Genomic DNA, 144179 nt, shown 5'->3' with positions numbered 1-144179 from the left:
TACTGTAATTTTTGATATTTTATTTACAGTAAATAATATACATTTGGTGTAATTTTTGATATTTTATGTACAGTATATTAAATATAATTACTGTAGTTTTTGATAGTTTATTTACAGTATATATAACACATATTTGGTGTACTTTTTGATATTTTATGTACAGTATGTAATATATATTTACTGTAATTTTTGATAATTTATTTACAGTATATAAAATGTATTTGGTGTACTTTTAGTTAATATTATATGTACAATATATGAAATATATTTACTGTACTTTTTGATATTTTATGTACAGTATAGAAGATATATTTGGTGTCCTTTTGATATTTTATGTAAATTATATAATATATATTTGGTGTAGATTGTGATATTTTACATATGGTGTGCAATATATATTTACTGTACTTTTTGATATTTTATTTACAGTAAATAATATACATTTGGTGTAATTTTTGATATTTTATGTACAGTATATTAAATATAATTACTGCAGTTTTTGATAGTTTATTTACAGTATATATAACACATATTTGGTGTACTTTTTGATATTTTATGTACAGAATGTAATATATATTTACTGTACTTTTTGATATTTTATTTACAGTATATAAAATGTATTTGGTGTACTTTTAGTTAATATTACATGTACAATATATGAAATATATTTACTGTACTTTTTGATATTTTATGTACAGTATATAATATATATTTGGTGTCCTTTTGATATTTTTTGTGAATTTTATAATATATATTTGATGTAGTTTGTGATATTTTCCATAGGGTGTGTAATATATATTTACTGTAATTTTTGATATTTCATTTACAGTAAATAATATACATTTGGTGTAATTTTTGATATTTTATGTACAGTATATTAAATATAATTATTGTAGTTTTTGATTGTTTATTTACAGTATATATAACACATATTTGGTGTACTTTTTGATATTTTATGTACAGTATGTAATATATATTTACTGAAGTTTTTGATAATTTATTTACAGTATATAAAATGTGTTTGGTGTACTTTTAGTTAATATTATATATACAATATATGAAATATATTTACTGTACTTTTTGATATTTTATGTACAGTATAGAAGATATATTTGGTGTCCTTTTGATATTTTATGTAAATTATATAATATATATTTGGTGTAGTTTGTGATATTTCATAGCGTGTGTAATGTGTACTTACTGTACTTTTTGATATTTTATTTACAGTATATAATATACATTTGGTGTAATTTTTGATATTTTATGTACAGTATATTAAATATAATTACTGTAGTTTTTGATAGTTTATTTACATTATATATAACACATATTTAGTGTACTTTTTGATATTTTCTGTACAGTATGTAATATATATTTACTGTATTTTTGATATTTTATTTTCAGTATACAAAATATATTTGGTGTACTTTTAGTTAATAATATATATACAATGTATGAAATATATATACTGTACTTTTTGATATTTTATGTACAATATATAAGATATATTTGGTGTCCTTTTGATATTTGATGTAAATTATATAATATATATTTGGTGTAGATTGTGATATTTTACATAGGGAGTGTAAGATATATTTACTGTACTTTTTGATATTTTATTTACAGTAAATAACATTCCTTTGGTGTAATTTTTGATATTTTATGTACAGTATATTAAATATAATTACTGTAGTTTTTGATAGTTTATTTACAGTATATATAACACATATTTGGTGTACTTTTTGATATTTTATGTACAGTATGTAATATAGATTTACTGTACTTTTTGATATTTTATTGTCAGTATACAAAATGTATTTGGTGTACTTTTAGTTAATAATATATGTACAATGTATGAAATATATATACTGTACTTTTTGATATTTTATGTACAATATATAAGATATATTTGGTGTCCTTTTTATATTCTATGTAAATTATATAATATATATTTGGTGTAATTTTTGATATTTTACATAGGGTGTGTAGTATATATTTACTGTCCTTTTTGATATTTTATTTACAGTATTTAATTTATATTTGGTGTAATTTTTGATATTTTATATACAGTACATTGAATATGATTACTGTAGTTTTTGATATTTACAGTATATATAACACATATTTGGTGTACTTTTTGATATTTTATGTACAGTATGTAATATATGTTTACTGTACTTTTTGATATTTTATTTACAGTATATAAAATGCATTTGGTGTACTTTTAGTTAATATTATATGTAAGATATATGAAATATATTTACTGTACTTTTTGATATTTTGTGTACAGTATAGAATATATATTTGGTGTCCTTTTGATATTTTCTGTAAATTATATAATATATATTTGGTGTAGTTTTTGATATTTTACATAGGGTATGCCATATATATTTACTGTACTTTTTGATATTTTATTTACAGTATATAATATACATTTGGTGTAATTTTTGATATTTTTTGTACAGTATATTATATATAATTACTGTATATTTGATAGTTTATTCACAGTATATATAACACATATTTGGTGTACATTTTGATATTTTATGTACAGTATGTAATATATATTTACTGTACTTTTTGATATTTTATTTACAGTATATGAAATGTATTTGGTGTACTTTTAGTTAATATTATATGTACACTATATGAAATATATTTACTGTACTTTTTGATATTTTATGTACAGTATATAATAAATATTTGGTGTCCTTTTGATATTTTATGTGAATTTTATAATAGATATTTGGTGTAGTTTTTGATATTTTACATAGGGTGTGTAATATATATTTACTGTAATTTTTGATATTTTATTTACAGTAAATAATATACATTTGGTGTAATTTTTGATATTTTATGTACAGTATATTAAATATAATTACTGTAGTCTTTGATAGTTTATTTACGGTATATATAACACATATATGGTGTACTTTTTGATATTTTATATACAGTATGTAATATATATTTACTGTAATTTTTGATAATTTATTTACAGTATATAAAATGTATTTGGTGTACTTTTAGTTAATATTATATATACAATATATGAAATATATTTACTGTACATTTTGATATTTTATGTACAGTATAGAAGATATAAGTGGTGTCCTTTTGATATTTTATGTAAATTTTATAATATATATTTGGTGAAGTTTGTGATATTTTACATACGGTGTGTAATATATATTTACTGTACTTGATGATATTTTATTTACAGTATATAATATACATTTGGTTTAATTTTTGATATTTTATGTACAGTATATTAAATATAATTACAGTAGTTTTTGATAGTTTATTTACAGTATATATTACACATATATGGTGTACTTTTTGATATTTTATGTACAGTATGTAATACATATTTACTGTACTTTTTGATATTTTATTTACTGTATGTAAAATGTATTTGGTGTACTTTTAGTTAATATTATATGTACAATGTATGAAATATATTTACTGTACATTTTGATATTTTATGTACACTATATAAGATATATTTGGTGTCCTTTTGATATTTTATGTAAATTATATAATATATATTTGGTGTAGATTGTGATATTTTACATAGGGTGTGTAAGATATATTTACTGTACTTTTTGATATTTTATTTACAGTAAATAATATACATTTGGTGTAATTTTTGATATTTTATGTACAGTATATTAAACATAATTACTGCAGTTTTTGATAGTTTATTTACAGTATATATAACACATATTTGGTGTACTTTTGATATTTTATGTACTGAAAGTAATATATATTTACTGTAATTTTGATATTTTATTTACAGTATATAAAATGTATTTGGTGTACTTTTAGTTAATATTATATGTACAATATATGAAATATATTTACTGTACTTTTTGATATTTCATGTTCAGTATATAAGGTATATTTGGTGTCCTTTTGATATTTTATGTAAATTATATAATATATATTTGGTGTAGTTTGTGATATTTTACATAGGGTGTGTAATATATATTTACTGTACTTTTTGGTATTTTCTTTACAGTAAATAATATATATTTGGTGTAATTTTTGATATTTTATGTACAGTATATTAAATATAATTAGTGTAGTTTTGATAGTTTATTTACAGTATATATTACACATATTTGGTGTACTTTTTGATATTTTATGTACAGTATTATATATATATTTACTGTATTTTTGATATTTTATTTACAGTATATAAAATGTATTTGGTGTACTTTCAGTTAATATTATATGTACAATATAGGAAATATATTTACTGTACATTTTGATATTTTATGTACACTATATAAGATATATTTGGTGTCCTTTTGATATTTTATGTAAATTATATAATATATATTTGGTGTAGATTGTGATATTTTACATAGGGAGTGTAAGATGTATTTACTGTACTTTTTGATATTTTATTTACAGTAAATAACATTCCTTTGGTGTAATTTTTGATATTTTATGTACAGTATATTAAATATAATTACTGTAGTTTTTGATAGTTTATTTACTGTATATATAACACATATTTGGTGTACTTTTTGATATTTTATGTACAGTATGTAATATAGATTTACTGTACTTTTTGATATTTTATTTTCAGTATACAAAATGTATTTGGTGTACTTTTAGTTAATAATATATGTACAATGTATGAAATATATATACTGTACTTTTTGATATTTTCTGTACAATATATAAGATATATTTGATGTCCTTTTTATATTCTATGTAAATTATATAATATATATTTGGTGTAATTTTTGATATTTTACATAGGGTGTGTAGTATATATTTACTGTCCTTTTTGATATTTCATTTACAGTATTTAATTTATATTTGGTGTAATTTTTGATATTTTATATACAGTACATTGAATATGATTACTGTAGTTTTTGATATTTACAGTATATATAACACATATTTGGTGTATTTTTGATATTTTATGTACAGTATGTAATATATATTTACTGTACTTTTTGATATTTTATTTACTGTATATAAAATGTATTTGGTGTACTTTTAGTTAATGTTATATGTACAATATATGAAATATATTTACTGTACATTTTGATATTTTATGTACACTATATAAGATATATTTGGTGTCCTTTTGATATTTTATGTAAATTATATAATATATATTTGGTGTAGATTGTGATATTTTACATATGGTGTGTAATATATATTTACTGTACATTTTGATATTGTATTTACACTATATAAAATGTATTTGGTGTACTTTTAGTTAATATTATATGTACAATATATGAAATATATTTACTGTACTTTTGATAATTTATGTACAGTGTATAAGATATATTTGGTGTCCTTTTGATATTTTATGTGAATTTTATAATATATATTTGGTGTAGTTTTTGATATTTTACATAGGGTGTGTAATATATATTTACTGTAATTTTTGATATTTTATTTACAGTAAATAATATACATTTGGTGTAATTTTTGATATTTTATGTACAGTATATTAAATATAATTACTGCAGTTTTTGATAGTTTATTTACAGTATATATTACACATATTTGGTGTACTTTTTGATATTTTATGTACAGAATGTATGATATATTTACTGTACTTTTGATATTTTATTTACAGTATATAAAATGTATTTGGTGTACTTTTAGTTAATATTATATGTACAATATATGAAATATATTTACTGTACATTTTGATATTTCATGTACAGTATATAAGGTATATTTGGTGTCATTTTGATATTTTATGTAAATTATATAATATATATTTGGTGTACTTTGTGATATTTTACATAGGGTGTGTAAGATATATTTACTGTACTTTTTGATATTTTATTTACAGTAAATAATATACATTTGGTTTAATTTTTGATATTTTATGTACAGTATATGAAATATAATTACTGCAGTTTTTGATAGTTTATTTACAGTATATAAAACACAAATTTGGTGTACTTTTTGATATTTTATGAACAGAATGTAATATATATTTACTGTACATTTTGATATTTAATTTACAGTATATAAAATGTATTTGGTGTACTTTTAGTTAATATTATATGTACAATATATGAAATATATTTACTGTACATTTTGATATTTCATGTTCAGTATATAAGATATATTTGGTGTCCTTTTGATATTTTATGTAAATTATATAATATATATTTGGTGTAGTTTGTGATATTTTACATAGGGTGTGTAATATATATTTACTGTACTTTTTGGTATTTTCTTTACAGTAAATAATATACATTTGGTGTAATTTTTTATATTTTATGTACAGTATATTAAATATAATTAGTGTAGTTTTGATAGTTTATTTACAGTATATATAACACATATTTGGTGTACTTTTTGATATTTTATGTACAGTATGTAATATATATTTACTGTAATTTTTGATAATTTATTTACAGTATATAAAATGTATTTGGTGTACTTTTAGTTAATATTATATATACAATATATGAAATATATTTACTGTACATTTTGATATTTTATGAACAGTATAGAAGATATATTTGGTGTCCTTTTGATATTTTATGTAAATTATATAATATATATTTGGTGAAGTTTGTGATATTTTACATAGGGTGTGTAATATATATTTACTGTACTTTTTGATATTTTATTTACAGTATATAAAATGTATTTGGTGTACTTTTAGTTAACATTATATGTACAATATATGAAATCTATTTACTGTAATTTCGATATTTTATGTACTGTATATAAGATATATTTGGTGTCCTTTTGATATTTTATGTAAATTATATAATATATATTTGGTGTAGATTGTGATATTTTACATAGGGTGTGTAAGATATATTTACTGTACTTTTTGATATTTTATTTACAGTAAATAATATACATTTGGTGTAATTTTTGATATTTTATGTACAGTATATTAAACATAATTACTGCAGTTTTTGATAGTTTATTTACAGTATATATAACACATATTTGGTGTACTTTTTGATATTTTATGTACAGAATGTATGATGTATTTACTGTACTTTTGATATTTTATTTACAATATATAAAATGTATTTGGTGTACTTTTAGTTAATATTATATGTACAATATATGAAATATATTTACTGTACATTTTGATATTTCATGTTCAGTATATAAGGTATATTTGGTGTCCTTTTGATATTTTATGTAAATTATATAATATATATTTGGTGTACTTTGTGATATTTTACATAGGGTGTGTAAGATATATTTACTGTACTTTTTGATATTTTATTTGCAGTAAATAATATACATTTGGTGTAATTTTTGATATTTTATGTGCAGTATATTAAATATAATTACTGCAGTTTTTGATAGTTTTTTTACAGTATATATAACACATATTTGGTGTACTTTTTGATATTTTATGTACTGAATGTAATATATATTTACCGTACTTTTGATATTTTATTTACAGTATATAAAATGTATTTGGTGTACTTTTAGTTAATATTATATGTACAATATATGAAATATATTTACTGTACTTTTTGATATTTCATGTTCAGTATATAAGGTATATTTGGTGTCCGTTTGATATTTTATGTAAATTATATAATATATATTTGGTGTTGTTTGTGATATTTTACATAGGGTGTGTAATATATATTTACTGTACTTTTTGGTATTTTCTTTACAGTAAATAATATATATTTGGTGTAATTTTTGATATTTTATGTACAGTATATTAAATATAATTAGTGTAGTTTTGATAGTTTATTCACAGTATATATTACACATATTTGGTGTACTTTTTGATATTTTATGTAGAGTATGTAATATATATTTACTGTATTTTTGATATTTTATTTACAGTATATAAAATGTATTTGGTGTACTTTCAGTTAATATTATATGTACAATATAGGAAATATATTTACTGTACATTTTGATATTTTATGTACACTATATAAGATATATTTGGTGTCCTTTTTATATTCTATGTAAATTATATAATATATATTTGGTGTAATTTTTGATATTTTACATAGGGTGTGTAGTATATATTTACTGTCCTTTTTGATATTTTATTTACAGTATTTAATTTATATTTGGTGTAAATTTTGATATTTTATATACAGTACATTGAATATGATTACTGTAGTTTTTGATATTTACAGAATATATAACACATATTTGGTGTACTTTTTGATATTTTATGTACAGTATGTAATATATGTTTACTGTACTTTTTGATATTTTATTTACAGTATATAAAATGCATTTGGTGTACTTTTAGTTAATATTATATGTAAGATATATGAAATATATTTACTGTACTTTTTGATATTTTGTGTACAGTATAGAATATATATTTGGTGTCCTTTTGATATTTTCTGTAAATTATATAATATATATTTGGTGTAGTTTTTGATATTTTACCTAGGTTATGCCATATATATTTACTGTACTTTTTGATATTTTATTTACAGTATATAATATACATTTGGTGTAATTTTTGATATTTTTTGTACAGCATATTATATATAATTACTGTATATTTGATAGTTTATTCACAGTATATATAACACATATTTGGTGTACTTTTTGATATTTTATGTACAGTATGTAATATATATTTACTGTACTTTTTGATATTTTATTTACAGTATATGAAATGTATTTGGTGTACTTTTAGTTAATATTATATGTACACTATATGAAATATATTTACTGTACTTTTTGATATTTTATGTACAGTATATAATAAATATTTGGTGTCCTTTTGATATTTTATGTGAATTTTATAATAGATATTTGGTGTAGTTTTTGATATTTTACATTGGGTGTGTAATATATATTTACTGTAATTTTTGATATTTTATTTACAGTAAATAATATACATTTGGTGTAATTTTTGATATTTTATGTACAGTATATTAAATATAATTACTGTAGTCTTTGATAGTTTATTTACAGTATATATAACACATATATGGTGTACTTTTTGATATTTTATATACAGTATGTAATATATATTTACTGTAATTTTTGATAATTTATTTACAGTATATAAAATGTATTTGGTGTACTTTTAGTTAATATTATATATACAATATATGAAATATATTTACTGTACATTTTGATATTTTATGTACAGTATAGAAGATATAAGTGGTGTCCTTTTGATATTTTATGTAAATTTTATAATATATATTTGGTGAAGTTTGTGATATTTTACATAGGGTGTGTAATATATATTTACTGTACTTGATGATATTTTATTTACAGTATATAATATACATTTGGTTTAATTTTTGATATTTTATGTACAGTATATTAAATATAATTACAGTAGTTTTTGATAGTTTATTTACAGTATATATTACACATATATGGTGTACTTTTTGATATTTTATGTACAGTATGTAATACATATTTACTGTACTTTTTGATATTTTATTTACTGTATATAAAATGTATTTGGTGTACTTTTAGTTAATATTATATGTACAATATATGAAATATATTTACTGTACATTTTGATATTTTATGTACACTATATAAGATATATTTGGTGTCCTTTTGATATTTTATGTAAATTATATAATATATATTTGGTGTAGATTGTGATATTTTACATAGGGTGTGTAAGATATATTTACTGTACTTTTTGATATTTTATTTACAGTAAATAACATTCCTTTGGTGTAATTTTTGATATTTTATGTACAGTATATTAAATATAATTACTGTAGTTTTTGATAGTTTATTTACAGTATATATAACACATATTTGGTGTACTTTTTGATATTTTATGTACAGTATGTAATATAGATTTACTGTACTTTTTGATATTTTATTTTCAGTATACAAAATGTATTTGGTGTACTTTTAGTTAATAATATATGTACAATGTATGAAATATTTATACTGTACTTTTTGATATTTTATGTACAATATATAAGATATATTTGGTGTCCTTTTTATATTCTATGTAAATTATATAATATATATTTGGTGTAATTTTTGATATTTTACATAGGGTGTGTAGTATATATTTACTGTCCTTTTTGATATTTCATTTACAGTATTTAATTTATATTTGGTGTAATTTTTGATATTTTATATACAGTACATTGAATATGTTTACTGTAGTTTTTGATATTTACAGTATATATAACACATATTTGGTGCATTTTTGATATTTTATGTACAGTATGTAATATATATTTACTGTATTTTTGATATTTTATTTACTGTATATAAAATGTATTTGGTGTACTTTTAGTTAATGTTATATGTACAATATATGAAATATATTTACTGTACATTTTGATATTTTATGTACACTATATAAGATATATTTGGTGTCCTTTTGATATTTTATGTAAATTATATAATATATATTTGGTGTAGATTGTGATATTTTACATATGGTGTGTAATATATATTTACTGTACATTTTGATATTTTATTTACACTATATAAAATGTATTTGGTGTACTTTTAGTTAATATTATATGTACAATATATGAAATATATTTACTGTACTTTTGATAATTTATGTACAGTATATAAGATATATTTGGTGTCCTTTTGATATTTTATGTGAATTTTATAATATATATTTGGTGTAGTTTTTGATATTTTACATAGGGTGTGTAATATATATTTACTGTAATTTTTGATATTTTATTTACAGTAAATAATATACATTTGGTGTAATTTTTGATATTTTATGTACAGTATATTAAATATAATTACTGTAGTTTTTGATAGTTTATTTACAGTATATATAACACATATTTGGTGTACTTTTTGATATTTTATGTACAGTATGTAATATATATTTACTGTAATTTTTGATAATTTATTTACAGTATATAAAATGTATTTGGTGTACTTTTAGTTAATATTATATGTACAATATATGAAATATATTTACTGTACTTTTTGATATTTTATGTACAGTATAGAAGATATATTTGGTGTCCTTTTGATATTTTATGTAAATTATATAATATATATTTGGTGTAGATTGTGATATTTTACATATGGTGTGCAATATATATTTACTGTACTTTTTGATATTTTATTTACAGTAAATAATATACATTTGGTGTAATTTTTGATATTTTATGTACAGTATATTAAATATAATTACTGCAGTTTTTGATAGTTTATTTACAGTATATATAACACATATTTGGTGTACTTTTTGATATTTTATGTACAGAATGTAATATATATTTACTGTACTTTTTGATATTTTATTTACAGTATATAAAATGTATTTGGTGTACTTTTAGTTAATATTACATGTACAATATATGAAATATATTTACTGTACTTTTTGATATTTTATGTACAGTATATAATATATATTTGGTGTCCTTTTGATATTTTTTGTGAATTTTATAATATATATTTGATGTAGTTTGTGATATTTTCCATAGGGTGTGTAATATATATTTACTGTAATTTTTGATATTTCATTTACAGTAAATAATATACATTTGGTGTAATTTTTGATATTTTATGTACAGTATATTAAATATAATTATTGTAGTTTTTGATTGTTTATTTACAGTATATATAACACATATTTGGTGTACTTTTTGATATTTTATGTACAGTATGTAATATATATTTACTGAAGTTTTTGATAATTTATTTACAGTATATAAAATGTGTTTGGTGTACTTTTAGTTAATATTATATATACAATATATGAAATATATTTACTGTACTTTTTGATATTTTATGTACAGTATAGAAGATATATTTGGTGTCCTTTTGATATTTTATGTAAATTATATAATATATATTTGGTGTAGTTTGTGATATTTCATAGCGTGTGTAATGTGTACTTACTGTACTATTTGATATTTTATTTACAGTATATAATATACATTTGGTGTAATTTTTGATATTTTATGTACAGTATATTAAATATAATTACTGTAGTTTTTGATAGTTTATTTACAGTATATATAACACATATTTAGTGTACTTTTTGATATTTTCTGTACAGTATGTAATATATATTTACTGTATTTTTGATATTTTATTTTCAGTATACAAAATGTATTTGGTGTACTTTTAGTTAATAATATATATACAATGTATGAAATATATATACTGTACTTTTTGATATTTTATGTACAATATATAAGATATATTTGGTGTCCTTTTGATATTTGATGTAAATTATATAATATATATTTGGTGTAGATTGTGATATTTTACATAGGGTGTGTAAGATATATTTACTGTACTTTTTGATATTTTATTTACAGTAAATAATATACATTTGGTGTAATTTTTGATATTTTATGTACAGTATATTAAACATAATTACTGCAGTTTTTGATAGTTTATTTACAGTATATATAACACATATTTGGTGTACTTTTGATATTTTATGTACTGAAAGTAATATATATTTACTGTAATTTTGATATTTTATTTACAGTATATAAAATGTATTTGGTGTACTTTTAGTTAATATTATATGTACAATATATGAAATATATTTACTGTACTTTTTGATATTTCATGTTCAGTATATAAGGTATATTTGGTGTCCTTTTGATATTTTATGTAAATTATATAATATATATTTGGTGTAGTTTGTGATATTTTACATAGGGTGTGTAATATATATTTACTGTACTTTTTGGTATTTTCTTTACAGTAAATAATATATATTTGGTGTAATTTTTGATATTTTATGTACAGTATATTAAATATAATTAGTGTAGTTTTGATAGTTTATTTACAGTATATATTACACATATTTGGTGTACTTTTTGATATTTTATGTACAGTATTATATATATATTTACTGTATTTTTGATATTTTATTTACAGTATATAAAATGTATTTGGTGTACTTTCAGTTAATATTATATGTACAATATAGGAAATATATTTACTGTACATTTTGATATTTTATGTACACTATATAAGATATATTTGGTGTCCTTTTGATATTTTATGTAAATTATATAATATATATTTGGTGTAGATTGTGATATTTTACATAGGGAGTGTAAGATGTATTTACTGTACTTTTTGATATTTTATTTACAGTAAATAACATTCCTTTGGTGTAATTTTTGATATTTTATGTACAGTATATTAAATATAATTACTGTAGTTTTTGATAGTTTATTTACTGTATATATAACACATATTTGGTGTACTTTTTGATATTTTATGTACAGTATGTAATATAGATTTACTGTACTTTTTGATATTTTATTTTCAGTATACAAAATGTATTTGGTGTACTTTTAGTTAATAATATATGTACAATGTATGAAATATATATACTGTACTTTTTGATATTTTCTGTACAATATATAAGATATATTTGATGTCCTTTTTATATTCTATGTAAATTATATAATATATATTTGGTGTAATTTTTGATATTTTACATAGGGTGTGTAGTATATATTTACTGTCCTTTTTGATATTTCATTTACAGTATTTAATTTATATTTGGTGTAATTTTTGATATTTTATATACAGTACATTGAATATGATTACTGTAGTTTTTGATATTTACAGTATATATAACACATATTTGGTGTATTTTTGATATTTTATGTACAGTATGTAATATATATTTACTGTACTTTTTGATATTTTATTTACTGTATATAAAATGTATTTGGTGTACTTTTAGTTAATGTTATATGTACAATATATGAAATATATTTACTGTACATTTTGATATTTTATGTACACTATATAAGATATATTTGGTGTCCTTTTGATATTTTATGTAAATTATATAATATATATTTGGTGTAGATTGTGATATTTTACATATGGTGTGTAATATATATTTACTGTACATTTTGATATTGTATTTACACTATATAAAATGTATTTGGTGTACTTTTAGTTAATATTATATGTACAATATATGAAATATATTTACTGTACTTTTGATAATTTATGTACAGTGTATAAGATATATTTGGTGTCCTTTTGATATTTTATGTGAATTTTATAATATATATTTGGTGTAGTTTTTGATATTTTACATAGGGTGTGTAATATATATTTACTGTAATTTTTGATATTTTATTTACAGTAAATAATATACATTTGGTGTAATTTTTGATATTTTATGTACAGTATATTAAATATAATTACTGCAGTTTTTGATAGTTTATTTACAGTATATATTACACATATTTGGTGTACTTTTTGATATTTTATGTACAGAATGTATGATATATTTACTGTACTTTTGATATTTTATTTACAGTATATAAAATGTATTTGGTGTACTTTTAGTTAATATTATATGTACAATATATGAAATATATTTACTGTACATTTTGATATTTCATGTACAGTATATAAGGTATATTTGGTGTCATTTTGATATTTTATGTAAATTATATAATATATATTTGGTGTACTTTGTGATATTTTACATAGGGTGTGTAAGATATATTTACTGTACTTTTTGATATTTTATTTACAGTAAATAATATACATTTGGTTTAATTTTTGATATTTTATGTACAGTATATGAAATATAATTACTGCAGTTTTTGATAGTTTATTTACAGTATATAAAACACAAATTTGGTGTACTTTTTGATATTTTATGAACAGAATGTAATATATATTTACTGTACATTTTGATATTTAATTTACAGTATATAAAATGTATTTGGTGTACTTTTAGTTAATATTATATGTACAATATATGAAATATATTTACTGTACATTTTGATATTTCATGTTCAGTATATAAGATATATTTGGTGTCCTTTTGATATTTTATGTAAATTATATAATATATATTTGGTGTAGTTTGTGATATTTTACATAGGGTGTGTAATATATATTTACTGTACTTTTTGGTATTTTCTTTACAGTAAATAATATACATTTGGTGTAATTTTTTATATTTTATGTACAGTATATTAAATATAATTAGTGTAGTTTTGATAGTTTATTTACAGTATATATAACACATATTTGGTGTACTTTTTGATATTTTATGTACAGTATGTAATATATATTTACTGTAATTTTTGATAATTTATTTACAGTATATAAAATGTATTTGGTGTACTTTTAGTTAATATTATATATACAATATATGAAATATATTTACTGTACATTTTGATATTTTATGAACAGTATAGAAGATATATTTGGTGTCCTTTTGATATTTTATGTAAATTATATAATATATATTTGGTGAAGTTTGTGATATTTTACATAGGGTGTGTAATATATATTTACTGTACTTTTTGATATTTTATTTACACTATATAAAATGTATTTGGTGTACTTTTAGTTAACATTATATGTACAATATATGAAATCTATTTACTGTAATTTCGATATTTTATGTACTGTATATAAGATATATTTGGTGTCCTTTTGATATTTTATGTAAATTATATAATATATATTTGGTGTAGATTGTGATATTTTACATAGGGTGTGTAAGATATATTTACTGTACTTTTTGATATTTTATTTACAGTAAATAATATACATTTGGTGTAATTTTTGATATTTTATGTACAGTATATTAAACATAATTACTGCAGTTTTTGATAGTTTATTTACAGTATATATAACACATATTTGGTGTACTTTTTGATATTTTATGTACAGAATGTATGATGTATTTACTGTACTTTTGATATTTTATTTACAATATATAAAATGTATTTGGTGTACTTTTAGTTAATATTATATGTACAATATATGAAATATATTTACTGTACATTTTGATATTTCATGTTCAGTATATAAGGTATATTTGGTGTCCTTTTGATATTTTATGTAAATTATATAATATATATTTGGTGTACTTTGTGATATTTTACATAGGGTGTGTAAGATATATTTACTGTACTTTTTGATATTTTATTTGCAGTAAATAATATACATTTGGTGTAATTTTTGATATTTTATGTGCAGTATATTAAATATAATTACTGCAGTTTTTGATAGTTTTTTTACAGTATATATAACACATATTTGGTGTACTTTTTGATATTTTATGTACTGAATGTAATATATATTTACCGTACTTTTGATATTTTATTTACAGTATATAAAATGTATTTGGTGTACTTTTAGTTAATATTATATGTACAATATATGAAATATATTTACTGTACTTTTTGATATTTCATGTTCAGTATATAAGGTATATTTGGTGTCCGTTTGATATTTTATGTAAATTATATAATATATATTTGGTGTTGTTTGTGATATTTTACATAGGGTGTGTAATATATATTTACTGTACTTTTTGGTATTTTCTTTACAGTAAATAATATATATTTGGTGTAATTTTTGATATTTTATGTACAGTATATTAAATATAATTAGTGTAGTTTTGATAGTTTATTCACAGTATATATTACACATATTTGGTGTACTTTTTGATATTTTATGTAGAGTATGTAATATATATTTACTGTATTTTTGATATTTTATTTACAGTATATAAAATGTATTTGGTGTACTTTCAGTTAATATTATATGTACAATATAGGAAATATATTTACTGTACATTTTGATATTTTATGTACACTATATAAGATATATTTGGTGTCCTTTTTATATTCTATGTAAATTATATAATATATATTTGGTGTAATTTTTGATATTTTACATAGGGTGTGTAGTATATATTTACTGTCCTTTTTGATATTTTATTTACAGTATTTAATTTATATTTGGTGTAAATTTTGATATTTTATATACAGTACATTGAATATGATTACTGTAGTTTTTGATATTTACAGAATATATAACACATATTTGGTGTACTTTTTGATATTTTATGTACAGTATGTAATATATGTTTACTGTACTTTTTGATATTTTATTTACAGTATATAAAATGCATTTGGTGTACTTTTAGTTAATATTATATGTAAGATATATGAAATATATTTACTGTACTTTTTGATATTTTGTGTACAGTATAGAATATATATTTGGTGTCCTTTTGATATTTTCTGTAAATTATATAATATATATTTGGTGTAGTTTTTGATATTTTACCTAGGTTATGCCATATATATTTACTGTACTTTTTGATATTTTATTTACAGTATATAATATACATTTGGTGTAATTTTTGATATTTTTTGTACAGCATATTATATATAATTACTGTATATTTGATAGTTTATTCACAGTATATATAACACATATTTGGTGTACTTTTTGATATTTTATGTACAGTATGTAATATATATTTACTGTACTTTTTGATATTTTATTTACAGTATATGAAATGTATTTGGTGTACTTTTAGTTAATATTATATGTACACTATATGAAATATATTTACTGTACTTTTTGATATTTTATGTACAGTATATAATAAATATTTGGTGTCCTTTTGATATTTTATGTGAATTTTATAATAGATATTTGGTGTAGTTTTTGATATTTTACATTGGGTGTGTAATATATATTTACTGTAATTTTTGATATTTTATTTACAGTAAATAATATACATTTGGTGTAATTTTTGATATTTTATGTACAGTATATTAAATATAATTACTGTAGTCTTTGATAGTTTATTTACAGTATATATAACACATATATGGTGTACTTTTTGATATTTTATATACAGTATGTAATATATATTTACTGTAATTTTTGATAATTTATTTACAGTATATAAAATGTATTTGGTGTACTTTTAGTTAATATTATATATACAATATATGAAATATATTTACTGTACATTTTGATATTTTATGTACAGTATAGAAGATATAAGTGGTGTCCTTTTGATATTTTATGTAAATTTTATAATATATATTTGGTGAAGTTTGTGATATTTTACATAGGGTGTGTAATATATATTTACTGTACTTGATGATATTTTATTTACAGTATATAATATACATTTGGTTTAATTTTTGATATTTTATGTACAGTATATTAAATATAATTACAGTAGTTTTTGATAGTTTATTTACAGTATATATTACACATATATGGTGTACTTTTTGATATTTTATGTACAGTATGTAATACATATTTACTGTACTTTTTGATATTTTATTTACTGTATATAAAATGTATTTGGTGTACTTTTAGTTAATATTATATGTACAATATATGAAATATATTTACTGTACATTTTGATATTTTATGTACACTATATAAGATATATTTGGTGTCCTTTTGATATTTTATGTAAATTATATAATATATATTTGGTGTAGATTGTGATATTTTACATAGGGTGTGTAAGATATATTTACTGTACTTTTTGATATTTTATTTACAGTAAATAACATTCCTTTGGTGTAATTTTTGATATTTTATGTACAGTATATTAAATATAATTACTGTAGTTTTTGATAGTTTATTTACAGTATATATAACACATATTTGGTGTACTTTTTGATATTTTATGTACAGTATGTAATATAGATTTACTGTACTTTTTGATATTTTATTTTCAGTATACAAAATGTATTTGGTGTACTTTTAGTTAATAATATATGTACAATGTATGAAATATTTATACTGTACTTTTTGATATTTTATGTACAATATATAAGATATATTTGGTGTCCTTTTTATATTCTATGTAAATTATATAATATATATTTGGTGTAATTTTTGATATTTTACATAGGGTGTGTAGTATATATTTACTGTCCTTTTTGATATTTCATTTACAGTATTTAATTTATATTTGGTGTAATTTTTGATATTTTATATACAGTACATTGAATATGTTTACTGTAGTTTTTGATATTTACAGTATATATAACACATATTTGGTGCATTTTTGATATTTTATGTACAGTATGTAATATATATTTACTGTATTTTTGATATTTTATTTACTGTATATAAAATGTATTTGGTGTACTTTTAGTTAATGTTATATGTACAATATATGAAATATATTTACTGTACATTTTGATATTTTATGTACACTATATAAGATATATTTGGTGTCCTTTTGATATTTTATGTAAATTATATAATATATATTTGGTGTAGATTGTGATATTTTACATATGGTGTGTAATATATATTTACTGTACATTTTGATATTTTATTTACACTATATAAAATGTATTTGGTGTACTTTTAGTTAATATTATATGTACAATATATGAAATATATTTACTGTACTTTTGATAATTTATGTACAGTATATAAGATATATTTGGTGTCCTTTTGATATTTTATGTGAATTTTATAATATATATTTGGTGTAGTTTTTGATATTTTACATAGGGTGTGTAATATATATTTACTGTAATTTTTGATATTTTATTTACAGTAAATAATATACATTTGGTGTAATTTTTGATATTTTATGTACAGTATATTAAATATAATTACTGTAGTTTTTGATAGTTTATTTACAGTATATATAACACATATTTGGTGTACTTTTTGATATTTTATGTACAGTATGTAATATATATTTACTGTAATTTTTGATAATTTATTTACAGTATATAAAATGTATTTGGTGTACTTTTAGTTAATATTATATGTACAATATATGAAATATATTTACTGTACTTTTTGATATTTTATGTACAGTATAGAAGATATATTTGGTGTCCTTTTGATATTTTATGTAAATTATATAATATATATTTGGTGTAGATTGTGATATTTTACATATGGTGTGCAATATATATTTACTGTACTTTTTGATATTTTATTTACAGTAAATAATATACATTTGGTGTAATTTTTGATATTTTATGTACAGTATATTAAATATAATTACTGCAGTTTTTGATAGTTTATTTACAGTATATATAACACATATTTGGTGTACTTTTTGATATTTTATGTACAGAATGTAATATATATTTACTGTACTTTTTGATATTTTATTTACAGTATATAAAATGTATTTGGTGTACTTTTAGTTAATATTACATGTACAATATATGAAATATATTTACTGTACTTTTTGATATTTTATGTACAGTATATAATATATATTTGGTGTCCTTTTGATATTTTTTGTGAATTTTATAATATATATTTGATGTAGTTTGTGATATTTTCCATAGGGTGTGTAATATATATTTACTGTAATTTTTGATATTTCATTTACAGTAAATAATATACATTTGGTGTAATTTTTGATATTTTATGTACAGTATATTAAATATAATTATTGTAGTTTTTGATTGTTTATTTACAGTATATATAACACATATTTGGTGTACTTTTTGATATTTTATGTACAGTATGTAATATATATTTACTGAAGTTTTTGATAATTTATTTACAGTATATAAAATGTGTTTGGTGTACTTTTAGTTAATATTATATATACAATATATGAAATATATTTACTGTACTTTTTGATATTTTATGTACAGTATAGAAGATATATTTGGTGTCCTTTTGATATTTTATGTAAATTATATAATATATATTTGGTGTAGTTTGTGATATTTCATAGCGTGTGTAATGTGTACTTACTGTACTATTTGATATTTTATTTACAGTATATAATATACATTTGGTGTAATTTTTGATATTTTATGTACAGTATATTAAATATAATTACTGTAGTTTTTGATAGTTTATTTACAGTATATATAACACATATTTAGTGTACTTTTTGATATTTTCTGTACAGTATGTAATATATATTTACTGTATTTTTGATATTTTATTTTCAGTATACAAAATGTATTTGGTGTACTTTTAGTTAATAATATATATACAATGTATGAAATATATATACTGTACTTTTTGATATTTTATGTACAATATATAAGATATATTTGGTGTCCTTTTGATATTTGATGTAAATTATATAATATATATTTGGTGTAGATTGTGATATTTTACATAGGGTGTGTAATATATATTTACTGTACTTTTTGGTATTTTCTTTACAGTAAATAATATATATTTGGTGTAATTTTTGATATTTTATGTACAGTATATTAAATATAATTAGTGTAGTTTTGATAGTTTATTTACAGTATATATTACACATATTTGGTGTACTTTTTGATATTTTATGTACAGTATGTAATATATATTTACTGTATTTTTGATATTTTATTTACAGTATATAAAATGTATTTGGTGTACTTTCAGTTAATATTATATGTACAATATAGGAAATATATTTACTGTACATTTTGATATTTTATGTACACTATATAAGATATATTTGGTGTCCTTTTGATATTTTATGTAAATTATATAATATATATTTGGTGTAGATTGTGATATTTTACATAGGGAGTGTAAGATATATTTACTGTACTTTTTGATATTTTATTTACAGTAAATAACAGTCCTTTGGTGTAATTTTTGATATTTTATGTACAGTATATTAAATATAATTACTGTAGTTTTTGATAGTTTATTTACAGTATATATAACACATATTTGGTGTACTTTTTGATATTTTATGTACAGTATGTAATATAGATTTACTGTACTTTTTGATATTTTATTGTCAGTATACAAAATGTATTTGGTGTACTTTTAGTTAATAATATATGTACAATGTATGAAATATATATACTGTACTTTTTGATATTTTATGTACACTATATAAGATATATTTGGTGTCCTTTTTATATTCTATGTAAATTATATAATATATATTTGGTGTAATTTTTGATATTTTACATAGGGTGTGTAGTATATATTTACTGTCCTTTTTGATATTTTATTTACAGTATTTAATTTATATTTGGTGTAATTTTTGATATTTTATATACAGTACATTGAATATGATTACTGTAGTTTTTGATATTTACAGTATATATAACACATATTTGGTGTACTTTTTGATATTTTATGTACAGTATGTAATATATGTTTACTGTACTTTTTGATATTTTATTTACAGTATATAAAATGCATTTGGTGTACTTTTAGTTAATATTATATGTAAGATATATGAAATATATTTACTGTACTTTTTGATATTTTGTGTACAGTATAGAATATATATTTGGTGTCCTTTTGATATTTTCTGTAAATTATATAATATATATTTGGTGTAGTTTTTGATATTTTACATAGGTTATGCCATATATATTTACTGTACTTTTTGATATTTTATTTACAGTATATAATATACATTTGGTGTAATTTTTGATATTTTTTGTACAGTATATTATATATAATTACTGTATATTTGATAGTTTATTCACAGTATATATAACACATATTTGGTGTACTTTTTGATATTTTATGTACAGTATGTAATATATATTTACTGTATTTTTGATATTTTATTTACAGTATATGAAATGTATTTGGTGTACTTTTAGTTAATATTATATGTACACTATATGAAATATATTTACTGTACTTTTTGATATTTTATGTACAGTATATAATAAATATTTGGTGTCCTTTTGATATTTTATGTGAATTTTATAATAGATATTTGGTGTAGTTTTTGATATTTTACATTGGGTGTGTAATATATATTTACTGTAATTTTTGATATTTTATTTACAGTAAATAATATACATTTGGTGTAATTTTTGATATTTTATGTACAGTATATTAAATATAATTACTGTAGTCTTTGATAGTTTATTTACAGTATATATAACACATATATGGTGTACTTTTTGATATTTTATATACAGTATGTAATATATATTTACTGTAATTTTTGATAATTTATTTACAGTATATAAAATGTATTTGGTGTACTTTTAGTTAATATTATATATACAATATATGAAATATATTTACTGTACATTTTGATATTTTATGTACAGTATAGAAGATATAAGTGGTGTCCTTTTGATATTTTATGTAAATTTTATAATATATATTTGGTGAAGTTTGTGATATTTTACATAGGGTGTGTAATATATATTTACTGTACTTGATGATATTTTATTTACAGTATATAATATACATTTGGTTTAATTTTTGATATTTTATGTACAGTATATTAAATATAATTACAGTAGTTTTTGATAGTTTATTTACAGTATATATTACACATATATGGTGTACTTTTTAATATTTTATGTACAGTATGTAATACATATTTACTGTACTTTTTGATATTTTATTTACTGTATATAAAATGTATTTGGTGTACTTTTAGTTAATATTATATGTACAATATATGAAATATATTTACTGTACATTTTGATATTTTATGTACACTATATAAGATATATTTGGTGTCCTTTTGATATTTTATGTAAATTATATAATATATATTTGGTGTAGATTGTGATATTTTACATAGGGTGTGTAAGATATATTTACTGTACTTTTTGATATTTTATTTACAGTAAATAACATTCCTTTGGTGTAATTTTTGATATTTTATGTACAGTATATTAAATATAATTACTGTAGTTTTTGATAGTTTATTTACAGTATATATAACACATATTTGGTGTACTTTTTGATATTTTATGTACAGTATGTAATATAGATTTACTGTACTTTTTGATATTTTATTTTCAGTATACAAAATGTATTTGGTGTACATTTAGTTAATAATATATGTACAATGTATGAAATATATATACTGTACTTTTTGATATTTTATGTACAATATATAAGATATATTTGGTGTCCTTTTTATATTCTATGTAAATTATATAATATATATTTGGTGTAATTTTTGATATTTTACATAGGGTGTGTAGTATATATTTACTGTCCTTTTTGATATTTCATTTACAGTATTTAATTTATATTTGGTGTAATTTTTGATATTTTATATACAGTACATTGAATATGTTTACTGTAGTTTTTGATATTTACAGTATATATAACACATATTTGGTGTATTTTTGATATTTTATGTACAGTATGTAATATATATTTACTGTATTTTTGATATTTTATTTACTGTATATAAAATGTATTTGGTGTACTTTTAGTTAATGTTATATGTACAATATATGAAATATATTTACTGTACATTTTGATATTTTATGTACACTATATAAGATATATTTGGTGTCCTTTTGATATTTTATGTAAATTATATAATATATATTTGGTGTAGATTGTGATATTTTACATATGGTGTGTAATATATATTTACTGTACATTTTGATATTTTATTTACACTATATAAAATGTATTTGGTGTACTTTTAGTTAATATTATATGTACAATATATGAAATATATTTACTGTACTTTTGATAATTTATGTACAGTATATAAGATATATTTGGTGTCCTTTTGATATTTTATGTGAATTTTATAATATATATTTGGTGTAGTTTTTGATATTTTACATAGGGTGTGTAATATATATTTACTGTAATTTTTGATATTTTATTTACAGTAAATAATATACATTTGGTGTAATTTTTGATATTTTATGTACAGTATATTAAATATAATTACTGTAGTTTTTGATAGTTTATTTACAGTATATAAAACACATATTTGGTGTACTTTTTGATATTTTATGTACAGTATGTAATATATATTTACTGTAATTTTTGATAATTTATTTACAGTATATAAAATGTATTTGGTGTACTTTTAGTTAATATTATATGTACAATATATGAAATATATTTACTGTACTTTTTGATATTTTATGTACAGTATAGAAGATATATTTGGTGTCCTTTTGATATTTTATGTAAATTATATAATATATATTTGGTGTAGATTGTGATATTTTACATATGGTGTGCAATATATATTTACTGTACTTTTTGATATTTTATTTACAGTAAATAATATACATTTGGTGTAATTTTTGATATTTTATGTACAGTATATTAAATATAATTACTGCAGTTTTTGATAGTTTATTTACAGTATATATAACACATATTTGGTGTACTTTTTGATATTTTATGTACAGAATGTAATATATATTTACTGTACTTTTTGATATTTTATTTACAGTATATAAAATGTATTTGGTGTACTTTTAGTTAATATTACATGTACAATATATGAAATATATTTACTGTACTTTTTGATATTTTATGTACAGTATATAATATATATTTGGTGTCCTTTTGATATTTTTTGTGAATTTTATAATATATATTTGATGTAGTTTGTGATATTTTCCATAGGGTGTGTAATATATATTTACTGTAATTTTTGATATTTCATTTACAGTAAATAATATACATTTGGTGTAATTTTTGATATTTTATGTACAGTATATTAAATATAATTATTGTAGTTTTTGATTGTTTATTTACAGTATATATAACACATATTTGGTGTACTTTTTGATATTTTATGTACAGTATGTAATATATATTTACTGAAGTTTTTGATAATTTATTTACAGTATATAAAATGTGTTTGGTGTACTTTTAGTTAATATTATATATACAATATATGAAATATATTTACTGTACTTTTTGATATTTTATGTACAGTATAGAAGATATATTTGGTGTCCTTTTGATATTTTATGTAAATTATATAATATATATTTGGTGTAGTTTGTGATATTTCATAGCGTGTGTAATGTGTACTTACTGTACTATTTGATATTTTATTTACAGTATATAATATACATTTGGTGTAATTTTTGATATTTTATGTACAGTATATTAAATATAATTACTGTAGTTTTTGATAGTTTATTTACAGTATATATAACACATATTTAGTGTACTTTTTGATATTTTCTGTACAGTATGTAATATATATTTACTGTATTTTTGATATTTTATTTTCAGTATACAAAATGTATTTGGTGTACTTTTAGTTAATAATATATATACAATGTATGAAATATATATACTGTACTTTTTGATATTTTATGTACAATATATAAGATATATTTGGTGTCCTTTTGATATTTGATGTAAATTATATAATATATATTTGGTGTAGATTGTGATATTTTACATAGGGTGTGTAATATATATTTACTGTACTTTTTGGTATTTTCTTTACAGTAAATAATATATATTTGGTGTAATTTTTGATATTTTATGTACAGTATATTAAATATAATTAGTGTAGTTTTGATAGTTTATTTACAGTATATATTACACATATTTGGTGTACTTTTTGATATTTTATGTACAGTATGTAATATATATTTACTGTATTTTTGATATTTTATTTACAGTATATAAAATGTATTTGGTGTACTTTCAGTTAATATTATATGTACAATATAGGAAATATATTTACTGTACATTTTGATATTTTATGTACACTATATAAGATATATTTGGTGTCCTTTTGATATTTTATGTAAATTATATAATATATATTTGGTGTAGATTGTGATATTTTACATAGGGAGTGTAAGATATATTTACTGTACTTTTTGATATTTTATTTACAGTAAATAACAGTCCTTTGGTGTAATTTTTGATATTTTATGTACAGTATATTAAATATAATTACTGTAGTTTTTGATAGTTTATTTACAGTATATATAACACATATTTGGTGTACTTTTTGATATTTTATGTACAGTATGTAATATATATTTACTGTAATTTTTGATAATTTATTTACAGTATATAAAATGTATTTGGTGTACTTTTAGTTAATATTATATGTACAATATATGAAATATATTTACTGTACTTTTTGATATTTTATGTACAGTATAGAAGATATATTTGGTGTCCTTTTGATATTTTATGTAAATTATATAATATATATTTGGTGTAGATTGTGATATTTTACATATGGTGTGCAATATATATTTACTGTACTTTTTGATATTTTATTTACAGTAAATAATATACATTTGGTGTAATTTTTGATATTTTATGTACAGTATATTAAATATAATTACTGCAGTTTTTGATAGTTTATTTACAGTATATATAACACATATTTGGTGTACTTTTTGATATTTTATGTACAGAATGTAATATATATTTACTGTACTTTTTGATATTTTATTTACAGTATATAAAATGTATTTGGTGTACTTTTAGTTAATATTACATGTACAATATATGAAATATATTTACTGTACTTTTTGATATTTTATGTACAGTATATAATATATATTTGGTGTCCTTTTGATATTTTTTGTGAATTTTATAATATATATTTGATGTAGTTTGTGATATTTTCCATAGGGTGTGTAATATATATTTACTGTAATTTTTGATATTTCATTTACAGTAAATAATATACATTTGGTGTAATTTTTGATATTTTATGTACAGTATATTAAATATAATTATTGTAGTTTTTGATTGTTTATTTACAGTATATATAACACATATTTGGTGTACTTTTTGATATTTTATGTACAGTATGTAATATATATTTACTGAAGTTTTTGATAATTTATTTACAGTATATAAAATGTGTTTGGTGTACTTTTAGTTAATATTATATATACAATATATGAAATATATTTACTGTACTTTTTGATATTTTATGTACAGTATAGAAGATATATTTGGTGTCCTTTTGATATTTTATGTAAATTATATAATATATATTTGGTGTAGTTTGTGATATTTCATAGCGTGTGTAATGTGTACTTACTGTACTATTTGATATTTTATTTACAGTATATAATATACATTTGGTGTAATTTTTGATATTTTATGTACAGTATATTAAATATAATTACTGTAGTTTTTGATAGTTTATTTACAGTATATATAACACATATTTAGTGTACTTTTTGATATTTTCTGTACAGTATGTAATATATATTTACTGTATTTTTGATATTTTATTTTCAGTATACAAAATGTATTTGGTGTACTTTTAGTTAATAATATATATACAATGTATGAAATATATATACTGTACTTTTTGATATTTTATGTACAATATATAAGATATATTTGGTGTCCTTTTGATATTTGATGTAAATTATATAATATATATTTGGTGTAGATTGTGATATTTTACATAGGGTGTGTAATATATATTTACTGTACTTTTTGGTATTTTCTTTACAGTAAATAATATATATTTGGTGTAATTTTTGATATTTTATGTACAGTATATTAAATATAATTAGTGTAGTTTTGATAGTTTATTTACAGTATATATTACACATATTTGGTGTACTTTTTGATATTTTATGTACAGTATGTAATATATATTTACTGTATTTTTGATATTTTATTTACAGTATATAAAATGTATTTGGTGTACTTTCAGTTAATATTATATGTACAATATAGGAAATATATTTACTGTACATTTTGATATTTTATGTACACTATATAAGATATATTTGGTGTCCTTTTGATATTTTATGTAAATTATATAATATATATTTGGTGTAGATTGTGATATTTTACATAGGGAGTGTAAGATATATTTACTGTACTTTTTGATATTTTATTTACAGTAAATAACAGTCCTTTGGTGTAATTTTTGATATTTTATGTACAGTATATTAAATATAATTACTGTAGTTTTTGATAGTTTATTTACAGTATATATAACACATATTTGGTGTACTTTTTGATATTTTATGTACAGTATGTAATATAGATTTACTGTACTTTTTGATATTTTATTGTCAGTATACAAAATGTATTTGGTGTACTTTTAGTTAATAATATATGTACAATGTATGAAATATATATACTGTACTTTTTGATATTTTATGTACAATATATAAGATATATTTGGTGTCCTTTTTATATTCTATGTAAATTATATAATATATATTTGGTGTAATTTTTGATATTTTACATAGGGTGTGTAGTATATATTTACTGTCCATTTTGATATTTTATTTACAGTATTTAATTTATATTTGGTGTAATTTTTGATATTTTATATACAGTACATTGAATATGATTACTGTAGTTTTTGATATTTACAGTATATATAACACATATTTGGTGTACTTTTTGATATTTTATGTACAGTATGTAATATATGTTTACTGTACTTTTTGATATTTTATTTACAGTATATAAAATGCATTTGGTGTACTTTTAGTTAATATTATATGTAAGATATATGAAATATATTTACTGTACTTTTTGATATTTTGTGTACAGTATAGAATATATATTTGGTGTCCTTTTGATATTTTCTGTAAATTATATAATATATATTTGGTGTAGTTTTTGATATTTTACATAGGTTATGCCATATATATTTACTGTACTTTTTGATATTTTATTTACAGTATATAATATACATTTGGTGTAATTTTTGATATTTTTTGTACAGTATATTATATATAATTACTGTATATTTGATAGTTTATTCACAGTATATATAACACATATTTGGTGTACTTTTTGATATTTTATGTACAGTATGTAATATATATTTACTGTACTTTTTGATATTTTATTTACAGTATATGAAATGTATTTGGTGTACTTTTAGTTAATATTATATGTACACTATATGAAATATATTTACTGTACTTTTTGATATTTTATGTACAGTATATAATAAATATTTGGTGTCCTTTTGATATTTTATGTGAATTTTATAATAGATATTTGGTGTAGTTTTTGATATTTTACATTGGGTGTGTAATATATATTTACTGTAATTTTTGATATTTTATTTACAGTAAATAATATACATTTGGTGTAATTTTTGATATTTTATGTACAGTATATTAAATATAATTACTGTAGTCTTTGATAGTTTATTTACAGTATATATAACACATATATGGTGTACTTTTTGATATTTTATATACAGTATGTAATATATATTTACTGTAATTTTTGATAATTTATTTACAGTATATAAAATGTATTTGGTGTACTTTTAGTTAATATTATATATACAATATATGAAATATATTTACTGTACATTTTGATATTTTATGTACAGTATAGAAGATATAAGTGGTGTCCTTTTGATATTTTATGTAAATTTTATAATATATATTTGGTGAAGTTTGTGATATTTTACATAGGGTGTGTAATATATATTTACTGTACTTGATGATATTTTATTTACAGTATATAATATACATTTGGATTAATTTTTGATATTTTATGTACAGTATATTAAATATAATTACAGTAGTTTTTGATAGTTTATTTACAGTATATATTACACATATATGGTGTACTTTTTAATATTTTATGTACAGTATGTAATACATATTTACTGTACTTTTTGATATTTTATTTACTGTATATAAAATGTATTTGGTGTACTTTTAGTTAATATTATATGTACAATATATGAAATATATTTACTGTACATTTTGATATTTTATGTACACTATATAAGATATATTTGGTGTCCTTTTGATATTTTATGTAAATTATATAATATATATTTGGTGTAGATTGTGATATTTTACATAGGGTGTGTAAGATATATTTACTGTACTTTTTGATATTTTATTTACAGTAAATAACATTCCTTTGGTGTAATTTTTGATATTTTATGTACAGTATATTAAATATAATTACTGTAGTTTTTGATAGTTTATTTACAGTATATATAACACATATTTGGTGTACTTTTTGATATTTTATGTACAGTATGTAATATAGATTTACTGTACTTTTTGATATTTTATTTTCAGTATACAAAATGTATTTGGTGTACTTTTAGTTAATAATACATGTACAATGTATGAAATATATATACTGTACTTTTTGATATTTTATGTACAATATATAAGATATATTTGGTGTCCTTTTTATATTCTATGTAAATTATATAATATATATTTGGTGTAATTTTTGATATTTTACATAGGGTGTGTAGTATATATTTACTGTCCTTTTTGATATTTCATTTACAGTATTTAATTTATATTTGGTGTAATTTTTGATATTTTATATACAGTACATTGAATATGTTTACTGTAGTTTTTGATATTTACAGTATATATAACACATGTTTGGTGTATTTTTGATATTTTATGTACAGTATGTAATATATATTTACTGTATTTTTGATATTTTATTTACTGTATATAAAATGTATTTGGTGTACTTTTAGTTAATGTTATATGTACAATATATGAAATATATTTACTGTACATTTTGATATTTTATGTACACTATATAAGATATATTTGGTGTCCTTTTGATATTTTATGTAAATTATATAATATATATTTGGTGTAGATTGTGATATTTTACATATGGTGTGTAATATATATTTACTGTACATTTTGATATTTTATTTACACTATATAAAATGTATTTGGTGTACTTTTAGTTAATATTATATGTACAATATATGAAATATATTTACTGTAATTTTGATAATTTATGTACAGTATATAAGATATATTTGGTGTCCTTTTGATATTTTATGTGAATTTTATAATATATATTTGGTGTAGTTTTTGATATTTTACATAGGGTGTGTAATATATATTTACTGTAATTTTTGATATTTTATTTACAGTAAATAATATACATTTGGTGTAATTTTTGATATTTTATGTACAGTATATTAAATATAATTACTGTAGTTTTTGATAGTTTATTTACAGTATATATAACACATATTTGGTGTACTTTTTGATATTTTATGTACAGTATGTAATATATATTTACTGTAATTTTTGATAATTTATTTACAGTATATAAAATGTATTTGGTGTACTTTTAGTTAATATTATATGTACAATATATGAAATATATTTACTGTACTTTTTGATATTTTATGTACAGTATAGAAGATATATTTGGTGTCCTTTTGATATTTTATGTAAATTATATAATATATATTTGGTGTAGATTGTGATATTTTACATATGGTGTGCAATATATATTTACTGTACTTTTTGATATTTTATTTACAGTAAATAATATACATTTGGTGTAATTTTTGATATTTTATGTACAGTATATTAAATATAATTACTGCAGTTTTTGATAGTTTATTTACAGTATATATAACACATATTTGGTGTACTTTTTGATATTTTATGTACAGAATGTAATATATATTTACTGTACTTTTTGATATTTTATTTACAGTATATAAAATGTATTTGGTGTACTTTTAGTTAATATTATATGTACAATATATGAAATATATTTACTGTACTTTTTGATATTTTATGTACAGTATATAATATATATTTGGTGTCCTTTTGATATTTTTTGTGAATTTTATAATATATATTTGATGTAGTTTGTGATATTTTCCATAGGGTGTGTAATATATATTTACTGTAATTTTTGATATTTCATTTACAGTAAATAATATACATTTGGTGTAATTTTTGATATTTTATGTACAGTATATTAAATATAATTATTGTAGTTTTTGATTGTTTATTTACAGTATATATAACACATATTTGGTGTACTTTTTGATATTTTATGTACAGTATGTAATATATATTTACTGAAGTTTTTGATAATTTATTTACAGTATATAAAATGTGTTTGGTGTACTTTTAGTTAATATTATATATACAATATATGAAATATATTTACTGTACTTTTTGATATTTTATGTACAGTATAGAAGATATATTTGGTGTCCTTTTGATATTTTATGTAAATTATATAATATATATTTGGTGTAGTTTGTGATATTTCATAGCGTGTGTAATGTGTACTTACTGTACTTTTTGATATTTTATTTACAGTATATAATATACATTTGGTGTAATTTTTGATATTTTATGTACAGTATATTAAATATAATTACTGTAGTTTTTGATAGTTTATTTACAGTATATATAACACATATTTAGTGTACTTTTTGATATTTTCTGTACAGTATGTAATATATATTTACTGTATTTTTGATATTTTATTTTCAGTATACAAAATGTATTTGGTGTACTTTTAGTTAATAATATATATACAATGTATGAAATATATATACTGTACTTTTTGATATTTTATGTACAATATATAAGATATATTTGGTGTCCTTTTGATATTTGATGTAAATTATATAATATATATTTGGTGTAGATTGTGATATTTTACATAGGGTGTGTAATATATATTTACTGTACTTTTTGGTATTTTCTTTACAGTAAATAATATATATTTGGTGTAATTTTTGATATTTTATGTACAGTATATTAAATATAATTAGTGTAGTTTTGATAGTTTATTTACAGTATATATTACACATATTTGGTGTACTTTTTGATATTTTATGTACAGTATGTAATATATATTTACTGTATTTTTGATATTTTATTTACAGTATATAAAATGTATTTGGTGTACTTTCAGTTAATATTATATGTACAATATAGGAAATATATTTACTGTACATTTTGATATTTTATGTACACTATATAAGATATATTTGGTGTCCTTTTGATATTTTATGTAAATTATATAATATATATTTGGTGTAGATTGTGATATTTTACATAGGGAGTGTAAGATATATTTACTGTACTTTTTGATATTTTATTTACAGTAAATAACAGTCCTTTGGTGTAATTTTTGATATTTTATATACAGTATATTAAATATAATTACTGTAGTTTTTGATAGTTTATTTACAGTATATATAACACATATTTGGTGTACTTTTTGATATTTTATGTACAGTATGTAATATAGATTTACTGTACTTTTTGATATTTTATTGTCAGTATACAAAATGTATTTGGTGTACTTTTAGTTAATAATATATGTACAATGTATGAAATATATATACTGTACTTTTTGATATTTTATGTACACTATATAAGATATATTTGGTGTCCTTTTTATATTCTATGTAAATTATATAATATATATTTGGTGTAATTTTTGATATTTTACATAGGGTGTGTAGTATATATTTACTGTCCTTTTTGATATTTTATTTACAGTATTTAATTTATATTTGGTGTAATTTTTGATATTTTATATACAGTACATTGAATATGATTACTGTAGTTTTTGATATTTACAGTATATATAACACATATTTGGTGTACTTTTTGATATTTTATGTACAGTATGTAATATATGTTTACTGTACTTTTTGATATTTTATTTACAGTATATAAAATGCATTTGGTGTACTTTTAGTTAATATTATATGTAAGATATATGAAATATATTTACTGTACTTTTTGATATTTTGTGTACAGTATAGAATATATATTTGGTGTCCTTTTGATATTTTCTGTAAATTATATAATATATATTTGGTGTAGTTTTTGATATTTTACATATGGTGTGTAATATATATTTACTGTACATTTTGATATTGTATTTACACTATATAAAATGTATTTGGTGTACTTTTAGTTAATATTATATGTACAATATATGAAATATATTTACTGTACTTTTGATAATTTATGTACAGTGTATAAGATATATTTGGTGTCCTTTTGATATTTTATGTGAATTTTATAATATATATTTGGTGTAGTTTTTGATATTTTACATAGGGTGTGTAATATATATTTACTGTAATTTTTGATATTTTATTTACAGTAAATAATATACATTTGGTGTAATTTTTGATATTTTATGTACAGTATATTAAATATAATTACTGCAGTTTTTGATAGTTTATTTACAGTATATATTACACATATTTGGTGTACTTTTTGATATTTTATGTACAGAATGTATGATATATTTACTGTACTTTTGATATTTTATTTACAGTATATAAAATGTATTTGGTGTACTTTTAGTTAATATTATATGTACAATATATGAAATATATTTACTGTACATTTTGATATTTCATGTACAGTATATAAGGTATATTTGGTGTCATTTTGATATTTTATGTAAATTATATAATATATATTTGGTGTACTTTGTGATATTTTACATAGGGTGTGTAAGATATATTTACTGTACTTTTTGATATTTTATTTACAGTAAATAATATACATTTGGTTTAATTTTTGATATTTTATGTACAGTATATGAAATATAATTACTGCAGTTTTTGATAGTTTATTTACAGTATATAAAACACAAATTTGGTGTACTTTTTGATATTTTATGAACAGAATGTAATATATATTTACTGTACATTTTGATATTTAATTTACAGTATATAAAATGTATTTGGTGTACTTTTAGTTAATATTATATGTACAATATATGAAATATATTTACTGTACATTTTGATATTTCATGTTCAGTATATAAGATATATTTGGTGTCCTTTTGATATTTTATGTAAATTATATAATATATATTTGGTGTAGTTTGTGATATTTTACATAGGGTGTGTAATATATATTTACTGTACTTTTTGGTATTTTCTTTACAGTAAATAATATACATTTGGTGTAATTTTTTATATTTTATGTACAGTATATTAAATATAATTAGTGTAGTTTTGATAGTTTATTTACAGTATATATAACACATATTTGGTGTACTTTTTGATATTTTATGTACAGTATGTAATATATATTTACTGTAATTTTTGATAATTTATTTACAGTATATAAAATGTATTTGGTGTACTTTTAGTTAATATTATATATACAATATATGAAATATATTTACTGTACATTTTGATATTTTATGTACAGTATAGAAGATATATTTGGTGTCCTTTTGATATTTTATGTAAATTATATAATATATATTTGGTGAAGTTTGTGATATTTTACATAGGGTGTGTAATATATATTTACTGTACTTTTTGATATTTTATTTACAGTATATAAAATGTATTTGGTGTACTTTTAGTTAACATTATATGTACAATATATGAAATCTATTTACTGTAATTTCGATATTTTATGTACAGTATATAAGATATATTTGGTGTCCTTTTGATATTTTATGTAAATTATATAATATATATTTGGTGTAGATTGTGATATTTTACATAGGGTGTGTAAGATATATTTACTGTACTTTTTGATATTTTATTTACAGTAAATAATATACATTTGGTGTAATTTTTGATATTTTATGTACAGTATATTAAACATAATTACTGCAGTTTTTGATAGTTTATTTACAGTATATATAACACATATTTGGTGTACTTTTTGATATTTTATGTACAGAATGTATGATATATTTACTGTACTTTTGATATTTTATTTACAATATATAAAATGTATTTGGTGTACTTTTAGTTAATATTATATGTACAATATATGAAATATATTTACTGTACATTTTGATATTTCATGTTCAGTATATAAGGTATATTTGGTGTCCTTTTGATATTTTATGTAAATTATATAATATATATTTGGTGTACTTTGTGATATTTTACATAGGGTGTGTAAGATATATTTACTGTACTTTTTGATATTTTATTTGCAGTAAATAATATACATTTGGTGTAATTTTTGATATTTTATGTGCAGTATATTAAATATAATTACTGCAGTTTTTGATAGTTTTTTTACAGTATATATAACACATATTTGGTGTACTTTTTGATATTTTATGTACTGAATGTAATATATATTTACTGTACTTTTGATATTTTATTTACAGTATATAAAATGTATTTGGTGTACTTTTAGTTAATATTATATGTACAATATATGAAATATATTTACTGTACTTTTTGATATTTCATGTTCAGTATATAAGGTATATTTGGTGTCCGTTTGATATTTTATGTAAATTATATAATATATATTTGGTGTTGTTTGTGATATTTTACATAGGGTGTGTAATATATATTTACTGTACTTTTTGGTATTTTCTTTACAGTAAATAATATATATTTGGTGTAATTTTTGATATTTTATGTACAGTATATTAAATATAATTAGTGTAGTTTTGATAGTTTATTTACAGTATATATTACACATATTTGGTGTACTTTTTGATATTTTATGTAGAGTATGTAATATATATTTACTGTATTTTTGATATTTTATTTACAGTATATAAAATGTATTTGGTGTACTTTCAGTTAATATTATATGTACAATATAGGAAATATATTTACTGTACATTTTGATATTTTATGTACACTATATAAGATATATTTGGTGTCCTTTTTATATTCTATGTAAATTATATAATATATATTTGGTGTAATTTTTGATATTTTACATAGGGTGTGTAGTATATATTTACTGTCCTTTTTGATATTTTATTTACAGTATTTAATTTATATTTGGTGTAAATTTTGATATTTTATATACAGTACATTGAATATGATTACTGTAGTTTTTGATATTTACAGTATATATAACACATATTTGGTGTACTTTTTGATATTTTATGTACAGTATGTAATATATGTTTACTGTACTTTTTGATATTTTATTTACAGTATATAAAATGCATTTGGTGTACTTTTAGTTAATATTATATGTAAGATATATGAAATATATTTACTGTACTTTTTGATATTTTATGTACACTATATAAGATATATTTGGTGTCCTTTTGATATTTTATGTAAATTATATAATATATATTTGGTGAAGTTTGTGATATTTTACATAGGGTGTGTAATACATATTTACTGTACTTTTTGATATTTTATTTACAGTATATAAAATGTATTTGGTGTACTTTTAGTTAACATTATATGTACAATATATGAAATATATTTACTGTAATTTTGATAATTTATATACAGTATATAAGATATATTTGGTGTCCTTGTGATATTTTATGTAAATTATATAATATATATTTGGTGTAGATTGTGATATTTTACATAGGGTGTGTAAGATATATTTACTGTACTTTTTGATATTTTATTTACAGTAAATAATATACATTTGGTGTAATTTTTGATATTTTATGTACAGTATATTAAACATAATTACTGCAGTTTTTGATAGTTTATTTACAGTATATATAACACATATTTGGTGTACTTTTTGATATTTTATGTACAGAATGTAATATATATTTACTGAACTTTTGATATTTTATTTACAGTATATAAAATGTATTTGGTGTACTTTTAGTTAATATTATACGTACAATATAGGAAATATATTTACTGTACATTTTGATATTTCATGTTCAGTATATAAGGTATATTTGGTGTCCTTTTGATATTTTATGTAAATTATATAATATATATTTGGTGTAGATTGTGATATTTTACATAGGGTGTGTAAGATATATTTACTGTACTTTTTGATATTTTATTTACAGTAAATAATATACATTTGGTGTAATTTTTGATATTTTATGTACAGTATATTATATATAATTACTGTGGATTTGATAGTTTATTTACAGTATATATTACACATATTTGGTGTACTTTTTGATATTTTATGTACAGTATGTAATATATATTTACTCTACTATTTGATATTTTATTTACAGTATATAAAATGTATTTGGTGTACTTTTAGTTAATATTATATGTACAATATATGAAATATATATACGGTACATTTTGATATTTTATGTTCAGCATATAAGGTATATATGGTGTCCTTTTGATATTTTATGGAAATTACATAATATAAATTTGGTGTAGATTGTGATATTTTACATAGGGTGTGTAATATATATTTACTGTACATTTTGATATTTTATTTACACTATATAAAATATATTTGGTGTACTTTTAGTTAATATTACATGTACAATATATGAAATATATTTACTGTACTTTTTGATATTTTATGTACAGTATATAATATATATTTGGTGTCCTTTTGATATTTTATGTGAATTTTATAATAGATATTTGGTGTAGTTTTTGATATTTTACATAGGGTGTGTAATATATATTTACTGTAATTTTTGATATTTTATTTACAGTAAATAATATACATTTGGTGTAATTTTTGATATTTTATGTACAGTATATTAAATATAATTACTGTAGTCTTTGATAGTTTATTTACGGTATATATAACACATATATGGTGTAATTTTTGATATTTTATATACAGTATGTAATATATATTTACTGTAATTTTTGATAATTTATTTACAGTATATAAAATGTATTTGGTGTACTTTTAGTTAATATTATATATACAATATATGAAATATATTTACTGTACATTTTGATATTTTATGTACAGTATAGAAGATATAAGTGGTGTCCTTTTGATATTTTATGTAAATTTTATAATATATATTTGGTGAAGTTTGTGATATTTTACATAGGGTGTGTAATATATATTTACTGTACTTGATGATATTTTATTTACAGTATATAATATACATTTGGTTTAATTTTTGATATTTTATGTACAGTATATTAAATATAATTACAGTAGTTTTTGATAGTTTATTTACAGTATATATTACACATATATGGTGTACTTTTTGATATTTTATGTACAGTATGTAATACATATTTACTGTACTTTTTGATATTTTATTTACTGTATATAAAATGTATTTGGTGTACTTTTAGTTAATATTATATGTACAATATATGAAATATATTTACTGTACATTTTGATATTTTATGTACACTATATAAGATATATTTGGTGTCCTTTTGATATTTTATGTAAATTATATAATATATATTTGGTGTAGATTGTGATATTTTACATAGGGTGTGTAAGATATATTTACTGTACTTTTTGATATTTTATTTACAGTAAATAATATACATTTGGTGTAATTTTTGATATTTTATGTACAGTATATTAAACATAATTACTGCAGTTTTTGATAGTTTATTTACAGTATATATAACACATATTTGGTGTACTTTTTGATATTTTATGTACTGAAAGTAATATATATTTACTGTAATTTTGATATTTTATTTACAGTATATAAAATGTATTTGGTGTACTTTTAGTTAATATTATATGTACAATATATGAAATATATTTACTGTACTTTTTGATATTTCATGTTCAGTATATAAGGTATATTTGGTGTCCTTTTGATATTTTATGTAAATTATATAATATATATTTGGTGTAGTTTGTGATATTTTACATAGGGTGTGTAATATATATTTACTGTACTTTTTGGTATTTTCTTTACAGTAAATAATATATATTTGGTGTAATTTTTGATATATTATGTACAGTATATTAAATATAATTAGTGTAGTTTTGATAGTTTATTTACAGTATATATTACACATATTTGGTGTACTTTTTGATATTTTATGTACAGTATGTAATATATATTTACTGTATTTTTGATATTTTATTTACAGTATATAAAATGTATTTGGTGTACTTTCAGTTAATATTATATGTACAATATAGGAAATATATTTACTGTACATTTTGATATTTTATGTACACTATATAAGATATATTTGGTGTCCTTTTGATATTTTATGTAAATTATATAATATATATTTGGTGTAGATTGTGATATTTTACATAGGGAGTGTAAGATATATTTACTGTACTTTTTGATATTTTATTTACAGTAAATAACATTCCTTTGGTGTAATTTTTGATATTTTATGTACAGTATATTAAATATAATTACTGTAGTTTTTGATAGTTTATTTACAGTATATATAACACATATTTGGTGTACTTTTTGATATTTTATGTACAGTATGTAATATAGATTTACTGTACTTTTTGATATTTTATTTTCAGTATACAAAATGTATTTGGTGTACTTTTAGTTAATAATATATGTACAATGTATGAAATATATATACTGTACTTTTTGATATTTTATGTACAATATATAAGATATATTTGGTGTCCTTTTTATATTCTATGTAAATTATATAATATATATTTGGTGTAATTTTTGATATTTTACATAGGGTGTGTAGTATATATTTACTGTCCATTTTGATATTTTATTTACAGTATTTAATTTATATTTGGTGTAATTTTTGATATTTTATATACAGTACATTGAATATGATTACTGTAGTTTTTGATATTTACAGTATATATAACACATATTTGGTGTACTTTTTGATATTTTATGTACAGTATGTAATATATGTTTACTGTACTTTTTGATATTTTATTTACAGTATATAAAATGCATTTGGTGTACTTTTAGTTAATATTATATGTAAGATATATGAAATATATTTACTGTACTTTTTGATATTTTGTGTACAGTATAGAATATATATTTGGTGTCCTTTTGATATTTTCTGTAAATTATATAATATATATTTGGTGTAGTTTTTGATATTTTACATAGGTTATGCCATATATATTTACTGTACTTTTTGATATTTTATTTACAGTATATAATATACATTTGGTGTAATTTTTGATATTTTTTGTACAGTATATTATATATAATTACTGTATATTTGATAGTTTATTCACAGTATATATAACACATATTTGGTGTACTTTTTGATATTTTATGTACAGTATGTAATATATATTTACTGTACTTTTTGATATTTTATTTACAGTATATGAAATGTATTTGGTGTACTTTTAGTTAATATTATATGTACACTATATGAAATATATTTACTGTACTTTTTGATATTTTATGTACAGTATATAATAAATATTTGGTGTCCTTTTGATATTTTATGTGAATTTTATAATAGATATTTGGTGTAGTTTTTGATATTTTACATTGGGTGTGTAATATATATTTACTGTAATTTTTGATATTTTATTTACAGTAAATAATATACATTTGGTGTAATTTTTGATATTTTATGTACAGTATATTAAATATAATTACTGTAGTCTTTGATAGTTTATTTACAGTATATATAACACATATATGGTGTACTTTTTGATATTTTATATACAGTATGTAATATATATTTACTGTAATTTTTGATAATTTATTTACAGTATATAAAATGTATTTGGTGTACTTTTAGTTAATATTATATATACAATATATGAAATATATTTACTGTACATTTTGATATTTTATGTACAGTATAGAAGATATAAGTGGTGTCCTTTTGATATTTTATGTAAATTTTATAATATATATTTGGTGAAGTTTGTGATATTTTACATAGGGTGTGTAATATATATTTACTGTACTTGATGATATTTTATTTACAGTATATAATATACATTTGGATTAATTTTTGATATTTTATGTACAGTATATTAAATATAATTACAGTAGTTTTTGATAGTTTATTTACAGTATATATTACACATATATGGTGTACTTTTTAACATTTTATGTACAGTATGTAATACATATTTACTGTACTTTTTGATATTTTATTTACTGTATATAAAATGTATTTGGTGTACTTTTAGTTAATATTATATGTACAATATATGAAATATATTTACTGTACATTTTGATATTTTATGTACACTATATAAGATATATTTGGTGTCCTTTTGATATTTTATGTAAATTATATAATATATATTTGGTGTAGATTGTGATATTTTACATAGGGTGTGTAAGATATATTTACTGTACTTTTTGATATTTTATTTACAGTAAATAACATTCCTTTGGTGTAATTTTTGATATTTTATGTACAGTATATTAAATATAATTACTGTAGTTTTTGATAGTTTATTTACAGTATATATAACACATATTTGGTGTACTTTTTGATATTTTATGTACAGTATGTAATATAGATTTACTGTACTTTTTGATATTTTATTTTCAGTATACAAAATGTATTTGGTGTACTTTTAGTTAATAATACATGTACAATGTATGAAATATATATACTGTACTTTTTGATATTTTATGTACAATATATAAGATATATTTGGTGTCCTTTTTATATTCTATGTAAATTATATAATATATATTTGGTGTAATTTTTGATATTTTACATACGGTGTGTAGTATATATTTACTGTCCTTTTTGATATTTCATTTACAGTATTTAATTTATATTTGGTGTAATTTTTGATATTTTATATACAGTACATTGAATATGTTTACTGTAGTTTTTGATATTTACAGTATATATAACACATGTTTGGTGTATTTTTGATATTTTATGTACAGTATGTAATATATATTTACTGTATTTTTGATATTTTATTTACTGTATATAAAATGTATTTGGTGTACTTTTAGTTAATGTTATATGTACAATATATGAAATATATTTACTGTACATTTTGATATTTTATGTACACTATATAAGATATATTTGGTGTCGTTTTGATATTTTATGTAAATTATATAATATATATTTGGTGTAGATTGTGATATTTTACATATGGTGTGTAATATATATTTACTGTACATTTTGATATTTTATTTACACTATATAAAATGTATTTGGTGTACTTTTAGTTAATATTATATGTACAATATATGAAATATATTTACTGTAATTTTGATAATTTATGTACAGTATATAAGATATATTTGGTGTCCTTTTGATATTTTATGTGAATTTTATAATATATATTTGGTGTAGTTTTTGATATTTTACATAGGGTGTGTAATATATATTTACTGTAATTTTTGATATTTTATTTACAGTAAATAATATACATTTGGTGTAATTTTTGATATTTTATGTACAGTATATTAAATATAATTACTGTAGTTTTTGATAGTTTATTTACAGTATATATAACACATATTTGGTGTACTTTTTGATATTTTATGTACAGTATGTAATATATATTTACTGTAATTTTTGATAATTTATTTACAGTATATAAAATGTATTTGGTGTACTTTTAGTTAATATTATATGTACAATATATGAAATATATTTACTGTACTTTTTGATATTTTATGTACAGTATAGAAGATATATTTGGTGTCCTTTTGATATTTTATGTAAATTATATAATATATATTTGGTGTAGATTGTGATATTTTACATATGGTGTGCAATATATATTTACTGTACTTTTTGATATTTTATTTACAGTAAATAATATACATTTGGTGTAATTTTTGATATTTTATGTACAGTATATTAAATATAATTACTGCAGTTTTTGATAGTTTATTTACAGTATATATAACACATATTTGGTGTACTTTTTGATATTTTATGTACAGAATGTAATATATATTTACTGTACTTTTTGATATTTTATTTACAGTATATAAAATGTATTTGGTGTACTTTTAGTTAATATTACATGTACAATATATGAAATATATTTACTGTACTTTTTGATATTTTATGTACAGTATATAATATATATTTGGTGTCCTTTTGATATTTTTTGTGAATTTTATAATATATATTTGATGTAGTTTGTGATATTTTCCATAGGGTGTGTAATATATATTTACTGTAATTTTTGATATTTCATTTACAGTAAATAATATACATTTGGTGTAATTTTTGATATTTTATGTACAGTATATTAAATATAATTATTGTAGTTTTTGATTGTTTATTTACAGTATATATAACACATATTTGGTGTACTTTTTGATATTTTATGTACAGTATGTAATATATATTTACTGAAGTTTTTGATAATTTATTTACAGTATATAAAATGTGTTTGGTGTACTTTTAGTTAATATTATATATACAATATATGAAATATATTTACTGTACTTTTTGATATTTTATGTACAGTATAGAAGATATATTTGGTGTCCTTTTGATATTTTATGTAAATTATATAATATATATTTGGTGTAGTTTGTGATATTTCATAGCGTGTGTAATGTGTACTTACTGTACTTTTTGATATTTTATTTACAGTATATAATATACATTTGGTGTAATTTTTGATATTTTATGTACAGTATATTAAATATAATTACTGTAGTTTTTGATAGTTTATTTACAGTATATATAACACATATTTAGTGTACTTTTTGATATTTTCTGTACAGTATGTAATATATATTTACTGTATTTTTGATATTTTATTTTCAGTATACAAAATGTATTTGGTGTACTTTTAGTTAATAATATATATACAATGTATGAAATATATATACTGTACTTTTTGATATTTTATGTACAATATATAAGATATATTTGGTGTCCTTTTGATATTTGATGTAAATTATATAATATATATTTGGTGTAGATTGTGATATTTTACATAGGGAGTGTAAGATATATTTACTGTACTTTTTGATATTTTATTTACAGTAAATAACATTCCTTTGGTGTAATTTTTGATATTTTATGTACAGTATATTAAATATAATTACTGTAGTTTTTGATAGTTTATTTACAGTATATATAACACATATTTGGTGTACTTTTTGATATTTTATGTACAGTATGTAATATAGATTTACTGTACTTTTTGATATTTTATTGTCAGTATACAAAATGTATTTGGTGTACTTTTAGTTAATAATATATGTACAATGTATGAAATATATATACTGTACTTTTTGATATTTTATGTACAATATATAAGATATATTTGGTGTCCTTTTTATATTCTATGTAAATTATATAATATATATTTGGTGTAATTTTTGATATTTTACATAGGGTGTGTAGTATATATTTACTGTCCTTTTTGATATTTTATTTACAGTATTTAATTTATATTTGGTGTAATTTTTGATATTTTATATACAGTACATTGAATATGATTACTGTAGTTTTTGATATTTACAGTATATATAACACATATTTGGTGTACTTTTTGATATTTTATGTACAGTATGTAATATATGTTTACTGTACTTTTTGATATTTTATTTACAGTATATAAAATGCATTTGGTGTACTTTTAGTTAATATTATATGTAAGATATATGAAATATATTTACTGTACTTTTTGATATTTTGTGTACAGTATAGAATATATATTTGGTGTCCTTTTGATATTTTCTGTAAATTATATAATATATATTTGGTGTAGTTTTTGATATTTTACATAGGGTATGCCATATATATTTACTGTACTTTTTGATATTTTATTTACAGTATATAATATACATTTGGTGTAATTTTTGATATTTTTTGTACAGTATATTATATATAATTACTGTATATTTGATAGTTTATTCACAGTATATATAACACATATTTGGTGTACTTTTTGATATTTTATGTACAGTATGTTATATATATTTACTGTACTTTTTGATATTTTATTTACAGTATATGAAATGTATTTGGTGTACTTTTAGTTAATATTATATGTACACTATATGAAATATATTTACTGTACTTTTTGATATTTTATGTACAGTATATAATAAATATTTGGTGTCCTTTTGATATTTTATGTGAATTTTATAATAGATATTTGGTGTAGTTTTTGATATTTTACATAGGGTGTGTAATATATATTTACTGTAATTTTTGATATTTTATTTACAGTAAATAATATACATTTGGTGTAATTTTTGATATTTTATGTACAGTATATTAAATATAATTACTGTAGTCTTTGATAGTTTATTTACGGTATATATAACACATATATGGTGTAATTTTTGATATTTTATATACAGTATGTAATATATATTTACTGTAATTTTTGATAATTTATTTACAGTATATAAAATGTATTTGGTGTACTTTTAGTTAATATTATATATACAATATATGAAATATATTTACTGTACATTTTGATATTTTATGTACAGTATAGAAGATATAAGTGGTGTCCTTTTGATATTTTATGTAAATTTTATAATATATATTTGGTGAAGTTTGTGATATTTTACATAGGGTGTGTAATATATATTTACTGTACTTGATGATATTTTATTTACAGTATATAATATACATTTGGTTTAATTTTTGATATTTTATGTACAGTATATTAAATATAATTACAGTAGTTTTTGATAGTTTATTTACAGTATATATTACACATATATGGTGTACTTTTTGATATTTTATGTACAGTATGTAATACATATTTACTGTACTTTTTGATATTTTATTTACTGTATATAAAATGTATTTGGTGTACTTTTAGTTAATATTATATGTACAATATATGAAATATATTTACTGTACATTTTGATATTTTATGTACACTATATAAGATATATTTGGTGTCCTTTTGATATTTTATGTAAATTATATAATATATATTTGGTGTAGATTGTGATATTTTACATAGGGTGTGTAAGATATATTTACTGTACTTTTTGATATTTTATTTACAGTAAATAATATACATTTGGTGTAATTTTTGATATTTTATGTACAGTATATTAAACATAATTACTGCAGTTTTTGATAGTTTATTTACAGTATATATAACACATATTTGGTGTACTTTTTGATATTTTATGTACTGAAAGTAATATATATTTACTGTAATTTTGATATTTTATTTACAGTATATAAAATGTATTTGGTGTACTTTTAGTTAATATTATATGTACAATATATGAAATATATTTACTGTACTTTTTGATATTTCATGTTCAGTATATAAGGTATATTTGGTGTCCTTTTGATATTTTATGTAAATTATATAATATATATTTGGTGTAGTTTGTGATATTTTACATAGGGTGTGTAATATATATTTACTGTACTTTTTGGTATTTTCTTTACAGTAAATAATATATATTTGGTGTAATTTTTGATATTTTATGTACAGTATATTAAATATAATTAGTGTAGTTTTGATAGTTTATTTACAGTATATATTACACATATTTGGTGTACTTTTTGATATTTTATGTACAGTATTATATATATATTTACTGTATTTTTGATATTTTATTTACAGTATATAAAATGTATTTGGTGTACTTTCAGTTAATATTATATGTACAATATAGGAAATATATTTACTGTACATTTTGATATTTTATGTACACTATATAAGATATATTTGGTGTCCTTTTGATATTTTATGTAAATTATATAATATATATTTGGTGTAGATTGTGATATTTTACATAGGGAGTGTAAGATATATTTACTGTACTTTTTGATATTTTATTTACAGTAAATAACATTCCTTTGGTGTAATTTTTGATATTTTATGTACAGTATATTAAATATAATTACTGTAGTTTTTGATAGTTTATTTACAGTATATATAACACATATTTGGTGTACTTTTTGATATTTTATGTACAGTATGTAATATAGATTTACTGTACTTTTTGATATTTTATTTTCAGTATACAAAATGTATTTGGTGTACTTTTAGTTAATAATATATGTACAATGTATGAAATATATATACTGTACTTTTTGATATTTTATGTACAATATATAAGATATATTTGGTGTCCTTTTTATATTCTATGTAAATTATATAATATATATTTGGTGTAATTTTTGATATTTTACATAGGGTGTGTAGTATATATTTACTGTCCATTTTGATATTTTATTTACAGTATTTAATTTATATTTGGTGTAATTTTTGATATTTTATATACAGTACATTGAATATGATTACTGTAGTTTTTGATATTTACAGTATATATAACACATATTTGGTGTACTTTTTGATATTTTATGTACAGTATGTAATATATGTTTACTGTACTTTTTGATATTTTATTTACAGTATATAAAATGCATTTGGTGTACTTTTAGTTAATATTATATGTAAGATATATGAAATATATTTACTGTACTTTTTGATATTTTGTGTACAGTATAGAATATATATTTGGTGTCCTTTTGATATTTTCTGTAAATTTTATAATATATATTTGGTGTAGTTTTTGATATTTTACATAGGTTATGCCATATATATTTACTGTACTTTTTGATATTTTATTTACAGTATATAATATACATTTGGTGTAATTTTTGATATTTTTTGTACAGTATATTATATATAATTACTGTATATTTGATAGTTTATTCACAGTATATATAACACATATTTGGTGTACTTTTTGATATTTTATGTACAGTATGTAATATATATTTACTGTACTTTTTGATATTTTATTTACAGTATATGAAATGTATTTGGTGTACTTTTAGTTAATATTATATGTACACTATATGAAATATATTTACTGTACTTTTTGATATTTTATGTACAGTATATAATAAATATTTGGTGTCCTTTTGATATTTTATGTGAATTTTATAATAGATATTTGGTGTAGTTTTTGATATTTTACATTGGGTGTGTAATATATATTTACTGTAATTTTTGATATTTTATTTACAGTAAATAATATACATTTGGTGTAATTTTTGATATTTTATGTACAGTATATTAAATATAATTACTGTAGTCTTTGATAGTTTATTTACAGTATATATAACACATATATGGTGTACATTTTGATATTTTATATACAGTATGTAATATATATTTACTGTAATTTTTGATAATTTATTTACAGTATATAAAATGTATTTGGTGTACTTTTAGTTAATATTATATATACAATATATGAAATATATTTACTGTACATTTTGATATTTTATGTACAGTATAGAAGATATAAGTGGTGTCCTTTTGATATTTTATGTAAATTTTATAATATATATTTGGTGAAGTTTGTGATATTTTACATAGGGTGTGTAATATATATTTACTGTACTTGATGATATTTTATTTACAGTATATAATATACATTTGGATTAATTTTTGATATTTTATGTACAGTATATTAAATATAATTACAGTAGTTTTTGATAGTTTATTTACAGTATATATTACACATATATGGTGTACTTTTTAACATTTTATGTACAGTATGTAATACATATTTACTGTACTTTTTGATATTTTATTTACTGTATATAAAATGTATTTGGTGTACTTTTAGTTAATATTATATGTACAATATATGAAATATATTTACTGTACATTTTGATATTTTATGTACACTATATAAGATATATTTGGTGTCCTTTTGATATTTTATGTAAATTATATAATATATATTTGGTGTAGATTGTGATATTTTACATAGGGTGTGTAAGATATATTTACTGTACTTTTTGATATTTTATTTACAGTAAATAACATTCCTTTGGTGTAATTTTTGATATTTTATGTACAGTATATTAAATATAATTACTGTAGTTTTTGATAGTTTATTTACAGTATATATAACACATATTTGGTGTACTTTTTGATATTTTATGTACAGTATGTAATATAGATTTACTGTACTTTTTGATATTTTATTTTCAGTATACAAAATGTATTTGGTGTACTTTTAGTTAATAATACATGTACAATGTATGAAATATATATACTGTACTTTTTGATATTTTATGTACAATATATAAGATATATTTGGTGTCCTTTTTATATTCTATGTAAATTATATAATATATATTTGATGTAATTTTTGATATTTTACATAGGGTGTGTAGTATATATTTACTGTCCTTTTTGATATTTCATTTACAGTATTTAATTTATATTTGGTGTAATTTTTGATATTTTATATACAGTACATTGAATATGTTTACTGTAGTTTTTGATATTTACAGTATATATAACACATGTTTGGTGTATTTTTGATATTTTATGTACAGTATGTAATATATATTTACTGTATTTTTGATATTTTATTTACTGTATATAAAATGTATTTGGTGTACTTTTAGTTAATGTTATATGTACAATATATGAAATATATTTACTGTACATTTTGATATTTTATGTACACTATATAAGATATATTTGGTGTCCTTTTGATATTTTATGTAAATTATATAATATATATTTGGTGTAGATTGTGATATTTTACATATGGTGTGTAATATATATTTACTGTACATTTTGATATTTTATTTACACTATATAAAATGTATTTGGTGTACTTTTAGTTAATATTATATGTACAATATATGAAATATATTTACTGTACTTTTGATAATTTATGTACAGTATATAAGATATATTTGGTGTCCTTTTGATATTTTATGTGAATTTTATAATATATATTTGGTGTAGTTTTTGATATTTTACATAGGGTGTGTAATATATATTTACTGTAATTTTTGATATTTTATTTACAGTAAATAATATACATTTGGTGTAATTTTTGATATTTTATGTACAGTATATTAAATATAATTACTGTAGTTTTTGATAGTTTATTTACAGTATATATAACACATATTTGGTGTACTTTTTGATATTTTATGTACAGTATGTAATATATATTTACTGTAATTTTTGATAATTTATTTACAGTATATAAAATGTATTTGGTGTACTTTTAGTTAATATTATATGTACAATATATGAAATATATTTACTGTACTTTTTGATATTTTATGTACAGTATAGAAGATATATTTGGTGTCCTTTTGATATTTTATGTAAATTATATAATATATATTTGGTGTAGATTGTGATATTTTACATATGGTGTGCAATATATATTTACTGTACTTTTTGATATTTTATTTACAGTAAATAATATACATTTGGTGTAATTTTTGATATTTTATGTACAGTATATTAAATATAATTACTGCAGTTTTTGATAGTTTATTTACAGTATATATAACACATATTTGGTGTACTTTTTGATATTTTATGTACAGAATGTAATATATATTTACTGTACTTTTTGATATTTTATTTACAGTATATAAAATGTATTTGGTGTACTTTTAGTTAATATTACATGTACAATATATGAAATATATTTACTGTACTTTTTGATATTTTATGTACAGTATATAATATATATTTGGTGTCCTTTTGATATTTTTTGTGAATTTTATAATATATATTTGATGTAGTTTGTGATATTTTCCATAGGGTGTGTAATATATATTTACTGTAATTTTTGATATTTCATTTACAGTAAATAATATACATTTGGTGTAATTTTTGATATTTTATGTACAGTATATTAAATATAATTATTGTAGTTTTTGATTGTTTATTTACAGTATATATAACACATATTTGGTGTACTTTTTGATATTTTATGTACAGTATGTAATATATATTTACTGAAGTTTTTGATAATTTATTTACAGTATATAAAATGTGTTTGGTGTACTTTTAGTTAATATTATATATACAATATATGAAATATATTTACTGTACTTTTTGATATTTTATGTACAGTATAGAAGATATATTTGGTGTCCTTTTGATATTTTATGTAAATTATATAATATATATTTGGTGTAGTTTGTGATATTTCATAGCGTGTGTAATGTGTACTTACTGTACTATTTGATATTTTATTTACAGTATATAATATACATTTGGTGTAATTTTTGATATTTTATGTACAGTATATTAAATATAATTACTGTAGTTTTTGATAGTTTATTTACAGTATATATAACACATATTTAGTGTACTTTTTGATATTTTCTGTACAGTATGTAATATATATTTACTGTATTTTTGATATTTTATTTTCAGTATACAAAATGTATTTGGTGTACTTTTAGTTAATAATATATATACAATGTATGAAATATATATACTGTACTTTTTGATATTTTATGTACAATATATAAGATATATTTGGTGTCCTTTTGATATTTGATGTAAATTATATAATATATATTTGGTGTAGATTGTGATATTTTACATAGGGTGTGTAATATATATTTACTGTACTTTTTGGTATTTTCTTTACAGTAAATAATATATATTTGGTGTAATTTTTGATATTTTATGTACAGTATATTAAATATAATTAGTGTAGTTTTGATAGTTTATTTACAGTATATATTACACATATTTGGTGTACTTTTTGATATTTTATGTACAGTATGTAATATATATTTACTGTATTTTTGATATTTTATTTACAGTATATAAAATGTATTTGGTGTACTTTCAGTTAATATTATATGTACAATATAGGAAATATATTTACTGTACATTTTGATATTTTATGTACACTATATAAGATATATTTGGTGTCCTTTTGATATTTTATGTAAATTATATAATATATATTTGGTGTAGATTGTGATATTTTACATAGGGAGTGTAAGATATATTTACTGTACTTTTTGATATTTTATTTACAGTAAATAACAGTCCTTTGGTGTAATTTTTGATATTTTATGTACAGTATATTAAATATAATTACTGTAGTTTTTGATAGTTTATTTACAGTATATATAACACATATTTGGTGTACTTTTTGATATTTTATGTACAGTATGTAATATAGATTTACTGTACTTTTTGATATTTTATTGTCAGTATACAAAATGTATTTGGTGTACTTTTAGTTAATAATATATGTACAATGTATGAAATATATATACTGTACTTTTTGATATTTTATGTACAATATATAAGATATATTTGGTGTCCTTTTTATATTCTATGTAAATTATATAATATATATTTGGTGTAATTTTTGATATTTTACATAGGGTGTGTAGTATATATTTACTGTCCATTTTGATATTTTATTTACAGTATTTAATTTATATTTGGTGTAATTTTTGATATTTTATATACAGTACATTGAATATGATTACTGTAGTTTTTGCTATTTACAGTATATATAACACATATTTGGTGTACTTTTTGATATTTTATGTACAGTATGTAATATATGTTTACTGTACTTTTTGATATTTTATTTACAGTATATAAAATGCATTTGGTGTACTTTTAGTTAATATTATATGTAAGATATATGAAATATATTTACTGTACTTTTTGATATTTTGTGTACAGTATAGAATATATATTTGGTGTCCTTTTGATATTTTATGTAAATTATATAATATATATTTGGTGTAGATTGTGATATTTTACATATGGTGTGTAATATATATTTACTGTACATTTTGATATTTTATTTACACTATATAAAATGTATTTGGTGTACTTTTAGTTAATATTATATGTACAATATATGAAATATATTTACTGTACTTTTGATAATTTATGTACAGTATATAAGATATATTTGGTGTCCTTTTGATATTTTATGTGAATTTTATAATATATATTTGGTGTAGTTTTTGATATTTTACATAGGGTGTGTAATATATATTTACTGTAATTTTTGATATTTTATTTACAGTAAATAATATACATTTGGTGTAATTTTTGATATTTTATGTACAGTATATTAAATATAATTACTGTAGTTTTTGATAGTTTATTTACAGTATATATAACACATATTTGGTGTACTTTTTGATATTTTATGTACAGTATGTAATATATATTTACTGTAATTTTTGATAATTTATTTACAGTATATAAAATGTATTTGGTATACTTTTAGTTAATATTATATGTACAATATATGAAATATATTTACTGTACTTTTTGATATTTTATGTACAGTATAGAAGATATATTTGGTGTCCTTTTGATATTTTATGTAAATTATATAATATATATTTGGTGTAGATTGTGATATTTTACATATGGTGTGCAATATATATTTACTGTACTTTTTGATATTTTATTTACAGTAAATAATATACATTTGGTGTAATTTTTGATATTTTATGTACAGTATATTAAATATAATTACTGCAGTTTTTGATAGTTTATTTACAGTATATATAACACATATTTGGTGTACTTTTTGATATTTTATGTACAGAATGTAATATATATTTACTGTACTTTTTGATATTTTATTTACAGTATATAAAATGTATTTGGTGTACTTTTAGTTAATATTACATGTACAATATATGAAATATATTTACTGTACTTTTTGATATTTTATGTACAGTATATAATATATATTTGGTGTCCTTTTGATATTTTTTGTGAATTTTATAATATATATTTGATGTAGTTTGTGATATTTTCCATAGGGTGTGTAATATATATTTACTGTAATTTTTGATATTTCATTTACAGTAAATAATATACATTTGGTGTAATTTTTGATATTTTATGTACAGTATATTAAATATAATTATTGTAGTTTTTGATTGTTTATTTACAGTATATATAACACATATTTGGTGTACTTTTTGATATTTTATGTACAGTATGTAATATATATTTACTGAAGTTTTTGATAATTTATTTACAGTATATAAAATGTGTTTGGTGTACTTTTAGTTAATATTATATATACAATATATGAAATATATTTACTGTACTTTTTGATATTTTATGTACAGTATAGAAGATATATTTGGTGTCCTTTTGATATTTTATGTAAATTATATAATATATATTTGGTGTAGTTTGTGATATTTCATAGCGTGTGTAATGTGTACTTACTGTACTATTTGATATTTTATTTACAGTATATAATATACATTTGGTGTAATTTTTGATATTTTATGTACAGTATATTAAATATAATTACTGTAGTTTTTGATAGTTTATTTACAGTATATATAACACATATTTAGTGTACTTTTTGATATTTTCTGTACAGTATGTAATATATATTTACTGTATTTTTGATATTTTATTTTCAGTATACAAAATGTATTTGGTGTACTTTTAGTTAATAATATATATACAATGTATGAAATATATATACTGTACTTTTTGATATTTTATGTACAATATATAAGATATATTTGGTGTCCTTTTGATATTTGATGTAAATTATATAATATATATTTGGTGTAGATTGTGATATTTTACATAGGGTGTGTAATATATATTTACTGTACTTTTTGGTATTTTCTTTACAGTAAATAATATATATTTGGTGTAATTTTTGATATTTTATGTACAGTATATTAAATATAATTAGTGTAGTTTTGATAGTTTATTTACAGTATATATTACACATATTTGGTGTACTTTTTGATATTTTATGTACAGTATGTAATATATATTTACTGTATTTTTGATATTTTATTTACAGTATATAAAATGTATTTGGTGTACTTTCAGTTAATATTATATGTACAATATAGGAAATATATTTACTGTACATTTTGATATTTTATGTACACTATATAAGATATATTTGGTGTCCTTTTGATATTTTATGTAAATTATATAATATATATTTGGTGTAGATTGTGATATTTTACATAGGGAGTGTAAGATATATTTACTGTACTTTTTGATATTTTATTTACAGTAAATAACAGTCCTTTGGTGTAATTTTTGATATTTTATGTACAGTATATTAAATATAATTACTGTAGTTTTTGATAGTTTATTTACAGTATATATAACACATATTTGGTGTACTTTTTGATATTTTATGTACAGTATGTAATATAGATTTACTGTACTTTTTGATATTTTATTGTCAGTATACAAAATGTATTTGGTGTACTTTTAGTTAATAATATATGTACAATGTATGAAATATATATACTGTACTTTTTGATATTTTATGTACAATATATAAGATATATTTGGTGTCCTTTTTATATTCTATGTAAATTATATAATATATATTTGGTGTAATTTTTGATATTTTACATAGGGTGTGTAGTATATATTTACTGTCCATTTTGATATTTTATTTACAGTATTTAATTTATATTTGGTGTAATTTTTGATATTTTATATACAGTACATTGAATATGATTACTGTAGTTTTTGATATTTACAGTATATATAACACATATTTGGTGTACTTTTTGATATTTTATGTACAGTATGTAATATATGTTTACTGTACTTTTTGATATTTTATTTACAGTATATAAAATGCATTTGGTGTACTTTTAGTTAATATTATATGTAAGATATATGAAATATATTTACTGTACTTTTTGATATTTTGTGTACAGTATAGAATATATATTTGGTGTCCTTTTGATATTTTCTGTAAATTATATAATATATATTTGGTGTAGTTTTTGATATTTTACATAGGTTATGCCATATATATTTACTGTACTTTTTGATATTTTATTTACAGTATATAATATACATTTGGTGTAATTTTTGATATTTTTTGTACAGTATATTATATATAATTACTGTATATTTGATAGTTTATTCACAGTATATATAACACATATTTGGTGTACTTTTTGATATTTTATGTACAGTATGTAATATATATTTACTGTACTTTTTGATATTTTATTTACAGTATATGAAATGTATTTGGTGTACTTTTAGTTAATATTATATGTACACTATATGAAATATATTTACTGTACTTTTTGATATTTTATGTACAGTATATAATAAATATTTGGTGTCCTTTTCATATTTTATGTGAATTTTATAATAGATATTTGGTGTAGTTTTTGATATTTTACATTGGGTGTGTAATATATATTTACTGTAATTTTTGATATTTTATTTACAGTAAATAATATACATTTGGTGTAATTTTTGATATTTTATGTACAGTATATTAAATATAATTACTGTAGTCTTTGATAGTTTATTTACAGTATATATAACACATATATGGTGTACTTTTTGATATTTTATATACAGTATGTAATATATATTTACTGTAATTTTTGATAATTTATTTACAGTATATAAAATGTATTTGGTGTACTTTTAGTTAATATTATATATACAATATATGAAATATATTTACTGTACATTTTGATATTTTATGTACAGTATAGAAGATATAAGTGGTGTCCTTTTGATATTTTATGTAAATTTTATAATATATATTTGGTGAAGTTTGTGATATTTTACATAGGGTGTGTAATATATATTTACTGTACTTGATGATATTTTATTTACAGTATATAATATACATTTGGATTAATTTTTGATATTTTATGTACAGTATATTAAATATAATTACAGTAGTTTTTGATAGTTTATTTACAGTATATATTACACATATATGGTGTACTTTTTAATATTTTATGTACAGTATGTAATACATATTTACTGTACTTTTTGATATTTTATTTACTGTATATAAAATGTATTTGGTGTACTTTTAGTTAATATTATATGTACAATATATGAAATATATTTACTGTACATTTTGATATTTTATGTACACTATATAAGATATATTTGGTGTCCTTTTGATATTTTATGTAAATTATATAATATATATTTGGTGTAGATTGTGATATTTTACATAGGGTGTGTAAGATATATTTACTGTACTTTTTGATATTTTATTTACAGTAAATAACATTCCTTTGGTGTAATTTTTGATATTTTATGTACAGTATATTAAATATAATTACTGTAGTTTTTGATAGTTTATTTACAGTATATATAACACATATTTGGTGTACTTTTTGATATTTTATGTACAGTATGTAATATAGATTTACTGTACTTTTTGATATTTTATTTTCAGTATACAAAATGTATTTGGTGTACTTTTAGTTAATAATACATGTACAATGTATGAAATATATATACTGTACTTTTTGATATTTTATGTACAATATATAAGATATATTTGGTGTCCTTTTTATATTCTATGTAAATTATATAATATATATTTGGTGTAATTTTTGATATTTTACATAGGGTGTGTAGTATATATTTACTGTCCTTTTTGATATTTCATTTACAGTATTTAATTTATATTTGGTGTAATTTTTGATATTTTATATACAGTACATTGAATATGTTTACTGTAGTTTTTGATATTTACAGTATATATAACACATGTTTGGTGTATTTTTGATATTTTATGTACAGTATGTAATATATATTTACTGTATTTTTGATATTTTATTTACTGTATATAAAATGTATTTGGTGTACTTTTAGTTAATGTTATATGTACAATATATGAAATATATTTACTGTACATTTTGATATTTTATGTACACTATATAAGATATATTTGGTGTCCTTTTGATATTTTATGTAAATTATATAATATATATTTGGTGTAGATTGTGATATTTTACATATGGTGTGTAATATATATTTACTGTACATTTTGATATTTTATTTACACTATATAAAATGTATTTGGTGTACTTTTAGTTAATATTATATGTACAATATATGAAATATATTTACTGTAATTTTGATAATTTATGTACAGTATATAAGATATATTTGGTGTCCTTTTGATATTTTATGTGAATTTTATAATATATATTTGGTGTAGTTTTTGATATTTTACATAGGGTGTGTAATATATATTTACTGTAATTTTTGATATTTTATTTACAGTAAATAATATACATTTGGTGTAATTTTTGATATTTTATGTACAGTATATTAAATATAATTACTGTAGTTTTTGATAGTTTATTTACAGTATATATAACACATATTTGGTGTACTTTTTGATATTTTATGTACAGTATGTAATATATATTTACTGTAATTTTTGATAATTTATTTACAGTATATAAAATGTATTTGGTGTACTTTTAGTTAATATTATATGTACAATATATGAAATATATTTACTGTACTTTTTGATATTTTATGTACAGTATAGAAGATATATTTGGTGTCCTTTTGATATTTTATGTAAATTATATAATATATATTTGGTGTAGATTGTGATATTTTACATATGGTGTGCAATATATATTTACTGTACTTTTTGATATTTTATTTACAGTAAATAATATACATTTGGTGTAATTTTTGATATTTTATGTACAGTATATTAAATATAATTACTGCAGTTTTTGATAGTTTATTTACAGTATATATAACACATATTTGGTGTACTTTTTGATATTTTATGTACAGAATGTAATATATATTTACTGTACTTTTTGATATTTTATTTACAGTATATAAAATGTATTTGGTGTACTTTTAGTTAATATTATATGTACAATATATGAAATATATTTACTGTACTTTTTGATATTTTATGTACAGTATATAATATATATTTGGTGTCCTTTTGATATTTTTTGTGAATTTTATAATATATATTTGATGTAGTTTGTGATATTTTCCATAGGGTGTGTAATATATATTTACTGTAATTTTTGATATTTCATTTACAGTAAATAATATACATTTGGTGTAATTTTTGATATTTTATGTACAGTATATTAAATATAATTATTGTAGTTTTTGATTGTTTATTTACAGTATATATAACACATATTTGGTGTACTTTTTGATATTTTATGTACAGTATGTAATATATATTTACTGAAGTTTTTGATAATTTATTTACAGTATATAAAATGTGTTTGGTGTACTTTTAGTTAATATTATATATACAATATATGAAATATATTTACTGTACTTTTTGATATTTTATGTACAGTATAGAAGATATATTTGGTGTCCTTTTGATATTTTATGTAAATTATATAATATATATTTGGTGTAGTTTGTGATATTTCATAGCGTGTGTAATGTGTACTTACTGTACTTTTTGATATTTTATTTACAGTATATAATATACATTTGGTGTAATTTTTGATATTTTATGTACAGTATATTAAATATAATTACTGTAGTTTTTGATAGTTTATTTACAGTATATATAACACATATTTAGTGTACTTTTTGATATTTTCTGTACAGTATGTAATATATATTTACTGTATTTTTGATATTTTATTTTCAGTATACAAAATGTATTTGGTGTACTTTTAGTTAATAATATATATACAATGTATGAAATATATATACTGTACTTTTTGATATTTTATGTACAATATATAAGATATATTTGGTGTCCTTTTGATATTTGATGTAAATTATATAATATATATTTGGTGTAGATTGTGATATTTTACATAGGGTGTGTAATATATATTTACTGTACTTTTTGGTATTTTCTTTACAGTAAATAATATATATTTGGTGTAATTTTTGATATTTTATGTACAGTATATTAAATATAATTAGTGTAGTTTTGATAGTTTATTTACAGTATATATTACACATATTTGGTGTACTTTTTGATATTTTATGTACAGTATGTAATATATATTTACTGTATTTTTGATATTTTATTTACAGTATATAAAATGTATTTGGTGTACTTTCAGTTAATATTATATGTACAATATAGGAAATATATTTACTGTACATTTTGATATTTTATGTACACTATATAAGATATATTTGGTGTCCTTTTGATATTTTATGTAAATTATATAATATATATTTGGTGTAGATTGTGATATTTTACATAGGGAGTGTAAGATATATTTACTGTACTTTTTGATATTTTATTTACAGTAAATAACAGTCCTTTGGTGTAATTTTTGATATTTTATATACAGTATATTAAATATAATTACTGTAGTTTTTGATAGTTTATTTACAGTATATATAACACATATTTGGTGTACTTTTTGATATTTTATGTACAGTATGTAATATAGATTTACTGTACTTTTTGATATTTTATTGTCAGTATACAAAATGTATTTGGTGTACTTTTAGTTAATAATATATGTACAATGTATGAAATATATATACTGTACTTTTTGATATTTTATGTACACTATATAAGATATATTTGGTGTCCTTTTTATATTCTATGTAAATTATATAATATATATTTGGTGTAATTTTTGATATTTTACATAGGGTGTGTAGTATATATTTACTGTCCTTTTTGATATTTTATTTACAGTATTTAATTTATATTTGGTGTAATTTTTGATATTTTATATACAGTACATTGAATATGATTACTGTAGTTTTTGATATTTACAGTATATATAACACATATTTGGTGTACTTTTTGATATTTTATGTACAGTATGTAATATATGTTTACTGTACTTTTTGATATTTTATTTACAGTATATAAAATGCATTTGGTGTACTTTTAGTTAATATTATATGTAAGATATATGAAATATATTTACTGTACTTTTTGATATTTTGTGTACAGTATAGAATATATATTTGGTGTCCTTTTGATATTTTCTGTAAATTATATAATATATATTTGGTGTAGTTTTTGATATTTTACATATGGTGTGTAATATATATTTACTGTACATTTTGATATTGTATTTACACTATATAAAATGTATTTGGTGTACTTTTAGTTAATATTATATGTACAATATATGAAATATATTTACTGTACTTTTGATAATTTATGTACAGTGTATAAGATATATTTGGTGTCCTTTTGATATTTTATGTGAATTTTATAATATATATTTGGTGTAGTTTTTGATATTTTACATAGGGTGTGTAATATATATTTACTGTAATTTTTGATATTTTATTTACAGTAAATAATATACATTTGGTGTAATTTTTGATATTTTATGTACAGTATATTAAATATAATTACTGCAGTTTTTGATAGTTTATTTACAGTATATATTACACATATTTGGTGTACTTTTTGATATTTTATGTACAGAATGTATGATATATTTACTGTACTTTTGATATTTTATTTACAGTATATAAAATGTATTTGGTGTACTTTTAGTTAATATTATATGTACAATATATGAAATATATTTACTGTACATTTTGATATTTCATGTACAGTATATAAGGTATATTTGGTGTCATTTTGATATTTTATGTAAATTATATAATATATATTTGGTGTACTTTGTGATATTTTACATAGGGTGTGTAAGATATATTTACTGTACTTTTTGATATTTTATTTACAGTAAATAATATACATTTGGTTTAATTTTTGATATTTTATGTACAGTATATGAAATATAATTACTGCAGTTTTTGATAGTTTATTTACAGTATATAAAACACAAATTTGGTGTACTTTTTGATATTTTATGAACAGAATGTAATATATATTTACTGTACATTTTGATATTTAATTTACAGTATATAAAATGTATTTGGTGTACTTTTAGTTAATATTATATGTACAATATATGAAATATATTTACTGTACATTTTGATATTTCATGTTCAGTATATAAGATATATTTGGTGTCCTTTTGATATTTTATGTAAATTATATAATATATATTTGGTGTAGTTTGTGATATTTTACATAGGGTGTGTAATATATATTTACTGTACTTTTTGGTATTTTCTTTACAGTAAATAATATACATTTGGTGTAATTTTTTATATTTTATGTACAGTATATTAAATATAATTAGTGTAGTTTTGATAGTTTATTTACAGTATATATAACACATATTTGGTGTACTTTTTGATATTTTATGTACAGTATGTAATATATATTTACTGTAATTTTTGATAATTTATTTACAGTATATAAAATGTATTTGGTGTACTTTTAGTTAATATTATATATACAATATATGAAATATATTTACTGTACATTTTGATATTTTATGTACAGTATAGAAGATATATTTGGTGTCCTTTTGATATTTTATGTAAATTATATAATATATATTTGGTGAAGTTTGTGATATTTTACATAGGGTGTGTAATATATATTTACTGTACTTTTTGATATTTTATTTACAGTATATAAAATGTATTTGGTGTACTTTTAGTTAACATTATATGTACAATATATGAAATCTATTTACTGTAATTTCGATATTTTATGTACAGTATATAAGATATATTTGGTGTCCTTTTGATATTTTATGTAAATTATATAATATATATTTGGTGTAGATTGTGATATTTTACATAGGGTGTGTAAGATATATTTACTGTACTTTTTGATATTTTATTTACAGTAAATAATATACATTTGGTGTAATTTTTGATATTTTATGTACAGTATATTAAACATAATTACTGCAGTTTTTGATAGTTTATTTACAGTATATATAACACATATTTGGTGTACTTTTTGATATTTTATGTACAGAATGTATGATATATTTACTGTACTTTTGATATTTTATTTACAATATATAAAATGTATTTGGTGTACTTTTAGTTAATATTATATGTACAATATATGAAATATATTTACTGTACATTTTGATATTTCATGTTCAGTATATAAGGTATATTTGGTGTCCTTTTGATATTTTATGTAAATTATATAATATATATTTGGTGTACTTTGTGATATTTTACATAGGGTGTGTAAGATATATTTACTGTACTTTTTGATATTTTATTTGCAGTAAATAATATACATTTGGTGTAATTTTTGATATTTTATGTGCAGTATATTAAATATAATTACTGCAGTTTTTGATAGTTTTTTTACAGTATATATAACACATATTTGGTGTACTTTTTGATATTTTATGTACTGAATGTAATATATATTTACTGTACTTTTGATATTTTATTTACAGTATATAAAATGTATTTGGTGTACTTTTAGTTAATATTATATGTACAATATATGAAATATATTTACTGTACTTTTTGATATTTCATGTTCAGTATATAAGGTATATTTGGTGTCCGTTTGATATTTTATGTAAATTATATAATATATATTTGGTGTTGTTTGTGATATTTTACATAGGGTGTGTAATATATATTTACTGTACTTTTTGGTATTTTCTTTACAGTAAATAATATATATTTGGTGTAATTTTTGATATTTTATGTACAGTATATTAAATATAATTAGTGTAGTTTTGATAGTTTATTTACAGTATATATTACACATATTTGGTGTACTTTTTGATATTTTATGTAGAGTATGTAATATATATTTACTGTATTTTTGATATTTTATTTACAGTATATAAAATGTATTTGGTGTACTTTCAGTTAATATTATATGTACAATATAGGAAATATATTTACTGTACATTTTGATATTTTATGTACACTATATAAGATATATTTGGTGTCCTTTTTATATTCTATGTAAATTATATAATATATATTTGGTGTAATTTTTGATATTTTACATAGGGTGTGTAGTATATATTTACTGTCCTTTTTGATATTTTATTTACAGTATTTAATTTATATTTGGTGTAAATTTTGATATTTTATATACAGTACATTGAATATGATTACTGTAGTTTTTGATATTTACAGTATATATAACACATATTTGGTGTACTTTTTGATATTTTATGTACAGTATGTAATATATGTTTACTGTACTTTTTGATATTTTATTTACAGTATATAAAATGCATTTGGTGTACTTTTAGTTAATATTATATGTAAGATATATGAAATATATTTACTGTACTTTTTGATATTTTATGTACACTATATAAGATATATTTGGTGTCCTTTTGATATTTTATGTAAATTATATAATATATATTTGGTGAAGTTTGTGATATTTTACATAGGGTGTGTAATACATATTTACTGTACTTTTTGATATTTTATTTACAGTATATAAAATGTATTTGGTGTACTTTTAGTTAACATTATATGTACAATATATGAAATATATTTACTGTAATTTTGATAATTTATATACAGTATATAAGATATATTTGGTGTCCTTGTGATATTTTATGTAAATTATATAATATATATTTGGTGTAGATTGTGATATTTTACATAGGGTGTGTAAGATATATTTACTGTACTTTTTGATATTTTATTTACAGTAAATAATATACATTTGGTGTAATTTTTGATATTTTATGTACAGTATATTAAACATAATTACTGCAGTTTTTGATAGTTTATTTACAGTATATATAACACATATTTGGTGTACTTTTTAATATTTTATGTACAGAATGTAATATATATTTACTGAACTTTTGATATTTTATTTACAGTATATAAAATGTATTTGGTGTACTTTTAGTTAATATTATACGTACAATATAGGAAATATATTTACTGTACATTTTGATATTTCATGTTCAGTATATAAGGTATATTTGGTGTCCTTTTGATATTTTATGTAAATTATATAATATATATTTGGTGTAGATTGTGATATTTTACATAGGGTGTGTAAGATATATTTACTGTACTTTTTGATATTTTATTTACAGTAAATAATATACATTTGGTGTAATTTTTGATATTTTATGTACAGTATATTATATATAATTACTGTGGATTTGATAGTTTATTTACAGTATATATTACACAAATTTGGTGTACTTTTTGATATTTTATGTACAGTATGTAATATATATTTACTCTACTATTTGATATTTTATTTACAGTATATAAAATGTATTTGGTGTACTTTTAGTTAATATTATATGTACAATATATGAAATATATATACGGTACATTTTGATATTTTATGTTCAGCATATAAGGTATATATGGTGTCCTTTTGATATTTTATGGAAATTACATAATATAAATTTGGTGTAGATTGTGATATTTTACATAGGGTGTGTAATATATATTTACTGTACATTTTGATATTTTATTTACACTATATAAAATATATTTGGTGTACTTTTAGTTAATATTACATGTACAATATATGAAATATATTTACTGTACTTTTTGATATTTTATGTACAGTATATAATATATATTTGGTGTCCTTTTGATATTTTATGTGAATTTTATAATAGATATTTGGTGTAGTTTTTGATATTTTACATAGGGTGTGTAATATATATTTACTGTAATTTTTGATATTTTATTTACAGTAAATAATATACATTTGGTGTAATTTTTGATATTTTATGTACAGTATATTAAATATAATTACTGTAGTCTTTGATAGTTTATTTACGGTATATATAACACATATATGGTGTAATTTTTGATATTTTATATACAGTATGTAATATATATTTACTGTAATTTTTGATAATTTATTTACAGTATATAAAATGTATTTGGTGTACTTTTAGTTAATATTATATATACAATATATGAAATATATTTACTGTACATTTTGATATTTTATGTACAGTATAGAAGATATAAGTGGTGTCCTTTTGATATTTTATGTAAATTTTATAATATATATTTGGTGAAGTTTGTGATATTTTACATAGGGTGTGTAATATATATTTACTGTACTTGATGATATTTTATTTACAGTATATAATATACATTTGGTTTAATTTTTGATATTTTATGTACAGTATATTAAATATAATTACAGTAGTTTTTGATAGTTTATTTACAGTATATATTACACATATATGGTGTACTTTTTGATATTTTATGTACAGTATGTAATACATATTTACTGTACTTTTTGATATTTTATTTACTGTATATAAAATGTATTTGGTGTACTTTTAGTTAATATTATATGTACAATATATGAAATATATTTACTGTACATTTTGATATTTTATGTACACTATATAAGATATATTTGGTGTCCTTTTGATATTTTATGTAAATTATATAATATATATTTGGTGTAGATTGTGATATTTTACATAGGGTGTGTAAGATATATTTACTGTACTTTTTGATATTTTATTTACAGTAAATAATATACATTTGGTGTAATTTTTGATATTTTATGTACAGTATATTAAACATAATTACTGCAGTTTTTGATAGTTTATTTACAGTATATATAACACATATTTGGTGTACTTTTTGATATTTTATGTACTGAAAGTAATATATATTTACTGTAATTTTGATATTTTATTTACAGTATATAAAATGTATTTGGTGTACTTTTAGTTAATATTATATGTACAATATATGAAATATATTTACTGTACTTTTTGATATTTCATGTTCAGTATATAAGGTATATTTGGTGTCCTTTTGATATTTTATGTAAATTATATAATATATATTTGGTGTAGTTTGTGATATTTTACATAGGGTGTGTAATATATATTTACTGTACTTTTTGGTATTTTCTTTACAGTAAATAATATATATTTGGTGTAATTTTTGATATATTATGTACAGTATATTAAATATAATTAGTGTAGTTTTGATAGTTTATTTACAGTATATATTACACATATTTGGTGTACTTTTTGATATTTTATGTACAGTATTATATATATATTTACTGTATTTTTGATATTTTATTTACAGTATATAAAATGTATTTGGTGTACTTTCAGTTAATATTATATGTACAATATAGGAAATATATTTACTGTACATTTTGATATTTTATGTACACTATATAAGATATATTTGGTGTCCTTTTGATATTTTATGTAAATTATATAATATATATTTGGTGTAGATTGTGATATTTTACATAGGGAGTGTAAGATATATTTACTGTACTTTTTGATATTTTATTTACAGTAAATAACATTCCTTTGGTGTAATTTTTGATATTTTATGTACAGTATATTAAATATAATTACTGTAGTTTTTGATAGTTTATTTACAGTATATATAACACATATTTGGTGTACTTTTTGATATTTTATGTACAGTATGTAATATAGATTTACTGTACTTTTTGATATTTTATTTTCAGTATACAAAATGTATTTGGTGTACTTTTAGTTAATAATATATGTACAATGTATGAAATATATATACTGTACTTTTTGATATTTTATGTACAATATATAAGATATATTTGGTGTCCTTTTTATATTCTATGTAAATTATATAATATATATTTGGTGTAATTTTTGATATTTTACATAGGGTGTGTAGTATATATTTACTGTCCATTTTGATATTTTATTTACAGTATTTAATTTATATTTGGTGTAATTTTTGATATTTTATATACAGTACATTGAATATGATTACTGTAGTTTTTGATATTTACAGTATATATAACACATATTTGGTGTACTTTTTGATATTTTATGTACAGTATGTAATATATGTTTACTGTACTTTTTGATATTTTATTTACAGTATATAAAATGCATTTGGTGTACTTTTAGTTAATATTATATGTAAGATATATGAAATATATTTACTGTACTTTTTGATATTTTGTGTACAGTATAGAATATATATTTGGTGTCCTTTTGATATTTTCTGTAAATTATATAATATATATTTGGTGTAGTTTTTGATATTTTACATAGGTTATGCCATATATATTTACTGTACTTTTTGATATTTTATTTACAGTATATAATATACATTTGGTGTAATTTTTGATATTTTTTGTACAGTATATTATATATAATTACTGTATATTTGATAGTTTATTCACAGTATATATAACACATATTTGGTGTACTTTTTGATATTTTATGTACAGTATGTAATATATATTTACTGTACTTTTTGATATTTTATTTACAGTATATGAAATGTATTTGGTGTACTTTTAGTTAATATTATATGTACACTATATGAAATATATTTACTGTACTTTTTGATATTTTATGTACAGTATATAATAAATATTTGGTGTCCTTTTGATATTTTATGTGAATTTTATAATAGATATTTGGTGTAGTTTTTGATATTTTACATTGGGTGTGTAATATATATTTACTGTAATTTTTGATATTTTATTTACAGTAAATAATATACATTTGGTGTAATTTTTGATATTTTATGTACAGTATATTAAATATAATTACTGTAGTCTTTGATAGTTTATTTACAGTATATATAACACATATATGGTGTACTTTTTGATATTTTATATACAGTATGTAATATATATTTACTGTAATTTTTGATAATTTATTTACAGTATATAAAATGTATTTGGTGTACTTTTAGTTAATATTATATATACAATATATGAAATATATTTACTGTACATTTTGATATTTTATGTACAGTATAGAAGATATAAGTGGTGTCCTTTTGATATTTTATGTAAATTTTATAATATATATTTGGTGAAGTTTGTGATATTTTACATAGGGTGTGTAATATATATTTACTGTACTTGATGATATTTTATTTACAGTATATAATATACATTTGGATTAATTTTTGATATTTTATGTACAGTATATTAAATATAATTACAGTAGTTTTTGATAGTTTATTTACAGTATATATTACACATATATGGTGTACTTTTTAACATTTTATGTACAGTATGTAATACATATTTACTGTACTTTTTGATATTTTATTTACTGTATATAAAATGTATTTGGTGTACTTTTAGTTAATATTATATGTACAATATATGAAATATATTTACTGTACATTTTGATATTTTATGTACACTATATAAGATATATTTGGTGTCCTTTTGATATTTTATGTAAATTATATAATATATATTTGGTGTAGATTGTGATATTTTACATAGGGTGTGTAAGATATATTTACTGTACTTTTTGATATTTTATTTACAGTAAATAACATTCCTTTGGTGTAATTTTTGATATTTTATGTACAGTATATTAAATATAATTACTGTAGTTTTTGATAGTTTATTTACAGTATATATAACACATATTTGGTGTACTTTTTGATATTTTATGTACAGTATGTAATATAGATTTACTGTACTTTTTGATATTTTATTTTCAGTATACAAAATGTATTTGGTGTACTTTTAGTTAATAATACATGTACAATGTATGAAATATATATACTGTACTTTTTGATATTTTATGTACAATATATAAGATATATTTGGTGTCCTTTTTATATTCTATGTAAATTATATAATATATATTTGGTGTAATTTTTGATATTTTACATACGGTGTGTAGTATATATTTACTGTCCTTTTTGATATTTCATTTACAGTATTTAATTTATATTTGGTGTAATTTTTGATATTTTATATACAGTACATTGAATATGTTTACTGTAGTTTTTGATATTTACAGTATATATAACACATGTTTGGTGTATTTTTGATATTTTATGTACAGTATGTAATATATATTTACTGTATTTTTGATATTTTATTTACTGTATATAAAATGTATTTGGTGTACTTTTAGTTAATGTTATATGTACAATATATGAAATATATTTACTGTACATTTTGATATTTTATGTACACTATATAAGATATATTTGGTGTCGTTTTGATATTTTATGTAAATTATATAATATATATTTGGTGTAGATTGTGATATTTTACATATGGTGTGTAATATATATTTACTGTACATTTTGATATTTTATTTACACTATATAAAATGTATTTGGTGTACTTTTAGTTAATATTATATGTACAATATATGAAATATATTTACTGTAATTTTGATAATTTATGTACAGTATATAAGATATATTTGGTGTCCTTTTGATATTTTATGTGAATTTTATAATATATATTTGGTGTAGTTTTTGATATTTTACATAGGGTGTGTAATATATATTTACTGTAATTTTTGATATTTTATTTACAGTAAATAATATACATTTGGTGTAATTTTTGATATTTTATGTACAGTATATTAAATATAATTACTGTAGTTTTTGATAGTTTATTTACAGTATATATAACACATATTTGGTGTACTTTTTGATATTTTATGTACAGTATGTAATATATATTTACTGTAATTTTTGATAATTTATTTACAGTATATAAAATGTATTTGGTGTACTTTTAGTTAATATTATATGTACAATATATGAAATATATTTACTGTACTTTTTGATATTTTATGTACAGTATAGAAGATATATTTGGTGTCCTTTTGATATTTTATGTAAATTATATAATATATATTTGGTGTAGATTGTGATATTTTACATATGGTGTGCAATATATATTTACTGTACTTTTTGATATTTTATTTACAGTAAATAATATACATTTGGTGTAATTTTTGATATTTTATGTACAGTATATTAAATATAATTACTGCAGTTTTTGATAGTTTATTTACAGTATATATAACACATATTTGGTGTACTTTTTGATATTTTATGTACAGAATGTAATATATATTTACTGTACTTTTTGATATTTTATTTACAGTATATAAAATGTATTTGGTGTACTTTTAGTTAATATTACATGTACAATATATGAAATATATTTACTGTACTTTTTGATATTTTATGTACAGTATATAATATATATTTGGTGTCCTTTTGATATTTTTTGTGAATTTTATAATATATATTTGATGTAGTTTGTGATATTTTCCATAGGGTGTGTAATATATATTTACTGTAATTTTTGATATTTCATTTACAGTAAATAATATACATTTGGTGTAATTTTTGATATTTTATGTACAGTATATTAAATATAATTATTGTAGTTTTTGATTGTTTATTTACAGTATATATAACACATATTTGGTGTACTTTTTGATATTTTATGTACAGTATGTAATATATATTTACTGAAGTTTTTGATAATTTATTTACAGTATATAAAATGTGTTTGGTGTACTTTTAGTTAATATTATATATACAATATATGAAATATATTTACTGTACTTTTTGATATTTTATGTACAGTATAGAAGATATATTTGGTGTCCTTTTGATATTTTATGTAAATTATATAATATATATTTGGTGTAGTTTGTGATATTTCATAGCGTGTGTAATGTGTACTTACTGTACTTTTTGATATTTTATTTACAGTATATAATATACATTTGGTGTAATTTTTGATATTTTATGTACAGTATATTAAATATAATTACTGTAGTTTTTGATAGTTTATTTACATTATATATAACACATATTTAGTGTACTTTTTGATATTTTCTGTACAGTATGTAATATATATTTACTGTATTTTTGATATTTTATTTTCAGTATACAAAATATATTTGGTGTACTTTTAGTTAATAATATATATACAATGTATGAAATATATATACTGTACTTTTTGATATTTTATGTACAATATATAAGATATATTTGGTGTCCTTTTGATATTTGATGTAAATTATATAATATATATTTGGTGTAGATTGTGATATTTTACATAGGGAGTGTAAGATATATTTACTGTACTTTTTGATATTTTATTTACAGTAAATAACATTCCTTTGGTGTAATTTTTGATATTTTATGTACAGTATATTAAATATAATTACTGTAGTTTTTGATAGTTTATTTACAGTATATATAACACATATTTGGTGTACTTTTTGATATTTTATGTACAGTATGTAATATAGATTTACTGTACTTTTTGATATTTTATTGTCAGTATACAAAATGTATTTGGTGTACTTTTAGTTAATAATATATGTACAATGTATGAAATATATATACTGTACTTTTTGATATTTTATGTACAATATATAAGATATATTTGGTGTCCTTTTTATATTCTATGTAAATTATATAATATATATTTGGTGTAATTTTTGATATTTTACATAGGGTGTGTAGTATATATTTACTGTCCTTTTTGATATTTTATTTACAGTATTTAATTTATATTTGGTGTAATTTTTGATATTTTATATACAGTACATTGAATATGATTACTGTAGTTTTTGATATTTACAGTATATATAACACATATTTGGTGTACTTTTTGATATTTTATGTACAGTATGTAATATATGTTTACTGTACTTTTTGATATTTTATTTACAGTATATAAAATGCATTTGGTGTACTTTTAGTTAATATTATATGTAAGATATATGAAATATATTTACTGTACTTTTTGATATTTTGTGTACAGTATAGAATATATATTTGGTGTCCTTTTGATATTTTCTGTAAATTATATAATATATATTTGGTGTAGTTTTTGATATTTTACATAGGGTATGCCATATATATTTACTGTACTTTTTGATATTTTATTTACAGTATATAATATACATTTGGTGTAATTTTTGATATTTTTTGTACAGTATATTATATATAATTACTGTATATTTGATAGTTTATTCACAGTATATATAACACATATTTGGTGTACTTTTTGATATTTTATGTACAGTATGTTATATATATTTACTGTACTTTTTGATATTTTATTTACAGTATATGAAATGTATTTGGTGTACTTTTAGTTAATATTATATGTACACTATATGAAATATATTTACTGTACTTTTTGATATTTTATGTACAGTATATAATAAATATTTGGTGTCCTTTTGATATTTTATGTGAATTTTATAATAGATATTTGGTGTAGTTTTTGATATTTTACATAGGGTGTGTAATATATATTTACTGTAATTTTTGATATTTTATTTACAGTAAATAATATACATTTGGTGTAATTTTTGATATTTTATGTACAGTATATTAAATATAATTACTGTAGTCTTTGATAGTTTATTTACGGTATATATAACACATATATGGTGTAATTTTTGATATTTTATATACAGTATGTAATATATATTTACTGTAATTTTTGATAATTTATTTACAGTATATAAAATGTATTTGGTGTACTTTTAGTTAATATTATATATACAATATATGAAATATATTTACTGTACATTTTGATATTTTATGTACAGTATAGAAGATATAAGTGGTGTCCTTTTGATATTTTATGTAAATTTTATAATATATATTTGGTGAAGTTTGTGATATTTTACATAGGGTGTGTAATATATATTTACTGTACTTGATGATATTTTATTTACAGTATATAATATACATTTGGTTTAATTTTTGATATTTTATGTACAGTATATTAAATATAATTACAGTAGTTTTTGATAGTTTATTTACAGTATATATTACACATATATGGTGTACTTTTTGATATTTTATGTACAGTATGTAATACATATTTACTGTACTTTTTGATATTTTATTTACTGTATATAAAATGTATTTGGTGTACTTTTAGTTAATATTATATGTACAATATATGAAATATATTTACTGTACATTTTGATATTTTATGTACACTATATAAGATATATTTGGTGTCCTTTTGATATTTTATGTAAATTATATAATATATATTTGGTGTAGATTGTGATATTTTACATAGGGTGTGTAAGATATATTTACTGTACTTTTTGATATTTTATTTACAGTAAATAATATACATTTGGTGTAATTTTTGATATTTTATGTACAGTATATTAAACATAATTACTGCAGTTTTTGATAGTTTATTTACAGTATATATAACACATATTTGGTGTACTTTTTGATATTTTATGTACTGAAAGTAATATATATTTACTGTAATTTTGATATTTTATTTACAGTATATAAAATGTATTTGGTGTACTTTTAGTTAATATTATATGTACAATATATGAAATATATTTACTGTACTTTTTGATATTTCATGTTCAGTATATAAGGTATATTTGGTGTCCTTTTGATATTTTATGTAAATTATATAATATATATTTGGTGTAGTTTGTGATATTTTACATAGGGTGTGTAATATATATTTACTGTACTTTTTGGTATTTTCTTTACAGTAAATAATATATATTTGGTGTAATTTTTGATATTTTATGTACAGTATATTAAATATAATTAGTGTAGTTTTGATAGTTTATTTACAGTATATATTACACATATTTGGTGTACTTTTTGATATTTTATGTACAGTATTATATATATATTTACTGTATTTTTGATATTTTATTTACAGTATATAAAATGTATTTGGTGTACTTTCAGTTAATATTATATGTACAATATAGGAAATATATTTACTGTACATTTTGATATTTTATGTACACTATATAAGATATATTTGGTGTCCTTTTGATATTTTATGTAAATTATATAATATATATTTGGTGTAGATTGTGATATTTTACATAGGGAGTGTAAGATATATTTACTGTACTTTTTGATATTTTATTTACAGTAAATAACATTCCTTTGGTGTAATTTTTGATATTTTATGTACAGTATATTAAATATAATTACTGTAGTTTTTGATAGTTTATTTACAGTATATATAACACATATTTGGTGTACTTTTTGATATTTTATGTACAGTATGTAATATAGATTTACTGTACTTTTTGATATTTTATTTTCAGTATACAAAATGTATTTGGTGTACTTTTAGTTAATAATATATGTACAATGTATGAAATATATATACTGTACTTTTTGATATTTTATGTACAATATATAAGATATATTTGGTGTCCTTTTTATATTCTATGTAAATTATATAATATATATTTGGTGTAATTTTTGATATTTTACATACGGTGTGTAGTATATATTTACTGTCCTTTTTGATATTTCATTTACAGTATTTAATTTATATTTGGTGTAATTTTTGATATTTTATATACAGTACATTGAATATGTTTACTGTAGTTTTTGATATTTACAGTATATATAACACATGTTTGGTGTATTTTTGATATTTTATGTACAGTATGTAATATATATTTACTGTATTTTTGATATTTTATTTACTGTATATAAAATGTATTTGGTGTACTTTTAGTTAATGTTATATGTACAATATATGAAATATATTTACTGTACATTTTGATATTTTATGTACACTATATAAGATATATTTGGTGTCGTTTTGATATTTTATGTAAATTATATAATATATATTTGGTGTAGATTGTGATATTTTACATATGGTGTGTAATATATATTTACTGTACATTTTGATATTTTATTTACACTATATAAAATGTATTTGGTGTACTTTTAGTTAATATTATATGTACAATATATGAAATATATTTACTGTAATTTTGATAATTTATGTACAGTATATAAGATATATTTGGTGTCCTTTTGATATTTTATGTGAATTTTATAATATATATTTGGTGTAGTTTTTGATATTTTACATAGGGTGTGTAATATATATTTACTGTAATTTTTGATATTTTATTTACAGTAAATAATATACATTTGGTGTAATTTTTGATATTTTATGTACAGTATATTAAATATAATTACTGTAGTTTTTGATAGTTTATTTACAGTATATATAACACATATTTGGTGTACTTTTTGATATTTTATGTACAGTATGTAATATATATTTACTGTAATTTTTGATAATTTATTTACAGTATATAAAATGTATTTGGTGTACTTTTAGTTAATATTATATGTACAATATATGAAATATATTTACTGTACTTTTTGATATTTTATGTACAGTATAGAAGATATATTTGGTGTCCTTTTGATATTTTATGTAAATTATATAATATATATTTGGTGTAGATTGTGATATTTTACATATGGTGTGCAATATATATTTACTGTACTTTTTGATATTTTATTTACAGTAAATAATATACATTTGGTGTAATTTTTGATATTTTATGTACAGTATATTAAATATAATTACTGCAGTTTTTGATAGTTTATTTACAGTATATATAACACATATTTGGTGTACTTTTTGATATTTTATGTACAGAATGTAATATATATTTACTGTACTTTTTGATATTTTATTTACAGTATATAAAATGTATTTGGTGTACTTTTAGTTAATATTACATGTACAATATATGAAATATATTTACTGTACTTTTTGATATTTTATGTACAGTATATAATATATATTTGGTGTCCTTTTGATATTTTTTGTGAATTTTATAATATATATTTGATGTAGTTTGTGATATTTTCCATAGGGTGTGTAATATATATTTACTGTAATTTTTGATATTTCATTTACAGTAAATAATATACATTTGGTGTAATTTTTGATATTTTATGTACAGTATATTAAATATAATTATTGTAGTTTTTGATTGTTTATTTACAGTATATATAACACATATTTGGTGTACTTTTTGATATTTTATGTACAGTATGTAATATATATTTACTGAAGTTTTTGATAATTTATTTACAGTATATAAAATGTGTTTGGTGTACTTTTAGTTAATATTATATATACAATATATGAAATATATTTACTGTACTTTTTGATATTTTATGTACAGTATAGAAGATATATTTGGTGTCCTTTTGATATTTTATGTAAATTATATAATATATATTTGGTGTAGTTTGTGATATTTCATAGCGTGTGTAATGTGTACTTACTGTACTTTTTGATATTTTATTTACAGTATATAATATACATTTGGTGTAATTTTTGATATTTTATGTACAGTATATTAAATATAATTACTGTAGTTTTTGATAGTTTATTTACATTATATATAACACATATTTAGTGTACTTTTTGATATTTTCTGTACAGTATGTAATATATATTTACTGTATTTTTGATATTTTATTTTCAGTATACAAAATATATTTGGTGTACTTTTAGTTAATAATATATATACAATGTATGAAATATATATACTGTACTTTTTGATATTTTATGTACAATATATAAGATATATTTGGTGTCCTTTTGATATTTGATGTAAATTATATAATATATATTTGGTGTAGATTGTGATATTTTACATAGGGAGTGTAAGATATATTTACTGTACTTTTTGATATTTTATTTACAGTAAATAACATTCCTTTGGTGTAATTTTTGATATTTTATGTACAGTATATTAAATATAATTACTGTAGTTTTTGATAGTTTATTTACAGTATATATAACACATATTTGGTGTACTTTTTGATATTTTATGTACAGTATGTAATATAGATTTACTGTACTTTTTGATATTTTATTGTCAGTATACAAAATGTATTTGGTGTACTTTTAGTTAATAATATATGTACAATGTATGAAATATATATACTGTACTTTTTGATATTTTATGTACAATATATAAGATATATTTGGTGTCCTTTTTATATTCTATGTAAATTATATAATATATATTTGGTGTAATTTTTGATATTTTACATAGGGTGTGTAGTATATATTTACTGTCCTTTTTGATATTTTATTTACAGTATTTAATTTATATTTGGTGTAATTTTTGATATTTTATATACAGTACATTGAATATGATTACTGTAGTTTTTGATATTTACAGTATATATAACACATATTTGGTGTACTTTTTGATATTTTATGTACAGTATGTAATATATGTTTACTGTACTTTTTGATATTTTATTTACAGTATATAAAATGCATTTGGTGTACTTTTAGTTAATATTATATGTAAGATATATGAAATATATTTACTGTACTTTTTGATATTTTGTGTACAGTATAGAATATATATTTGGTGTCCTTTTGATATTTTCTGTAAATTATATAATATATATTTGGTGTAGTTTTTGATATTTTACATAGGGTATGCCATATATATTTACTGTACTTTTTGATATTTTATTTACAGTATATAATATACATTTGGTGTAATTTTTGATATTTTTTGTACAGTATATTATATATAATTACTGTATATTTGATAGTTTATTCACAGTATATATAACACATATTTGGTGTACTTTTTGATATTTTATGTACAGTATGTTATATATATTTACTGTACTTTTTGATATTTTATTTACAGTATATGAAATGTATTTGGTGTACTTTTAGTTAATATTATATGTACACTATATGAAATATATTTACTGTACTTTTTGATATTTTATGTACAGTATATAATAAATATTTGGTGTCCTTTTGATATTTTATGTGAATTTTATAATAGATATTTGGTGTAGTTTTTGATATTTTACATAGGGTGTGTAATATATATTTACTGTAATTTTTGATATTTTATTTACAGTAAATAATATACATTTGGTGTAATTTTTGATATTTTATGTACAGTATATTAAATATAATTACTGTAGTCTTTGATAGTTTATTTACGGTATATATAACACATATATGGTGTAATTTTTGATATTTTATATACAGTATGTAATATATATTTACTGTAATTTTTGATAATTTATTTACAGTATATAAAATGTATTTGGTGTACTTTTAGTTAATATTATATATACAATATATGAAATATATTTACTGTACATTTTGATATTTTATGTACAGTATAGAAGATATAAGTGGTGTCCTTTTGATATTTTATGTAAATTTTATAATATATATTTGGTGAAGTTTGTGATATTTTACATAGGGTGTGTAATATATATTTACTGTACTTGATGATATTTTATTTACAGTATATAATATACATTTGGTTTAATTTTTGATATTTTATGTACAGTATATTAAATATAATTACAGTAGTTTTTGATAGTTTATTTACAGTATATATTACACATATATGGTGTACTTTTTGATATTTTATGTACAGTATGTAATACATATTTACTGTACTTTTTGATATTTTATTTACTGTATATAAAATGTATTTGGTGTACTTTTAGTTAATATTATATGTACAATATATGAAATATATTTACTGTACATTTTGATATTTTATGTACACTATATAAGATATATTTGGTGTCCTTTTGATATTTTATGTAAATTATATAATATATATTTGGTGTAGATTGTGATATTTTACATAGGGTGTGTAAGATATATTTACTGTACTTTTTGATATTTTATTTACAGTAAATAATATACATTTGGTGTAATTTTTGATATTTTATGTACAGTATATTAAACATAATTACTGCAGTTTTTGATAGTTTATTTACAGTATATATAACACATATTTGGTGTACTTTTTGATATTTTATGTACTGAAAGTAATATATATTTACTGTAATTTTGATATTTTATTTACAGTATATAAAATGTATTTGGTGTACTTTTAGTTAATATTATATGTACAATATATGAAATATATTTACTGTACTTTTTGATATTTCATGTTCAGTATATAAGGTATATTTGGTGTCCTTTTGATATTTTATGTAAATTATATAATATATATTTGGTGTAGTTTGTGATATTTTACATAGGGTGTGTAATATATATTTACTGTACTTTTTGGTATTTTCTTTACAGTAAATAATATATATTTGGTGTAATTTTTGATATTTTATGTACAGTATATTAAATATAATTAGTGTAGTTTTGATAGTTTATTTACAGTATATATTACACATATTTGGTGTACTTTTTGATATTTTATGTACAGTATTATATATATATTTACTGTATTTTTGATATTTTATTTACAGTATATAAAATGTATTTGGTGTACTTTCAGTTAATATTATATGTACAATATAGGAAATATATTTACTGTACATTTTGATATTTTATGTACACTATATAAGATATATTTGGTGTCCTTTTGATATTTTATGTAAATTATATAATATATATTTGGTGTAGATTGTGATATTTTACATAGGGAGTGTAAGATATATTTACTGTACTTTTTGATATTTTATTTACAGTAAATAACATTCCTTTGGTGTAATTTTTGATATTTTATGTACAGTATATTAAATATAATTACTGTAGTTTTTGATAGTTTATTTACAGTATATATAACACATATTTGGTGTACTTTTTGATATTTTATGTACAGTATGTAATATAGATTTACTGTACTTTTTGATATTTTATTTTCAGTATACAAAATGTATTTGGTGTACTTTTAGTTAATAATATATGTACAATGTATGAAATATATATACTGTACTTTTTGATATTTTATGTACAATATATAAGATATATTTGGTGTCCTTTTTATATTCTATGTAAATTATATAATATATATTTGGTGTAATTTTTGATATTTTACATAGGGTGTGTAGTATATATTTACTGTCCATTTTGATATTTTATTTACAGTATTTAATTTATATTTGGTGTAATTTTTGATATTTTATATACAGTACATTGAATATGATTACTGTAGTTTTTGATATTTACAGTATATATAACACATATTTGGTGTACTTTTTGATATTTTATGTACAGTATGTAATATATGTTTACTGTACTTTTTGATATTTTATTTACAGTATATAAAATGCATTTGGTGTACTTTTAGTTAATATTATATGTAAGATATATGAAATATATTTACTGTACTTTTTGATATTTTGTGTACAGTATAGAATATATATTTGGTGTCCTTTTGATATTTTCTGTAAATTTTATAATATATATTTGGTGTAGTTTTTGATATTTTACATAGGTTATGCCATATATATTTACTGTACTTTTTGATATTTTATTTACAGTATATAATATACATTTGGTGTAATTTTTGATATTTTTTGTACAGTATATTATATATAATTACTGTATATTTGATAGTTTATTCACAGTATATATAACACATATTTGGTGTACTTTTTGATATTTTATGTACAGTATGTAATATATATTTACTGTACTTTTTGATATTTTATTTACAGTATATGAAATGTATTTGGTGTACTTTTAGTTAATATTATATGTACACTATATGAAATATATTTACTGTACTTTTTGATATTTTATGTACAGTATATAATAAATATTTGGTGTCCTTTTGATATTTTATGTGAATTTTATAATAGATATTTGGTGTAGTTTTTGATATTTTACATTGGGTGTGTAATATATATTTACTGTAATTTTTGATATTTTATTTACAGTAAATAATATACATTTGGTGTAATTTTTGATATTTTATGTACAGTATATTAAATATAATTACTGTAGTCTTTGATAGTTTATTTACAGTATATATAACACATATATGGTGTACATTTTGATATTTTATATACAGTATGTAATATATATTTACTGTAATTTTTGATAATTTATTTACAGTATATAAAATGTATTTGGTGTACTTTTAGTTAATATTATATATACAATATATGAAATATATTTACTGTACATTTTGATATTTTATGTACAGTATAGAAGATATAAGTGGTGTCCTTTTGATATTTTATGTAAATTTTATAATATATATTTGGTGAAGTTTGTGATATTTTACATAGGGTGTGTAATATATATTTACTGTACTTGATGATATTTTATTTACAGTATATAATATACATTTGGATTAATTTTTGATATTTTATGTACAGTATATTAAATATAATTACAGTAGTTTTTGATAGTTTATTTACAGTATATATTACACATATATGGTGTACTTTTTAACATTTTATGTACAGTATGTAATACATATTTACTGTACTTTTTGATATTTTATTTACTGTATATAAAATGTATTTGGTGTACTTTTAGTTAATATTATATGTACAATATATGAAATATATTTACTGTACATTTTGATATTTTATGTACACTATATAAGATATATTTGGTGTCCTTTTGATATTTTATGTAAATTATATAATATATATTTGGTGTAGATTGTGATATTTTACATAGGGTGTGTAAGATATATTTACTGTACTTTTTGATATTTTATTTACAGTAAATAACATTCCTTTGGTGTAATTTTTGATATTTTATGTACAGTATATTAAATATAATTACTGTAGTTTTTGATAGTTTATTTACAGTATATATAACACATATTTGGTGTACTTTTTGATATTTTATGTACAGTATGTAATATAGATTTACTGTACTTTTTGATATTTTATTTTCAGTATACAAAATGTATTTGGTGTACTTTTAGTTAATAATACATGTACAATGTATGAAATATATATACTGTACTTTTTGATATTTTATGTACAATATATAAGATATATTTGGTGTCCTTTTTATATTCTATGTAAATTATATAATATATATTTGGTGTAATTTTTGATATTTTACATACGGTGTGTAGTATATATTTACTGTCCTTTTTGATATTTCATTTACAGTATTTAATTTATATTTGGTGTAATTTTTGATATTTTATATACAGTACATTGAATATGTTTACTGTAGTTTTTGATATTTACAGTATATATAACACATGTTTGGTGTATTTTTGATATTTTATGTACAGTATGTAATATATATTTACTGTATTTTTGATATTTTATTTACTGTATATAAAATGTATTTGGTGTACTTTTAGTTAATGTTATATGTACAATATATGAAATATATTTACTGTACATTTTGATATTTTATGTACACTATATAAGATATATTTGGTGTCCTTTTGATATTTTATGTAAATTATATAATATATATTTGGTGTAGATTGTGATATTTTACATATGGTGTGTAATATATATTTACTGTACATTTTGATATTTTATTTACACTATATAAAATGTATTTGGTGTACTTTTAGTTAATATTATATGTACAATATATGAAATATATTTACTGTACTTTTGATAATTTATGTACAGTATATAAGATATATTTGGTGTCCTTTTGATATTTTATGTGAATTTTATAATATATATTTGGTGTAGTTTTTGATATTTTACATAGGGTGTGTAATATATATTTACTGTAATTTTTGATATTTTATTTACAGTAAATAATATACATTTGGTGTAATTTTTGATATTTTATGTACAGTATATTAAATATAATTACTGTAGTTTTTGATAGTTTATTTACAGTATATATAACACATATTTGGTGTACTTTTTGATATTTTATGTACAGTATGTAATATATATTTACTGTAATTTTTGATAATTTATTTACAGTATATAAAATGTATTTGGTGTACTTTTAGTTAATATTATATGTACAATATATGAAATATATTTACTGTACTTTTTGATAGTTTATGTACAGTATAGAAGATATATTTGGTGTCCTTTTGATATTTTATGTAAATTATATAATATATATTTGGTGTAGATTGTGATATTTTACATATGGTGTGCAATATATATTTACTGTACTTTTTGATATTTTATTTACAGTAAATAATATACATTTGGTGTAATTTTTGATATTTTATGTACAGTATATTAAATATAATTACTGCAGTTTTTGATAGTTTATTTACAGTATATATAACACATATTTGGTGTACTTTTTGATATTTTATGTACAGAATGTAATATATATTTACTGTACTTTTTGATATTTTATTTACAGTATATAAAATGTATTTGGTGTACTTTTAGTTAATATTACATGTACAATATATGAAATATATTTACTGTACTTTTTGATATTTTATGTACAGTATATAATATATATTTGGTGTCCTTTTGATATTTTTTGTGAATTTTATAATATATATTTGATGTAGTTTGTGATATTTTCCATAGGGTGTGTAATATATATTTACTGTAATTTTTGATATTTCATTTACAGTAAATAATATACATTTGGTGTAATTTTTGATATTTTATGTACAGTATATTAAATATAATTATTGTAGTTTTTGATTGTTTATTTACAGTATATATAACACATATTTGGTGTACTTTTTGATATTTTATGTACAGTATGTAATATATATTTACTGAAGTTTTTGATAATTTATTTACAGTATATAAAATGTGTTTGGTGTACTTTTAGTTAATATTACATATACAATATATGAAATATATTTACTGTACTTTTTGATATTTTATGTACAGTATAGAAGATATATTTGGTGTCCTTTTGATATTTTATGTAAATTATATAATATATATTTGGTGTAGTTTGTGATATTTCATAGCGTGTGTAATGTGTACTTACTGTACTTTTTGATATTTTATTTACAGTATATAATATACATTTGGTGTAATTTTTGATATTTTATGTACAGTATATTAAATATAATTACTGTAGTTTTTGATAGTTTATTTACATTATATATAACACATATTTAGTGTACTTTTTGATATTTTCTGTACAGTATGTAATATATATTTACTGTATTTTTGATATTTTATTTTCAGTATACAAAATATATTTGGTGTACTTTTAGTTAATAATATATATACAATGTATGAAATATATATACTGTACTTTTTGATATTTTATGTACAATATATAAGATATATTTGGTGTCCTTTTGATATTTGATGTAAATTATATAATATATATTTGGTGTAGATTGTGATATTTTACATAGGGAGTGTAAGATATATTTACTGTACTTTTTGATATTTTATTTACAGTAAATAACATTCCTTTGGTGTAATTTTTGATATTTTATGTACAGTATATTAAATATAATTACTGTAGTTTTTGATAGTTTATTTACAGTATATATAACACATATTTGGTGTACTTTTTGATATTTTATGTACAGTATGTAATATAGATTTACTGTACTTTTTGATATTTTATTGTCAGTATACAAAATGTATTTGGTGTACTTTTAGTTAATAATATATGTACAATGTATGAAATATATATACTGTACTTTTTGATATTTTATGTACAATATATAAGATATATTTGGTGTCCTTTTTATATTCTATGTAAATTATATAATATATATTTGGTGTAATTTTTGATATTTTACATAGGGTGTGTAGTATATATTTACTGTCCTTTTTGATATTTTATTTACAGTATTTAATTTATATTTGGTGTAATTTTTGATATTTTATATACAGTACATTGAATATGATTACTGTAGTTTTTGATATTTACAGTATATATAACACATATTTGGTGTACTTTTTGATATTTTATGTACAGTATGTAATATATGTTTACTGTACTTTTTGATATTTTATTTACAGTATATAAAATGCATTTGGTGTACTTTTAGTTAATATTATATGTAAGATATATGAAATATATTTACTGTACTTTTTGATATTTTGTGTACAGTATAGAATATATATTTGGTGTCCTTTTGATATTTTCTGTAAATTATATAATATATATTTGGTGTAGTTTTTGATATTTTACATAGGGTATGCCATATATATTTACTGTACTTTTTGATATTTTATTTACAGTATATAATATACATTTGGTGTAATTTTTGATATTTTTTGTACAGTATATTATATATAATTACTGTATATTTGATAGTTTATTCACAGTATATATAACACATATTTGGTGTACATTTTGATATTTTATGTACAGTATGTAATATATATTTACTGTACTTTTTGATATTTTATTTACAGTATATGAAATGTATTTGGTGTACTTTTAGTTAATATTATATGTACACTATATGAAATATATTTACTGTACTTTTTGATATTTTATGTACAGTATATAATAAATATTTGGTGTCCTTTTGATATTTTATGTGAATTTTATAATAGATATTTGGTGTAGTTTTTGATATTTTACATAGGGTGTGTAATATATATATACTGTAATTTTTGATATTTTATTTACAGTAAATAATATACATTTGGTGTAATTTTTGATATTTTATGTACAGTATATTAAATATAATTACTGTAGTCTTTGATAGTTTATTTACGGTATATATAACACATATATGGTGTACTTTTTGATATTTTATATACAGTATGTAATATATATTTACTGTAATTTTTGATAATTTATTTACAGTATATAAAATGTATTTGGTGTACTTTTAGTTAATATTATATATACAATATATGAAATATATTTACTGTACATTTTGATATTTTATGTACAGTATAGAAGATATAAGTGGTGTCCTTTTGATATTTTATGTAAATTTTATAATATATATTTGGTGAAGTTTGTGATATTTTACATAGGGTGTGTAATATATATTTACTGTACTTGATGATATTTTATTTACAGTATATAATATACATTTGGTTTAATTTTTGATATTTTATGTACAGTATATTAAATATAATTACAGTAGTTTTTGATAGTTTATTTACAGTATATATTACACATATATGGTGTACTTTTTGATATTTTATGTACAGTATGTAATACATATTTACTGTACTTTTTGATATTTTATTTACTGTATGTAAAATGTATTTGGTGTACTTTTAGTTAATATTATATGTACAATGTATGAAATATATTTACTGTACATTTTGATATTTTATGTACACTATATAAGATATATTTGGTGTCCTTTTGATATTTTATGTAAATTATATAATATATATTTGGTGTAGATTGTGATATTTTACATAGGGTGTGTAAGATATATTTACTGTACTTTTTGATATTTTATTTACAGTAAATAATATACATTTGGTGTAATTTTTGATATTTTATGTACAGTATATTAAACATAATTACTGCAGTTTTTGATAGTTTATTTACAGTATATATAACACATATTTGGTGTACTTTTGATATTTTATGTACTGAAAGTAATATATATTTACTGTAATTTTGATATTTTATTTACAGTATATAAAATGTATTTGGTGTACTTTTAGTTAATATTATATGTACAATATATGAAATATATTTACTGTACTTTTTGATATTTCATGTTCAGTATATAAGGTATATTTGGTGTCCTTTAGTATTTTATGTAAATTATATAATATATATTTGGTGTAGTTTGTGATATTTTACATAGGGTGTGTAATATATATTTACTGTACTTTTTGGTATTTTCTTTACAGTAAATAATATATATTTGGTGTAATTTTTGATATTTTATGTACAGTATATTAAATATAATTAGTGTAGTTTTGATAGTTTATTTACAGTATATATTACACATATTTGGTGTACTTTTTGATATTTTATGTACAGTATTATATATATATTTACTGTATTTTTGATATTTTATTTACAGTATATAAAATGTATTTGGTGTACTTTCAGTTAATATTATATGTACAATATAGGAAATATATTTACTGTACATTTTGATATTTTATGTACACTATATAAGATATATTTGGTGTCCTTTTGATATTTTATGTAAATTATATAATATATATTTGGTGTAGATTGTGATATTTTACATAGGGAGTGTAAGATGTATTTACTGTACTTTTTGATATTTTATTTACAGTAAATAACATTCCTTTGGTGTAATTTTTGATATTTTATGTACAGTATATTAAATATAATTACTGTAGTTTTTGATAGTTTATTTACTGTATATATAACACATATTTGGTGTACTTTTTGATATTTTATGTACAGTATGTAATATAGATTTACTGTACTTTTTGATATTTTATTTTCAGTATACAAAATGTATTTGGTGTACTTTTAGTTAATAATATATGTACAATGTATGAAATATATATACTGTACTTTTTGATATTTTCTGTACAATATATAAGATATATTTGGTGTCCTTTTTATATTCTATGTAAATTATATAATATATATTTGGTGTAATTTTTGATATTTTACATAGGGTGTGTAGTATATATTTACTGTCCTTTTTGATATTTCATTTACAGTATTTAATTTATATTTGGTGTAATTTTTGATATTTTATATACAGTACATTGAATATGATTACTGTAGTTTTTGATATTTACAGTATATATAACACATATTTGGTGTATTTTTGATATTTTATGTACAGTATGTAATATATATTTACTGTACTTTTTGATATTTTATTTACTGTATATAAAATGTATTTGGTGTACTTTTAGTTAATGTTATATGTACAATATATGAAATATATTTACTGTACATTTTGATATTTTATGTACACTATATAAGATATATTTGGTGTCCTTTTGATATTTTATGTAAATTATATAATATATATTTGGTGTAGATTGTGATATTTTACATATGGTGTGTAATATATATTTACTGTACATTTTGATATTGTATTTACACTATATAAAATGTATTTGGTGTACTTTTAGTTAATATTATATGTACAATATATGAAATATATTTACTGTACTTTTGATAATTTATGTACAGTGTATAAGATATATTTGGTGTCCTTTTGATATTTTATGTGAATTTTATAATATATATTTGGTGTAGTTTTTGATATTTTACATAGGGTGTGTAATATATATTTACTGTAATTTTTGATATTTTATTTACAGTAAATAATATACATTTGGTGTAATTTTTGATATTTTATGTACAGTATATTAAATATAATTACTGCAGTTTTTGATAGTTTATTTACAGTATATATTACACATATTTGGTGTACTTTTTGATATTTTATGTACAGAATGTATGATATATTTACTGTACTTTTGATATTTTATTTACAGTATATAAAATGTATTTGGTGTACTTTTAGTTAATATTATATGTACAATATATGAAATATATTTACTGTACATTTTGATATTTCATGTACAGTATATAAGGTATATTTGGTGTCATTTTGATATTTTATGTAAATTATATAATATATATTTGGTGTACTTTGTGATATTTTACATAGGGTGTGTAAGATATATTTACTGTACTTTTTGATATTTTATTTACAGTAAATAATATACATTTGGTTTAATTTTTGATATTTTATGTACAGTATATGAAATATAATTACTGCAGTTTTTGATAGTTTATTTACAGTATATAAAACACAAATTTGGTGTACTTTTTGATATTTTATGAACAGAATGTAATATATATTTACTGTACATTTTGATATTTAATTTACAGTATATAAAATGTATTTGGTGTACTTTTAGTTAATATTATATGTACAATATATGAAATATATTTACTGTACATTTTGATATTTCATGTTCAGTATATAAGATATATTTGGTGTCCTTTTGATATTTTATGTAAATTATATAATATATATTTGGTGTAGTTTGTGATATTTTACATAGGGTGTGTAATATATATTTACTGTACTTTTTGGTATTTTCTTTACAGTAAATAATATACATTTGGTGTAATTTTTTATATTTTATGTACAGTATATTAAATATAATTAGTGTAGTTTTGATAGTTTATTTACAGTATATATAACACATATTTGGTGTACTTTTTGATATTTTATGTACAGTATGTAATATATATTTACTGTAATTTTTGATAATTTATTTACAGTATATAAAATGTATTTGGTGTACTTTTAGTTAATATTATATATACAATATATGAAATATATTTACTGTACATTTTGATATTTTATGTACAGTATAGAAGATATATTTGGTGTCCTTTTGATATTTTATGTAAATTATATAATATATATTTGGTGAAGTTTGTGATATTTTACATAGGGTGTGTAATATATATTTACTGTACTTTTTGATATTTTATTTACAGTATATAAAATGTATTTGGTGTACTTTTAGTTAACATTATATGTACAATATATGAAATCTATTTACTGTAATTTCGATATTTTATGTACAGTATATAAGATATATTTGGTGTCCTTTTGATATTTTATGTAAATTATATAATATATATTTGATGTAGATTGTGATATTTTACATAGGGTGTGTAAGATATATTTACTGTACTTTTTGATATTTTATTTACAGTAAATAATATACATTTGGTGTAATTTTTGATATTTTATGTACAGTATATTAAACATAATTACTGCAGTTTTTGATAGTTTATTTACAGTATATATAACACATATTTGGTGTACTTTTTGATATTTTATGTACAGAATGTATGATATATTTACTGTACTTTTGATATTTTATTTACAATATATAAAATGTATTTGGTGTACTTTTAGTTAATATTATATGTACAATATATGAAATATATTTACTGTACATTTTGATATTTCATGTTCAGTATATAAGGTATATTTGGTGTCCTTTTGATATTTTATGTAAATTATATAATATATATTTGGTGTACTTTGTGATATTTTACATAGGGTGTGTAAGATATATTTACTGTACTTTTTGATATTTTATTTGCAGTAAATAATATACATTTGGTGTAATTTTTGATATTTTATGTGCAGTATATTAAATATAATTACTGCAGTTTTTGATAGTTTTTTTACAGTATATATAACACATATTTGGTGTACTTTTTGATATTTTATGTACTGAATGTAATATATATTTACTGTACTTTTGATATTTTATTTACAGTATATAAAATGTATTTGGTGTACTTTTAGTTAATATTATATGTACAATATATGAAATATATTTACTGTACTTTTTGATATTTCATGTTCAGTATATAAGGTATATTTGGTGTCCGTTTGATATTTTATGTAAATTATATAATATATATTTGGTGTTGTTTGTGATATTTTACATAGGGTGTGTAATATATATTTACTGTACTTTTTGGTATTTTCTTTACAGTAAATAATATATATTTGGTGTAATTTTTGATATTTTATGTACAGTATATTAAATATAATTAGTGTAGTTTTGATAGTTTATTTACAGTATATATTACACATATTTGGTGTACTTTTTGATATTTTATGTAGAGTATGTAATATATATTTACTGTATTTTTGATATTTTATTTACAGTATATAAAATGTATTTGGTGTACTTTCAGTTAATATTATATGTACAATATAGGAAATATATTTACTGTACATTTTGATATTTTATGTACACTATATAAGATATATTTGGTGTCCTTTTTATATTCTATGTAAATTATATAATATATATTTGGTGTAATTTTTGATATTTTACATAGGGTGTGTAGTATATATTTACTGTCCTTTTTGATATTTTATTTACAGTATTTAATTTATATTTGGTGTAAATTTTGATATTTTATATACAGTACATTGAATATGATTACTGTAGTTTTTGATATTTACAGTATATATAACACATATTTGGTGTACTTTTTGATATTTTATGTACAGTATGTAATGTATGTTTACTGTACTTTTTGATATTTTATTTACAGTATATAAAATGCATTTGGTGTACTTTTAGTTAATATTATATGTAAGATATATGAAATATATTTACTGTACTTTTTGATATTTTGTGTACAGTATAGAATATATATTTGGTGTCCTTTTGATATTTTCTGTAAATTATATAATATATATTTGGTGTAGTTTTTGATATTTTACCTAGGTTATGCCATATATATTTACTGTACTTTTTGATATTTTATTTACAGTATATAATATACATTTGGTGTAATTTTTGATATTTTTTGTACAGCATATTATATATAATTACTGTATATTTGATAGTTTATTCACAGTATATATAACACATATTTGGTGTACTTTTTGATATTTTATGTACAGTATGTAATATATATTTACTGTATTTTTGATATTTTATTTACAGTATATGAAATGTATTTGGTGTACTTTTAGTTAATATTATATGTACACTATATGAAATATATTTACTGTACTTTTTGATATTTTATGTACAGTATATAATAAATATTTGGTGTCCTTTTGATATTTTATGTGAATTTTATAATAGATATTTGGTGTAGTTTTTGATATTTTACATTGGGTGTGTAATATATATTTACTGTAATTTTTGATATTTTATTTACAGTAAATAATATACATTTGGTGTAATTTTTGATATTTTATGTACAGTATATTAAATATAATTACTGTAGTCTTTGATAGTTTATTTACAGTATATATAACACATATATGGTGTACTTTTTGATATTTTATATACAGTATGTAATATATATTTACTGTAATTTTTGATAATTTATTTACAGTATATAAAATGTATTTGGTGTACTTTTAGTTAATATTATATATACAATATATGAAATATATTTACTGTACATTTTGATATTTTATGTACAGTATAGAAGATATAAGTGGTGTCCTTTTGATATTTTATGTAAATTTTATAATATATATTTGGTGAAGTTTGTGATATTTTACATAGGGTGTGTAATATATATTTACTGTACTTGATGATATTTTTTTTACAGTATATAATATACATTTGGTTTAATTTTTGATATTTTATGTACAGTATATTAAATATAATTACAGTAGTTTTTGATAGTTTATTTACAGTATATATTACACATATATGGTGTACTTTTTGATATTTTATGTACAGTATGTAATACATATTTACTGTACTTTTTGATATTTTATTTACTGTATATAAAATGTATTTGGTGTACTTTTAGTTAATATTATATGTACAATATATGAAATATATTTACTGTACATTTTGATATTTTATGTACACTATATAAGATATATTTGGTGTCCTTTTGATATTTTATGTAAATTATATAATATATATTTGGTGTAGATTGTGATATTTTACATAGGGTGTGTAAGATATATTTACTGTACTTTTTGATATTTTATTTACAGTAAATAATATACATTTGGTGTAATTTTTGATATTTTATGTACAGTATATTAAACATAATTACTGCAGTTTTTGATAGTTTATTTACAGTATATATAACACATATTTGGTGTACTTTTTGATATTTTATGTACTGAAAGTAATATATATTTACTGTAATTTTGATATTTTATTTACAGTATATAAAATGTATTTGGTGTACTTTTAGTTAATATTATATGTACAATATATGAAATATATTTACTGTACTTTTTGATATTTCATGTTCAGTATATAAGGTATATTTGGTGTCCTTTTGATATTTTATGTAAATTATATAATATATATTTGGTGTAGTTTGTGATATTTTACATAGGGTGTGTAATATATATTTACTGTACTTTTTGGTATTTTCTTTACAGTAAATAATATATATTTGGTGTAATTTTTGATATTTTATGTACAGTATATTAAATATAATTAGTGTAGTTTTGATAGTTTATTTACAGTATATATTACACATATTTGGTGTACTTTTTGATATTTTATGTACAGTATTATATATATATTTACTGTATTTTTGATATTTTATTTACAGTATATAAAATGTATTTGGTGTACTTTCAGTTAATATTATATGTACAATATAGGAAATATATTTACTGTACATTTTGATATTTTATGTACACTATATAAGATATATTTGGTGTCCTTTTGATATTTTATGTAAATTATATAATATATATTTGGTGTAGATTGTGATATTTTACATAGGGAGTGTAAGATATATTTACTGTACTTTTTGATATTTTATTTACAGTAAATAACATTCCTTTGGTGTAATTTTTGATATTTTATGTACAGTATATTAAATATAATTACTGTAGTTTTTGATAGTTTATTTACAGTATATATAACACATATTTGGTGTACTTTTTGATATTTTATGTACAGTATGTAATATAGATTTACTGTACTTTTTGATATTTTATTTTCAGTATACAAAATGTATTTGGTGTACTTTTAGTTAATAATATATGTACAATGTATGAAATATATATACTGTACTTTTTGATATTTTATGTACAATATATAAGATATATTTGGTGTCCTTTTTATATTCTATGTAAATTATATAATATATATTTGGTGTAATTTTTGATATTTTACATACGGTGTGTAGTATATATTTACTGTCCTTTTTGATATTTCATTTACAGTATTTAATTTATATTTGGTGTAATTTTTGATATTTTATATACAGTACATTGAATATGTTTACTGTAGTTTTTGATATTTACAGTATATATAACACATGTTTGGTGTATTTTTGATATTTTATGTACAGTATGTAATATATATTTACTGTATTTTTGATATTTTATTTACTGTATATAAAATGTATTTGGTGTACTTTTAGTTAATGTTATATGTACAATATATGAAATATATTTACTGTACATTTTGATATTTTATGTACACTATATAAGATATATTTGGTGTCGTTTTGATATTTTATGTAAATTATATAATATATATTTGGTGTAGATTGTGATATTTTACATATGGTGTGTAATATATATTTACTGTACATTTTGATATTTTATTTACACTATATAAAATGTATTTGGTGTACTTTTAGTTAATATTATATGTACAATATATGAAATATATTTACTGTAATTTTGATAATTTATGTACAGTATATAAGATATATTTGGTGTCCTTTTGATATTTTATGTGAATTTTATAATATATATTTGGTGTAGTTTTTGATATTTTACATAGGGTGTGTAATATATATTTACTGTAATTTTTGATATTTTATTTACAGTAAATAATATACATTTGGTGTAATTTTTGATATTTTATGTACAGTATATTAAATATAATTACTGTAGTTTTTGATAGTTTATTTACAGTATATATAACACATATTTGGTGTACTTTTTGATATTTTATGTACAGTATGTAATATATATTTACTGTAATTTTTGATAATTTATTTACAGTATATAAAATGTATTTGGTGTACTTTTAGTTAATATTATATGTACAATATATGAAATATATTTACTGTACTTTTTGATATTTTATGTACAGTATAGAAGATATATTTGGTGTCCTTTTGATATTTTATGTAAATTATATAATATATATTTGGTGTAGATTGTGATATTTTACATATGGTGTGCAATATATATTTACTGTACTTTTTGATATTTTATTTACAGTAAATAATATACATTTGGTGTAATTTTTGATATTTTATGTACAGTATATTAAATATAATTACTGCAGTTTTTGATAGTTTATTTACAGTATATATAACACATATTTGGTGTACTTTTTGATATTTTATGTACAGAATGTAATATATATTTACTGTACTTTTTGATATTTTATTTACAGTATATAAAATGTATTTGGTGTACTTTTAGTTAATATTACATGTACAATATATGAAATATATTTACTGTACTTTTTGATATTTTATGTACAGTATATAATATATATTTGGTGTCCTTTTGATATTTTTTGTGAATTTTATAATATATATTTGATGTAGTTTGTGATATTTTCCATAGGGTGTGTAATATATATTTACTGTAATTTTTGATATTTCATTTACAGTAAATAATATACATTTGGTGTAATTTTTGATATTTTATGTACAGTATATTAAATATAATTATTGTAGTTTTTGATTGTTTATTTACAGTATATATAACACATATTTGGTGTACTTTTTGATATTTTATGTACAGTATGTAATATATATTTACTGAAGTTTTTGATAATTTATTTACAGTATATAAAATGTGTTTGGTGTACTTTTAGTTAATATTATATATACAATATATGAAATATATTTACTGTACTTTTTGATATTTTATGTACAGTATAGAAGATATATTTGGTGTCCTTTTGATATTTTATGTAAATTATATAATATATATTTGGTGTAGTTTGTGATATTTCATAGCGTGTGTAATGTGTACTTACTGTACTTTTTGATATTTTATTTACAGTATATAATATACATTTGGTGTAATTTTTGATATTTTATGTACAGTATATTAAATATAATTACTGTAGTTTTTGATAGTTTATTTACATTATATATAACACATATTTAGTGTACTTTTTGATATTTTCTGTACAGTATGTAATATATATTTACTGTATTTTTGATATTTTATTTTCAGTATACAAAATATATTTGGTGTACTTTTAGTTAATAATATATATACAATGTATGAAATATATATACTGTACTTTTTGATATTTTATGTACAATATATAAGATATATTTGGTGTCCTTTTGATATTTGATGTAAATTATATAATATATATTTGGTGTAGATTGTGATATTTTACATAGGGAGTGTAAGATATATTTACTGTACTTTTTGATATTTTATTTACAGTAAATAACATTCCTTTGGTGTAATTTTTGATATTTTATGTACAGTATATTAAATATAATTACTGTAGTTTTTGATAGTTTATTTACAGTATATATAACACATATTTGGTGTACTTTTTGATATTTTATGTACAGTATGTAATATAGATTTACTGTACTTTTTGATATTTTATTGTCAGTATACAAAATGTATTTGGTGTACTTTTAGTTAATAATATATGTACAATGTATGAAATATATATACTGTACTTTTTGATATTTTATGTACAATATATAAGATATATTTGGTGTCCTTTTTATATTCTATGTAAATTATATAATATATATTTGGTGTAATTTTTGATATTTTACATAGGGTGTGTAGTATATATTTACTGTCCTTTTTGATATTTTATTTACAGTATTTAATTTATATTTGGTGTAATTTTTGATATTTTATATACAGTACATTGAATATGATTACTGTAGTTTTTGATATTTACAGTATATATAACACATATTTGGTGTACTTTTTGATATTTTATGTACAGTATGTAATATATGTTTACTGTACTTTTTGATATTTTATTTACAGTATATAAAATGCATTTGGTGTACTTTTAGTTAATATTATATGTAAGATATATGAAATATATTTACTGTACTTTTTGATATTTTGTGTACAGTATAGAATATATATTTGGTGTCCTTTTGATATTTTCTGTAAATTATATAATATATATTTGGTGTAGTTTTTGATATTTTACATAGGGTATGCCATATATATTTACTGTACTTTTTGATATTTTATTTACAGTATATAATATACATTTGGTGTAATTTTTGATATTTTTTGTACAGTATATTATATATAATTACTGTATATTTGATAGTTTATTCACAGTATATATAACACATATTTGGTGTACTTTTTGATATTTTATGTACAGTATGTTATATATATTTACTGTACTTTTTGATATTTTATTTACAGTATATGAAATGTATTTGGTGTACTTTTAGTTAATATTATATGTACACTATATGAAATATATTTACTGTACTTTTTGATATTTTATGTACAGTATATAATAAATATTTGGTGTCCTTTTGATATTTTATGTGAATTTTATAATAGATATTTGGTGTAGTTTTTGATATTTTACATAGGGTGTGTAATATATATTTACTGTAATTTTTGATATTTTATTTACAGTAAATAATATACATTTGGTGTAATTTTTGATATTTTATGTACAGTATATTAAATATAATTACTGTAGTCTTTGATAGTTTATTTACGGTATATATAACACATATATGGTGTAATTTTTGATATTTTATATACAGTATGTAATATATATTTACTGTAATTTTTGATAATTTATTTACAGTATATAAAATGTATTTGGTGTACTTTTAGTTAATATTATATATACAATATATGAAATATATTTACTGTACATTTTGATATTTTATGTACAGTATAGAAGATATAAGTGGTGTCCTTTTGATATTTTATGTAAATTTTATAATATATATTTGGTGAAGTTTGTGATATTTTACATAGGGTGTGTAATATATATTTACTGTACTTGATGATATTTTATTTACAGTATATAATATACATTTGGTTTAATTTTTGATATTTTATGTACAGTATATTAAATATAATTACAGTAGTTTTTGATAGTTTATTTACAGTATATATTACACATATATGGTGTACTTTTTGATATTTTATGTACAGTATGTAATACATATTTACTGTACTTTTTGATATTTTATTTACTGTATATAAAATGTATTTGGTGTACTTTTAGTTAATATTATATGTACAATATATGAAATATATTTACTGTACATTTTGATATTTTATGTACACTATATAAGATATATTTGGTGTCCTTTTGATATTTTATGTAAATTATATAATATATATTTGGTGTAGATTGTGATATTTTACATAGGGTGTGTAAGATATATTTACTGTACTTTTTGATATTTTATTTACAGTAAATAATATACATTTGGTGTAATTTTTGATATTTTATGTACAGTATATTAAACATAATTACTGCAGTTTTTGATAGTTTATTTACAGTATATATAACACATATTTGGTGTACTTTTTGATATTTTATGTACTGAAAGTAATATATATTTACTGTAATTTTGATATTTTATTTACAGTATATAAAATGTATTTGGTGTACTTTTAGTTAATATTATATGTACAATATATGAAATATATTTACTGTACTTTTTGATATTTCATGTTCAGTATATAAGGTATATTTGGTGTCCTTTTGATATTTTATGTAAATTATATAATATATATTTGGTGTAGTTTGTGATATTTTACATAGGGTGTGTAATATATATTTACTGTACTTTTTGGTATTTTCTTTACAGTAAATAATATATATTTGGTGTAATTTTTGATATTTTATGTACAGTATATTAAATATAATTAGTGTAGTTTTGATAGTTTATTTACAGTATATATTACACATATTTGGTGTACTTTTTGATATTTTATGTACAGTATTATATATATTTACTGTATTTTTGATATTTTATTTACAGTATATAAAATGTATTTGGTGTACTTTCAGTTAATATTATATGTACAATATAGGAAATATATTTACTGTACATTTTGATATTTTATGTACACTATATAAGATATATTTGGTGTCCTTTTGATATTTTATGTAAATTATATAATATATATTTGGTGTAGATTGTGATATTTTACATAGGGAGTGTAAGATATATTTACTGTACTTTTTGATATTTTATTTACAGTAAATAACATTCCTTTGGTGTAATTTTTGATATTTTATGTACAGTATATTAAATATAATTACTGTAGTTTTTGATAGTTTATTTACAGTATATATAACACATATTTGGTGTACTTTTTGATATTTTATGTACAGTATGTAATATAGATTTACTGTACTTTTTGATATTTTATTTTCAGTATACAAAATGTATTTGGTGTACTTTTAGTTAATAATATATGTACAATGTATGAAATATATATACTGTACTTTTTGATATTTTATGTACAATATATAAGATATATTTGGTGTCCTTTTTATATTCTATGTAAATTATATAATATATATTTGGTGTAATTTTTGATATTTTACATAGGGTGTGTAGTATATATTTACTGTCCATTTTGATATTTTATTTACAGTATTTAATTTATATTTGGTGTAATTTTTGATATTTTATATACAGTACATTGAATATGATTACTGTAGTTTTTGATATTTACAGTATATATAACACATATTTGGTGTACTTTTTGATATTTTATGTACAGTATGTAATATATGTTTACTGTACTTTTTGATATTTTATTTACAGTATATAAAATGCATTTGGTGTACTTTTAGTTAATATTATATGTAAGATATATGAAATATATTTACTGTACTTTTTGATATTTTGTGTACAGTATAGAATATATATTTGGTGTCCTTTTGATATTTTCTGTAAATTTTATAATATATATTTGGTGTAGTTTTTGATATTTTACATAGGTTATGCCATATATATTTACTGTACTTTTTGATATTTTATTTACAGTATATAATATACATTTGGTGTAATTTTTGATATTTTTTGTACAGTATATTATATATAATTACTGTATATTTGATAGTTTATTCACAGTATATATAACACATATTTGGTGTACTTTTTGATATTTTATGTACAGTATGTAATATATATTTACTGTACTTTTTGATATTTTATTTACAGTATATGAAATGTATTTGGTGTACTTTTAGTTAATATTATATGTACACTATATGAAATATATTTACTGTACTTTTTGATATTTTATGTACAGTATATAATAAATATTTGGTGTCCTTTTGATATTTTATGTGAATTTTATAATAGATATTTGGTGTAGTTTTTGATATTTTACATTGGGTGTGTAATATATATTTACTGTAATTTTTGATATTTTATTTACAGTAAATAATATACATTTGGTGTAATTTTTGATATTTTATGTACAGTATATTAAATATAATTACTGTAGTCTTTGATAGTTTATTTACAGTATATATAACACATATATGGTGTACATTTTGATATTTTATATACAGTATGTAATATATATTTACTGTAATTTTTGATAATTTATTTACAGTATATAAAATGTATTTGGTGTACTTTTAGTTAATATTATATATACAATATATGAAATATATTTACTGTACATTTTGATATTTTATGTACAGTATAGAAGATATAAGTGGTGTCCTTTTGATATTTTATGTAAATTTTATAATATATATTTGGTGAAGTTTGTGATATTTTACATAGGGTGTGTAATATATATTTACTGTACTTGATGATATTTTATTTACAGTATATAATATACATTTGGATTAATTTTTGATATTTTATGTACAGTATATTAAATATAATTACAGTAGTTTTTGATAGTTTATTTACAGTATATATTACACATATATGGTGTACTTTTTAACATTTTATGTACAGTATGTAATACATATTTACTGTACTTTTTGATATTTTATTTACTGTATATAAAATGTATTTGGTGTACTTTTAGTTAATATTATATGTACAATATATGAAATATATTTACTGTACATTTTGATATTTTATGTACACTATATAAGATATATTTGGTGTCCTTTTGATATTTTATGTAAATTATATAATATATATTTGGTGTAGATTGTGATATTTTACATAGGGTGTGTAAGATATATTTACTGTACTTTTTGATATTTTATTTACAGTAAATAACATTCCTTTGGTGTAATTTTTGATATTTTATGTACAGTATATTAAATATAATTACTGTAGTTTTTGATAGTTTATTTACAGTATATATAACACATATTTGGTGTACTTTTTGATATTTTATGTACAGTATGTAATATAGATTTACTGTACTTTTTGATATTTTATTTTCAGTATACAAAATGTATTTGGTGTACTTTTAGTTAATAATACATGTACAATGTATGAAATATATATACTGTACTTTTTGATATTTTATGTACAATATATAAGATATATTTGGTGTCCTTTTTATATTCTATGTAAATTATATAATATATATTTGGTGTAATTTTTGATATTTTACATACGGTGTGTAGTATATATTTACTGTCCTTTTTGATATTTCATTTACAGTATTTAATTTATATTTGGTGTAATTTTTGATATTTTATATACAGTACATTGAATATGTTTACTGTAGTTTTTGATATTTACAGTATATATAACACATGTTTGGTGTATTTTTGATATTTTATGTACAGTATGTAATATATATTTACTGTATTTTTGATATTTTATTTACTGTATATAAAATGTATTTGGTGTACTTTTAGTTAATGTTATATGTACAATATATGAAATATATTTACTGTACATTTTGATATTTTATGTACACTATATAAGATATATTTGGTGTCCTTTTGATATTTTATGTAAATTATATAATATATATTTGGTGTAGATTGTGATATTTTACATATGGTGTGTAATATATATTTACTGTACATTTTGATATTTTATTTACACTATATAAAATGTATTTGGTGTACTTTTAGTTAATATTATATGTACAATATATGAAATATATTTACTGTACTTTTGATAATTTATGTACAGTATATAAGATATATTTGGTGTCCTTTTGATATTTTATGTGAATTTTATAATATATATTTGGTGTAGTTTTTGATATTTTACATAGGGTGTGTAATATATATTTACTGTAATTTTTGATATTTTATTTACAGTAAATAATATACATTTGGTGTAATTTTTGATATTTTATGTACAGTATATTAAATATAATTACTGTAGTTTTTGATAGTTTATTTACAGTATATATAACACATATTTGGTGTACTTTTTGATATTTTATGTACAGTATGTAATATATATTTACTGTAATTTTTGATAATTTATTTACAGTATATAAAATGTATTTGGTGTACTTTTAGTTAATATTATATGTACAATATATGAAATATATTTACTGTACTTTTTGATATTTTATGTACAGTATAGAAGATATATTTGGTGTCCTTTTGATATTTTATGTAAATTATATAATATATATTTGGTGTAGATTGTGATATTTTACATATGGTGTGCAATATATATTTACTGTACTTTTTGATATTTTATTTACAGTAAATAATATACATTTGGTGTAATTTTTGATATTTTATGTACAGTATATTAAATATAATTACTGCAGTTTTTGATAGTTTATTTACAGTATATATAACACATATTTGGTGTACTTTTTGATATTTTATGTACAGAATGTAATATATATTTACTGTACTTTTTGATATTTTATTTACAGTATATAAAATGTATTTGGTGTACTTTTAGTTAATATTACATGTACAATATATGAAATATATTTACTGTACTTTTTGATATTTTATGTACAGTATATAATATATATTTGGTGTCCTTTTGATATTTTTTGTGAATTTTATAATATATATTTGATGTAGTTTGTGATATTTTCCATAGGGTGTGTAATATATATTTACTGTAATTTTTGATATTTCATTTACAGTAAATAATATACATTTGGTGTAATTTTTGATATTTTATGTACAGTATATTAAATATAATTATTGTAGTTTTTGATTGTTTATTTACAGTATATATAACACATATTTGGTGTACTTTTTGATATTTTATGTACAGTATGTAATATATATTTACTGAAGTTTTTGATAATTTATTTACAGTATATAAAATGTGTTTGGTGTACTTTTAGTTAATATTACATATACAATATATGAAATATATTTACTGTACTTTTTGATATTTTATGTACAGTATAGAAGATATATTTGGTGTCCTTTTGATATTTTATGTAAATTATATAATATATATTTGGTGTAGTTTGTGATATTTCATAGCGTGTGTAATGTGTACTTACTGTACTTTTTGATATTTTATTTACAGTATATAATATACATTTGGTGTAATTTTTGATATTTTATGTACAGTATATTAAATATAATTACTGTAGTTTTTGATAGTTTATTTACATTATATATAACACATATTTAGTGTACTTTTTGATATTTTCTGTACAGTATGTAATATATATTTACTGTATTTTTGATATTTTATTTTCAGTATACAAAATATATTTGGTGTACTTTTAGTTAATAATATATGTACAATGTATGAAATATATATACTGTACTTTTTGATATTTTATGTACAATATATAAGATATATTTGGTGTCCTTTTGATATTTGATGTAAATTATATAATATATATTTGGTGTAGATTGTGATATTTTACATAGGGAGTGTAAGATATATTTACTGTACTTTTTGATATTTTATTTACAGTAAATAACATTCCTTTGGTGTAATTTTTGATATTTTATGTACAGTATATTAAATATAATTACTGTAGTTTTTGATAGTTTATTTACAGTATATATAACACATATTTGGTGTACTTTTTGATATTTTATGTACAGTATGTAATATAGATTTACTGTACTTTTTGATATTTTATTGTCAGTATACAAAATGTATTTGGTGTACTTTTAGTTAATAATATATGTACAATGTATGAAATATATATACTGTACTTTTTGATATTTTATGTACAATATATAAGATATATTTGGTGTCCTTTTTATATTCTATGTAAATTATATAATATATATTTGGTGTAATTTTTGATATTTTACATAGGGTGTGTAGTATATATTTACTGTCCTTTTTGATATTTTATTTACAGTATTTAATTTATATTTGGTGTAATTTTTGATATTTTATATACAGTACATTGAATATGATTACTGTAGTTTTTGATATTTACAGTATATATAACACATATTTGGTGTACTTTTTGATATTTTATGTACAGTATGTAATATATGTTTACTGTACTTTTTGATATTTTATTTACAGTATATAAAATGCATTTGGTGTACTTTTAGTTAATATTATATGTAAGATATATGAAATATATTTACTGTACTTTTTGATATTTTGTGTACAGTATAGAATATATATTTGGTGTCCTTTTGATATTTTCTGTAAATTATATAATATATATTTGGTGTAGTTTTTGATATTTTACATAGGGTATGCCATATATATTTACTGTACTTTTTGATATTTTATTTACAGTATATAATATACATTTGGTGTAATTTTTGATATTTTTTGTACAGTATATTATATATAATTACTGTATATTTGATAGTTTATTCACAGTATATATAACACATATTTGGTGTACATTTTGATATTTTATGTACAGTATGTAATATATATTTACTGTACTTTTTGATATTTTATTTACAGTATATGAAATGTATTTGGTGTACTTTTAGTTAATATTATATGTACACTATATGAAATATATTTACTGTACTTTTTGATATTTTATGTACAGTATATAATAAATATTTGGTGTCCTTTTGATATTTTATGTGAATTTTATAATAGATATTTGGTGTAGTTTTTGATATTTTACATAGGGTGTGTAATATATATATACTGTAATTTTTGATATTTTATTTACAGTAAATAATATACATTTGGTGTAATTTTTGATATTTTATGTACAGTATATTAAATATAATTACTGTAGTCTTTGATAGTTTATTTACGGTATATATAACACATATATGGTGTACTTTTTGATATTTTATATACAGTATGTAATATATATTTACTGTAATTTTTGATAATTTATTTACAGTATATAAAATGTATTTGGTGTACTTTTAGTTAATATTATATATACAATATATGAAATATATTTACTGTACATTTTGATATTTTATGTACAGTATAGAAGATATAAGTGGTGTCCTTTTGATATTTTATGTAAATTTTATAATATATATTTGGTGAAGTTTGTGATATTTTACATAGGGTGTGTAATATATATTTACTGTACTTGATGATATTTTATTTACAGTATATAATATACATTTGGTTTAATTTTTGATATTTTATGTACAGTATATTAAATATAATTACAGTAGTTTTTGATAGTTTATTTACAGTATATATTACACATATATGGTGTACTTTTTGATATTTTATGTACAGTATGTAATACATATTTACTGTACTTTTTGATATTTTATTTACTGTATGTAAAATGTATTTGGTGTACTTTTAGTTAATATTATATGTACAATGTATGAAATATATTTACTGTACATTTTGATATTTTATGTACACTATATAAGATATATTTGGTGTCCTTTTGATATTTTATGTAAATTATATAATATATATTTGGTGTAGATTGTGATATTTTACATAGGGTGTGTAAGATATATTTACTGTACTTTTTGATATTTTATTTACAGTAAATAATATACATTTGGTGTAATTTTTGATATTTTATGTACAGTATATTAAACATAATTACTGCAGTTTTTGATAGTTTATTTACAGTATATATAACACATATTTGGTGTACTTTTGATATTTTATGTACTGAAAGTAATATATATTTACTGTAATTTTGATATTTTATTTACAGTATATAAAATGTATTTGGTGTACTTTTAGTTAATATTATATGTACAATATATGAAATATATTTACTGTACTTTTTGATATTTCATGTTCAGTATATAAGGTATATTTGGTGTCCTTTAGTATTTTATGTAAATTATATAATATATATTTGGTGTAGTTTGTGATATTTTACATAGGGTGTGTAATATATATTTACTGTACTTTTTGGTATTTTCTTTACAGTAAATAATATATATTTGGTGTAATTTTTGATATTTTATGTACAGTATATTAAATATAATTAGTGTAGTTTTGATAGTTTATTTACAGTATATATTACACATATTTGGTGTACTTTTTGATATTTTATGTACAGTATTATATATATATTTACTGTATTTTTGATATTTTATTTACAGTATATAAAATGTATTTGGTGTACTTTCAGTTAATATTATATGTACAATATAGGAAATATATTTACTGTACATTTTGATATTTTATGTACACTATATAAGATATATTTGGTGTCCTTTTGATATTTTATGTAAATTATATAATATATATTTGGTGTAGATTGTGATATTTTACATAGGGAGTGTAAGATGTATTTACTGTACTTTTTGATATTTTATTTACAGTAAATAACATTCCTTTGGTGTAATTTTTGATATTTTATGTACAGTATATTAAATATAATTACTGTAGTTTTTGATAGTTTATTTACTGTATATATAACACATATTTGGTGTACTTTTTGATATTTTATGTACAGTATGTAATATAGATTTACTGTACTTTTTGATATTTTATTTTCAGTATACAAAATGTATTTGGTGTACTTTTAGTTAATAATATATGTACAATGTATGAAATATATATACTGTACTTTTTGATATTTTCTGTACAATATATAAGATATATTTGGTGTCCTTTTTATATTCTATGTAAATTATATAATATATATTTGGTGTAATTTTTGATATTTTACATAGGGTGTGTAGTATATATTTACTGTCCTTTTTGATATTTCATTTACAGTATTTAATTTATATTTGGTGTAATTTTTGATATTTTATATACAGTACATTGAATATGATTACTGTAGTTTTTGATATTTACAGTATATATAACACATATTTGGTGTATTTTTGATATTTTATGTACAGTATGTAATATATATTTACTGTACTTTTTGATATTTTATTTACTGTATATAAAATGTATTTGGTGTACTTTTAGTTAATGTTATATGTACAATATATGAAATATATTTACTGTACATTTTGATATTTTATGTACACTATATAAGATATATTTGGTGTCCTTTTGATATTTTATGTAAATTATATAATATATATTTGGTGTAGATTGTGATATTTTACATATGGTGTGTAATATATATTTACTGTACATTTTGATATTGTATTTACACTATATAAAATGTATTTGGTGTACTTTTAGTTAATATTATATGTACAATATATGAAATATATTTACTGTACTTTTGATAATTTATGTACAGTGTATAAGATATATTTGGTGTCCTTTTGATATTTTATGTGAATTTTATAATATATATTTGGTGTAGTTTTTGATATTTTACATAGGGTGTGTAATATATATTTACTGTAATTTTTGATATTTTATTTACAGTAAATAATATACATTTGGTGTAATTTTTGATATTTTATGTACAGTATATTAAATATAATTACTGCAGTTTTTGATAGTTTATTTACAGTATATATTACACATATTTGGTGTACTTTTTGATATTTTATGTACAGAATGTATGATATATTTACTGTACTTTTGATATTTTATTTACAGTATATAAAATGTATTTGGTGTACTTTTAGTTAATATTATATGTACAATATATGAAATATATTTACTGTACATTTTGATATTTCATGTACAGTATATAAGGTATATTTGGTGTCATTTTGATATTTTATGTAAATTATATAATATATATTTGGTGTACTTTGTGATATTTTACATAGGGTGTGTAAGATATATTTACTGTACTTTTTGATATTTTATTTACAGTAAATAATATACATTTGGTTTAATTTTTGATATTTTATGTACAGTATATGAAATATAATTACTGCAGTTTTTGATAGTTTATTTACAGTATATAAAACACAAATTTGGTGTACTTTTTGATATTTTATGAACAGAATGTAATATATATTTACTGTACATTTTGATATTTAATTTACAGTATATAAAATGTATTTGGTGTACTTTTAGTTAATATTATATGTACAATATATGAAATATATTTACTGTACATTTTGATATTTCATGTTCAGTATATAAGATATATTTGGTGTCCTTTTGATATTTTATGTAAATTATATAATATATATTTGGTGTAGTTTGTGATATTTTACATAGGGTGTGTAATATATATTTACTGTACTTTTTGGTATTTTCTTTACAGTAAATAATATACATTTGGTGTAATTTTTTATATTTTATGTACAGTATATTAAATATAATTAGTGTAGTTTTGATAGTTTATTTACAGTATATATAACACATATTTGGTGTACTTTTTGATATTTTATGTACAGTATGTAATATATATTTACTGTAATTTTTGATAATTTATTTACAGTATATAAAATGTATTTGGTGTACTTTTAGTTAATATTATATATACAATATATGAAATATATTTACTGTACATTTTGATATTTTATGTACAGTATAGAAGATATATTTGGTGTCCTTTTGATATTTTATGTAAATTATATAATATATATTTGGTGAAGTTTGTGATATTTTACATAGGGTGTGTAATATATATTTACTGTACTTTTTGATATTTTATTTACAGTATATAAAATGTATTTGGTGTACTTTTAGTTAACATTATATGTACAATATATGAAATCTATTTACTGTAATTTCGATATTTTATGTACAGTATATAAGATATATTTGGTGTCCTTTTGATATTTTATGTAAATTATATAATATATATTTGATGTAGATTGTGATATTTTACATAGGGTGTGTAAGATATATTTACTGTACTTTTTGATATTTTATTTACAGTAAATAATATACATTTGGTGTAATTTTTGATATTTTATGTACAGTATATTAAACATAATTACTGCAGTTTTTGATAGTTTATTTACAGTATATATAACACATATTTGGTGTACTTTTTGATATTTTATGTACAGAATGTATGATATATTTACTGTACTTTTGATATTTTATTTACAATATATAAAATGTATTTGGTGTACTTTTAGTTAATATTATATGTACAATATATGAAATATATTTACTGTACATTTTGATATTTCATGTTCAGTATATAAGGTATATTTGGTGTCCTTTTGATATTTTATGTAAATTATATAATATATATTTGGTGTACTTTGTGATATTTTACATAGGGTGTGTAAGATATATTTACTGTACTTTTTGATATTTTATTTGCAGTAAATAATATACATTTGGTGTAATTTTTGATATTTTATGTGCAGTATATTAAATATAATTACTGCAGTTTTTGATAGTTTTTTTACAGTATATATAACACATATTTGGTGTACTTTTTGATATTTTATGTACTGAATGTAATATATATTTACTGTACTTTTGATATTTTATTTACAGTATATAAAATGTATTTGGTGTACTTTTAGTTAATATTATATGTACAATATATGAAATATATTTACTGTACTTTTTGATATTTCATGTTCAGTATATAAGGTATATTTGGTGTCCGTTTGATATTTTATGTAAATTATATAATATATATTTGGTGTTGTTTGTGATATTTTACATAGGGTGTGTAATATATATTTACTGTACTTTTTGGTATTTTCTTTACAGTAAATAATATATATTTGGTGTAATTTTTGATATTTTATGTACAGTATATTAAATATAATTAGTGTAGTTTTGATAGTTTATTTACAGTATATATTACACATATTTGGTGTACTTTTTGATATTTTATGTAGAGTATGTAATATATATTTACTGTATTTTTGATATTTTATTTACAGTATATAAAATGTATTTGGTGTACTTTCAGTTAATATTATATGTACAATATAGGAAATATATTTACTGTACATTTTGATATTTTATGTACACTATATAAGATATATTTGGTGTCCTTTTTATATTCTATGTAAATTATATAATATATATTTGGTGTAATTTTTGATATTTTACATAGGGTGTGTAGTATATATTTACTGTCCTTTTTGATATTTTATTTACAGTATTTAATTTATATTTGGTGTAAATTTTGATATTTTATATACAGTACATTGAATATGATTACTGTAGTTTTTGATATTTACAGTATATATAACACATATTTGGTGTACTTTTTGATATTTTATGTACAGTATGTAATATATGTTTACTGTACTTTTTGATATTTTATTTACAGTATATAAAATGCATTTGGTGTACTTTTAGTTAATATTATATGTAAGATATATGAAATATATTTACTGTACTTTTTGATATTTTGTGTACAGTATAGAATATATATTTGGTGTCCTTTTGATATTTTCTGTAAATTATATAATATATATTTGGTGTAGTTTTTGATATTTTACCTAGGTTATGCCATATATATTTACTGTACTTTTTGATATTTTATTTACAGTATATAATATACATTTGGTGTAATTTTTGATATTTTTTGTACAGCATATTATATATAATTACTGTATATTTGATAGTTTATTCACAGTATATATAACACATATTTGGTGTACTTTTTGATATTTTATGTACAGTATGTAATATATATTTACTGTATTTTTGATATTTTATTTACAGTATATGAAATGTATTTGGTGTACTTTTAGTTAATATTATATGTACACTATATGAAATATATTTACTGTACTTTTTGATATTTTATGTACAGTATATAATAAATATTTGGTGTCCTTTTGATATTTTATGTGAATTTTATAATAGATATTTGGTGTAGTTTTTGATATTTTACATTGGGTGTGTAATATATATTTACTGTAATTTTTGATATTTTATTTACAGTAAATAATATACATTTGGTGTAATTTTTGATATTTTATGTACAGTATATTAAATATAATTACTGTAGTCTTTGATAGTTTATTTACAGTATATATAACACATATATGGTGTACTTTTTGATATTTTATATACAGTATGTAATATATATTTACTGTAATTTTTGATAATTTATTTACAGTATATAAAATGTATTTGGTGTACTTTTAGTTAATATTATATATACAATATATGAAATATATTTACTGTACATTTTGATATTTTATGTACAGTATAGAAGATATAAGTGGTGTCCTTTTGATATTTTATGTAAATTTTATAATATATATTTGGTGAAGTTTGTGATATTTTACATAGGGTGTGTAATATATATTTACTGTACTTGATGATATTTTTTTTACAGTATATAATATACATTTGGTTTAATTTTTGATATTTTATGTACAGTATATTAAATATAATTACAGTAGTTTTTGATAGTTTATTTACAGTATATATTACACATATATGGTGTACTTTTTGATATTTTATGTACAGTATGTAATACATATTTACTGTACTTTTTGATATTTTATTTACTGTATATAAAATGTATTTGGTGTACTTTTAGTTAATATTATATGTACAATATATGAAATATATTTACTGTACATTTTGATATTTTATGTACACTATATAAGATATATTTGGTGTCCTTTTGATATTTTATGTAAATTATATAATATATATTTGGTGTAGATTGTGATATTTTACATAGGGTGTGTAAGATATATTTACTGTACTTTTTGATATTTTATTTACAGTAAATAACATTCCTTTGGTGTAATTTTTGATATTTTATGTACAGTATATTAAATATAATTACTGTAGTTTTTGATAGTTTATTTACAGTATATATAACACATATTTGGTGTACTTTTTGATATTTTATGTACAGTATGTAATATAGATTTACTGTACTTTTTGATATTTTATTTTCAGTATACAAAATGTATTTGGTGTACTTTTAGTTAATAATATATGTACAATGTATGAAATATTTATACTGTACTTTTTGATATTTTATGTACAATATATAAGATATATTTGGTGTCCTTTTTATATTCTATGTAAATTATATAATATATATTTGGTGTAATTTTTGATATTTTACATAGGGTGTGTAGTATATATTTACTGTCCTTTTTGATATTTCATTTACAGTATTTAATTTATATTTGGTGTAATTTTTGATATTTTATATACAGTACATTGAATATGTTTACTGTAGTTTTTGATATTTACAGTATATATAACACATATTTGGTGCATTTTTGATATTTTATGTACAGTATGTAATATATATTTACTGTATTTTTGATATTTTATTTACTGTATATAAAATGTATTTGGTGTACTTTTAGTTAATGTTATATGTACAATATATGAAATATATTTACTGTACATTTTGATATTTTATGTACACTATATAAGATATATTTGGTGTCCTTTTGATATTTTATGTAAATTATATAATATATATTTGGTGTAGATTGTGATATTTTACATATGGTGTGTAATATATATTTACTGTACATTTTGATATTTTATTTACACTATATAAAATGTATTTGGTGTACTTTTAGTTAATATTATATGTACAATATATGAAATATATTTACTGTACTTTTGATAATTTATGTACAGTATATAAGATATATTTGGTGTCCTTTTGATATTTTATGTGAATTTTATAATATATATTTGGTGTAGTTTTTGATATTTTACATAGGGTGTGTAATATATATTTACTGTAATTTTTGATATTTTATTTACAGTAAATAATATACATTTGGTGTAATTTTTGATATTTTATGTACAGTATATTAAATATAATTACTGTAGTTTTTGATAGTTTATTTACAGTATATATAACACATATTTGGTGTACTTTTTGATATTTTATGTACAGTATGTAATATATATTTACTGTAATTTTTGATAATTTATTTACAGTATATAAAATGTATTTGGTGTACTTTTAGTTAATATTATATGTACAATATATGAAATATATTTACTGTACTTTTTGATATTTTATGTACAGTATAGAAGATATATTTGGTGTCCTTTTGATATTTTATGTAAATTATATAATATATATTTGGTGTAGATTGTGATATTTTACATATGGTGTGCAATATATATTTACTGTACTTTTTGATATTTTATTTACAGTAAATAATATACATTTGGTGTAATTTTTGATATTTTATGTACAGTATATTAAATATAATTACTGCAGTTTTTGATAGTTTATTTACAGTATATATAACACATATTTGGTGTACTTTTTGATATTTTATGTACAGAATGTAATATATATTTACTGTACTTTTTGATATTTTATTTACAGTATATAAAATGTATTTGGTGTACTTTTAGTTAATATTACATGTACAATATATGAAATATATTTACTGTACTTTTTGATATTTTATGTACAGTATATAATATATATTTGGTGTCCTTTTGATATTTTTTGTGAATTTTATAATATATATTTGATGTAGTTTGTGATATTTTCCATAGGGTGTGTAATATATATTTACTGTAATTTTTGATATTTCATTTACAGTAAATAATATACATTTGGTGTAATTTTTGATATTTTATGTACAGTATATTAAATATAATTATTGTAGTTTTTGATTGTTTATTTACAGTATATATAACACATATTTGGTGTACTTTTTGATATTTTATGTACAGTATGTAATATATATTTACTGAAGTTTTTGATAATTTATTTACAGTATATAAAATGTGTTTGGTGTACTTTTAGTTAATATTATATATACAATATATGAAATATATTTACTGTACTTTTTGATATTTTATGTACAGTATAGAAGATATATTTGGTGTCCTTTTGATATTTTATGTAAATTATATAATATATATTTGGTGTAGTTTGTGATATTTCATAGCGTGTGTAATGTGTACTTACTGTACTTTTTGATATTTTATTTACAGTATATAATATACATTTGGTGTAATTTTTGATATTTTATGTACAGTATATTAAATATAATTACTGTAGTTTTTGATAGTTTATTTACAGTATATATAACACATATTTAGTGTACTTTTTGATATTTTCTGTACAGTATGTAATATATATTTACTGTATTTTTGATATTTTATTTTCAGTATACAAAATGTATTTGGTGTACTTTTAGTTAATAATATATATACAATGTATGAAATATATATACTGTACTTTTTGATATTTTATGTACAATATATAAGATATATTTGGTGTCCTTTTGATATTTGATGTAAATTATATAATATATATTTGGTGTAGATTGTGATATTTTACATAGGGTGTGTAATATATATTTACTGTACTTTTTGGTATTTTCTTTACAGTAAATAATATATATTTGGTGTAATTTTTGATATTTTATGTACAGTATATTAAATATAATTAGTGTAGTTTTGATAGTTTATTTACAGTATATATTACACATATTTGGTGTACTTTTTGATATTTTATGTACAGTATGTAATATATATTTACTGTATTTTTGATATTTTATTTACAGTATATAAAATGTATTTGGTGTACTTTCAGTTAATATTATATGTACAATATAGGAAATATATTTACTGTACATTTTGATATTTTATGTACACTATATAAGATATATTTGGTGTCCTTTTGATATTTTATGTAAATTATATAATATATATTTGGTGTAGATTGTGATATTTTACATAGGGAGTGTAAGATATATTTACTGTACTTTTTGATATTTTATTTACAGTAAATAACAGTCCTTTGGTGTAATTTTTGATATTTTATGTACAGTATATTAAATATAATTACTGTAGTTTTTGATAGTTTATTTACAGTATATATAACACATATTTGGTGTACTTTTTGATATTTTATGTACAGTATGTAATATAGATTTACTGTACTTTTTGATATTTTATTGTCAGTATACAAAATGTATTTGGTGTACTTTTAGTTAATAATATATGTACAATGTATGAAATATATATACTGTACTTTTTGATATTTTATGTACACTATATAAGATATATTTGGTGTCCTTTTTATATTCTATGTAAATTATATAATATATATTTGGTGTAATTTTTGATATTTTACATAGGGTGTGTAGTATATATTTACTGTCCTTTTTGATATTTTATTTACAGTATTTAATTTATATTTGGTGTAATTTTTGATATTTTATATACAGTACATTGAATATGATTACTGTAGTTTTTGATATTTACAGTATATATAACACATATTTGGTGTACTTTTTGATATTTTATGTACAGTATGTAATATATGTTTACTGTACTTTTTGATATTTTATTTACAGTATATAAAATGCATTTGGTGTACTTTTAGTTAATATTATATGTAAGATATATGAAATATATTTACTGTACTTTTTGATATTTTGTGTACAGTATAGAATATATATTTGGTGTCCTTTTGATATTTTCTGTAAATTATATAATATATATTTGGTGTAGTTTTTGATATTTTACATAGGTTATGCCATATATATTTACTGTACTTTTTGATATTTTATTTACAGTATATAATATACATTTGGTGTAATTTTTGATATTTTTTGTACAGTATATTATATATAATTACTGTATATTTGATAGTTTATTCACAGTATATATAACACATATTTGGTGTACTTTTTGATATTTTATGTACAGTATGTAATATATATTTACTGTACTTTTTGATATTTTATTTACAGTATATGAAATGTATTTGGTGTACTTTTAGTTAATATTATATGTACACTATATGAAATATATTTACTGTACTTTTTGATATTTTATGTACAGTATATAATAAATATTTGGTGTCCTTTTGATATTTTATGTGAATTTTATAATAGATATTTGGTGTAGTTTTTGATATTTTACATTGGGTGTGTAATATATATTTACTGTAATTTTTGATATTTTATTTACAGTAAATAATATACATTTGGTGTAATTTTTGATATTTTATGTACAGTATATTAAATATAATTACTGTAGTCTTTGATAGTTTATTTACAGTATATATAACACATATATGGTGTACTTTTTGATATTTTATATACAGTATGTAATATATATTTACTGTAATTTTTGATAATTTATTTACAGTATATAAAATGTATTTGGTGTACTTTTAGTTAATATTATATATACAATATATGAAATATATTTACTGTACATTTTGATATTTTATGTACAGTATAGAAGATATAAGTGGTGTCCTTTTGATATTTTATGTAAATTTTATAATATATATTTGGTGAAGTTTGTGATATTTTACATAGGGTGTGTAATATATATTTACTGTACTTGATGATATTTTATTTACAGTATATAATATACATTTGGTTTAATTTTTGATATTTTATGTACAGTATATTAAATATAATTACAGTAGTTTTTGATAGTTTATTTACAGTATATATTACACATATATGGTGTACTTTTTAATATTTTATGTACAGTATGTAATACATATTTACTGTACTTTTTGATATTTTATTTACTGTATATAAAATGTATTTGGTGTACTTTTAGTTAATATTATATGTACAATATATGAAATATATTTACTGTACATTTTGATATTTTATGTACACTATATAAGATATATTTGGTGTCCTTTTGATATTTTATGTAAATTATATAATATATATTTGGTGTAGATTGTGATATTTTACATAGGGTGTGTAAGATATATTTACTGTACTTTTTGATATTTTATTTACAGTAAATAACATTCCTTTGGTGTAATTTTTGATATTTTATGTACAGTATATTAAATATAATTACTGTAGTTTTTGATAGTTTATTTACAGTATATATAACACATATTTGGTGTACTTTTTGATATTTTATGTACAGTATGTAATATAGATTTACTGTACTTTTTGATATTTTATTTTCAGTATACAAAATGTATTTGGTGTACATTTAGTTAATAATATATGTACAATGTATGAAATATATATACTGTACTTTTTGATATTTTATGTACAATATATAAGATATATTTGGTGTCCTTTTTATATTCTATGTAAATTATATAATATATATTTGGTGTAATTTTTGATATTTTACATAGGGTGTGTAGTATATATTTACTGTCCTTTTTGATATTTCATTTACAGTATTTAATTTATATTTGGTGTAATTTTTGATATTTTATATACAGTACATTGAATATGTTTACTGTAGTTTTTGATATTTACAGTATATATAACACATATTTGGTGTATTTTTGATATTTTATGTACAGTATGTAATATATATTTACTGTATTTTTGATATTTTATTTACTGTATATAAAATGTATTTGGTGTACTTTTAGTTAATGTTATATGTACAATATATGAAATATATTTACTGTACATTTTGATATTTTATGTACACTATATAAGATATATTTGGTGTCCTTTTGATATTTTATGTAAATTATATAATATATATTTGGTGTAGATTGTGATATTTTACATATGGTGTGTAATATATATTTACTGTACATTTTGATATTTTATTTACACTATATAAAATGTATTTGGTGTACTTTTAGTTAATATTATATGTACAATATATGAAATATATTTACTGTACTTTTGATAATTTATGTACAGTATATAAGATATATTTGGTGTGCTTTTGATATTTTATGTGAATTTTATAATATATATTTGGTGTAGTTTTTGATATTTTACATAGGGTGTGTAATATATATTTACTGTAATTTTTGATATTTTATTTACAGTAAATAATATACATTTGGTGTAATTTTTGATATTTTATGTACAGTATATTAAATATAATTACTGTAGTTTTTGATAGTTTATTTACAGTATATAAAACACATATTTGGTGTACTTTTTGATATTTTATGTACAGTATGTAATATATATTTACTGTAATTTTTGATAATTTATTTACAGTATATAAAATGTATTTGGTGTACTTTTAGTTAATATTATATGTACAATATATGAAATATATTTACTGTACTTTTTGATATTTTATGTACAGTATAGAAGATATATTTGGTGTCCTTTTGATATTTTATGTAAATTATATAATATATATTTGGTGTAGATTGTGATATTTTACATATGGTGTGCAATATATATTTACTGTACTTTTTGATATTTTATTTACAGTAAATAATATACATTTGGTGTAATTTTTGATATTTTATGTACAGTATATTAAATATAATTACTGCAGTTTTTGATAGTTTATTTACAGTATATATAACACATATTTGGTGTACTTTTTGATATTTTATGTACAGAATGTAATATATATTTACTGTACTTTTTGATATTTTATTTACAGTATATAAAATGTATTTGGTGTACTTTTAGTTAATATTACATGTACAATATATGAAATATATTTACTGTACTTTTTGATATTTTATGTACAGTATATAATATATATTTGGTGTCCTTTTGATATTTTTTGTGAATTTTATAATATATATTTGATGTAGTTTGTGATATTTTCCATAGGGTGTGTAATATATATTTACTGTAATTTTTGATATTTCATTTACAGTAAATAATATACATTTGGTGTAATTTTTGATATTTTATGTACAGTATATTAAATATAATTATTGTAGTTTTTGATTGTTTATTTACAGTATATATAACACATATTTGGTGTACTTTTTGATATTTTATGTACAGTATGTAATATATATTTACTGAAGTTTTTGATAATTTATTTACAGTATATAAAATGTGTTTGGTGTACTTTTAGTTAATATTATATATACAATATATGAAATATATTTACTGTACTTTTTGATATTTTATGTACAGTATAGAAGATATATTTGGTGTCCTTTTGATATTTTATGTAAATTATATAATATATATTTGGTGTAGTTTGTGATATTTCATAGCGTGTGTAATGTGTACTTACTGTACTATTTGATATTTTATTTACAGTATATAATATACATTTGGTGTAATTTTTGATATTTTATGTACAGTATATTAAATATAATTACTGTAGTTTTTGATAGTTTATTTACAGTATATATAACACATATTTAGTGTACTTTTTGATATTTTCTGTACAGTATGTAATATATATTTACTGTATTTTTGATATTTTATTTTCAGTATACAAAATGTATTTGGTGTACTTTTAGTTAATAATATATATACAATGTATGAAATATATATACTGTACTTTTTGATATTTTATGTACAATATATAAGATATATTTGGTGTCCTTTTGATATTTGATGTAAATTATATAATATATATTTGGTGTAGATTGTGATATTTTACATAGGGTGTGTAATATATATTTACTGTACTTTTTGGTATTTTCTTTACAGTAAATAATATATATTTGGTGTAATTTTTGATATTTTATGTACAGTATATTAAATATAATTAGTGTAGTTTTGATAGTTTATTTACAGTATATATTACACATATTTGGTGTACTTTTTGATATTTTATGTACAGTATGTAATATATATTTACTGTATTTTTGATATTTTATTTACAGTATATAAAATGTATTTGGTGTACTTTCAGTTAATATTATATGTACAATATAGGAAATATATTTACTGTACATTTTGATATTTTATGTACACTATATAAGATATATTTGGTGTCCTTTTGATATTTTATGTAAATTATATAATATATATTTGGTGTAGATTGTGATATTTTACATAGGGAGTGTAAGATATATTTACTGTACTTTTTGATATTTTATTTACAGTAAATAACAGTCCTTTGGTGTAATTTTTGATATTTTATGTACAGTATATTAAATATAATTACTGTAGTTTTTGATAGTTTATTTACAGTATATATAACACATATTTGGTGTACTTTTTGATATTTTATGTACAGTATGTAATATAGATTTACTGTACTTTTTGATATTTTATTGTCAGTATACAAAATGTATTTGGTGTACTTTTAGTTAATAATATATGTACAATGTATGAAATATATATACTGTACTTTTTGATATTTTATGTACAATATATAAGATATATTTGGTGTCCTTTTTATATTCTATGTAAATTATATAATATATATTTGGTGTAATTTTTGATATTTTACATAGGGTGTGTAGTATATATTTACTGTCCATTTTGATATTTTATTTACAGTATTTAATTTATATTTGGTGTAATTTTTGATATTTTATATACAGTACATTGAATATGATTACTGTAGTTTTTGATATTTACAGTATATATAACACATATTTGGTGTACTTTTTGATATTTTATGTACAGTATGTAATATATGTTTACTGTACTTTTTGATATTTTATTTACAGTATATAAAATGCATTTGGTGTACTTTTAGTTAATATTATATGTAAGATATATGAAATATATTTACTGTACTTTTTGATATTTTGTGTACAGTATAGAATATATATTTGGTGTCCTTTTGATATTTTATGTAAATTATATAATATATATTTGGTGTAGATTGTGATATTTTACATATGGTGTGTAATAAATATTTACTGTACATTTTGATATTTTATTTACACTATATAAAATGTATTTGGTGTACTTTTAGTTAATATTATATGTACAATATATGAAATATATTTACTGTACTTTTGATAATTTATGTACAGTATATAAGATATATTTGGTGTCCTTTTGATATTTTATGTGAATTTTATAATATATATTTGGTGTAGTTTTTGATATTTTACATAGGGTGTGTAATATATATTTACTGTAATTTTTGATATTTTATTTACAGTAAATAATATACATTTGGTGTAATTTTTGATATTTTATGTACAGTATATTAAATATAATTACTGTAGTTTTTGATAGTTTATTTACAGTATATATAACACATATTTGGTGTACTTTTTGATATTTTATGTACAGTATGTAATATATATTTACTGTAATTTTTGATAATTTATTTACAGTATATAAAATGTATTTGGTGTACTTTTAGTTAATATTATATGTACAATATATGAAATATATTTACTGTACTTTTTGATATTTTATGTACAGTATAGAAGATATATTTGGTGTCCTTTTGATATTTTATGTAAATTATATAATATATATTTGGTGTAGATTGTGATATTTTACATATGGTGTGCAATATATATTTACTGTACTTTTTGATATTTTATTTACAGTAAATAATATACATTTGGTGTAATTTTTGATATTTTATGTACAGTATATTAAATATAATTACTGCAGTTTTTGATAGTTTATTTACAGTATATATAACACATATTTGGTGTACTTTTTGATATTTTATGTACAGAATGTAATATATATTTACTGTACTTTTTGATATTTTATTTACAGTATATAAAATGTATTTGGTGTACTTTTAGTTAATATTACATGTACAATATATGAAATATATTTACTGTACTTTTTGATATTTTATGTACAGTATATAATATATATTTGGTGTCCTTTTGATATTTTTTGTGAATTTTATAATATATATTTGATGTAGTTTGTGATATTTTCCATAGGGTGTGTAATATATATTTACTGTAATTTTTGATATTTCATTTACAGTAAATAATATACATTTGGTGTAATTTTTGATATTTTATGTACAGTATATTAAATATAATTATTGTAGTTTTTGATTGTTTATTTACAGTATATATAACACATATTTGGTGTACTTTTTGATATTTTATGTACAGTATGTAATATATATTTACTGAAGTTTTTGATAATTTATTTACAGTATATAAAATGTGTTTGGTGTACTTTTAGTTAATATTATATATACAATATATGAAATATATTTACTGTACTTTTTGATATTTTATGTACAGTATAGAAGATATATTTGGTGTCCTTTTGATATTTTATGTAAATTATATAATATATATTTGGTGTAGTTTGTGATATTTCATAGCGTGTGTAATGTGTACTTACTGTACTATTTGATATTTTATTTACAGTATATAATATACATTTGGTGTAATTTTTGATATTTTATGTACAGTATATTAAATATAATTACTGTAGTTTTTGATAGTTTATTTACAGTATATATAACACATATTTAGTGTACTTTTTGATATTTTCTGTACAGTATGTAATATATATTTACTGTATTTTTGATATTTTATTTTCAGTATACAAAATGTATTTGGTGTACTTTTAGTTAATAATATATATACAATGTATGAAATATATATACTGTACTTTTTGATATTTTATGTACAATATATAAGATATATTTGGTGTCCTTTTGATATTTGATGTAAATTATATAATATATATTTGGTGTAGATTGTGATATTTTACATAGGGTGTGTAATATATATTTACTGTACTTTTTGGTATTTTCTTTACAGTAAATAATATATATTTGGTGTAATTTTTGATATTTTATGTACAGTATATTAAATATAATTAGTGTAGTTTTGATAGTTTATTTACAGTATATATTACACATATTTGGTGTACTTTTTGATATTTTATGTACAGTATGTAATATATATTTACTGTATTTTTGATATTTTATTTACAGTATATAAAATGTATTTGGTGTACTTTCAGTTAATATTATATGTACAATATAGGAAATATATTTACTGTACATTTTGATATTTTATGTACACTATATAAGATATATTTGGTGTCCTTTTGATATTTTATGTAAATTATATAATATATATTTGGTGTAGATTGTGATATTTTACATAGGGAGTGTAAGATATATTTACTGTACTTTTTGATATTTTATTTACAGTAAATAACAGTCCTTTGGTGTAATTTTTGATATTTTATGTACAGTATATTAAATATAATTACTGTAGTTTTTGATAGTTTATTTACAGTATATATAACACATATTTGGTGTACTTTTTTATATTTTATGTACAGTATGTAATATAGATTTACTGTACTTTTTGATATTTTATTGTCAGTATACAAAATGTATTTGGTGTACTTTTAGTTAATAATATATGTACAATGTATGAAATATATATACTGTACTTTTTGATATTTTATGTACACTATATAAGATATATTTGGTGTCCTTTTTATATTCTATGTAAATTATATAATATATATTTGGTGTAATTTTTGATATTTTACATAGGGTGTGTAGTATATATTTACTGTCCTTTTTGATATTTTATTTACAGTATTTAATTTATATTTGGTGTAATTTTTGATATTTTATATACAGTACATTGAATATGATTACTGTAGTTTTTGATATTTACAGTATATATAACACATATTTGGTGTACTTTTTGATATTTTATGTACAGTATGTAATATATGTTTACTGTACTTTTTGATATTTTATTTACAGTATATAAAATGCATTTGGTGTACTTTTAGTTAATATTATATGTAAGATATATGAAATATATTTACTGTACTTTTTGATATTTTGTGTACAGTATAGAATATATATTTGGTGTCCTTTTGATATTTTCTGTAAATTATATAATATATATTTGGTGTAGTTTTTGATATTTTACATAGGTTATGCCATATATATTTACTGTACTTTTTGATATTTTATTTACAGTATATAATATACATTTGGTGTAATTTTTGATATTTTTTGTACAGTATATTATATATAATTACTGTATATTTGATAGTTTATTCACAGTATATATAACACATATTTGGTGTACTTTTTGATATTTTATGTACAGTATGTAATATATATTTACTGTACTTTTTGATATTTTATTTACAGTATATGAAATGTATTTGGTGTACTTTTAGTTAATATTATATGTACACTATATGAAATATATTTACTGTACTTTTTGATATTTTATGTACAGTATATAATAAATATTTGGTGTCCTTTTGATATTTTATGTGAATTTTATAATAGATATTTGGTGTAGTTTTTGATATTTTACATTGGGTGTGTAATATATATTTACTGTAATTTTTGATATTTTATTTACAGTAAATAATATACATTTGGTGTAATTTTTGATATTTTATGTACAGTATATTAAATATAATTACTGTAGTCTTTGATAGTTTATTTACAGTATATATAACACATATATGGTGTACTTTTTGATATTTTATATACAGTATGTAATATATATTTACTGTAATTTTTGATAATTTATTTACAGTATATAAAATGTATTTGGTGTACTTTTAGTTAATATTATATATACAGTATATGAAATATATTTACTGTACATTTTGATATTTTATGTACAGTATAGAAGATATAAGTGGTGTCCTTTTGATATTTTTTGTAAATTTTATAATATATATTTGGTGAAGTTTGTGATATTTTACATAGGGTGTGTAATATATATTTACTGTACTTGATGATATTTTATTTACAGTATATAATATACATTTGGTTTAATTTTTGATATTTTATGTACAGTATATTAAATATAATTACAGTAGTTTTTGATAGTTTATTTACAGTATATATTACACATATATGGTGTACTTTTTAATATTTTATGTACAGTATGTAATACATATTTACTGTACTTTTTGATATTTTATTTACTGTATATAAAATGTATTTGGTGTACTTTTAGTTAATATTATATGTACAATATATGAAATATATTTACTGTACATTTTGATATTTTATGTACACTATATAAGATATATTTGGTGTCCTTTTGATATTTTATGTAAATTATATAATATATATTTGGTGTAGATTGTGATATTTTACATAGGGTGTGTAAGATATATTTACTGTACTTTTTGATATTTTATTTACAGTAAATAACATTCCTTTGGTGTAATTTTTGATATTTTATGTACAGTATATTAAATATAATTACTGTAGTTTTTGATAGTTTATTTACAGTATATATAACACATATTTGGTGTACTTTTTGATATTTTATGTACAGTATGTAATATAGATTTACTGTACTTTTTGATATTTTATTTTCAGTATACAAAATGTATTTGGTGTACATTTAGTTAATAATATATGTACAATGTATGAAATATATATACTGTACTTTTTGATATTTTATGTACAATATATAAGATATATTTGGTGTCCTTTTTATATTCTATGTAAATTATATAATATATATTTGGTGTAATTTTTGATATTTTACATAGGGTGTGTAGTATATATTTACTGTCCTTTTTGATATTTCATTTACAGTATTTAATTTATATTTGGTGTAATTTTTGATATTTTATATACAGTACATTGAATATGTTTACTGTAGTTTTTGATATTTACAGTATATATAACACATATTTGGTGTATTTTTGATATTTTATGTACAGTATGTAATATATATTTACTGTATTTTTGATATTTTATTTACTGTATATAAAATGTATTTGGTGTACTTTTAGTTAATGTTATATGTACAATATATGAAATATATTTACTGTACATTTTGATATTTTATGTACACTATATAAGATATATTTGGTGTCCTTTTGATATTTTATGTAAATTATATAATATATATTTGGTGTAGATTGTGATATTTTACATATGGTGTGTAATATATATTTACTGTACATTTTGATATTTTATTTACACTATATAAAATGTATTTGGTGTACTTTTAGTTAATATTATATGTACAATATATGAAATATATTTACTGTACTTTTGATAATTTATGTACAGTATATAAGATATATTTGGTGTCCTTTTGATATTTTATGTGAATTTTATAATATATATTTGGTGTAGTTTTTGATATTTTACATAGGGTGTGTAATATATATTTACTGTAATTTTTGATATTTTATTTACAGTAAATAATATACATTTGGTGTAATTTTTGATATTTTATGTACAGTATATTAAATATAATTACTGTAGTTTTTGATAGTTTATTTACAGTATATATAACACATATTTGGTGTACTTTTTGATATTTTATGTACAGTATGTAATATATATTTACTGTAATTTTTGATAATTTATTTACAGTATATAAAATGTATTTGGTGTACTTTTAGTTAATATTATATGTACAATATATGAAATATATTTACTGTACTTTTTGATATTTTATGTACAGTATAGAAGATATATTTGGTGTCCTTTTGATATTTTATGTAAATTATATAATATATATTTGGTGTAGATTGTGATATTTTACATATGGTGTGCAATATATATTTACTGTACTTTTTGATATTTTATTTACAGTAAATAATATACATTTGGTGTAATTTTTGATATTTTATGTACAGTATATTAAATATAATTACTGCAGTTTTTGATAGTTTATTTACAGTATATATAACACATATTTGGTGTACTTTTTGATATTTTATGTACAGAATGTAATATATATTTACTGTACTTTTTGATATTTTATTTACAGTATATAAAATGTATTTGGTGTACTTTTAGTTAATATTACATGTACAATATATGAAATATATTTACTGTAGTTTTTGATATTTTATGTACAGTATATAATATATATTTGGTGTCCTTTTGATATTTTTTGTGAATTTTATAATATATATTTGATGTAGTTTGTGATATTTTCCATAGGGTGTGTAATATATATTTACTGTAATTTTTGATATTTCATTTACAGTAAATAATATACATTTGGTGTAATTTTTGATATTTTATGTACAGTATATTAAATATAATTATTGTAGTTTTTGATTGTTTATTTACAGTATATATAACACATATTTGGTGTACTTTTTGATATTTTATGTACAGTATGTAATATATATTTACTGAAGTTTTTGATAATTTATTTACAGTATATAAAATGTGTTTGGTGTACTTTTAGTTAATATTATATATACAATATATGAAATATATTTACTGTACTTTTTGATATTTTATGTACAGTATAGAAGATATATTTGGTGTCCTTTTGATATTTTATGTAAATTATATAATATATATTTGGTGTAGTTTGTGATATTTCATAGCCTGTGTAATGTGTACTTACTGTACTATTTGATATTTTATTTACAGTATATAATATACATTTGGTGTAATTTTTGATATTTTATGTACAGTATATTAAATATAATTACTGTAGTTTTTGATAGTTTATTTACAGTATATATAACACATATTTAGTGTACTTTTTGATATTTTCTGTACAGTATGTAATATATATTTACTGTATTTTTGATATTTTATTTTCAGTATACAAAATGTATTTGGTGTACTTTTAGTTAATAATATATATACAATGTATGAAATATATATACTGTACTTTTTGATATTTTATGTACAATATATAAGATATATTTGGTGTCCTTTTGATATTTGATGTAAATTATATAATATATATTTGGTGTAGATTGTGATATTTTACATAGGGTGTGTAATATATATTTACTGTACTTTTTGGTATTTTCTTTACAGTAAATAATATATATTTGGTGTAATTTTTGATATTTTATGTACAGTATATTAAATATAATTAGTGTAGTTTTGATAGTTTATTTACAGTATATATTACACATATTTGGTGTACTTTTTGATATTTTATGTACAGTATGTAATATATATTTACTGTATTTTTGATATTTTATTTACAGTATATAAAATGTATTTGGTGTACTTTCAGTTAATATTATATGTACAATATAGGAAATATATTTACTGTACATTTTGATATTTTATGTACACTATATAAGATATATTTGGTGTCCTTTTGATATTTTATGTAAATTATATAATATATATTTGGTGTAGATTGTGATATTTTACATAGGGAGTGTAAGATATATTTACTGTACTTTTTGATATTTTATTTACAGTAAATAACAGTCCTTTGGTGTAATTTTTGATATTTTATGTACAGTATATTAAATATAATTACTGTAGTTTTTGATAGTTTATTTACAGTATATATAACACATATTTGGTGTACTTTTTGATATTTTATGTACAGTATGTAATATAGATTTACTGTACTTTTTGATATTTTATTGTCAGTATACAAAATGTATTTGGTGTACTTTTAGTTAATAATATATGTACAATGTATGAAATATATATACTGTACTTTTTGATATTTTATGTACAATATATAAGATATATTTGGTGTCCTTTTTATATTCTATGTAAATTATATAATATATATTTGGTGTAATTTTTGATATTTTACATAGGGTGTGTAGTATATATTTACTGTCCATTTTGATATTTTATTTACAGTATTTAATTTATATTTGGTGTAATTTTTGATATTTTATATACAGTACATTGAATATGATTACTGTAGTTTTTGATATTTACAGTATATATAACACATATTTGGTGTACTTTTTGATATTTTATGTACAGTATGTAATATATGTTTACTGTACTTTTTGATATTTTATTTACAGTATATAAAATGCATTTGGTGTACTTTTAGTTAATATTATATGTAAGATATATGAAATATATTTACTGTACTTTTTGATATTTTGTGTACAGTATAGAATATATATTTGGTGTCCTTTTGATATTTTCTGTAAATTATATAATATATATTTGGTGTAGTTTTTGATATTTTACATAGGTTATGCCATATATATTTACTGTACTTTTTGATATTTTATTTACAGTATATAATATACATTTGGTGTAATTTTTGATATTTTTTGTACAGTATATTATATATAATTACTGTATATTTGATAGTTTATTCACAGTATATATAACACATATTTGGTGTACTTTTTGATATTTTATGTACAGTATGTAATATATATTTACTGTACTTTTTGATATTTTATTTACAGTATATGAAATGTATTTGGTGTACTTTTAGTTAATATTATATGTACACTATATGAAATATATTTACTGTACTTTTTGATATTTTATGTACAGTATATAATAAATATTTGGTGTCCTTTTGATATTTTATGTGAATTTTATAATAGATATTTGGTGTAGTTTTTGATATTTTACATTGGGTGTGTAATATATATTTACTGTAATTTTTGATATTTTATTTACAGTAAATAATATACATTTGGTGTAATTTTTGATATTTTATGTACAGTATATTAAATATAATTACTGTAGTCTTTGATAGTTTATTTACAGTATATATAACACATATATGGTGTACTTTTTGATATTTTATATACAGTATGTAATATATATTTACTGTAATTTTTGATAATTTATTTACAGTATATAAAATGTATTTGGTGAACTTTTAGTTAATATTATATATACAATATATGAAATATATTTACTGTACATTTTGATATTTTATGTACAGTATAGAAGATATAAGTGGTGTCCTTTTGATATTTTATGTAAATTTTATAATATATATTTGGTGAAGTTTGTGATATTTTACATAGGGTGTGTAATATATATTTACTGTACTTGATGATATTTTATTTACAGTATATAATATACATTTGGATTAATTTTTGATATTTTATGTACAGTATATTAAATATAATTACAGTAGTTTTTGATAGTTTATTTACAGTATATATTACACATATATGGTGTACTTTTTAATATTTTATGTACAGTATGTAATACATATTTACTGTACTTTTTGATATTTTATTTACTGTATATAAAATGTATTTGGTGTACTTTTAGTTAATATTATATGTACAATATATGAAATATATTTACTGTACATTTTGATATTTTATGTACACTATATAAGATATATTTGGTGTCCTTTTGATATTTTATGTAAATTATATAATATATATTTGGTGTAGATTGTGATATTTTACATAGGGTGTGTAAGATATATTTACTGTACTTTTTGATATTTTATTTACAGTAAATAACATTCCTTTGGTGTAATTTTTGATATTTTATGTACAGTATATTAAATATAATTACTGTAGTTTTTGATAGTTTATTTACAGTATATATAACACATATTTGGTGTACTTTTTGATATTTTATGTACAGTATGTAATATAGATTTACTGTACTTTTTGATATTTTATTTTCAGTATACAAAATGTATTTGGTGTACTTTTAGTTAATAATACATGTACAATGTATGAAATATATATACTGTACTTTTTGATATTTTATGTACAATATATAAGATATATTTGGTGTCCTTTTTATATTCTATGTAAATTATATAATATATATTTGGTGTAATTTTTGATATTTTACATAGGGTGTGTAGTATATATTTACTGTCCTTTTTGATATTTCATTTACAGTATTTAATTTATATTTGGTGTAATTTTTGATATTTTATATACAGTACATTGAATATGTTTACTGTAGTTTTTGATATTTACAGTATATATAACACATGTTTGGTGTATTTTTGATATTTTATGTACAGTATGTAATATATATTTACTGTATTTTTGATATTTTATTTACTGTATATAAAATGTATTTGGTGTACTTTTAGTTAATGTTATATGTACAATATATGAAATATATTTACTGTACATTTTGATATTTTATGTACACTATATAAGATATATTTGGTGTCCTTTTGATATTTTATGTAAATTATATAATATATATTTGGTGTAGATTGTGATATTTTACATATGGTGTGTAATATATATTTACTGTACATTTTGATATTTTATTTACACTATATAAAATGTATTTGGTGTACTTTTAGTTAATATTATATGTACAATATATGAAATATATTTACTGTAATTTTGATAATTTATGTACAGTATATAAGATATATTTGGTGTCCTTTTGATATTTTATGTGAATTTTATAATATATATTTGGTGTAGTTTTTGATATTTTACATAGGGTGTGTAATATATATTTACTGTAATTTTTGATATTTTATTTACAGTAAATAATATACATTTGGTGTAATTTTTGATATTTTATGTACAGTATATTAAATATAATTACTGTAGTTTTTGATAGTTTATTTACAGTATATATAACACATATTTGGTGTACTTTTTGATATTTTATGTACAGTATGTAATATATATTTACTGTAATTTTTGATAATTTATTTACAGTATATAAAATGTATTTGGTGTACTTTTAGTTAATATTATATGTACAATATATGAAATATATTTACTGTACTTTTTGATATTTTATGTACAGTATAGAAGATATATTTGGCGTCCTTTTGATATTTTATGTAAATTATATAATATATATTTGGTGTAGATTGTGATATTTTACATATGGTGTGCAATATATATTTACTGTACTTTTTGATATTTTATTTACAGTAAATAATATACATTTGGTGTAATTTTTGATATTTTATGTACAGTATATTAAATATAATTACTGCAGTTTTTGATAGTTTATTTACAGTATATATAACACATATTTGGTGTACTTTTTGATATTTTATGTACAGAATGTAATATATATTTACTGTACTTTTTGATATTTTATTTACAGTATATAAAATGTATTTGGTGTACTTTTAGTTAATATTACATGTACAATATATGAAATATATTTACTGTACTTTTTGATATTTTATGTACAGTATATAATATATATTTGGTGTCCTTTTGATATTTTTTGTGAATTTTATAATATATATTTGAGGTAGTTTGTGATATTTTCCATAGGGTGTGTAATATATATTTACTGTAATTTTTGATATTTCATTTACAGTAAATAATATACATTTGGTGTAATTTTTGATATTTTATGTACAGTATATTAAATATAATTATTGTAGTTTTTGATTGTTTATTTACAGTATATATAACACATATTTGGTGTACTTTTTGATATTTTATGTACAGTATGTAATATATATTTACTGAAGTTTTTGATAATTTATTTACAGTATATAAAATGTGTTTGGTGTACTTTTAGTTAATATTATATATACAATATATGAAATATATTTACTGTACTTTTTGATATTTTATGTACAGTATAGAAGATATATTTGGTGTCCTTTTGATATTTTATGTAAATTATATAATATATATTTGGTGTAGTTTGTGATATTTCATAGCGTGTGTAATGTGTACTTACTGTACTTTTTGATATTTTATTTACAGTATATAATATACATTTGGTGTAATTTTTGATATTTTATGTACAGTATATTAAATATAATTACTGTAGTTTTTGATAGTTTATTTACAGTATATATAACACATATTTAGTGTACTTTTTGATATTTTCTGTACAGTATGTAATATATATTTACTGTATTTTTGATATTTTATTTTCAGTATACAAAATGTATTTGGTGTACTTTTAGTTAATAATATATATACAATGTATGAAATATATATACTGTACTTTTTGATATTTTATGTACAATATATAAGATATATTTGGTGTCCTTTTGATATTTGATGTAAATTATATAATATATATTTGGTGTAGATTGTGATATTTTACATAGGGAGTGTAAGATATATTTACTGTACTTTTTGATATTTTATTTACAGTAAATAACATTCCTTTGGTGTAATTTTTGATATTTTATGTACAGTATATTAAATATAATTACTGTAGTTTTTGATAGTTTATTTACAGTATATATAACACATATTTGGTGTACTTTTTGATATTTTATGTACAGTATGTAATATAGATTTACTGTACTTTTTGATATTTTATTTTCAGTATACAAAATGTATTTGGTGTACTTTTAGTTAATAATATATGTACAATGTATGAAATATATATACTGTACTTTTTGATATTTTATGTACAATATATAAGATATATTTGGTGTCCTTTTTATATTCTATGTAAATTATATAATATATATTTGGTGTAATTTTTGATATTTTACATAGGGTGTGTAGTATATATTTACTGTCCTTTTTGATATTTTATTTACAGTATTTAATTTATATTTGGTGTAATTTTTGATATTTTATATACAGTACATTGAATATGATTACTGTAGTTTTTGATATTTACAGTATATATAACACATATTTGGTGTATTTTTGATATTTTATGTACAGTATGTAATATATATTTACAGTACTTTTTGATATTTTATTTACTGTATATAAAATGTATTTGGTGTACTTTTAGTTAATGTTATATGTACAATATATGAAATATATTTACTGTACATTTTGATATTTTATGTACACTATATAAGATATATTTGGTGTCCTTTTGATATTTTATGTAAATTATATAATATATATTTGGTGTAGATTGTGATATTTTACATATGATGTGTAATATATATTTACTGTACATTTTGATATTGTATTTACACTATATAAAATGTATTTGGTGTACTTTTAGTTAATATTATATGTACAATATATGAAATATATTTACTGTACATTTGATAATTTATGTACAGTATATAAGATATATTTGGTGTCCTTTTGATATTTTATGTGAATTTTATAATATATATTTGGTGTAGTTTTTGATATTTTACATAGGGTGTGTAATATATATTTACTGTAATTTTTGATATTTTATTTACAGTAAATAATATACATTTGGTGTAATTTTTGATATTTTATGTACAGTATATTAAATATAATTACTGTAGTTTTTGATAGTTTATTTACAGTATATATAACACATATTTGGTGTACTTTTTGATATTTTATGTACAGTATGTAATATATATTTACTGTAATTTTTGATAATTTATTTACAGTATATAAAATGTATTTGGTGTACTTTCAGTTAATATTATATGTACAATATATGAAATATATTTACTGTACTTTTTGATATTTTATGTACAGTATAGAAGATATATTTGGTGTCCTTTTGATATTTTATGTAAATTATATAATATATATTTGGTGTAGATTGTGATATTTTACATATGGTGTGCAATATATATTTACTGTACTTTTTGATATTTTATTTACAGTAAATAATATACATTTGGTGTAATTTTTGATATTTTATGTACAGTATATTAAATATAATTACTGCAGTTTTTGATAGTTTATTTACAGTATATATAACACATATTTGGTGTACTTTTTGATATTTTATGTACAGAATGTAATATATATTTACTGTACTTTTTGATATTTTATTTACAGTATATAAAATGTATTTGGTGTTCTTTTAGTTAATATTACATGTACAATATATGAAATATATTTACTGTAATTTTTGATATTTTATGTACAGTATATAATATTTATTTGGTGTCCTTTTGATATTTTTTGTGAATTTTATAATATATATTTGATGTAGTTTGTGATATTTTCCATAGGGTGTGTAATATATATTTACTGTAATTTTTGATATTTCATTTACAGTAAATAATATACATTTGGTGTAATTTTTGATATTTTATGTACAGTATATTAAATATAATTATTGTAGTTTTTGATTGTTTATTTACAGTATATATAACACATATTTGGTGTACTTTTTGATATTTTATGTACAGTATGTAATATATATTTACTGAAGTTTTTGATAATTTATTTACAGCATATAAAATGTGTTTGGTGTACTTTTAGTTAATATTATATATACAATATATGAAATATATTTACTGTACTTTTTGATATTTTATGTACGGTATAGAAGATATATTTGGTGTCCTTTTGATATTTTATGTAAATTATATAATATATATTTGGTGTAGTTTGTGATATTTTACATAGGGTGTGTAATATATATTTACTGTACTTTTTGATATTTTATTTACAGTATATAATATACATTTGGTGTAATTTTTGATATTTTATGTACAGTAAAGTAAATATAATTACTGTAGTTTTTGATAGTTTATTTACAGTATATATTACACATATTTGGAGTACTTTTTGATATTTTATGTACACTATGTAATATATATTTACTGTACTTTTTGATATTTTATTTACAGTATATAAAATGTATTTGGTGTACTTTTAGTTAATATTACATGTACAATATATGAAATATATTTACTGTATTTTTGATATTTTATGTACAGTATATAATATATATTTGGTGTCCTTTTGATATTTTTGTGAATTTTATAATATATATTTGATGTAGTTTTTGATATTTTCCATAGGGTGTGTAATATATATTTACTGTAATTTTTGATATTTCATTTACAGTAAATAATATACATTTGGTGTAATTTTTGATATTTTATGTACAGTATATTAAATATAATTACTGTAGTTTTTGATTGTTTATTTACAGTATATATAACACATATTTGGTGTACTTTTTGATATTTTATGTACAGTATGTAATATATATTTACTGTAATTTTTGATAATTTATTTACAGTATATAAAATGTGTTTGGTGTACTTTTAATTAATATTATATATACAATATATGAAATATATTTACTGTACTTTTTGATATTTTATGTACAGTATAGAAGATATATTTGGTGTCCTTTTGATGTTTTATGTAAATTATATAATATATATTTGGTGTAGTTTGTGATATTTCATAGGGTGTGTAATGTGTACTTACTGTACTTTTTGATAATTTATTTACAGTATATAATATATATTTGGTGTAATTTTTGATATTTTATGTACAGTATATTCAATATAATCACTGTAGTTTTTGATGGTTTATTTACAGTATATATAACACATATTTGGTGTACTTTTAGTTAATATTATAAGTACAATATATGAAATATATTTACTGTATTTTTGATATTTTATGTACAGTATATAAGATATATTTGGGGTCCTTTTGATATTTTATGTAAATTATATAATATATATTTGGTGTAGATTGTGATATTTTACATATGGTGCGTAATATATATTTACTATATACTTGATATTTTCTTTACACTATAAAAATGTATTTGGTGTACTTTTAGTTAATATTAGATGTACAATATATGTAATATATTTACTGTACATTTTGATATTTTATGTACAGTATATAAGATATATTTGGTGTCCTTTTGATATTTTATGTAAATTATATAATATATATTTGGTGTAGATTGTGATATTTTACATACGGTGTGTAATATATATTTACTGTAATTTCTGATATTTTATTTACAGTGTATAATATACATTTTGTGTAATTTTTGATATTTTATGTACAGTATATTAAATATAATTACTGTAGATTTTATAGTTTATTTACAGTATATATAACACATATTTGGTGTACGTTTTGATATTTTATTTACAGTATATAATACATATTAACTGTAATTTTTGATATTTTATTTACACTATATAAAATGTATTTGGTGCAGTTTTAGTTAATATTATATGTACAATATATGAAATATATTTACTGAACATTTTGATATTTTATGTGCAGTATATAAGATATATTTGGTGTCCTTTTGATATTTTATGTAAATTATATAATATATATTTGGTGTAGATTGTGATATTTTACATATGGTGTGTAATATATATGTACTGTACTTTTTGATATTTTATTTACAGTAAATAATATACATTTGGTGTAATTTTTGATATTTTATGTACAGTATATTAAATATAATTACTGTAGTTTTTGATAGTTTATTTACAGCATATATAACACATATTCGCTTTACTTTTTGATATTTTATGTACAGTATGTAATATAAATTTACTGTACTTTTTGATATTTTATTTACAATATATAAAATGCATTTGGTGTACTTTTAGTTAATATTATATGTACAATATATGAAATATATTTACTGTATATTTTGATATTTTATGTACAGTATATAAGGTATATTTGGTGTCCTTTTGATATTTTATGTAAATTATATAATATATATTTGGTGTAGATTGTGATATTTTACATATGGTGTGTAATATATATTTACTGTACTTTTTGATATTTTATTTACAGTATATAATATACATTTGGTGTAATTTTTGATATTTTATGTACAGTATATTAAGTATAATTACTGTAGTTTTTATAGTTTATTTACAGTATATATAACACATATTTGGTGTACTTTTTGATATTTTATGTACAGTATTTAATACATATTTACTGTCCTTTTTGAAATTTTATTTACAATATATAATATACATTTGGTGTAATTTTTGATATTTTATGTACAGTATATTCAATATAATCACTGTAGTTTTTGATGGTTTATTTACAGTATATATAACACATATTTGGTGTACTTTTAGTTAATATTATAAGTACAATATATGAAATATATTTACTGTATTTTTGATATTTTATGTACAGTATATAAGATATATTTGGGGTCCTTTTGATATTTTATGTAAATTATATAATATATATTTGGTGTAGATTGTGATATTTTACATATGGTGCGTAATATATATTTACTATATATTTGATATTTTCTTTACACTATAAAAATGTATTTGGTGTACTTTTAGTTAATATTATATGTACATTATATGAAATATATTTACTGTACTTTTTGATGTTTATGTACAGTATATAAGATATATTTGGTGTCCTTTTGGTATTTTATGTAAATTATATAATATATATTTGGTGTAGATTGTGATATTTTACAAATGGTGTGTAATATATATGTACTGTACTTTTTGATATTTTATTTACAGTAAATAATATACATTTGGTGTAATTTGTGATATTTTATGTACACTATATTAAATATAATTACTGTAGTTTTTGATAGTTAATTTACAGTATATATAACACTTATTTGGTGCACTTTTTGATATTTTAGGTACAGTATGTAATATATATTTACTGTAATTTTTGATGTTTTATTTACGGTATATAAAATGTATTTGGTGTACTTTTAGTTAATATTATATGTAAAATATATGAAATATATTTACTGTACATTTTGATATTTTATGTACAGTATATAAGGTATATTTGGTGTCCTTTTGATATTTTATGTAAATTATATAATATATATGGTGTAGTTTGTGATATTTTACATAGGGTGTGTAATATATATTTACTGTACTTTTTCGTATTTTATTTACGATAAATAATATATATTTGGTGTAATTTTTGATATTTTATGTACAGTATATTAAATATAATTACTGTAGTTTTGATAGTTTATTTACAGTATATATAACACATATTTGGTGTACTTTTTGATATTTTATGTACAGTATGTAATATATATTTACTGTAACTTTTGATATTTTATTTACACTATATAAAATGTATTTGGTGTACTTTTAGTTTATATTATATGTACAATATATGAAATATATTTACTGTACTTTTTGGTATTTTATGAACAGTATATAAGATATATTTGGTGTCCTTTTGATATTTTATGTAAATTATATAATATATATATTGTGTAGATTGTGATATTTTACCTATGGTGTGTAATTTATATTTACTGTAATTTTGATATTTTATTTACAGTAAATAACATACATTTGGTGTAATTTTTGATATTTTATGTACAGTATATTAAATATATTTACTGTAGTTTTGATAGTTTATTTAGAGTATATATAACACATATTTGGTGTACTTTTTGGTAATTTATGTACAGTATGTAATATATATTTACTGAAATTTTTGTTCTTTTATTTACACTATATAAAATGTATTTGGTGTACATTTAGTTAATATTATATGTACAATATATGAAATATATTTACTGTACATTTTGATATTTTATGTACAGTATATAAGGTATATTTGGTGTCCTTTTGATATTTTATGTAAATTATATAATATATATTTGGTGTAGTTTGTGATATTTTACATAGGGTGAGTAATATATATTTACTGTACTTTTTGATATTTTATTTACAGTAAATAATATACATTTGGTGTAATCTTTGATATTTTATTTACATTATATTAAATATAATTACTGTAGCTTTTGATAGTTTATTTACAGTATATATAACACATATTTGGTGTACTTTTTGATATTTTATGTACAGTATGTAATATATATTTACTGTACTTTTTGATATTTAATTTACAGTATATACAATGTGTTTGGTGTACTTTTAGTTAATATTATATGTACAATATATGAAATATATTTACTGTACTTTTTGATACTTTATGTACAGTATATAAGATATGTTTGGTGTCCTTCTGATATTTTATGTAAATTATATAATATATATTTGGTGTAGATTGTGATATTTTACATATGGCGTGTAATATATATGTACTGTACTTTTTGATATTTTATTTACAGTAAATAATATACATTTGGTGTAATTTTTGATATTTTATGTACAGTATATTAAGTATAATTACTGTAGTTTTTGATAGTTTATTTACAGTATATATAACACATATTTGGTGTACTTTTTGATATTTTATGTACAGTATGTAATATATATTCACTGTAATTTTTGATATTTTATTTACACTATATAAAATGTATTTGGTGTGCTTTTAGTTTATATTATATGTACAATATATGAAATATATTTACTGTACATTTTGATATTTTATGTACAGTATATAAGGTATATTTGGTGTCCTTTTGATATTTTATGTAAATTATATAACATATATGGTGTAGTTTGTGATATTTTACATAGGGTGTGTAATATATATTTACTGTACTTTTTGGTATTTTATTTACGGTAAATAATATACATTTAGTGTAATTTTTGATATTTTATGTACAGTATATTAAATATAATTACTGTAGTTTTTGATAGTTTATTTACAGTATTTATAACACATATTTGGTGTACTTTTTGATATTTTATGTACACTATGTAATATATATTTACTCTAATTTTTGTTATTTTATTTACACTATATAAAATGTATTTGGTGTACTTTTAGTTAATATTATATGTACAATATACGAAATATATTTACTGTACATTTTTATATTTTATGAACAGTATATAAGATATATTTGGTGTCCTTTTGATATTTTATGTAAATTATATAATATATATTTTGTGTAGATTGTGATATTTTACATATGGTGTGTAATATATATTTACTGTACTTTCTCATATTTTATTTACAGTAAATAATATACATTTGGTGTAATTTTTGATATTTTATGTACAGTATATGAAGTATAATTACTGTTGTTTTTGATAGTTTATTTACAGTATATATAACACATATTTGGTGTACTTTTTGATATTTTATGTACAGTATGTAATATATATTCACTGTAATTTTTGATATTTTATTTACACTATATAAAATTTATTTGGTGTACTTTTAGTTAATATTATATGTACAATATACGAAATATATTTACTGTACTTTTTGATGTTTTATGTACCGTATATAAGATATATTTGTGTCCTTTTGATATTTTATGTAAATTATATAACATATATTTGGCGTAGATTGTGATATTTTACATATGGTGTGTAATATATATTTACTGTACTTTTTGATATTTTATTTACACTATATAAAATGTATTTGGTGTACTTTTAGTTAATATTATATGTACAATATATGAAATATATTTACTGTACCTTTTGATGTTTTATGTACAGTATATAAGATATATTTGGTGCCCTTTTGATATTTTATGTAAATTATATAATATATATTTGGTGTAGATTGTGATATTTTACATATGGTGTGTAATATATATGTACTGTACTTTTTGATATTTTATTTACAGTAAATAATATACATTTGGTGTAATTTGTGATATTTTATGTACACTATATTAAATATAATTACTGTAGTTTTTGATAGTTAATTTACAGTATATATAACACATATTTGGTGCACTTTTTGATATTTTAGGTACAGTATGTAATATATATTTACTGTAATTTTTGATGATTTATTTACGGTATATAAAATCTATTTGGTGTACTTTTAGTTAATATTATTTGTAAAATATATGAAATATATTTACTGTACATTTTGATATTTTATGTACAGTATATAAGGTATATTTGGTGTCCTTTTGATATTTTATGTAAATTATTTAATATATATGGTGTAGTTTGTGATATTTTACATAGGGTGTGTAATATATATTTACTGTACTTTTTGGTATTTTATTTACGATAAATAATATACATTTGGTGTAATTTTTGATATTTTATGTACAGTATATTAAATATAATTACTGTAGTTTTTATAGTTTATTTACAGTATATATAACACATATTTGGTGTACTTTTTGATATTTTATGTACAGTATGTAATATATATTTACTGTAATTTTTGATATTTTATTTACACTATATAAAATGTATTTGGTGTACTTTTAGTTAATATTATATGTACAATATATGAAATATATTTACTGTACATTTTGATATTTTATGAACAGTATATAAGATATATTTGGTGTCCTTTTGATATTTTATGTAAATTATATAATATATATTTTGTGTAGATTGTGATATTTTACCTATGGTGTGTAATTTATATTTACTGTACTTTCTGATATTTTATTTACAGTAAATAACATACATTTGGTGTAATTTTTGATATTTTATGTACAGTATATTAAATATATTTACAGTAGTTTTGTTAGTTTATTTAGAGTATATATAACACATATTTGGTGTACTTTTTGGTAATTTATGTACAGTATGTAATATATATTTACTGAAATTTTTGATCTTTTATTTACACTATACAAAATGTATTTGGTGTACATTTAGTTAATATTATATGTAAAATATATGAAATATATTTACTGTACATTTTGATATTTTATGTACAGTATATAAGGTATATTTGGTGTCCTTTTGATATTTTATGTAAATTATATAATATATATCTGGTGTAGTTTGTGATATTTTACATAGGGTGAGTAATATATATTTACTGTACTTTTTGATATTTTATTTACAGTAAATAATATACATTTGGTGAAATCTTTGATATTTTATTTACATTCTATTAAATATAATTACTGTAGCTTTTGATAGTTTATTTACAGTATATATAACACATATTTGGTGTACTTTTTGATATTTTATGTACATTATGTAATATATATTTACTGTACATTTTGATATTTTATTTACAGTATATAAAATATATTTAGTGTACTTTTAATTAATATTATGCGTACAATATATGAAATATATTCACTGTACTTTTTGATACTTTATGTACAGTATATAAGATATATTTGGTGTCCTTCTGATATTTTATGTAAATTATATAATATATATTTGGTGTAGATTGTGATATTTTACATATGGTGTGTAATATATATGTACTGTACTATTTGATATTTCATTTACAGTAAATAATATACATTTGGTGTAATTTTTGATATTTTATGTACAGTATATTAAGTATAATTACTGTAGTTTTTGATAGTTTATTTACAGTATATATAACACATATTTGGTGTACTTCTTGATATTTTATGTACAGTATGTAATATATATTCACTGTAATTTTTGATATTTTATTTACACTATATAAAATTTATTTGGTGTACTTTTAGTTAATATTATATGTACAATATATGAAATATATTTACTGTACTTTTTGATGTTTTATGTACAGTATATAAGATATATTTGTGTCCTTTTGATATTTTATGTAAATTATATAATATATATTTGGTGTAGATTGTGATATTTTACATATGGTGTGTAATATATATGTACTGTATTTTTGATATTTTATTTACAGTATATAAAGCACATATTTGGTGTAATTTTTGATATTTAATGTACAGTATGTAATTTATATTTACAGTACATTTTGAAATTTTATTTACAGTATATAAAATGTATTTGGTGTACTTTTCGTTAATATTATATTTACAATATATGAAACATATTTACTGTAATTTTAGATATTTTATGTACACAATGTAAGATATATTTGGTGGCCTTTTGATATTTTATATAAATTATATAATATATATTTGGTGTAGTTTTTGATATTTTACATAGGGTGTGTCATATATATTCACATTAATTTTTCATATTTTATTTTCACTATATAATATACATTTGGTGTAATTTTAGATATTTTATGTACCGTATATTAAATATAATTACTGTAGTTTTTGATAGTTTATGTACAGTATATATAAGACATATTTGGTGTATTTTTTGATATTTTATGTACAGTATGTAATATATATTTACTGTACATTTGATATTTAATTTACTGTATATAAAATGTATTTGGTGTACTTTTAGTTAATATTATATGTACAATATATGAAATATAATTACTGGTTTTTGATAGTTTATTTACAGTATATATAACACATATTTGGTGTACTTTTTGATATTTTATGTAGAGTATGTAATATATAATTACTGTATTTTGATATTTTGTTTACAGTATATAAAAAGAATTTGGTGTACTTTTAGTTAATATTATATGTACAATATATGAAACATGTTTACTGTACTTTTTGATATTTTATGTACAGTATATAAGATATATTTTTTGTCCTTTAGATATTTTATGTAAATTATATAATATATATTTGTTGTAGTCTTTGATATTTTACATACCGTGTGTCATATATATTTATTGTCATTTTTGATATTTTATTTACAGTATATAATATACATTTGGTGTAATTTTTGATATTTTATGTACAGTATATTAAATATAATTACGGTAGTATTTGATAGTTTATTTACAGTATATATAACACCTATTTGATGTACTTTTTGATATTTTATGTACACAATGTTATATATATTTACTGTAATTTTTGATATTTTATTTACACTATATGAAACGTATTTGGTGTACTTTTATTTAATATTATATATACAATATATGAACCATATTTACTGTACTTTTTGATATTTTATGTACAGTATATAATATATATTTGGTGTACTTTTGATATTTTATGTAAATTATATAATATATATTTGGTGTAGTTTTTGATATTTTCCATAGGGTGTGAAATATATATTTACTGTAATTATTGATATTTTATTTACAGTATATAATATACATTTGGTGTAATTTTTGATATTTTATCTACTGTATATTAAACATAATTACTGTAGTTTTTGATAGTTTATTTACAGTATATATAACACATATTTGGTGTACTTTTTGATATATTATGTACAGTATGTAATGTATATATACTGTACTTTTTGATATTTTATTTACAGTATATAAAATGTATTTGGTGTACTTTTAGTTAATATTATATTTTCAATATATGAAATATATATACTGTATTTTTGATATTTTATCTACAGTATATAAGATATATTTTGTGTCCTTTTTATATTTTATGTAAATTATATTATATATATATGATGTAGATTTTGATATTTTACCTAGGCTGTGTAGTATATATTTACTGTCCTTTTTGATATTTTATTTACAGCATATAATTTACATTTGGTGACATTTTTGATATTTTATATACAGTACATTGAATATAATTAATGTAGTTTTTGTTATTTACAGTATATATAACACATATGTGGTATACTTTTTGATATTTTATGTACAGTATGTAATATATATTTACTGTAATTT

The sequence above is a fragment of the Pan paniscus genome, chromosome 22, assembly GCF_029289425.2.
Source record: "Pan paniscus chromosome 22, NHGRI_mPanPan1-v2.0_pri, whole genome shotgun sequence".
NCBI lineage: Eukaryota > Metazoa > Chordata > Mammalia > Primates > Hominidae > Pan > Pan paniscus.
This window is presented reverse-complemented; position numbering follows the sequence as displayed.